Source organism: Danio aesculapii, chromosome 15 (genome assembly GCF_903798145.1).
Source record: "Danio aesculapii chromosome 15, fDanAes4.1, whole genome shotgun sequence".
In the NCBI taxonomy this organism is placed as follows: domain Eukaryota; kingdom Metazoa; phylum Chordata; class Actinopteri; order Cypriniformes; family Danionidae; genus Danio; species Danio aesculapii.
The window spans coordinates 46,487,179-46,631,357 of NC_079449.1; the positions used below are offsets into that span (position 1 = coordinate 46,487,179).

Genomic DNA, 144,179 nt, shown 5'->3' on the forward strand with positions numbered 1-144,179 from the left:
ACAATGAGTTCACTGCACTCAAATGGCTGCCACAGTCACCAGATCCCAATCCATTAAAGCACCTTTGGCATGTGTTGTGGAACGGGAGATTCGCATCATGGATGTGCAGCTGACAAATCTGCAGTAACTGCATGATGCTATCATGACCATATGGATCAAATCTCTGAGGAATATTTCCAGCACCTTGTTGAATCTTTCATAAGGCAGTTCTGGAGGCCAATCCTAGTAAGGTGTACCTAATGAAGTGGCTGGTGAGTGTCTATATATAATAAATACAACTTAACATTTCAGTCCAGCAGATGGTTTAGATTACATTTTGCTGTGAGATATGCCCCCAAAATGAGTTATATTGCACATTTAATAGCTATAGAGACAGACATCAGAATCCAGAATAAGTGTCCATCAGAAGGGTGCTTTTGGGAAAGAGAAACTGAACGGCCGCCTTTTCGTTGAAAATCCTATCTCCAATATTAAATAAACCTCATATTTGCAATCTAGACAACTTATTCATGCTTTACTAACCTCTCGGTTCTACTATTGTAGCATGTTACTAGGTAGTTGTCCTGTAGGCCTAATTACCAAACTTCAGCTGGTTCAGCTGCTTGAGTGCTATCTAGAAATATGATCATATTAGTCCGGTTCTGTCAGCAATGCATTGGCTCCCTATTAAACCTCATATAAAACTTATTGATTACAATCCCTAAATGACATTCTCATCCTAAAAAATCTCAAAAGTAAATGATGTGGTCCAACAGCTACAATATTTATTAAACTGTAGAGAGTTATATAGACTCGCTGCATACATATATATATATATATATATATATATATATATATATATATATATATATATATATATATATATATATATATATATATACATATATATACACACAGGGGCGTAGCGGACATTTTAAAAGTGGGGGGGATGGCTGTATGAGATCATATATTCATATAATTATTAATCACCTGTTTCTAAATGGTCTGTCTCTAAAAGTGAGGGGGACGGATCCCCCCATCCCCCCCGGTTGCTACGCCCCTGCACACACACACACACACACACACATATATATATATATATAAGTATTATTCCACCAGAATTATCACTATTTGTGACAATTAACTTTTTTATTTAATATCACTCATTCATTCATTTCTATTGGCTTAGTCCCATATTTATCAAGTGTCGCCACAGTGGAATGAACCGCCAACTTTATTCAATATCAATGTACAATCTTTCTTTTGTGATAAACATAGCAACAATATTAGGAATGCACAACAATAAACTTTTAACATAAAAATGATGTATCTACATGTCCACATAAAGTATAATTTCCATTATTATATACAACGAGGTTTCATTTTATTAATCGTTCCTCTTCTTATTATTATTATTATAAACAATTTTGAAAGAAGTCTCTTCTACTTACACAGACAAAGTCAGTAAAAATATAGTGAAGCTTTCATAAAATATTATTTATATATTATATACTATTTATTTATATATGGAATTGTTTTGCATCATCCCTCCAGTCTTCGGTGTTCTTCAGAAAACCCTGTTCAAATACTGATTCGGTCTTTATTCATTGTAAAACAGCACTTTTTTTCTCTCATTTTTTTCTTCAGGATGTTTTGAATAAAATAAAGTTCAAAATAATAGCATTTATTGCAAACAGAAATAATTTAATAGTAATAAAAGTCACTTCCCATATCCCACTATATCAAAGAATTATGAGAATTACTATAACAAACACAACTCCAGTTAGTTTGATTTTTGGGTATTCAGCCGGAATCTCATATTTACAGTCCCAATTCAGAGAAGAAATCAATCTGCATCTTCAAAATTGAATATCTTCCAACTGATTTAAGCCTCATTCACACTACGAGCGACCTGCAACGGCAAAGTGACAAGCAACCGCTCATTTCAACTGAGAGTGAGTGACTTCCGGCGACCTCCGTCTACACGAGTGACAGCGACCAATGGTGACCCGGTGGCAGTGATGTAAAGTAACTAATTACAAATACTCAAATTACTGTAATTGAGTAGTCTTTCTCAGGAATTGTAATTTACTGAGTAGTTTTATTTACCCTTGAGTACATTTTTTGTGTCGTATCGGTACTTTTACTCCACTACTTTCCTTCAACCTGCAGTCACTACTTTATTTTTTCCTGTCTATGGGATTAGAAAAATAAGTCCTGTGAGTTCGATCAAATCACACATAGAAGGTAAATCGCATCATAATGAACTACCTCAAGACATGTGCGCTTTATAACTGCAGCAAACTGTTTGGAAGTATTCAAAGTGTCCAAGAAGATGTCGAAAATCTTTACACGCATTGACCCAGAGACTGTTTAGATGCAAGTCACTGATGAGAAGATGGCGGATGTTTACTGTATGATGACCGAAATGGCTTTAAACACCCAGCAGGGACAAAACGTCAACACGATTTACGCTGTACCCCAACGTCATGTGGACGTTGCATTTTGTTTAGAAATGAAAACCAAGTTGACGCCAGGCCAACTTCCAACCTAAAATCAACCAAATATCAACGTCTAATGATGTAACAGCTTGACGTTGTGTGGACGTTACCACTATTGACATTTATCAGGCGTTGGATTTTGGTTGCAATACCTGACGAATAAATGTCAGTATTTGACGTCAATATAATATTGGTTTTAGATGTTGGGTCGACGTTGGATTTACTTTCTAACAACCTAAAATCGACCAAATATCAACGTCATTATTGGACATCAAAATAACGCTGTTCCTAGACGCTGGCTAGACATTGAATTTTGGTCACCTGACATCACAACCTAAATCTAACATAATAATAATGTCTTATGACGTTGTGTGCCTGCTGGGCAATAAGTAAATGCACTACAGAATGTTACGTTTACACACATCCACAAATTACATGTAAATGCATACATTTTTAACAGCGTAATACTCACTACTCTTGAGTACTTTTTTAGGGTCTAATTTTTACTCATACAACCGATACTTTTTACTCGCACTACATTTTTAGGCAAGTAATGGTACTTTTACTTAAGTATGATTTTTTTAGTACTCTTTCCACGTGTGAGGTGACGCAACAAATTTGAGAATCCTTCAACTTTATGCAAATAAAGAGCGACTTTCTTGAGCGACAGCCAATGGGAGCACCAGTAGAGCTCACATGATCCTCTCGCAGCTCGTTTAGAGGCCGGTTGTAATCTTCGTGCTGTAGACCTTCACAGACCTGCGTTTGCAGCAGGCCACCACCCAGAGCGACAGACAGCTACAAAGTCGCTGCTAGTGTGAATGAGGCATTAAGTCATGCTGTGATCAAGCGAAAAAATGCATGAGAAAAAGAAAGAAGTCTGATATTCGTAAACAATACAGGTAGCATTTAAACAAACCATTCTTTAATGGACCGTATGGTCATCCTTCAGTATTTACATGCTAGATAACACTTTCGCGTCGTAGCGTGGACACCTTTGTCTCGATGTAGGTCAACATGTTGCTCATTCGCCTTTTGTGGCCTTTATCTTCGCTGCTTATCCCTGAATCTCCCCTCTTCCTGAGGTTCAGCTGGGCTCTGAAGGCCTTGCAGAAGATAAAGTATATGAGTGGATCCAAACACGCGTTTAGCGCCGATAGCAGAACCGTCAGCTCCTTCAGGACGTATATCGCCTGCTGCGTGCAGTTTGTCTGAAGTTTGATAAATGCATAAGGAAGTCTCACCAAATGATAGGGCACGAAGCACACGCAGAAAACCAGCACCAGCACTAGCATGTTACGCTTCGACTTTTTGAACATGTTTTTGCTGGACGTGGCCTGCGTGGACAATTGAGCTTGCCGGATTTTTTGGAGCGTCAGCCAATAGAGACCGATCAGGGATACAAGCACAGAAATGAAGACCACCATGGACACGCTGTGAGTGATTTTGTAGGCCAGGCTGAGCTGGGGACTGTGCAAAGCCTCGCAGCCCATTTTCTCAGTGGTGTTAGCGTAATTCCAGGATGTCTTGAGAAAGAGGATCAGGTAGACTGAAGACAAGGACAACAAAGAGATCCAAGTCGCTACAGAAATGTGACGGGCGGCACGGACCGTCTGAAGGGTGTGAGTCTCCAATGGACGGGCAATTTTCAGGTACCTGAGGAACATAAAGAAATAAAGTAAGTAAATAATTATATATATTATGAGTCCATTTGTTAGAAATCCCCATCCTCCAACAATCCAATCGATTCTCAAAGGACAAAAAACAAGCACCACCTTGCAGTTTCAATTGTCAGATTACAGAAACAACGACTATCTTAAAGGGCACATAGTTGACCTCTTTTATATGATTTAATATTAATATTATGGTTCTTCTGAGTGTGAGAGTTTAGGTTCAGTTCAAAACACAATTCAGATTTTTTTATTATAATGTGTTAAAAAGTGTCATGTTGGGGGCGTGTCCACAGCTCGCTGATTTAGGGGTGTGTTGCTTCACATGTAAATTAGTTTCGGCTTCCCGCCAACGTAACAAGGGGGCGGGGCCATGATCTCACCCGCTCTGCATTTGCAACAGAGTCTGACAGGCAGACAGAGAAAAGGCTGGTGTGAGATGAGACCAAGCAGAGAGTACAAAATCATTTGTGTCTTTGTACAGTTTTACAGCCAACTGTGTGCTAGTTTCAAGTGGCGAGCTTGTACACAGAAACTAATAACCACGCACACTGAATTAACTTTGACTGAGGCACCGGATGCGTCGCTCGAAGCCGCGACACAGCACACCAGACACTCTCTGTGGCGCACCAGATACATGAAGTGTCCCGAATCGTCGCGCCACGCATTTTTAAATTCTAAACATAGGTTCCTGCAGCGGTCCGCGGCGCCCAGCCGTCGACTTGAGTGTACCCTGATAGAAACCGATGTTTAGAATTCTAAAACGCATGCTAGTTAAGATCACAGGGAGCTTCTGGGATCGCGAGAAATGCAAACGGCTGAAGTATAAGGTAGACTCAATGAGAAGTACACATGTTTGCAAACCTACCTAAAGATACAACCAATAATTCCGATTAGAGCGATAATGTGGAGAATATTGATCTTGTGTTGAGCCCAATGAGCCTTGCATCTAATAATAGAGCTAGCGTGTTCCTTTAGTGATATCGCTTCGACTAGCGCTGAAAATGGCGGACGTGAATCAACAAACTGAGGATATGATGACGCGCCTGTCACTCAATATTGGTGGGCGGGGGGACCGCTCTCCTACGTGAAGTTGCGGTCGGTCTGAAAACCCCTCCAATTGGTCCACTGTTTTTTATGTAGTTAAATTGAAAAAAAAGCACTGGGTGTGTTTATATCACCCCAATATGACGGTCTATACCCTATACATGCACATATGTCTCAAACAGCTTGAAAAGTAGATTGTTTACCATAGGTGCCCTTTAACTTCTGTTTCATGCTAATTTCAAAGTCCCTCAAAGTTAAAGATTTTTTGTTGATAGTATTAACATGTTTGTCTTAAATGGAATGAAATGGAAGTCTGCATGAAATGGAGGTTACGTTTGTTCTTTTGTCCCCTAGAGTGTGAGATTGGATGGGCAATCTTCAGGTAGAAAACAATCAGTAAGTAAATAAATATACATTTTCCTATTTTTGTAATCTAATATGTGTCCTACAGTTTCAAGTGGATGTATGTCAGAGGAAAAAGTAACTTACCTAAAGTACCTGAGGAATATAAAACAAAATAAGTAAATACATTTATATATTTTTTTATTTTATTATCTTATATGCGCTCATTTTGGTAGCAACGCCCATCTTCCAATGATCCAATCAGTTCCCAAAGGACAAAATCATCCACCGTCCAATTAGATTGTTGAAAGACGGGCGATGCTAACAAAATAAAGCAAATAATTGGCTAATGGGCGAATTCAGAGCAGAAACAAGACACCCACTGATAGCTCCGCCCTAAAGGAATTCCATGTGACTACAAAGTGAAGAAAATTTGCGTTGAGGGGGGGGGAATGTTGTGGTATTTGATTAAAGTTGATGAGGGTAAATAAATTTTTTAGAAAATAAAGAAGAGCGTTAATAAGACACAATTTCATAAATATAAATATATCTCTTTAACTTCTGGAAAGAGCTGTATCTCTTCTAGCAACAACCTTTGTGGATCGTTTACTTGACCCTGCTTCATCCTCTTTAAGAAATAGTCAAGTAAAATGATTATGAATATGAAAATTACCTCATAATTTACTCACTCTCATCCATCCTCGTTGTACATTACCTGACAAAAGTCTTGTCGCCTATCCAAGTTTTATGAACAACAAATAATAACTTGACTTCATGATCATGGCATATCAGAAGTGGCTAATATGAAAGGCAAAGGCCTCTAGATTATGCTTAAGTTACCTAAATAAAATATGATCATGCCTTGATTTTGAATTATTTAATTAGGACAGTAGGTCTGACTTAGCTTAGACAAAAGTCTTGTCACTAAACAGAAATAATGTAGAGTATAGAATATAAAGTCATGGTGCAGTGGGAAAAGACTTGAAGTTTCATAAACTAATTTGGAGAGGAGCACGTGATATGATTGAGCACGTCTGGCCGCTCATCTGTAATCAGTAATAATCCAATCAGAGTGATCCTAGTTTACTATAATGGATCATTTTCTTCCTACTGCTCTATCTTCGTTTGGAGGAATCCCCCCTTCCACCCCATCTCCTCCTTTTCCCCACTTTTCTAAAGGGGGAGCTCTCGAGACCTACCTGATCTCGGATCTCCTGATATGCTTATCGACCGGGCAGGAGCCCTGGGCTCAAATATCTCCGAGCTCAGGGTTCTCACCCGGGACAGCATGCCAAACCTGCTTTAAATGCCAAGCATGTCTAAGTGGGAACTCTTGAATGAATATTGTGTCTGACTCCATCATGAGCTTGGAGGACTGCATCCATACATCTCTGCAATGCCTCAAATACCTTACTAATAAAGTTATCTGGAATGGTAAAGAAAGCGTTCTTGCAGGACTCCCAGAGTTCATCAAGATTCTTTGTGTTCATCTTCAATGCTCCTCTATCTTACCCCAGACATGCTCAATAAAGTTCATGTCAGGTGACTGGGCTGGCCAATCCTGGAGCACCTTGACCTTCTTTGCTTTCAGGAGCTTTGCTGTGGAGGCTTAAGTATGAGGAGCAGCGCTATCCTGCTGGAGAATTCGCCCTCTCCTGTGGTTTGTAATGTAATGGGCAGCACACATGTCTTGATACCTCAGATATTGCCATCCACTCTGCAGATCTCTTTTTATCAGGGAAAATTCCTTTTCACGGTCCACCCTGGGAGAAATGCAATGTTAAATCATTGGGCGATATTTATGATGATAAAGGCCTAAAATCATTTCAAGACGTTAAGGACCGTTTTGGTTTACCAGGAACTTCATTTTTCATGTATCTTCGCATTAGATCCACGATTCGCGCATACAGTATGGCATTCCCTGGGATGCACAATTGACCCTTCGCTAAGCCCCGCCCTCCTTAGTTACTGTTGCTACACCTGTCAAGCTTTCGTGCCTGGCACATCTTTTACAATGTGTATGCGCCGGTGTCAGACATTCCCAGGGATATAATTAGTCATTTTTAGATTATTCTTTTTTTAACACAGCAGTCTTTTTACTTCTGTTATTATGGAACAAGTCTACCTTGGTGGGGGGTGGTGGGGTTCGGGGTTGTTTTACGGTTTAGTCATATGCTGTTTGCTTTCTATTTTAAATAAAAACTGAAATAATAAAAACAAGTGTTGACAAAAAAATAGAATCTATCAATTTGTGTTTACAGGCATGCATTTCGCCTATTGTTCATGTACTCAACACAACTTTGAACATATTGTATTTCAATAGGGAATTCTTCATGTTCCTCAACAGGATTTTTAACCTACTTTTAACTTATTGTATTTCAACAGAGGTTTTTGTTCCTCAACACAATTTGTATTGTATTTGTATTGTAATAGCCTATTGTATTTCACATGACTGCAGTCGGTAGTCATAAACACACATACTTTCAAAAGCATGTTGAAGCACTTAATCCTAAACCAACCCACTTCTCAACAAGCAGGCAAATAAAGAGGCGCTTGTACAAAGCAATACAATCAAGTCGTGTTGCATTCCAAGTCATCCAATGTCTTTATGTAAGACATTATATTGTAAAGAAAGTATAAAAACATTGTATCTAATGTCTTTATGTGACAAACATATTGATTTGTGAGCTTTTAAAAGCTAGAAAAGGCCTGGATCTTGAATGCTGATATCTGATTTAAAAAGAAACACATCTTGCCAATAGAATTTAATGCGATGGTACTTAATTCCTCTATTAGTACAATTAATACTTAAGTGCCAATTGAATTTGACAACTAAAACTGATGTAATGCATTTTTGTCTGGCCGCAATATTTCAATTTGTCACAAATAGAAAGCACTTAAGACCTGAGCTGTATCAACCTCATGAGGAAACGTAACTTTTACTATTTTGGCTCTACTATGGCTAACTTGGTCAAAGAAAAATGTAAATTTGGACCCAATTGTTGCAGCATTTTGGTTTCCATAATATCTCGTTATTATCCCCAATACACTCCAACATTCTGTTTTACCCTTCTATCTTGGACGGTGCTTATGCTTATGGAGAGATCTTGGATTGGCTTCTTTTGGTGATCTTTACATTGGTGGTGTTTTTGCCTCTTTTGGTCAGTTGGCCTCTCAATTTAATGTCCTTAAATCAAAATTTGTTCAGATATTTACATATTCGAGATTTTGTGCGCAAAAAATGTGTTAACTTTCCAAATGCACCTCCTTCTTCAGATCTAGACACCATACTGGGCATAAATCCCAGAGCTAAAGGTTCAATTTCTAAATTATTTACTATAATTGTTAATCTGCAATTTTCTTCTGATAACTTACGGACCAACTGGTCTCAATACATTGGGATTGACATTAACGAGAAGACATGGAAAGCAGTCTCGAAGAGGGTTAACTCTTCCTCAATCTGCAGGCTAATACAATGCAAGGTAGTGCATAGAGCTCATTGGTCCAAGAGCAGGCTAGCTCGCATCAACCCGTCTATTGACCTTGAGTGCGATAGGTGTCATTCTGATTCAGCTACTTTAATCCATATGTTTTGGTCCTGCCCTTCCCTGCTTTCTTTTAGGAGACAAATATTCCTCTCGATATCAGCTATTACCACTGTTGATATCCCACCGTGTCCAATTATTGGTTTATTTGGGTTTCTCCCGCCCGACCACACTTTCCCCTCTCATTTTGCAGACTTTGTAGCCTTCTTAACCCTTCTGGCTAGGCGATTCATTCTTCTGAACTGGAAGAGCCCTTACCATCCTTCTCACACTAGTTGGATAAGAAATGTATTTTATGAAAATAGACAAAATTAGGTACTCTCTTCACCGACCTAACACTATTTTAATTAAGTTGTGGGAACCCCTTCGGAAACATGTCTAAACTCTTCAGCTTGACCCTGCTCCTTCTGATTGAGTCTCAACCCCCCAATTACCAGCTTGGTACAGGATACTAGTTCTGGTCAACACATTGTAGACTGATTTTTTTTATTATTATTATTTGCTCCAAATACTCTTCAGGGTGTTAGCTTATTGTTACATGTTTATGTTGTTGTATATTAATATAAAGTGTTTCACAATGTATAAAAAAGAGATAAATATAAGAAAACTGTACGCTTTTTAAAAGGAGGCCTGGGACAGAACCCCGCCCCTAAACCCGCCCCTTCATTAGAGGATGAGCAAATCATACTAAATTGTATCAACAAGATTGTATGAATTTATGCAAATTAGCCACTAAATCAAAAAGCTACACATTGCTGAGATATATTGTTGGCTGTATGGCAGACGGAGAAGGTCACATCTACTCCTCTCAGAAAAACATTATTCTACCTTGGAAGAGTTCGAATATTCATGCCTTTGAATAAATAGCGACTGTATTTGTTCCAGAGCGGCACGGTGGGAATCACTGTCACCTCACAGCAAGAATGTTGCTGGTTCGAGCCCCGGCTGGGTCAGATGGCATTTCTGTGTGGAGTTGGCATGTTCTCCCTGTGTTCGCTTGGTTTTCCAAAGACGTGCTGTAGGGTAATCTAAAAATGTCCGTAGTGTATGTGTGTATGTCCTTGTCCTCCAGGTTAGGGGTTGAGTGTTGGGCTAACGATGAAGATATTGCGTATACTGTACAATAAATAAAATAACTTAAAAGTCATGTTGAAGAACACTGGGAAATATTAATATAAAGTAGATGATTGTTGTGTTGAGGAACACAAAAAAGCAGGAATTCATTGATAGATTAAATTGCATGACTTTATTACAAACTTCCATGATACTGGGTTGTGGTTAGATTCCCTTTAATGAAGCTTCTAAAGTGCACTAATTATATTATTAAACTAACCCCAGTTTCCACCAGGGGTCAAGAACAAAATTATCTTTAAAGTTTTTCTTTTTGGTGTTCTGAGATCTTCATGTCATTACTGAAGACACAACATGTTTTGACAATGTTTCACATGGTACTCACTGCAGATCCGCTTGAGCAGCGCTGAGCTCCAGTAGGAGGGCTCCTCCTTGCTGCACTTCCTATACAAGTGATGTCACTGGGGGTTGGGGTTAGGGGTGGAGTAGGTGTACGCATTAAGACAGCTTATAGAAGGAGGAGCTAGAGCTCAAGCTCCCCCTCATTGGAGCTCAGGTGGCTCTGAAGCCAGCAGCGTCTCCAATGTTTTGGGTTTGTTTTCTGGACCATCTCTGGAATGATGCTGTTTATGGAGAATGAGGGAGCTCAGAGACTTTATCTAAAGTATTTTAATTTGTGTTCTGAGGTCTCAGGGGTTTGAAATGACATGGGAGGGAATAATTAATAACATTTAATTAATAATATTTTTCATTTAATTCAACTCATTTAATTTAAAACGAGCACTTATATTATTAAGATGCCAGTTTATTTGCCGGTTAAGCCTACAATTGCTGCTGAAAACTCACTTAAAATATAATCAAGTCATTGCAAGTGAGACTTAAACATACCTATAAAATAACAGCAATAAAAAATGCTCCAATCATTTTTTGACTAGACATATACTTACAGTGGGGGAAATAAGTAATGAACATGTCATGTTTTTTACAGGGAATAATATTTCTAAAGGAGCTGCTAACATGGAATTGAAGCAGATTTAGGTAAAAACCCAAACAGTACAAGCATAAAAATAAAAAATAAATAAATAAATAAAGCTGAAATGTGTAATAACAATGAACTGACACAAGGAGGCGGTACTGAACTATTGAAACATGTTTAATACTTTACATATAAGACTTATTTTGGTGATGGCAGCTTACATTACAATGAAAAAGGGCAGAGGGCTGCTGATAAACTACTGAGAGATTTCAGCTGCTGTCTGGGCGTTCACTGCCTTTCTACACCTCCCTTTCTTCATGTGTTCAATACTTTATCCCTGTGTCATTTCATTTTATTGCACATAACTTCATGTGTACACTAATTACTTTAGGTTTTTTTTGCATGTATGGATTTCTTTGGTTGTTATCAACATCCAGTGACAATTTGAAGTCAACATCACCTTTATAAATATGTTTTTTTGAGAAAAAGTGTTCAATACTCATTTCCCCCAAGTGCTACCACTGATAGTATACCTGTTTGCAGCGATGAAGTCCATGAAGAGAATGCTTGCATACATGTTGATATAAAATCCAGTTGCTCCAAAGCTGCAGTAAATATTGCGCATGGTCTCTGAACTGCTAGCATAGTTAGCAATGCGCAAAGGTAAACAAAGGCAAAGGAAGAAATCAGCCGCTGCCAGGTTCTTCATGTAGACTGTGACGCTGGACTGGACACGCTGCCTGTTGCAGAAATACACCCGCATTGTGACGCAGTTCAACACTAGACTGACGAGAAACACAAGCGAGTATGCAAATATGAAAACAGGATGAGCTGGGATCTTGGACAGTTCGCAGGAAACATTAGCTTCTGGGCGAGTCGAATTTGCCTGTATGATGGCATTGAGGTCAGTGGTGAAGCTGGTTAGTGGTTCTGCACTTCGAGGAATTTGTGAAGCTGCTGACTCCATCTAAACGCACAAGAGAAACAAAAAGGAAATGAAAACTAATCTGCCAGTTTACAAGATGTACATTTACCAAATATATGTACAGTTGAAGTCAGAATTATTAGCGCTCCTGAATTATTAGCCCCCTATATAAGATTTTTTCAACACATTTCTAAACATAATAGTTTAAATTAATTTCTAATTACTAATGACATCTTTTATCTTTGCCATGATGACAGCACATAATATTTTACTAGATATTTTTCAAGATACTAGTATTCAGCTTATGGTGACATTTAAAGGCCACATAGGTTACCCCTTTTTTCAGATTTAATATAAGTCTTTTGTGTCCCCAGAATGTGTCTGTAAAGTTTCAGCTCAAAACACCCATCAGATTATTTATTATAGCTGTTTGAAGTGTCTATATTATAGCTGGAAAAAGAGTTTTGCTGTTTTTTGTACTGGCCCTTTAAGGCTAGTCCTCCCCGCCCACCGTTCCCACGTGCCTGTCAGCAATCGCCACCCTCGGCTGCCTCAGGAAGCAGATCTCACGTAACGTGTGTGAGAAATACTACAGTAAGAACTTTAACAATCAGTATTTGATGCAATTTTTTGTGGATTTGCAACAACGAGTCACAGACAATGTCATTACAAAGTTCACGCACACACACACAGCAAGGACACAAACACATAGCGCACACACATACACACACAAACGTAGCGCAGATATACGCAAGTGAATCGCTGTAATTCATTACACACATGCTCTGTTTTAAAACATTTTAGACATGTGAAACTCACTCTTGATCACGTTTGATGATGATTAATGATCCTAACGAACTGAACAGATCTTTTATTCCCGGCTGCTTTGCGCTCGTCCTGTCTTGATTAAATGATTATACACGCGACTACCGGACATGTTAATGCGCGCAGCTGTCAATCAATACTGCTGACTCCATCTAAAGGCACACTTTACATGCCAATTTGCACATAACAGCTGCACATATAACGTTGTATATAGTAATAAACACGTACATACACTTGTCAATCTGTATATTTGCACTCACTACTTCTATTTTTAAAAAAATATATATTTATGATCTGTTTTTTGTCCTGTCTCTGTAATGCTGTTGCACTGTAGAAGCTCTGTCACCAAAACAAATTCCTCGTGTGTGAACATACCTGGCATTAAAGCTCTTTCTGATTCTGATTCTGACTCAGATCTGCTGTAAATGCTGCTCTCTGAATCACTGTCCATCTCCCCTGCGTCTGTGTTGATAGTATGCAAATCAGCAGTTTTTTATGCACGTAATAAAACCCTTTATATGCAAACCCTTCCCTCTTTGGCCACTCGACACTCCCACCTTAACAAAGCCGGACACATATACTTTACTAACCTAGAGGACAGCTAGAGGTGTGAGAACACCCTGCTGAGACAGGGGGATTCCATGACCCATCAAACTTTATGCACACAGGATGCACCCTTAAAGATAGAGCTGTATAGAATGGAAAAGAATGCAGGGCTTTTGAGGCAAACGTAACTGCATTTCTCTTGATTTTCTGAGAAAAGCAAAGGTAAAGGTCATCAGTCTTTATTATGTGCTTTAACACAACGTCAAAATTGTTGGTCTTCCTGCACAGGAACCTCACATGCCCTATATGACTGAAGTTTATGTGCGAGTAAACCAACAAACCCTCATTTTCACAAGTCTATTAATAAGGTTGATTTGAGTATTTACAAAAACCATGTGACTTCTCAGAATGGTCTAAAGCAGAGGTCACCAACCTTTTTGAAACTGAGAGCTACTTCTTGGGTACCGATTAATGTGAAGGGCCACCAGTTTGATACACACTTCTCAAATAACAAATGTGCTTGTAAATATATGCTATCATTAATAATTAATGATATTCATCTATGTGAAGACACTTATGTTAATGATTCTCACAATAGTTGTCAGCAACGATTTAACAAGAAGGAAACTTGAAAAATATCAAGATGCAACACATTGGGCTCTATTTTAATGATCTAGGCGCAAAGTCTAAAGCGCATGGCGCAAAAGCATTAAGGGCATGTCTGAATCCACTTGTACTATTTTAAGGTTGGAAAAATACGTTTTGCGCCATGGCGCATGGTCTAACAGAGTCGTGCTTATCCTCTTAATGAGTTATGGCTGTGTTTTGAGCGTAACAGGCATTAAACCAATTAGAGTCTCATCTCACATTCCCTTTAAGAGTCAGTTGTCGCGCCATGGCGCATTTGATATTTACGTGGCGGTCTTTGTACGTGGAAAAACTTTAAGCGCAAAGATTTGTTTCGAAACTATTTCTAAATTCAGTTTTAATTTCTAGCAAACAATAAATAAATGAACAATAATACTGTAATAATAATAAGTGTGGTCAAAAAACGAAGTTGTATCCAAACACACATCCTATTCTTATGCCCCATATAATGTCGCATACGTAGGCCCACACGGAATCTGCACTCGCAGAATTCCGCAGATTTTTAGCCCATCATTAATTCTGCTTATTTACTTGAGTAAATGTGTGTAAATCTAAATTTATTCAGTTTTTAAATTAATTACAGTAATATTATTGACTAATATGAAAATGTTCATCTGATTTATGTACAGTGCAGTTTGTACAGTCATATTTTCTGTCTTTTAGTAGAGATATTATATGAGAGACTTGCTTTGTTTACCAAATAAATTGAATCTAATTGGATTTGCATTTTACACATTAAATAAAAGTTTAAAAGGTATTACATTTTATTTCACATAAAGGTTTTAGTTATGATACTCCCAAAATAATTCTGCAGAAATAAGCTGATTTTTAGCTAAATTAAAATCTAAACTTTTTTTTTATTAAAATAAATATAAATATGCATATAATAAATAATACTGCTAATAATAATAGCATTATACAAATGCAGATTGTCATGAATAAACTGAAAAAGCCCCCTGATATGAAGAAGGCATTAGAGGAGGCTGTGATTTTTATATTTATGTAGAAAATAATCATTTTTGTAACATTTTAATCCTTTAATTGTTTTCATATGTAAAGATATTTGTGTATTGCTGTACATCCTGTGTGTATTAAGCAATGTGTAAGCATTTGGACCTGCATATGCACATAACTAACGCGCTCTGCGCTGGACTTGAGAGCAGCTTTTAGTTGGTTAATGGTACAGTCTATTTCAGTTTCTCAAAATAGCAGTTATGTTACCCAACAATGCGCCTTAACACAATCCCTTTTTAGACCTGCACACCCATTAGTCCACAAAGCGGCGCAAATGGATTTGCTATTCAACCAACGAGGTGCAAAACGTGAAAATTAGGGTGGTGCTGGTCTGAAAATAGCAACAAGAATCCTCCACTTTACTGCAGCCGCTAACACAGGAAAAGCAGGCACACAGGTGTGAACGATGGGTGGGGAGAAGCAGCTTTGCATTTAAAGCCACAGGCTACAAAAACAACGACTCTGTATTCAGACACCACAATGGGCAGACTCTGGAGGCTATAAAAAATTATCTGATGGGTATTTTGAGCTAAAACTTTACAGACACATTCTGGAGACACCAAAGACTTATCTTACATCTTGTAAAAATGGTAAAATAGGTGCCCTTTAATATAATATACTTCATGTAAAGCACCCAGCGCATCTTCATTATGCATTACGCAGCTTTTATATGCAATAAATTCAATAGCCATACAAGTTCTGTTGTTCAGAGTATTTATATATTTTCTGAGAAGGTCACGGATATAACAGCATTTCTCTGTGTTATTTCAGGATTTTGAACTTCTCTTAACTGAGAGAGAGTGCATCATGTATTAAAAGAATTGCATTGTACATTTAAGCGCTGCGGTTGCCATCAATAGATCTACTGTGATCGTATTTTGTTCAGATGTGCTACCATTGTCATAGGAGCAATAGAAAGACAAGTGTTTAAGCAACACCTTAAACACTTTATGAGGTATTTAGTTCCTTATAACTTTGTCTTCTTCTTAACTTTTGCTCAGTGCTTTACAGCTGAAGTCACAATTTTATTAGCCTTCCTGTGAATTTTATTGTTCTTTTTTTAAAGGTGCAGTACATAAGTTTGACACCCAGTGGTTGAATTAGGTATTGCACACATGGTTCAAAACAAACGCAAGTGCAGGTTGCCAGATTGACGACACCAACAGCAGTGCGCCTGATTGTCGAGGCTAAAGGCTGATTTAAACTGTGTTCTAAATACAGTAAAGCAACGTCACGTGATAGAAGGAATATTTTCCATATGAAAAGGAGCTTTGTTCTAAACAACACCTGAAATGGCTAGAAACTGCTTCTATTTCTTGCAGCTGAACAACAGAAAACTGACAATGATCACCTCAGGTACACCTCATGTGCTTTATTCAGTGTTAAATGTTAATAATGTGAGCTTGAATGCCATTTTACATGACATTTATTGCCATACAACTGAAAGCAGCAGCAGATAGTTCACCTCAGATAGTGAAAATAAAATAAACCGTTTGAAATTGAACTTTAGAGCTGTGACTCGGTGTAAACCAACACATACCAGCGATTTAGCATCTACATTTAATAATGTTAAAGAGGTTTAATATGTATTAGTTAGATTATAATCCTTACCATTTCGTTGTTCACATTTTCTGTGCTTCTGAATGTCTGTGTTTAAATTTCTGTTGTGTTTCGTCTGGTGCAAACAGCCAAATTGCTTATCGTTGCAAATCGAATCATGTAGTGTGTTGTTAGGACACAGGGTTACAATGTAACCTGCTCTAATGTTTACGTTCCTAATATTTATACTATTTGATAATTAATAACCCCCTCATGTGGAACTTTAAATCTGTGTCACTGTTCAGAGTCTGCTACTGTCCACCGGAGGTCGCATTTCTGTCACGGACGCATGCTTTGAGAGCCTCCATAACTGAATGAACAAAGTATGCTGTTTTCCCACCAAGGCACAATTTACACAAACGCATCGCATTTTCCACAACACTTGCAAAAAGAGCGGAACACAGCAGAGATGTTTCAACGCGACCCAAAAAGTGACATACCTATGTGCTGTGAATATTATAGGTGACATTTGAACGGTGAGTTTTCTGTGTTTATTTTAACATCCTGATTTCCTTGTCTTTTGTACTTTATTAGCTTAAACAACCATAACCCTAATAACCTCATGTTTTTAAAGTCCCTATGAAACATTTTCGTTGTGTTACGTGTTGTTTCAAAGTGTTGTTTCAAAGTGTTGAAAATTGTTTGCATCAAGAGAAAATGCAGCGTTTTATTAATTTGTTAGCATTGTGTGAAAATGCAGCGTTTTATTAATTTGTTAGCATTGTGTGAAAATGCAGCGTTTTATTAATTTGTTAGCATTGTGTGAAAATGCAGCGTTTTATTAATTTGTTAGCATTGTGTGAAAATGCAGCGTTTTATTAATTTGTTAGCATTGTGTGAAAATGCAGCATTTTATTAATTTGTTAGCATTGTGTGAAAATGCAGCTCTTTTTTTATGAGTTTGCATTGTGAGGATTCACAGCATGTGTGCTGTTAAAAGGATGAAGATCTCTTTTCTTTTCTCAATTTGCTGCCGTTATTTGCAGTTGCGTGTGTTTTCTTAAATTGCGGCACATCACGCTCTTTCGGCCACTGTAGATTTCAGCTTGCAAATCATAACAAACAGCCTATAGCTTTTGTCACAAGCTACGGCTGCATTCAAAATGGCATAAATCTCAAAGTGCACTATGAAAGAATTGAAATAGTCAGTGTGAAGTTACATTATTCTTCTGTCAGTGGCTCAAACCTCAATATCAACATGTTTTTGGATTTGCTATTAATAAAAACGCTGGCACCAACCACATAACTCACGTTTCATTTCTCACTCTCGCTTTATTAGGTATATTAATAACTGCAGTACATACAAAAACACAGTGTGAAAATCTGAGACTTGATGAGTGTTTTTCTAAACGTGTCATCGAAGCTGTTGGAGAAACCATATTATAAGTATAAAAAAAAGAAGCAGCCAAAATTCAGTTTGTTCATTGTTGTGAAAATAGTGAACTCATGATAAGTAGTGTGTTTTATTAGCATTACTTTATTATAAATGAATCAGCTGGGCCTCTAACTGCAAGCTCTGAGTATTTTAGCTCTGGTTGTCTTGTTTACCGCCTTGTGTCTCAACTGTGTCAATGTGGCTAATGAAGTTTGTGTTGAATAAATACAACTAATGTAGATGGGTAAAGTCAATGGCCTGGTTAAGCCAAAAATGAAAATTCTGTCATTAACTACACATCCTCATGTTGTTCCTAAAGTCCCTTTAGGGAGAGTCATTTCACTCGGCGACCATCTTCGAAATAAGCAGTATGCTCAGGCAGTCTGAACCTGGAAACCTCAAATTCTCCAATTTTTCTTTGCCAAGCTTACGATTTATTTTCATATTGAATTAAAACATTTAAAAAAAAACAAGCTAAATCAAAAAAAGTTACGAATTGTTGTGAGATAATATTGCAATATTCCATACTATATACTAAATCATAAACCCTTACAATAGCCAACACCTAGGTTACTCTCATATATAAATGATATAAGGTCAAATAATGATGCAAAAAAAATCTGTACTGACTGTTACACTTTTCCCCATTCATAACTATACAACTATAGTGGCATGTCTTCTGTATTCTAGAGCAGCGGGTCTAAACAGGGGGGTCCCGCCACAAGGAGGCCTCAGCCAGCTTTGTGGGGGGTCTGTGATATTTAAAAAAAAATCTTAGCAGTGAACAATTAGGAGAATAATCATGTTGCGTTAATTTTATCCCCTAGCTCAGTGTTCCTCAACCACCGGTCCGTGGATTAATTGGTACCGGGCCGCACAGGAAATATTTAATTATTTCCGTTTTATTTATTATCTGAGTCTGAACGATCTTTTATTTTGAAGTCTTTTATTTTGAAAAATGACCGTGTTCTCTCGCTTACATCTGTCACTTCAGCGCCCAAATTTAACCCAAAAGCAGCAAAATGAGTAAAGCTACGGTCACACCAGGCTTTGTGTGTGCGAAATTCTGTCGTGTGGCGCTGCGAAAGGGGGCGGGATTAAACAAGATGATTAGACATTAATAAAGTGAGCGATTGCTCCATGTTTTTAATTTCTGTCTAGAGAGGTCGTGTTTTGATGCTCGATTCATCTCACGCAGTCAAGTGATGCGATTTCGCAGGTTAGAGTTCACCAAGCTTGAACTTTGCACCGCAGCAACCTGCGAAACTCGACGCATGACCCCGCGTTTCCGGTCTGACGCATTCGCGTGCGTATGAATGGAAGTCTATGGGAAGAAAAGTCAAGTGTGACCGCACCTTAAGAAACAGACGTCTTCAGAAAGTGTCTTTGCTAAGGGGAAAAGGCCAAGTGAAGGACCTGCGAACTGCCAAGGAAAAGATCCGCAACTTACTTGTCAACAAATCAGGTGAATCCACCATGGCTGTGCAAGAAGATCAACTGATGGAGACTGCAAATGACGGCGGCGTTTTAGGGGCATTCGCATATCGCGTATTTATAGTCTACACAAGTTTGTTGTTTCTAATGGAGGTGCGCGGCTTGCGCGCACAAGCGGCGTGACGCACTCACACCGATGAACCCCGGCTCGCGAGCGCACCGCGAGTCACGTGACAAGAATTGACCGATCAGCTTCAGCTTGTATGGAATTTCGGTAAGACTAATTTACTCAAACACAGTACACACAAACACTGCAGTCCTTTGTACTTTTCTCCATAAATAAAACTTGATCAGAGAGTGACAGCAATCTGTTGTGAGTTTGTCATCCTCTGAGAAAACAATTGATGGTCGCTCCGCTGTGATAAAAAGGTTGAGGACCACTGCCCTAGCTGACCAAAAATGGACAAATTTGTAATCCGCCCTCCACAAAAAATACAAGAGTCTCACTGATTCGCCTCGCAGCAATTCTCACACTAATGGATAGAGCATAACAAATAACATGCAAGTATTACATTTGAATAGCCTATATTATTTTTTCCCTTACACATCATTGTGAATACTGATATTTTTGCTATTAAATTTCAAATAGGGTCAATTTAAAGTTTCAATCAACACAATTCTTCAGGAGACAACTTAAATTTGTAAAAACAATTAAGTTAACTTATTTGATTTGTGTTGAGACAACATGAAAGAATTATATTGATGTTTCCTCTCGAAATTAGTTTATAAATAAACGTCACTTAAAGGTCCAAACAATCACATGCTCTATCCTTATATAATCAATGATTATTGTGTCTCGTCTTGTGTTTGAAAGCAAGGCAGTTGTGACTGCGTCTTTAGACGGATGTGTTTCCTGAGAGGGATGAATGGCTGTTCAGGCCCCGATCACACAGAATGTGTTTTGGTGCCTTTTTAAAATTCAATTCAATTCACCTTTATTTGTAGAGCGTTTTTACAATGTAGATCGTGTCAACGCAGCTTCACATAGAAGATTATAGTGAATTGAAACAGTGCAGTTCAGTTTTTAAAGTTTAAGTTCAGTTTAGCTCAGTTCACTGTGGTTTAATAATCAAACACTGAAACGCAAAAATGCGTTTTAAAATGTTTTGTGATGTGTTTTTGTGTCCTTCATGTCTCACTTGCATTTTGACGGAGTGCACTGTAGGCCTGCAGTTAAAAAAAAAAGACAACTGTTTACGGAAAAAGCACCTGAGCATTAAGAACGTTGATACAGTGTTTTCCTAGGCTAGCATCATAAAAAGTGCAGTGCACTGCTCTTTTGAATAGAGTCTTTTCTAAAGTGCTGATGTGTTGCAACCATAGACTGTAAAATATATGGACGTAGCATCCGTGACGTCACCCTTAGGTTTCTGAACACTGCAAAAGAAGCTACAAGTAGGCGGAGCCAACCGTCGCCATTTTGTTCGCGCGTCATCGCACCCACGGCGGGATACCAAACAAGGGCAAAGAGGCGGAGAGTGAGCGGAGCTACAGACACCTGCTGGCACTTTGCTTAGACCTGGCAGACAGACTTTACTTTGGGAGAAACGCTTGATACTTTATTACCTGCGACTCGTTTGTGTTCTGACCACATGTGCTTGGCTGTACACTATATCAGTAAAGTGTTTAGACTTTAAAAACACTGTAGTAATACATTGAGCCACTAAACATTGCTCTTATGACGTTTCCACAGGAGGAAAACGTGAATCACGTCCAAACACTTGAAATATAGTGTGTGTTAGTAAATGCAGGACTATTGATGAACTCCAGTGTAACACTGTATGACAACGCTTCAGATGACTGTTCTAGAGCCTACAGCTAATCAATCTGTCACATTCTGGAGTGCTTTACGGGTCTAAAGAAAAATATTAATGATAAATGATCTTAAATAAAACAATTATTTATAGATTTATATTTATAGAGATGGTGTATAAGTATATAACTTTACTCACATGGGAAACGGAGGCCACATGAATGGTTTGAGAGCACAATTAAATGCACACAGCATCCCATATCATCTGATAATTGTAAGAAATAAGTCCAAAAGGCAGCTGACTGTGTAAAGCCACATAAAACAACACAAAAATACGATGAATATGCCGAGATCAGTGGCTAATCTGCCGGATTCAGCTGAGGTGAAGTGACGGCGACCAGCGAGACCTAGCTGTCACTCAAGTGGCCACGCCCTTAATTATGCAAACTTAATATAACCTAATATAAAGGAAATGGATGAGTTATAAATAATCACCCTCCTCACAGTTGTCATGGAGGGTAATAATAGCTATATGAACCAAAATCGTTCTTTGTACCAGACTGTAAACACCTTTTTTTCTGCTGTAAAGTTGGCCATTCTAACAGTGGGCTCCATTGTAATTTGCTCTAATATGGAGCCAGGACTAGCGGAATTTTATGATGGGAATAACAGCACTTTAATTAAACGGCATTACTTTTTTCAGTAACGAGTAATCAAATAAATTACTGTTTAGTCGGTGTACACGTTACAACGACGTTTCCATTACTGACACAATAAAATGTGTGTTACTATAATTCAGAACACTGAAACAGTTTTCAGGCGAGCAGCATCTCTCCTAGCCATAGGACCTCTTTTTCTCTGGGGTTTGTGTGTGTTCGGGGTTGGGGGGGGACCCATAACCAACCAGTGATGATGATTGGCTTGATTGTGAATGTGGTGTAACTGAGAACGTGATGATTGGCTTAGATAGAGTACTTTCCATTGTTTGCCAATCAGAGGCAGAGTAGGGTGGGTTTTCACACACACAAGTACACACGCAGTCAGTCGCACGCAACAACGACCAGGAGACAGAATAATGGCAAATCCAACAAGTTCAAAGGTAGCGTTTGCAAATTGGAAATATAAGCACTACTTTTCCCTGAATTGCAAGAATGTGTATGTATCGTGCAACGTTTGCAGAGGAATTAAGAGTCCCTCTGCGTCGGTGACAAGTAATTCTAATCTAATGAAGCATCTCAAGTCTTGTGAGTTGTGGTTTGTGCAATAAATACTTAAAGTTCAAAAATCATCTATTGTGTTTTATTGTGCAACTACAAAAATGATCATTTCTGTATTTATAATATGTTGATGTAGATTTATAATATGTTGAATTTGAGGGCTGTCTCTCACATTGTCCCACAACAACATTAAAATAGTAGATTAGTGTACAGTGTTTTATATTTAGTTTATAGTCATTTGACAAATTAAATTTCTTTTAAAGTAACACAATAGTTACTTTCCCTGGAAATTAGTTACTTTTAAGGCTCGTTTCGACTGACTGGTACGGTACGGTTCGGTTTGGTACGGGTCACCTTTATCAGGCTTGCTTTTCCACTAACAAGGGTACCCTTTTGGTGGGCGTAGTGTATGACAGAAAGTTTCAGTCGACGTCATTCTCACTCAAGGAAATGTCTACAGTAAAGCTGTACAGGTCACTTACATATCATATGAAAAGCACTTCTCACAAAACAGATGCTTCATTCACATAAATACTTGTGTATAAATGTTTATTACTAACCTTTCAATGAACATGAGTTGATTATAACTGCAGATCAATGACAGTGCGAAACAGCCTACTGTAACGTCTGTAATTATATTAAATAACTAAATAAATGAACATATATAAACACATACAGCCCCTTACAGTCTCCGATATGTTACCAACTACAGAAGAACTACATATAGCAGACTTTTCGCCCGTATTTAGGTTCAAAACAACACAAAATATAGCCTACAGTCAGTGAAAACCTCTTATCTGTGTCTGTAATCTTTAGCAGCACATGTAGCCTCTGTTAGAGAGTAATTCCATCATTCTGAGTTCATATTAGTCCAAAAGGTGAAGATAATAAGTTAATCATGGCATTTTGTTCATGTTTGCTGAATAATAATGTGCTCCTTTTTTTTCCGGCTTCTCCTTTGTTTCTTCACGCTTCACTCTCGCGTTTGTCAGTGTCTGACAGGATCGGGTTTCAAAAGCACGTCAATAATCAAGCGCAGGTTATTATCATCAGCTCAAGAAGTTTGTTATTTCAGATATAATGTTAGACGCGCGCGAGCGCTAGCAAGAAAGCGAAACCACTCGCGCCTCAGTCTGGCTCGTAAAAAACTACAGGGCACAGGGTAAATCTGCTCTTCTTCTTGGCTTTGTGGCTGTTCATCAAGATGACGACAAGGTTTGTTTGAGCCCAGATCGACCATGGCTCGTTATTATATGTATTTATAATTCCGCTAAAATCTCTCGCTGTGTTTTTCAAACATGGCGGGTTTTTTGTTTTCATTCTGGCTTGTTGCGTAAGCGAATAACGTATCTCTGTAAACCAATGGCGTTCAGCTGCGCGTGTGGCTCAGCCTTTTGGTACCCTTTCTCGTGTTTGGTACCCTTTCGAAAGGGTGCCGAAAAAGTGGTACGGTACGGTACGGTTCAGTTCGGTACGCTTTTTGACAGTGGAAACGGCCATAAAAGCGTACCAAACCGAACCGTACCGTACTGTACCACTCAGTGGAAACGGGCCATTATAATTATGTAACTCAGTTACTATTTGTGAGAAGTAACCTAGTAACTATAACTAATTACTCTTTCAAAGGAACGTGCCCAATACTGGTTGCACCTCACGTTTTCAGAACCAAAAGCATGTCTCACATCCAACATCACAGCATTCATTACCATTAAAGTTCTTTTTCTTTTGTTTTCGGTGCCATAATTGTCTCTTCCTAATTCATAATTTGTCTTATAATTTTCTCAGGACAAGTTCCTTTATATGAAGCTGGTTTAGGTGTTTATTATGCAAAATACTAACCTTGTGCACAATGACGATCCATGAGAACACTATATTAGTTAACAGAAGAGCAAGTTTAAGAACAAACCCATGTGCATACACGTGTTGTGAATTAGGGGAAAAGCTTTCGTGAGAATTTCAAATGTGCATATAAATAAGAAAACCGTATGCAAATATTAGTGAATGAGACACATTGTTTTAATATATCCACGTACAGTATGTCAGCGTTTCTCCTGGTCCTCGGGCCTCACTCTGCTGCACGTTTTGTCATTTTTTTGTTTCTCTTTTTACAATAGAAATTTGACATTTGTTCACAAGTGTTTCAGTGTTTGGGTGATCAATATCACTGCATAAAAATACTGAACGATTTTGTCTTGAATATACCCCACATATCTTTAAAAATGCTAAAATGAGTGACAATTTCTTTTTAAAAAGGTGTAAAATCATTCTCATGTTGAGTAAGCAAAGTTTTCTGAAAAAAAAAAAGGATTATTTAGCTTCTTTTCAGGAAAAAATCACTTCATTTAGACTTTTCTGAAAACTTTTAACTTAAAAAACGCTTCTTGATTTATATATAAACAGATGAAGTTTATATATGAACAGTTGAATTTATTAGCCCCCCTTTGTTTATTTTTTCATCCCTTTTTTAAATATTTCCCAAATGATGTTTAACAGAGCAAGGACATTTTCACAGTATGAAATAAACAGTGGGGCTAATAATTCAGCGTAACTAATACGTCTGACTGCAACTGTATATATATTCGGACAGACAAGACAAAACACTTTTTGCAGTTAGGTTTATGTTTCTGAAACAGAAGCTTTGAGCTTACTTACAAGTGTTTTTTTATTTTTTTTTTTGTCTGACAAAACTGCACCGGCAGCACTTAATCTGACAGTAATCAAAATAAAACCCATGAACAACCCAGACAAGTTGTTGCACACCGGATACCACATTCACAAAGACAAAACCAATTGAATATCTAGATATTATCTGCAACAACATTATCAACAGTAGCATAATAACTCACAACCCTGCAGAACAAAATATCAAATATGGCAAACAGAAGAAATATGATATTTCATTCGGTAACATTTTATTTTGATGGTCCATTTGAGCATTAGTGTCTGCATAATATATGCTGATACTGCTCCTTTAACAGACATTTAACTGACTATAAGACATCTTGCATGTACATGTCAACTTACACTAACCCTAACCACAACCCAACCTAACAGTTTACTTATAATCTATTAGACAATTAGTTGGCATGTAGATGCAATGTATCTTAAATTCAACAAACAGACCGTCAAAATAAAGTGTGGCCATTCATTCAGTTATTATTTATTTAATGTATTAATTAATTAGTGTAATAAATATTAAGCATATTTTATAGAAGTTTGAACATGCACCCCCCCCCCTCAAAAAAAACCTTTTTTTGCTGTTTGTTCAGACTACTTATTATTTAAAATGAGAAACAACCCAATTCTTAAGTTTTTTAGGGTCAACCTAATTGTTTTAAATTCAATCTACCTAAATTTGCAAAAAATAAAAAGTTAACATAATCAATTTGTGTTGGGACAATTGTGTGGAACCCTGCATTTTTTGTGTACAATAATATATATATATATATATATATATATATATATATATATATATATATATATATTCTATTTGTTCAAACTACTCATTTAAAATGAGCTGAATCAACACAATTCTTGAGGTTTTATGGAACAACTTACTAGTTTTATGTTTAATCCACTTAAATAAAAAAAACAAAAAAACAAATGAGATAACTTATTTGATTTGTGTTTGGACAATAGGAAGGATTAGCATGAAACAAAGCATTTTTTACAGTGTATATTAAATTACTAACAAGCTCTGATGCAGTAAATTAAGTCTTATTTTTTTAAAAAAAAAGTGGATAAAATATTGGATAAAATATTATTAAAGCACTCTTTTCAAAATTATTTAAGCTATAAAATAACTAGATTTTAATTTTGTTTTGCAATAAATTATTCTGTAATAAATGTAATTTTAGATTCCAGGATAATTCCAGTGAAATTAAACCACATATGCCACATACACTGCAAATAAAAATCATACTTAGAGTTTTTGTCTTGTTTCTAGATCAAATATCTAAAAATTCTTTCATAAAAAAAAAAACATTTTCTAGACAAGCAAAACATATTGTCTTGATCTCAGAAACAATAAGTCAAAATTAAGTGAGTTTTTTCCTAAAACAATCAAATTAATTTGCATATTCAGTAAGCAAAATATTCTTGTTTTTTGTTTTCTTGTGTTTTTTTTATTTTGCTTACCCCATTGGCTTATTATTTATGAAAACAAGACAATATATATATATATATATATATATATATATATATATATATATATATATATATATATATATATATATATAAGCAAAACATAGCTGAGGTAAAATTTTCAAGAATATGTCAAAAAACAATAGATCCAGATCCCCTTATTGTGGTTCTATGCAATACTGATTTCAAAATAGCTATAACAGTACAGAACAAAATATGGTTCCATGTGTCTACTAGAACTACTAGAATGAAGGTTGATATTATTGAACTGGAAACAGAAAGCAGCTCCTACATATATACATCTAATGAGGGATGTAATGAAACATTTAGAACTGGAGAAAATCAGATTCTCTCTAAAAAAAGAAAGACGACAAATTCTATAAAATCTGGCAACCTTTTATAGATTGTTTTAAAGACATTCATTCTATAGGAAATGTTTAAAAAGGTCTGTCATAGTATGGGGTTGAGTCAGTCCCTTTGGCAAAGGTAACTTGCACTTCAGTGATGGCACTATTAATGCTGATAAGTACCTAGAGGTTTTGGAGCACAATATGGTGCTGCCTTTGTCAGGGACGCCCATGCATATTTCAACAAGTCAATGCAAAGTTACATTCTGCACACATTACAAAGTCCTGTCTGCGGAGGAAGAGGATACAGGTACTTGACTGGCCTGTCTGCAGTCCAGACCTGTCTCCAATAGAGAATGTGTGGTGCATTTTGAAGCACAAAATGTGACAAAGTCCCAGTACTGTTTCCCACCTTAAGACTTGTTTGCTGGAAGAATGGGACATAATTACACCTGAAACCCTTCATCACTTGATGTCTTCAGGCCCTAAAGTCTTTTAAGTGTTGTGAAAAGGAATGGCAACATTGCAAAGTGGTAAATGCTTTACTGTTCCACTCTGAAATGTGTTGCAAAAGCCAAAATTGGAATGTGTTTATTTTGAAAAAACAAACAACAACAAAAAAACACACATCATAATCATAAGGAACACATTAAATTATTATTAAATTATATAAGGAACATAATAAAATTTTATACATAAAATTAAGTAATTTATAAAGTAAAATTAGAAATCGCTACATTTTTATTAGCATTTTCTATACTGTCCCAACTTTTTCTAATTTAAGATTAAGGATGAAAAAACATTTAAATAAACGTACAATTAAGTAAAATCTTTATATACAGTATATCATAATTGGCAAATAAATGTATAAATGATCACATTTGATTTTAATGTACAATGCTTTTAACAAACCATTAACTAAGATTTTAGCATTATAAACTTCTAATTAGTATTCTAAAAGTGTTAGCAATAAAATAAGTGTTCTTAATTTCCCTTGTTAATATGACAATTGATCACATAATTCAACATGACATTAACATGACTTTTGAGACAGAAAGGCCACTTATAAAAAGTTGACTTGACTTAAAAATGTGAGTAAACCCGTTGCCTTAAAATGATAAATGACCTAAGTCAACTTAACAGTTACAAACCTATAAAGTTTACTCACTTTTTAAAGTAAAGTCAGCTTGTCGCTTTTAAAATTGAAGTAATTAATCACTTTTTACAGCAAATACTACACTGTAAACGAACATCTGTTCATTTTGTGTTATTGTATTATTATTATGTTCGCAAGTGTTTCGTTTATTTACTGTTGTGAATTGCATTATGGGACTTTGATCTTTGCTCTGTCGACTTTAATGCTGAAAATTAAAGTTTAACAAAGTGAATTTTATTGACATTTGAGTAAATTGAAATAACATAATGTATAAGAAATAATATAGAGAGATATTATAGATAGATAAATAAATAACAGAAAATGTACAGGCAGTTTATTACAAGGATCCAAACAATATATCACAACTGTTGAAGATGTTCATAAAAGTCAATTTTTCTAACTTTTCAAGGCTAAAATTTGTTGAAAGAGAGATCAAGACCCCATAATGCAATTCAAAAGCATAAATAAATGGGGGAAAAAATAAAAACAAGTCACAAAATACTGAAAAATGCAAATGTTTGTATATTTTTACAGTTAGATTATATAGCTACTAGAATGAATAATGCTGTGCAGTAAGTGCATATTCATCATCTCTTATGAAAAGCCAGATTTAATCTCTTGCAATGCTGACAGTCGCATAAAGTGACATCTATTATTGTTCAATGACTGGTAAAAGCTCTCTTTAGCAAAGGTCAGGTCTGTTCACAGAGGCCGTTTTCAGTTTTTTTTCATACATGTATTATAATAGAATGACAATAAAAGTATAGTAGTCCAGTTCATTTCTCATTTAAAACAACATAACCAAGTGATCAAGCACAAGTCATGCCTGATTAATCACACATATTACATAATTAATATAATTTAACGCTTTGGGACGATCCTTTATGGTTCATTGCACAAGCAAAAAGATCACAGATGAATGATATACACACTCCAAAGAAAGACTTTTTGCTGTTTGTTCAAACTACTTCTTTAAATTGAGCTGAAACAACTCAATTCTTGAGATTTTTGGCACAATCTAATTGTTTTATGTTCAATCCACTTAAAATGTAATCAATTTGTGTTGTTTAAGCCTATTTTAAGTAAGTAGTTTGAACAAACATAATTTTTGAGGGATAATTTTGACCTTAAAATTGTGTTTAAAAAATGTAAAACTGCTTTTATTCTAGTCGAAATAAAACAAATAAGACTTTCTTCAGAAAAAAAAAAACATTATCAGACATACTGTGAACATTTCCTTGCTCTGTTAAACATCATTCGGGAAATATTTAATAAAGAAAAAGTATTCAAAGAGGGGCTAATAATTCTGACTTCAACTATTAAAATACCTTAATTGCATCAAATAAAAACAACTGATGATTATATTTATTTAGCAAACGATATTGAACTTACTTGATAAACTCTTGTCCACAAGCTGGTCCACTGAGTTTGGATGTAGAAGCTTTTATTTTTCATTCACTTCCTCCATAGCTTCCTTCTGGCTCATGCAAAGAGGAAACTGTGTTTGTTGTGTGTGTAATGATGATTCAAAGTATGAAAAAAAAAGCATTGCAGAACCAGGTGGTTAGTAGGTGTGCATATATGAATGTGTGTGCTTGTGCATGTGTGTGTGGTGGTTTGTTGATTCTGTGGTAAGATGGGACACGGTATCTACAGACTACATTTGAACCACTAAACTGTGCTGCAATAATATTTTTAGCCTTTTTGTTTCACTTATTTGCAAGTCAAAGTTTTGTTTTTTTCCGAGGCGACATCGCTACATGAAAGCAGCGTGTTTTGTTCTATATGATTGCACTTTACTTGAAGGGGTGTTCAAAAGATTGTCGTATAATCATGACATGACGTTAATGTGAATGGGATTTTCTGCATGCTTCAGACAACTGCTTTAAAGTGCCATTCGCTCAATTATAGCATTTTAAATGCAAAGATGACATTATTGTTATGACAACTTGACATCACGACCTGTTTTTATTGTTGCCATGACAACTTGACATTACCAAGACAACAAAACTTGTCATAAATCTGCCATAAACATGATTGTCATGCGGCATATGATTGTCGTGAGGCATTATAATCGCAACCCAGGCTCATTCTGATTAAGTACCTCAATATACATTTCTGGAGAGCGCCAAGTACGTCCCAGGAGCTACGTTTTTTGCAGTTTTGGTTTTCACAAATCCACCAGAGGCCGCTGTGTATGCTTTTTGAGATCTCAAATTTCTCTCTGCTGTTCTCGCGTGAATCCACCAGAGACCGATATCAACTGACTGACGGGCCGATCGCCTCACCCACCCCTATCCCTAATCCTAACCAATAGTGTTTTAAAAAGCACCGTTTGACCAGCGCCCAGCCACTTCCCTAAACCCAACCGATAGTATTTGAAAAAGCAGTCCAGAAAAAGAAAATCCCTCGCCTGATTTTTACCACGTTTTCAGATTTTACCATATTCTCACCCTTTTATTTACTTGTTTGTTTTATTTTTGGGCTTCTGTTTTTGTCTTACCCGCTTTCTGGAACTATTCTTCACCAAATCTAAACCCCATTGTCATGATCAACTCCTCTCTGTGTCTTAAGTCCCCCGATGTACATGGCGAGCTACTGGTCAAACTGGTAACAGCGGGAAAGCCGTCAATAAGGAGGTAAGGAGGAATGTAATGATAAGGATGTAATCAACAAGGAGGTAATCGCGAAAAGGAATGAAAAGGATAAAGGAAAAGGAGTCATACCGCCCCGTAGTGTTCTTTTTAAAGATTAAATGCAAGCATACATTCCTCTGGCTACATAATTTGTGATCTCCAGGAATGTATATAGGGCTACGTTTTCATTGGGCCATATCATACACCCGGCGCAATAGGGTGCAAAACACGTTTCCATGATGTGTTGCTATTTTCTGACCAACGCAACCTTAATTTTTCAGTTTTCCGCCATGTTGGTGAGGCATGGAGGCATTATAATCGCAACCCAGGCTCATTCTGATTAAGTACCTCAATATACATTTCTGGAGAGCGCTAAGTACGTCCCAGGAGCTACGTTTTTTGCAGTTTTGGTTTTCACACATCCACCAGAGGTCGCTGTGTATGCTTTTTGAGATCTCAAATTTCTCTCTGCTGTTCTCGCGTGAATCCACTAGAGGCCGCTATTGACTGACTGACGGACCGATCGCCTCACCCACCCCTATCCCTAATCCTAACCAATAGTGTTTTATAAAGCACCGATTGACCAGCGCCCAGCCACTTCCCTAAACCCAACCGACAGTATTTCAAAAAGCAGTCCAGAAAAAGAAAATCCCTAGCCTGATTTTTACCACGTTTTCAGATTTTACCATATTCTCACCCTTTTATTTACTTGTTTGTTTTATTTTTGGGCTTTTGTTTTTGTCTTACCCGCTTTCTGGAACTATTCTTCACCAAATCTAAACCCCATTGTCATGATCAACTCCTCTCTGTGTCTTAAGTCCCCCGACGTACATGGCGAGCTACTGGTCAAACTGGTAAAAGCGGGAAAGCCGTCAATAAGGAGGTAAGGAGGAATGTAATAATAAGGATGTAATCAATAAGGAGGTAATCGCGAAAAGAAATGAAAAGGATAAAGGAAAAGGAGTCATACCGCCCCGTAGTGTTCCTTTTAAAGATTAAATGCAGGCATACATTCCTCTGGCTACATAATTTGTGATCTCCAGGAATGTATATAGGGCTACGTTTTCATTGGGCCATATCATACACCCGGCGCAATAGGGTGCAAAACACGTTTCCATGATGTGTTGCTATTTTCTGACCAACGCAACCTTAATTTTTCAGTTTTCCGCCATGTTGGTGAGGCATGGAGGCATTATAATCGCAACCCAGGCTCATTCTGATTAAGTACCTCAATATACATTTCTGGAGAGCGCTAAGTACGTCCCAGGAGCTACGTTTTTTGCAGTTTTGGTTTTCACACATCCACCAGAGGTCGCTGTGTATGCTTTTTGAGATCTCAAATTTCTCTCTGCTGTTCTCGCGTGAATCCACTAGAGGCCGCTATTGACTGACTGACGGACCGATCGCCTCACCCACCCCTATCCCTAATCCTAACCAATAGTGTTTTAAAAAGCACCGATTGACCAGCGCCCAGCCACTTCCCTAAACCCAACCGACAGTATTTCAAAAAGCAGTCCAGAAAAAGAAAATCCCTAGCCTGATTTTTACCATGTTTTCCGATTTTACCATATTCTCACCCTTTTATTTACTTGTTTGTTTTATTTTTGGGCTTCTGTTTTTGTCTTGGAACTATTCTTCACCAAACCTAAACCCCATTGTCATGGTCAACTCCTCTCTGTGTCTTAAGTCCGCCGACGTACATGGCGAGCTACTGGTCAAACTGGTAACAGCGAGAAAGCCGTCAATAAGGAGTGGTCAGCTGGTAATCGCGAAAAGGATAAAGGAAAAGGAGTCATACCGCCCCGTAGTGTTCCTTTTAAAGATTAAATGCAGGCATACATTCCTCTGGCTACATAATTTGTGATCTCCAGGAATGTATATAGGGCTACGTTTTCAGAAACAAACTCATTGGGCCATATCATACACCCAGTGCAATAGGGCGCAAGGCACGTTTCCATGATGTGTTGCTATTTTCCGACCAACGCAACCTTAATTTTTCAGTTTTCTGCCACGTTGGTGAAATAGCAAATCCATTTGCGAAACTTTGTGGATTCATGGGTGTTACAGTTTATAACATTAATAGAAAAGAGGTGTGTTAAGGCGCATTGTTGGCGCGTTGCTATTTTGAGGAACTAAAATAGACTGTTCAATAGACCAGCTGAGAGCAGTGCAAAGCACGTCAGTTGAGCGCCTCACTTACTCATTGCTTAAAACACCAGGATGTACAGCAATACGCAAATATCTTTACAAATCAAAAAGAATTAAAATATTACAAAAATTTATATTTTCTATATAAATATAAACCAGTACCTCCATGCCTTGTTCACGTCGGGGCTTATTTGAGTTTATTCAAGACAACTTGCTTTTGTATAATGTTATTTTTTTATTAGTGTTACTTATTATATGAATATTTGTATTTGTTTTATTAAAAACAAGCTTAGATTTGTCCACCTGTCAGGTTTTGGACCATTTGGGGCACAGGACATGTCTTTGGATATAACTTCCACTTATTATTGTTCATTTATTCGTTTGCTGGAAATTAGAACTGAATTTAGAAATAGTTTTAAAACAAATCTTTGAGCTTAACAAACGAAATTAATTATGTAGGCTAATGGAGGTCTTCAGTGAGTGCGCCCAGATGGCCAAATGGAGGAGGCTCCTTTTTTATCCTCAAGCTCCAGATGGTCTGTTTAACTGTTTAACAAGCGTTACACTCAAGTCCGCCATCTAAAGAGGAAAAAGACCATGGCAAGACGCAACTGACTCTTAAAGGGAATAAGAGATGAGACTCTGACCTGTTTACATGGTAACGTAAGAATCTTAATCAGAGTATTGTTTATTGAAATCGAAGTATTGGTGTACATGTAAACGTACTCAGATGACTCAAGCCCCAACCCTGGAAAAAAGATGTTCACTGATTTTGATGAGTCTTTCCACAGGTTAGGAGTAAGCTTATGTCAAGGTATTTGCATAATGGTATCTTGCATTCATGCTAACAAACTAACGATCACAATAAATATATTAATGCGATTTTAAATATATAAAATATGAATTGATGTATACTTTAACCTTTAATTATATATATTTATTTTGTCAAATTAAACGTTTTTCTAGTGTCATCCACTATAAACGTGTGGCTCAAACGTATTGGTTTAGGCACCGGTATTGAAATAACGCTAAACGGTACCCAACTCTAATCATAGCTGAGTGAATTACACTTAACGACAGTTGTTATAAGCATAAATGAAATCTCACGTGCCATGTCATGATTATAAAGGTTTAATGACACTGTTATGAACAAAGTGTTAATTACTTTTTAAATGCTTTAATAATCTCACACTCTTGGGGGGAGGGGGGATGGGTTGATTTTAATAGGTTTTAAAATAGGTTTTTAAGTTTAATAGGTTTTTGTAATGCTGTTTTCAGTGATTTTGCAAAACGAATCAATGATTTGCTTTATGATTCAGCAGTTTTGTTGATTCCTGAGCAACAGTTTGTTCTTGCCATGCAAATGTCTTGCTGTAGCTGTGGGGCATTGTGAATAATCTGCTACGCTTGATGCATTTACACAGGAACTCACGCTATGCTCACTAAAATAGCAAGAACCAGTTAAATAAGTCAGTTCCTTTAATTGTTGCAAAAACTGATTATAGTAAAGCTGCTATACACAATACACACACACTTTTCACTATTCACCCTCAACTTGTTTCATCTTCAGTCTAGCACATGGGTGATTCCAGGGGTGATTTTAGGGCATTTCTGTGTGGAGCTTGCATGTTCTCCCCATGTTGCTGTGGGTTTCCTCCACAGTTCAAAAACATGCACTATAGGTGAATTGAATAAGCTAAATTGGTGGTAGTGTATGTGTGTGAATGCAAGAGAGTATGGGTGTTTCCCGGTGCTGGGTTCTGGGCAGCTGGCATTGCATCCACTGTGTAAAACAAATGCTGGATAAGTTGGCGGTTCTATATATATATATAAATGGGCTGCACGGTGACGCAGTGAGTAGCACGTTCGCCTCACAGCAAGAAGGTCGCCTCGGCTGAGTCATATGATACATTTAATACATTTACATATTAAGTAATTATGTCTTAAAATGAATTTACGACTAAAAATAATATTTTTTTTTAAATTTGGCTGCTGGACTGCTCTATGATTGAGTTTTTTTTATTGTATATTAAATAATATTTAATTATATAAAAAAAAATTGTTTGGGGGCTGCACGGTGGTGTTCGCCTCACAGCAAGAAGGTTGCTGGTTCAAGCCTCGGCTGGGTCCATTGGCTTTTCTGTGTGGAGTTTGCATGTTCTCCCCATGTTTGTGTGGGTTTCCTCCGGGTGCTCTGGTTTCCCCCACAAGTCCAAAAACATGTGGTACAGGTGATTTGGGCAAGCTAAGTTGTCCATAGTATATGTGTGTATGGATGTTTCCCAGTGATGGGTTGCAGCTGGAAGGGCATTCACTGCGTAAAACATATGCTGGATAAGTTGGCGGTTCATTCTGCTGTGTTGACCCCGGATTAATAAAGGGACTAGGCTGAAAAGAAAATGAATGAATGAATGAAATGATATGGTAACAGAGTTGACGCAAGATTTACGGAGACATATTTTTATTAGATAAAAGTTAGTTTTAAACAATTTGTTGTTGTAGAATTAGAGAAAAATAACTATTTAGGGTGAGAGTTTTTATAAAACTAGGGTTTTTAAAAATACAACGTGTGTGTGTGTGTGTATATATATATATATATATATATATATATATATATATATATATATATATATATATATATATATATATATATAGGCAAAGTAAAAGTAAAATAAAATATTTTGATTACACAATAATACATGATAGAAAAAATACACTAATTTTTACATCAAGAAATCATGCTTTTTGGCAATATAAGACAATATTTACTGAAAATATTGTATTGTTATTGCACGTAACATTGTGTGACCTATGAAAATAAGTAACACATTTTATAAATACTTAAAAATCTAAAAAATAAATCATTCAAAAGCTGAAAAAATAATGACTTTGTACACCATAATGTACCTTCAGTGGAGTATATGGACAGCTAGTGTTTTTCAGGCAATGATAAACCTCCGGTAAAAGCGTACTGTGACTATTTTCAATTTGAAAAGTTTCCTTTTACAGCATCAATGTTTTAATGTGATTACAATGCATTCAGTTAAATAGACTTAAGAAGTCATTTAGTTGTTCAAGCATAAGATAAAAGACACTGTAACCAAAATGTACCTTCAATTATAAAATCCCCCATATGAGATTTTGAAGAAAGCCCGAACAGTGCACAGTGCTTTGTTAGATTTTTTAAAAAGTAATCTTTTATATCTAAAAACTTCTTTTGTGTTTAACAGAAGAAAGAAAGCGTAGGGAGAGTTAACCATGACAGAACTTTCATTTTGTCTTCTAGTCTAGTGTATATTTGGTCTTTGTTTCCATCTAGTGAAGTCTCTCTGAAACCACATCCATGCATTTTCAGAAAAACAATCGAGTTTGTCACTAATCCAGCATCAAATTAACATCCATTATGAGTAGACTTTAAAAGAACAATTTTGTCCTAGATTACCTCAGGGTTTTGACTGTATTTAGCGCTTAATTAATTATTTGTTTTATATATTTGCTTCGCTAGTTCACATTCTTAAGCACTATGATCCTCTAGACCAGGGGTGTCCAAACACTTTGGGTTGAGGGCCAGATGCAAAAAAACAAAAAAAAAAAACATTGCATACATATATATAAACCCAATCGACAGTTTTAAAAAGCAATCCAGAAAAAGAAAAGCCCTCATCTGATTTTTACCACTTGTTCAGATTTTACCACAATATCATCCTGTTATTTACTTGTTGGCTTCTGTTTTGATCTTAACCATTTTCTGGAACCGTTCTTTGCTGGACTCAAACCCCGTCATTGTGGTCAACTCCTCTCTGTGTCTCAAGTCCGCTGACGTACATGGCGAGCTAACTGGACAAACTGGTAACAGCGGGAAAGCCGTCCATACTGAGGTAAGCGGTCAGCTGGTAGCACAAAAAGCAATGGCATCATACCACCCCATAGCATTTGTCTTAAAGACAAAATGCAGCCATGTGGATTTCTTTGGTTGTTGCCAACATCTGGTGAAAATTTCAAGTCAACAGCACCTTTAGAAATAAGTTTTCTGAGAAAAAATTATGACGTGTTCAATACTTATTTCCCCCACTGTATATAGGCCTACTCCATACAAATTAAATGAAATTAACTCTCTCTGAAATGAACATTAGCTGAACATAAAGATTATTACAGAACATTTACCCGAAACCTTCAGATACAAAATGCTTTGTATATGTAAACACTTACTTCCTGTCATGTGCACACGCTTTCAAGTGGCCAAGACCGCTAGTGTGGGGGTTTGGAGAAGGCATTTAAAGGTGTCAGAGTTGCGAACCGCAGTGGTGGTAAAAACTGCACAGCTTTAAGGAAATAGTATACTTTTTATGAACAGAATGTATGCAATGCTATATGGAAATTGCAAATGAGTTATCTGTAGTCATTGAAGAAGTTTGATTGATGATATGTACATCCTCAACTACACATAGCATCATTAGCCGAATGATGTTTAACATTAGGGCTGTGTGATTTTGGGGGAAATATCTAGTCGTGATTTTTTTGACAGATATTTTGATTTCGATTTAATTTGCAATTTAATTTTGTAGTCAAGCTTCAGCTCAATAATCTGTATCATGGCTTCTTATTGCTAAAATGCAGTAAGTGTTAGCTTAAAAAAACAACTGAAAAGATATTAACTTACTTAAACATTTATTAAACCTTTCTGTAAACATGTTGAACTCAAATGAGGGAGATAGTGTAGCTTATTATACAAACAAAAATATTTGAATTATAAAAATACAGAACACTCAGCAAACTAATATGGCTGATCAGAGTCTTTCTGTAGTTTGTATTGTCTAAAACAAATTAATTATCCAACACAATCTCACGGCAATTCGTATTCTTTTGATTTAGTGGCTAAAGCTGCGGTCACACTGGGCTTTTTCTCCCATAGACTTCCATTCATACGCACGCGAATGCGTCAGACCGGAAACGCAAGGTCATGCATCAAGTTTCACATGTCGCTGCGGTGCAAAGTTCAAGCTTGGTGAACTCTGACCTGCGAAATCGCATCACTTGACTGCGTGAGACCAATCAAGGATCAAAACACGACCTCTCTGGACAGATATTTAAAACATGGAGCAAATCTGTTTTGGATGTCTCCTGGACGCCTACCTAGGGAGGTGTTCCAGGCATGTCCCATCGGAAGAAGGCCTCAGGGAAAACCCATGACACGCTGGAGGGACTATGGCTATTTCTTAATTCTAAGAATGCAGAGAACGGACTTGCGTTCTTGTAAAGACCGGTCTTCCTAGGTCACCTCGGAAGAACGAACTCAGGAGACCGCGAGGACAGAGAACGCGTCCTGTGAGAAATAAGATGCTGCGTTCTTCCTGATGGTCACATGACCCTCACGCATCTTTAACCAAAAATTATTTAAACATTACAGCATTCATACAATGATTGTTTTTCCCCTTTTCACAACATATACTCTGCATAAAGACTTTACAAATACACGTTGCACAATACAAATAAAATTTGTATTTAAATAGGAATTTATGCAAATAAACACCCTTAATAAGTTCATTCCTTTATTAAGATTTTCATGGTAATGTTTATATTCACTGTCTCATTTGGGGAAACTCCTGAGATAAATAAGTTACTCTGAACTTTAATAATAAACCTATATAAAATGCTGTGCTTCCTACCTCCAGCCACAATGACTTCTGGGACTTCTTGAGCGAGTTCGGTGCTCAAGTCTGCATCGGTGTGTCCTCGATATTAAGAACACATCTGGGAAGTTTCGCATATCCTCCGTTCTGGTGGTCTTGAGTATTGGAGCTGAACTTTGGCAGTTGATGATGACGTTACACAAGTACACGAGGACGCAAGACCACTGAAGTACGCATATTGAGAAACCGCCTATGTCTCTTGGCTGGTCTGGGAATGCCTAGGGATCCCTCCAGAATGAATGTGCTGTGAATTTGCAGTTGTCTTTAAGACCTAATAATGTCAGACAAGTTCAGTAACTGGTGTCACTAAAATTGATCGTGAACAACAGCAAGAAAATAATAAATGGTCTATTTAAATTGTTAAATTTAAAACAAAGAAGCAAGTTGCTTTGACTACCAGGGAAATACCTCACATTTGCGGTGCTAAAACATTTGCTATTGGTCTGCAGACGAATGATCTGCTCTCAAGGCTGCAGGTGGGAGATATGGCTGTACAAGGACCGCAAGTCTTTGAGATGTAGGAATGGTACTGTAAGAACAGATCAGTGGCTCCAAAAACATTTTTTGCTAGGGGGTCTGACAAGTTGCTAAATATATTGACAAAGTTGCTGGTTCAGACATGAATTCCCAAGTGCTTGTCATAATAACAACATTGGCAGTGTTGTTTTGTGCTCCATGCTTAAATTCAACACAAAACTCTTATTAGTCTCATGAGTGAACATCGTTCAGAGGACTCTTTACCCAAACACATTTAATTTTTTTGCCAACTTTTGAAAACTGAAGCATTTCTTAAATCAAAATTACGTTTATTTCAGTATATTACATTATTCTTCAGATGTTTCATGTTTGCTCTTCACTGGACCTGTGCAAATCGTTCCTCCTTCTAAGCTGGGCTCTAAAGGCCTTGCAGAAGAGGAAGTAGATTAGAGGATCAAAACAAACATTTAACACTCCAAGCAGGATTGTCACCTCTTTCAAGATGTTAAATGCGTGAACTGTTGAGCATTCACTACTGAACATGTAAGGCAGTCTCACCACATGATAAGGCACAAAGCACACGCAGAAAACTACCATTAATATTAGCATATTGCGCTTTGACTTGTTAAATGTTTGAGTGCTGGAGATGGTCTGTGTGGACAACTGAGCCTGTTGAATCTTTCGCAGAGTCTTCCAATACAGAACAATCATCGATATTAGCACGAACATGAAGGTTACAATGGACACACAGTGGATGATTTTGTAGAAAACACTGAGCTGTGGACTGTGCATGGACTCGCAGCTAATGTCTTGCTGATTGTAACTCCAGGAAGTCTGAAGAAAGAGGACCAAGTAGATGCCACACAAGGCTAGCAGGGAGAGCCAAGTTGCTACAGAAATGTGGCGGGCAGTACGAACCGTCTGCAGAGTGTGAGTCTCCAATGGTCGCACAATCTTCAGGTACCTGTGTTGAAAATACGAGGCAGTCAAAATGCAGCATACTGACTCTGACTTTGGGTAAACGATGAAGCATTAACTGAAAATAAGGATTTATTAGGTTAATCAATCTAAATTAGACCAAATCACAACCTATAAGGTGATCAGCTTCAGTTAGATTTATGTAAATTTAAATTATTATGAATTGGAGTCAGATTAAAATTCGGAGTTGGAAACAAAGAAAAATTAATTTTAATAAATAAAAATATTTCTTTTCACATGTGCTAAAAAGGCTTACACGCAATTAACCTTCACCCATGCTGTTAGTTCTGTCATAGAACTAATAGATGGACCCTTACACTGCTTAATACTGTGTGGTCAAATCTCATACCGTATCCAAGCGGCAACCTCCCGCTCTCCCTCGGGAAGCCAATACGGAAGTAACTGAAACTGCAATTCATCAAAGTTCCGCTAGTCCTGGCTCCATAATAGAGCAAATTGCAATGGAGCCCACTGTTAGAATGACCAACTTTACAGCAGAAAAAAAGGTGTTTACAGCCTGGTACAAAGAACCATTTTGGTTCATATAGCTATTATTACCCTCCATGACAACTGTGAGGGGGGTGAATTTTTTTATAACTCATCCATTTCCTTTATATTAGGTTATATTATGTTTGCATAATTAAGGGCGTGGCCACTTGAGTGACAGCTAGGTCTCGCTGGTCGCCGTCACTTCACTTTAGCTGAATCCGGCAGATTAGCCACTGATCTCGGCATATTCATCGTATTTTTGTGTTGTTTTATGTGGCTTTACACAGTCAGCTGCCTTTTGGACTTATTTCTTACAATTATCAGATGATATGGGATGCTGTGTGCATTTAATTGTGCTCACAAACCATTAATGTGGCCTCGTTTCCCATGTGAGTAAAGTTATATACTTGTATACCATCTCTATAAATGTATTTGTTTTATTTAAGATCATTTATCATTAACATTTTTCTTTAGACCCGTAATGCACTCCAGAATGTGACAGATTGATTAGCTGTAGGCTCTAGAACAGTCATCTGAAGTGTTATCATACAGTGTTATGCCTGGAGTTCATCAATAGTCCTGCATTTATTAACACACACTATATCTGAAGTGTTTGGAAGTAATTCGCGTTTTCCTCCTGTAGAAAAACATCATAAGAGCAATGTTTAGTGGCTCTCTGTATTACTACAGTGTGTTTAAAAGTCTAAACACTTTATTGATATAGTGTACAGCCAAGCACATGTGGTCAGAACACAAACGAGTCGCAGGTAATAGAGTATTAAGTGTTTCTCCCAAAGTAAAGTCTGTCTGCCAGGTCTAAGCAAAGTGCCAGCAGGTGTCTGTAGCTCCGCTCACTCTCCGCCTCTTTGCCCTTGTTTGGTATCCCGTCGTGGGTGCGATGACGCGCGAACAAAATGGCGACGGTTGGCCGCGCCTACTTGTAGCTTCTTTGGCAGTGTTCAGAAACCTATGGGTGACGTCACGGAGACTCCGTCTGTATATTTTACAGTCTATGACCATAAGGAAAGTGGTTCTGTCTTTGAGAATGTTCAGAGCTAAGTTGAAAGTAAGTACCTGATACTGGTATGCATTGCTCCCTCAGACTTAATTTGAGACATGATCATTTTTAGAGTGAGATTTTGAAACGATTACGTTCACGCATACAATATTTTTTTGTGAAATCCCAGGTGAATACTGTAAAGCTTCTTGGCTGACCACTTGCGATTGAATTACTAAAAAGCCATGTTGAAATAGGCCCACTAATAAAGCAATCACATATAGTGAAACATATAAATGAGTTTCATACCTGTTTGCAGCAATGAAGTCCATGAAGAGAATGCTTGCATACATGTTTATATAAAAGGCTGTTGCTCCAAAGCTGCAGTAAATGTTACGTATTGTCATGGAATAGTAAGCATTGTTAGCAATGCGCAAAGGTAAACAAAGGAAAAGGAAAAAATCAGCCGCTGCCAGGTTCTTCATGTAGACTGTGATGCTGGACTGGACACGTTGACTGGTGCAGAAATACACCCGCATTGTGATGCAGTTCAACACCAGACTGATGAGAAACACAAGTGAGTAGCTAAAGATGAAAGCCGGATGGGTTGAGACATCTGTGTACATTGTTTCACAGGAAATGTTTGCTATGGTCATGTTTGTTTTAATTTGATCTGTTGGGAAAGTGGTGAAGATGGTGGCATGCATTGTAGACTCCAACTCCATCTAGATAAAGCAAGAGAGATATATTAGACACGCTATGATTCATACTTGCAGATAACGGATATTGTACATAGCCTACTGTATAAGATGACATATCACATTTTGTTGTTTGCATCACTTTACTTCCTGGCCCAATTCTCACTTTTTACTACATGCTTATTAGCAGAATATTACCATGTTGACATAAGCAGCATAATTTGACAAGGGGCTGCTGGTTGAATCTGACCTGACCAGCAAAAATCAGCTAATGAAAAGCAAGAACCAGCTTAAACTAGCAGCCATCAGTCAAAACCTTACGTCACATAAAAACATACATCAAATAGAAATGGCCCGAGGCATATATAATATATTAGCACATAATATATAAATACATACAGTGATTATATGGCAATATATTACTCTATATATTATGTTTTAACCCTATGAACTTGCATACAGTCAACATTTTAAGTATTATAAGCATTATAATTGCATGGCATATTAGATTAAACTTACTTGAAATCCATCAGTAAAAAAGCTGTCCACTGAACCTAGGTGTAGATATTAGTCCTTCTGTCTCTAGATTGTTGCAGAAAAAAGAGAAACGAAGGAAACCTCAAAAGAAAAAAAAATCTTGTTTGGTTGATGGGGGAGGGGTGATACTTTGTGGTGAAAAAAATAAGACGTGAGGTGTGCTCTTTGTCCACATGAATAACGTATATATACGATTATTACTTCGAAAACAGTATGGGTATGAAATATTACTAATATTACACAATTTCAAAATAATAAGATACCACATATCATACAAATATAATAACACAGTAACATCACAATAAGAAATGAGTAAAAACACAGCCCAGCATATAAATACCAGCTAAAACCAGCTCATGAAAAGCAAGAACCAGCTTTAACTAGCAGCCATGTGTCAAAACCTACATTACCAGCAACTTATTAAAACAGAATACTATTAAATTGGCTGATTTTTCAAATTGTGATTATTTTGTTAGTGTAATGTAATATTACCGTTAAATGTAGATGAAATATTAACTATTTGGCCAGAGGCATATATAATATATAAGCACATTAGTACATAAATACACACAACATGACTTATTGTCAGTATAAAAAAGGAATTGTGGATTGGAGTTATTAATCGTTTTATCACAGTCTTGGACATGTGACAGATTAGTATAAACATTGCCTTTGGTGCATTGTTAGTTCCCCTTCGGGAGGGGAACTTCAATGCTATGTCGAAACGTCCACTATGGAGGATTTCGTCAAATTCCAATCAGAGTAATAAAACGGGCCAATGAAAAGCCAATAAGTTGGCAGCGTCAGCATGCACAGCTGGCGCTACTTACAATTAATCTTGTACATAAGCGCTGCACGTGCCAAGCTGAGACATCCTTTTTGCTTCAGATCCTTTCACAAAGCTTCTGAGAAAGTCACGAGGGTTTCTCAGACTGTTACGACAGAGAGAGAGAGAGAACGAGAAAGCGGGCTGCCTCTCCTAGTTTGTATTGTTGCGAATTTCCCAAAAGAGTAACACGATTGGGTAGTGCGTCTTTTTTAAGACGTCGCTCGTACTGTGCATTTCTGGATGCGGTGGTTTCCTGTCCACAGATGATGGGCACAAGCACTGCGTTTCATGTCTGGGGGTCCAGCATGTTGATGTGGTGCTCGCGGACAGTGTATGCCATCACTGAGGTGGCATGTCTGTTGCGCAGTTAAGATTGCGGCTCACTCTTGCAAAAGCGCCACCAAACCAAGTTGTCCTTCACTCTGCAGTTGGAACTCGGGCAGTTCTGAGGGTTACAGTGGGAGTAAATCTGCTGCCCTCTGGCTTGCGGACCTCTCGCTCCTCCACGCACTCCATCCAAGCTTTGAGCGAGAGAAGCGATCCGTCCTCGGATGATCGCCATCTTAATTGATGGCACAGAGGCTCAGATGTCCATTGCTGCATTGGAGGACGGGCTGTCATTGTCTGATGAGGATTTGAATCCACTCCCTCCTTCCGAGATAGCGAGCGTCGGTTTTAGAAGCAGACACAACCGGGCTGCTTCAGCCGTGGGCCTGGAGATGGTTTATCCCCCAGCCCCGCAGCCGGACCGACTTGACCGTTATGTGAAGGATGTAAAGAAGGCAAGACCTTCTATGCCTACCGTTCTCTTTCTTTCCGGAAGTGCACAGTAGGCTCACGCAGTCTTGGAGGGCACCTTTCTCTGCCCGATCTGCGTGCGCCTCCGCCCTCACCACCCTTGATGGCAGAGCAGCCAGTGGGTACAAGCAGATACCCCAGATTGAGAGTGCCATTGCGGGCTCGCGTGGTGCCTCTTCCTGGTCGCGTTGACCTTGTCTTTTGTCCAAGGCGTGTCGGTTTTCTGGCCCAGTCAGTTTTTCTGGCGCTGGCTCAGCTGTATGACCTAGGCTTGTTACACAAGCCCGCACCACAACCGACTGTGCTCTACGGACCACAAGTCTGCTGCGTGTGCCCTGGGAAGGACAATGGCCACATAGATGGTCCATGAGTACCACCTTTGGCTAAACCTGGCAGATATGCGCGAAGTTGACGAAGTTCGCTTTCTTAACTCACCCATATCCCAGGCTGGCCTTGTTCGGAGACACCGTCGGTGAATTCACCCAGGAATTCACGGCGGTGCAGTCGGATGTGCATTTACTGCTCCTCGTCGAGGGTGCCTGCCTGCAAGAGCTCCTCTGCCGCCCCTACCTGTGCCTCCGGCCAAGCGGCAGCAGCGAGCACCTCGCAGGCAACCAGGGCTCTCTGCTCCCTGACTGTGGTCTTATAGAGGGATCCTCGTGGTTTGTGCTATACATGCATATTGTGGCAATGCAAATACAACATTGGCTAAATGAAATAAGGAAAAAAAAAACTAGAGCATGGTTTTTATGTTCCCTCATAATTTTTGTAAACTGTTCTGCATGTCAATTACATCCTCTGATGATCTCATGCTGTTGTGGTTTTGTTGTGAGTCGGCATCTATTTTTGTATTTCCTTTCTCTCACACGCACAAAATAAAGTGATCTCTGAGTTCTCTTTCACGCTATTCTCTGTTAAAGCAAGATGTCAAGATTTAGTGGCTTTACAGGTCTGAAAGCTGGGTAAAGCAAATAGTTTGTAATTTTTGAGTGTATGCGCATAAGTAAGGGTGCCAGACAAATGCTACAAAATCAAGCAAGCCGTTGATTTAGAAACAACCCAGGCTCATTCCGTATATGTATCCAGGTCTGCATTTCTGGGGACAGTGAAATATGTATCCATAGGTATGTCTACTTGCAGTTTTTGTTTATGCAAATCCCCCAGAGGCAGCTGTGTATGCTTTTTGATGATCTCAATTTTCTCGATGTCCTCTTCTTGGGTAAATTCACCAGAGGGTGCAATATACACTTCAGCCGACCAGCTTGCTGTCGACCAACTGATCCACCCTACCCCTTCCCTAAATCCTACCGAGTGTTTTCAAACAATCTAGAAAAAGAAAAGACGTCTCAGCTGCATAATTTCACCACGTTTTCAGCCATTCTTTATTTTTTTGCTTCTACCTGAGTTCTGGAATCGTTACTCATCGGACTTGAACCCCATCATCACGGTCTACTCTGCTATGCATCCCAAGTCCACTGACATGCGAAGCAAGCCACTGGGGAAACTGGTAACACTGGAACTGGTCAGCTGGTAGAGCAGAAAGTCAACGGCAGCGTTATACCACCCTGTAGTGTTTTTAAGACAAAATGCAGCCAGACATAACTCTGGCTACATAATTCACGCTCTCCAGATATGCAGACAGGGGTACGTATCCACAATGAGCTTGTGTTTAGAAAACATAAAAAACATTAATTATTAAAATTTTTCTAATTATTAAGTCACTGAGCATGAAAAAGTTTTGGATTTGCTGGTTTGTCTTGTTTTGATTAAGAAAATAGGTTGGAAAGATTGGAAAAGTTTATGGAAGCAGTTAAAATCACCACACATTACATATGGTGTCATAACACACACATGCATGCATATATGTTTGAGGACAAAACCCTGACAAATGTATCAAAATAAAATGTTTGGACTATGGATCTTTGAAAATATCTAATGTATCTTGTAAAATATGTTTACAATCTACATTGTAAAAGCGCTATAAAAATAAAGATGAATTGGAAAAATCGAATGTAATTAGGTGTGATAACCAGCATAGTAATTGGCTATGGTCTGTTGAATTATTATAAAGTAATGCAATTCTACTTTCTTCTCTGCTCAAAGTTTATTCAAATTCAAAGTTTTAGTTTTAAATGAGTGCAAGACGATTTATCCCACTGTAAGTATACTAATTTCCACTATTTTTTCAACAAAGGTACTTATTCTGGGCCATAGCAAAAACCAGGGGATACAAAGATAAACCTTCCTCATTCATTGATAGGAAGGACATCTTAAGCTAAAGTGGTCTCTCAAGGTTTTGCAGAAGAAAATATGTGAATCTGATCAGACATTCTCATGTACAGTAGTGCTACAAGCAGAAGAGCGTCAAAGTTTACACATGTTTTGTCTTTTTTTATAACATGAGCCTCCCCGACTGAGCCTGGTTCCTCCCTAGGTTTGTTCTCCACTTCCATCAGTTGGAGGAGTTTTGGTTCATTCCTAACTGTAAGACAGTAGGAATGTTGCTAATCCTTATCACATTGTAACATACTGAAGAAGGCCAGGAAGCGTTTAACAGAGTAATCCTTTTGCTCGCTGGAAAGCAGCAACTCTCTCACACAAAAAAACATACCTGTCTCCTTTAATTTCTATTGCCCTCCTCCCTCTCGAGTGCGCAAACTCGCTTTTCCCCAAAATACAAACACAGATACACCCCCAAATAAAACACAGGAGCTGTCTTAAACCTTTTCTAGCGTGCTACAATATTGTTAAATTGTTTTTAACTATTGTTAAGTATCTCATATTTCATAACATATTGATGTAACAAATAAATACATGCCTTTGCATAAATGTAAAACAGATATGAAACTATAATGTGAATGGTGCAGTATGTAAGATTGACACCCTGTGGTTGAAATAGGTATTGGAGTGAAGTTCAAAATACTTTTTACCTGATCCCTCCTCTGATGACTCCACATAAACAAACGCAGGTTGCCAGATTGATAGCACTAAAAGTAGCAAGCCTAATGCCGAGCCACAGTGTCAGTCTCGCTTGTCCCTACAAGGCCTGAGAATCTGTCCAACTCTCTTGCTGGATTAATTCCTTGCTGTCTGTCATTTGATAGTCTGTAAACTCCTCTCTCAATTTATTATCAAGCCTTAGTTGTGGAAACCTGCAACCTAGGCTTGTCACTATGTGGTAAGAACAGATTTCCAACACATCAGTAGGTTGATTCAATACGTACATGTACAGAGCTGGTTTTCTTACAATATGATCATCTGAGGGGGCAGGTAAATAAAAAAATATCAAGGTCAAGCAGTTTCAGGAGAGATTTCCAAGCGAAAGGATTGGGTCCAACACTTTTAGGTCACTGAGCAGAGGTGAGTCTAAAAGAAATATCTTCAGAATCTTTCCAACGACTTCCGTATAGAAAGCTTTTACTGTCCCAAGAACACAATTAAGACAGAGTCACATTTTAGCTAGGAATCGAAAAGAAAGACAACTGAAGCATGCAGTTATCAAGTTATAGTTCACTGATATATTTTTGTTATTGAGGGGAGTTCTTCATTTTCAAGGAATGCTCTGGCGTCAGCTCCAACCAAGAGATTACCAACTGGTTTTTATGTCCATATCAAAGTTCAGTGACTGAAATATCCCCAATTAATCTATCTGGAACGACAATGTACCCTAGGTATCTCTTCACCAGTCTTGCCATCTCACTGTGCAGCTTATGGATAATCATTCCCTCTACCTATTGGGCAAAAGAGGGTAAACTTAAAACAGACATTTACTTTTTAAATAAAAATAATGCGGAATTAGGAATGGAGGGCCTGGGATTTACCAGTAGAGATTGCTTGTAGGTGGTTTGCGGAGCAGTTACTTTGGAGAATCCTTAGACTGCTGAGAATTGAAGGAATGGCCAGGAAACGGCTGGTAGGCAAGGTCATTGAAGAGGCGGAAGCAACATCTTGCTGGATTTGGCTACAAAGGGAGGTTCGTTGGAAGAGCTGACCTGCTGGAAGAGTTGGGTGGTGGTCTGCAGGAGTAGATCCAGGATGCTGGATCTGTTGTCGAGCCCTCCCGAGGTGTCATGGGTTTAAATCGGTGAAACACACTCTTGCCAGCATTACAAGTTCTTTTTCTTTCTGCATGTTGTTTGAGTCATCACAAAATAATTCATATGGCCGGGTCTGACAGATGTTTTTTACCTCATCATCAAGCTCTGGGGCAATGGCACCTAACAAAGAAGAAGAAAAAGAAGTAGTCAGACACTGTGATGAAAAGAATAAGATAAGAATAGGTATTAAGTGAGAGATTTTAATTACATAAATGTTATGAGTAACGTCAGCTGACTTGCTGACAATGTACCCCATGTATCTCTTCACCAGTCTTGCCATCTCACTGTGCAGCTTATGGATCATCATTCCCTCTACCTTTTGGGCAAATGTGGGTAAACGTAAAACAGACATTTACTTTTTATATATATAAATATAAATGTAATATATTTATGTAAATTTAATCTGGAATTAGGAATGGAGGACCTGGGATTTACCAGTAGAGATTGGTTGTAGGCGGTTTGCGGAGCAGTCACTCTGGAGAACCCTTGGACTGCTGGAAATTGTACAGAACTGTATAGGTTTGCATGCCTGTATGCATTTTAATCTTTGTTTTTGATTCTGGTTCTTCAGTTTTATCTAATTTGTCTAATCAAAGCAATGGATTGATATAGAGCAATGTATAAAAAATAACCAATCACCATTATATATTATACACCATATATAATGTAAATGTAAATTATAACTTTAGTATTTTAAATCTGATATAGCATGCAAACTATATGGTGTGACAATTTTCAATCACATTATTTCAGTTTGTTCTTTTCTTGTGAATGTTACAATGTAATTATTAATTACGTTACGCTACAATTATATCTGGTTAATAACTTGGTTTGTAGCTTGCTTTAAATTCACCTTTGAAAAGCCTTTAATCTGGCTGCTAATTCAGCTTTTATTGTTCCCACACACAAACAAAAGTGAAGGTGCAACTATTGCTGGAAATTCCATAGAAATATATTTGAATATTTGATGACAATATTTGCATAATGTACAGTATAACAGATGCAAAACATGCTTTAATGCGGAAATGCAAGGTAATCCATTGTAAATGTTAAGAAACATTATGTGTGCATGCACATGTCAGTTTATGAACAATTTAACAAGTTGCAACATGTGTGTGTAAACAGTAAAACATATCCACAATACACATTTAATATTCGTTCGCTGATCATTGCTAATTTAAAGTTAAAATAATGTGCTGTGTGCTGGGCTAAACATGCTCTTTGTATGTGCATATGCATACATCAACACAGGGCTATTGGGAATATGTGCCCAGGGCTAGATTTTTGGAAACTGCAAGATAAGGTCCTGGGGCTACATCTGGCTGCATTTTGTGTGTAAAAGGAATATGGCAGAATGATGCTGCTGACAATTTCTATTCCTTTTCACTCTACTGCTGACAGCTTACCACCATACCGAGGAGTTTTCTGACATGAAAAGTTTGCTCGGTAGCTCACCTTGCATGGTTTCAGACTTGGAATGCAGGTCAAGGTTGGAGTCTGACGAAGGACTGATCCAGAAACCAGGTAAAACAAAATCATGACATAAAAAAGCAGTGTGAAATCATGGTAAAAGCATGCAACCGCAATGGCTTTTCTCTTCGAGTTCGTTTTTGAAAACTCTGTCAGTTGGGATTAGGGAAGGTGGTGTGTGGGTCAGTCGATACAAGGCAATACTGTAAATGCCAACTGCAAGGACATTGAGATTCAAAGAAATGTACACAGTGGCCTCTAGTGGATTTATGAGAAATGGCTCATATAAGAAAATATGCCCCAGCAAAGTAACTGAGATTGTACACAGTGGCCAAAAACAAAAAATACAAGCAGACAAAGGTCCAGACTCATTTTTCACAGTTCCAAAAAAATGTAGCCATTGTTATAGCACTTTTTAATAATTCAGGACTAAAATCATACTAACACTCACGCCACTGAGCCCACTTTGCTCCTATGGCTCTTAGCCCTGCCCCACATAACCTCGCTGGTCAGTGGTCCTTCACAGCTGCACCTACATCATGGAGGCTGCAAGGCCTGGGGATGAACAGACGAGGTGAGACAAATGGAGATGACAGAAGAGAGGGGACAGAGAAAGAAATAGGATTAGGCCCAGTTCCCCAAACACATGGCTGCTTGGTCCTCAATCAGCCGAGACACCCTCACTCATGGTGCCTGGCAGCAGAACTTTTTGCCCCAGGGTGGCAAAACGGCCACGTACTTTACCTTTTTCACCAATTGGCAGGTGACAGTTCTTCTGAATCACAGGTGCCGTTCTGTTTTGCTTATATATTCTAGAGTCTAGTGTAACAGATATGTCTGATATGACAAATGGGATCCTTCGAATTTAAGCACTTTGAAAAATACAACTGATGGACACTTTGGGCCATGATCCTTTGAGCAGGGAAATTGTTTGTTGTCACACACTGCAGATGGATTCTCTGGAGGGATTAGGGCAATGACCTCATACTCAATTCCTTGAGGACCGCAGCTCTGCATAGCTTAGCTCCAACCACCTCCAACTCACACCTGATTAATAGGCTGTAGTAGTCTTGAACACATTGATTAGTTAGATTAGGGTTGGAGCAAACCTGTGCAGAGCTGCAGCCCTCCTAGAATTGAGGTTGAGACCTATGTTTTATACCAGGAGTGCTCAACCCTGCTCCAGGAGATTTACCCTCCTGCAGACCTCAGCTTCAAATTTATCAAACACACCTGTCTATAAACTCAATCTACTGAACACAATTCAAACTGGAATCATGTGATGTCCACTTTGAGGGGCATTTATGGTCAAATGGAGCAAACCTCTGAGACAATAAGAGAAACATGGTGGTATGCCAGGACCAGGTTGAGAACCCCTGGGCTACATTCCATTCCACTTTTTTAAATGCACTCTCAAACTTCCTATCCCTTGTTTGATTAGGGTTGTAGTTAAACTTTGCAGGACACCAGCGCTACAGGAACAAGTGTGATGAACTAAATAGACCATCAATCGGGTAATAATTACAGCTATCACCACTGCTTATGAAGGTATGAGACTTCTCCTTTGGCCACAAGGGCTCACTTTACAAGAAATATGGATGCTGCTAAAGGGTCTATCTGTAGGCATGTTCCTGCAGCAGGTCTGGGTTGTAGTGGGCTGGTCTGCACCACACAACTTTGACAGGTTCCAAAAAGTTAGTGTGGGCTGAAGGTGGATGTACAAAAAGTGGGATGAAAAGCCCATTGAGAAGCTCAAGCTTGGTGACCTCTGACCTGCAAAATTTCATCACGTGATTGCGTGAGACCAACTGAAGATCAAGACATGACCTCTCTGTACAGATATTTAAAATATGAAGCAATCACTTTTTTAAATGTCTAATCATCTTGTTTAATCCCGCCCCTTTTCACAGCACCGTGCAACAGAATTCCGCATGCTCAAACTCTAGTGTGACTGTGGCCTAAGTCTTTTCCACGTACATCAATTCTCAGTCTATGATTTATAAAGCGTAACTTGTATTAAGATATACCATTTTATGTCATGTTCATGAGACTCCTGGTCATGCCAAGTCCTTCAACTTTATTTTTGTCATGCATTGCATTTTTCACTACATCATTACAGCAGAATTTATTTTAATCATTCTCTCAGGTTCTATCACATACCCACCACCCACTTAAAGCCCTGCTCACACTGTGAGATTCCAGCCATGATTTTGTCATCTGAGACAAATTTGGGAAATCCTAAGATTCCAGAACTCCTAGGCTAAAATCTGTGCTCTTTGATCATTGGTTTGACTTGTTTACAGACAGTTTACTTAATGTCTGTTGCGATCAGATTTTTCCTCCGATGAAGTTCTGGCAGTGTTTTCAGACACCTGCAGTGTGACAACAGCTGTGATGAGCGTCAATCCAAGAACCAATAGGAGCTCCGAATTTGATGACGCAATCCATGCAACAATTCAAATGACTGCAGGGGAATGTTACAAGTTTTTTACTTCCTGGTTTTATCATTGAGGCACACTGTGTGCAAAATTGCAGCTACAGCTCGTTTACATTTGCTGTGAGAAATCATTTCAGAACGCAGAATAGTGAAAGTCGCATGTGGATGAGGTCAAACTCTGGGGCCATTTTCTTGTGTTTGGCGCATCTTTATTGTTGTTCAGTCTGACTTTATGATCGATGAGATCTTACAGTGTGACATGTCTTACAGTGTGACACGGCCTCTAGACTCAATCATTCAATTTTCACCTGCTATCCAGGTACAAAAAAATGTCCTCCCAGCCTGACTGATTCCAACACATTTATTTCTAATTTATACAATATCACATTTACATTTATTCTATAGACAAAGACATAAAGAATAACAAATATACAATGTTGGGTATAATAATGTTCTTGTTTCAAGATACAGAATAAATTTTACATATTTTACTGTTATTACTAGTGTAAAAATGAAATAGAAAATAAGTAAACTACTGATCTGTCAAGCAAAACTTTTAATTCAAAAATAAAAGTATATATATATATATATATATATATATATATATATATATATATATATATATATATATATATATATATATATATATACAAAGCTACAAACATCCATGCAAAAACAGAATCCTGTTGACTTGTAATTTTAGGACTAGCGGTTTCTCCTACAACGGTCCACAATGGTTGGATGCTCTCTCTGAAAATGCAGTTAGTATAGAATGAAAATAACTTTATCTTGTTAGGTTGCTCAGGGCATTAAACCGTGTGAACGTCAAAGCTGATCCTCCCCCAATGACAAGACCTGTGCAAGTGTAGGATAGTGAAAATGTATGAAAGGTTTATGAAGATAGCCTCTGCTCTTCTTTTCAAGCCATGCGCCTTTGCCCGTCTTATGTAAACCTCCAAATGAATACATTCCTATAACAGAACTTTGTGTGAAAATGGACACTTTAGGATTTACTGTAGGTGTGAGCTCTCCCACTTTCATCACTTGGATAAATGCCTTTGTTCAGTTCTGAAAGGGATATTTTGCCCAAAATGTAAATTTTGTAATCATTCACCCTCTCCCCCACTTGCTCCAAAGCTGTTTGAGGTTCTTTATTCTGTTGAACACAAAAAAGACGATATTTTGAAGAAAGCTGTAAAGCATTAACCATTGACTTCATTAGTATTTGGTTTTTGTACTATTTAGATGTACATGCTTACAGGTTTTCCCCTTTCTTCAAAATATCTTCTGTGTTTAACAGAAGAAGGACACTCATAAAGGTTTGGAACACAAGGGTGAGTAAAAAGTGAGTAAATTAAATATTTTGGGTCATCCCTTTAGTTAAAACATTCGTATATGGCACATGCTGGCCAGAAGTAAAAACCCATCCACATAGTCTTCAGTAAAGTGGCCATTTTAGAAACGAACAAATAAGTCATTCAAATGTGTATGCAATCAATTTCCAACAAGTTCATGCTGTGATTGGTCAAGACGTTTGGCCAGCGGAGAAATTAAAATGATCGTGCCCAACTGAGCCTGGTTTCTCTCAAGGTTTTTTTTTCTTCACTTCCGCCATTAGTGAAGTTTTTTTCCCTCTCCGCTGTCGCCACTGGCTTGCATGGTTCAGGATCTATAGAGCTGCGCATCGTTGGATTTGCTCTTCAGTATTTGGACTCTCAGTAGTGATTATTAAACCACACTGAACTGAGCTCAACTGAACTGAACTTAAACACTACAAACTGAAATACACTGTTCCTATTTACTATGACCTTTTATGTGAAGCTGCTTTGACACAATCTACATTGTATAAGCGCTATACAAATAAAGGGGAATTGAATTGAATTGAATTGGTCTGGTATTTTTTCTGGTATATATAGCAGGACACAAGCTAGGACAGAAGAAAAAAAAATCCACATCCAGACACTGTGAGAACCCAAATAGGTCCACAAACAATTCAATATAAAAGACAGGGTGTTAAATGCAAACAATAAATATTCATGTTTTTGTACTTACAATATTTAAACTTTTTTTGTAAGACATGGGTTGATGATGATAAAAAGCTGTACATGATTTCAGACAGATGCTAATGCATCATCTGAAACTTAGTACTATAACTCAATACATTTCAGACACATACCTTAATAACATTTCCCACATTTATGGACAGTTTCGACAACTCATCAAGTTAATCTGCTCTCTAAATGCCTTGCTAAAGAAAAAGTAAATAAGTGGATCCAATGAGACATTCAGTGCTACAAGCAGGATGGATGCCTCTTTCAGGATGTATAATCCATCAATTGATGTACAGTCATTCAGTAAAGGTGTGATAAATGTGTAGGGTAGTCTAACCAGGTGATAGGGCACAAAGCACACACAGAAAATGACAACTAACACTAGCATGTTTCGCTTAGATTTTGTTAATTTTTCCCTGTTGAAGTCAGTCTGTGTTGACAACTGAACTTCTCTGAGCTTTTTGAGAGTCTTCCAGTAGAGAAAAAGCAGAGAAGTCAGAAGAAAAATGAAGAACATAAGGGCGACACAATGGATGGATTTGTACATCACACTGACCTGGGAACTTTTCCTGGGTTCACAGGTAAATGCATCACAATTTTCATCCCAGGAGGTGCTGAGATAGAGGATCACATATACAGATGCTATAACTAACAAGAAGAACCAAATTGCTGAAGAAATGTAGCGGGCAGTACGAACTGTCTGCAGAGTATGAGTCTCCAATGGCCGGACAATCTTCAGGTATCTGGAAAGCATATAAAGATAAGTTTACATTTAGTTTCAGGAACAACAAATATATATTTATATTTCTTTATTTAACCAGATAAAAAAACCCCATTGAGATCAAGATCTCGTTTACAAGGGTGACCTGGCCAGGAGGTCTGCAACACACGACTTATGAAAAATAAAAAATAAAATAATAATAATATTATTAATAATAAATAGAAAATCAATATAGTGTAAAAATACAATTCAGTTGTTCAGCTTTACCACATTTCAATAAATTAAAAACACATACATTGAGAAATGGACTGTTGTTGTTTGTTAAAAAGGATAAAACGAAACAATGTCATTGGGATGAGCTCAGATATTTTTAGTTCAGACTGAAGAGTATTCCAGGATGAAGGGGCGGCATGACTAAAGGCTCGCTTCCCTATTTCAGTTCGAACCCAGGGAACAGTCAAGTGATAACATTCACTTGAACGTAGGGCATACTGGCTTTTAGACTTATGAAGACGGGAACATAGGTATGAAGGCACCAATCCCAGAAGAGCCTTAAAGACAAGAGTCATCCAGTGGGTGTACCTTCTTACACTCAGAGAAGGCCACTCAGCTTTGGCATACAATTCACAATGATGCGTAAGTCTTTGACAGCCAGTAACAAACCTTAGAGCACTGTGATATATGGAGTTTAAAGGCTGAAGACATTTGGTTGAAGCATTCTTATATAAAACATCACCATAGTCAATCAATGGTAAAAATGTTGCACACACCAAATGTTTACGAGCTTTAAGAGAAAAGCAGGATGCATTTCCATAGTAAAATCCAAGCTTAACTCTCAATTTTCTAATTAAATTTGCTACATGTTCTTTGAAAGAAAGCTCCTGATCGAGTAGAAAGCCTAAATACTTATAGCTGGACACTAAATTAATTTGTTGACCTCGGGCAGTGGTAATTAATGGTTGGTTCTGCGCAGGAGTAGAACAATTTGTGAAAATCATTAATTTAGATTTATCTACATTTTAAACCAATTTAATATCTTTAAGACGAGACTGAACAATATTGAAAGCAGACTGTAAAAATTGTATGGCCTGAGAAAATGAAGGGGAGCAACAATAAATCACTGTATCATCAGCGTACAGATGATAAAAAGCATTTGGAAGGTTGTCGCACAAGATATTAATGTAGATAGAAAATAACATAGGCCCCAATACCGATCCCTGCGGCACTCCTTTGGACACTTCTAAAGATGAAGTCAGGCCAGCCATATGGACACACTTTGTTCTATTGGACAGATAATTAGCAAACCAAGTGGTAGCTTGGTTTGACATACCGATCCATGTTAAAGAGTTAATTAAAAGTGTATGATCAACAGCATCAAATGCCTTTGAAAGATAAAGAAAAAGAGCAGTGCAATAATTCTTACGATCCATTGCCTGTAAAAAATCATCTAAAACCTTCAATATGGCAGAAACAGTACTATGTTGCTTTCTGAATCCAGACTGGTAATTTGATAGTAAGTTATTTGTGTCCAGAAACAGGTTAAATTGATCACTGACTAATTTTTCAAACATTTTTGCAATGATGCATAATTTGGAAATTGGTCTGTAATTATTTACTTCCGATGCTTCTCCTCCTTTTAAAAGGGGAAGTACAAAAGCCGACTTCCAAATTCTAGGGATATGACAAGTAATAAGACTTAAATTAAAAATGTGGGTGAGTGGCTCAGCTATATAATCTGCAGCCACCTTCAAAAAGAATGGATCCAGTTTGTCTGGTCCGGCTGCCTTTTTGGTGTCCAGCTTTGTCAGGGCTCTATGAACCTCGACAACCGTCACAGGGATAAAATTAAAAGAGGAAAGATTAGAGCTTCTTTTTTTATTTGGATAGGAAATCTTGGAAGGAGATTCATTTAAATTGGAATTAAAAGTTTCAAATAAACGTCCGACAGAAATAAAATGTTCATTAAAATGGTTTAACATGGATGCTTTGTCTGTTAGGGTTATACCATTTTTGACCAAGAAGCTTGGCAACTTATTTACAGATTTAAAACCAGACAGAGATTTTACAGATTTTCCAAAACTTCTTTGGATCATTTAAATGTTTAGTCATTTTAGAGAAGTAAAACTCTGACTTGGCTCTCTTTATTAATAAGGTACATTTATTTCGCAATTGACGAAAACTCAGCCAATCAGCCTCTGATTTATTTTTCCTTGCTCGGGCCCAAGCAGTGTCCCTCTCTTTTAGAAAATTAGCAATTTCTGGGGAAAACCAGGGATTATTACGCCCTTTTACTCTACATGTTCGCAAAGGTACATGTTTATTTATTAATTTTAAAAACTCATCATAAAAGTACTGCCATGCTAATTCTACATTGTCAAAAAGAGAAACCCTACACCATTTAAAATGAGACAAGTCATGGGCAAAAGCTTGCTCATTGAAGTGTTTGAGATCTCTTTTAACAAGTATCTGAGACTTGAATTTAGGCAGCTTAACATTTCTGACCACAGCTATGGCACAGTGGTCACTGATATCATTTGCAAATACCCCAATATCCATATATTTGTGTGGGGCATTTGTGAGAATTAAATCAAGCAAAGAGGATCTAGAGGGATTTTTGATATTTAGCCTAGTTGGACAATGAATTAATTGGCTAAGGTTTAAGGAATCACAGATAGATTTTAAGTTGTCAGATGATCCCGTTAACCAGTCTAGGTTCAAATCACCCACTAACACCAGTTCATTGGAATTCAACTCAGTAACATAATTGTGCAGAGAGGTGAGAGCCTCACTGCAAGCTGAAGGGGGTCTATAACAGCCCATAATTGTGAGAGACTGATCTTTTTGAACTCCATTTTTAGAGCAATTAGAGTTTTGGGATAGAAACAGAGGATAGGAGTGTAGCATGAAATTTATTTTTTATATATATCGCTACACCTCCGCCTTTTCTAGGGCGATCACACCGATAAATATTATAACCTGGTATAGAAATAAAATCTGAACCATCTGGGCCACAAAACATGTAAGTATAAAATTTTTCAGAAACCTGTGCTTTTCTGAAGCATCTCTATAGTTACAGGATGACAGAAATCAGGTGCAATTTGGGACAGAAATTCAATATTTGCCATCTTTGCTCTCTTGGAAGTCAATTCTGGGAGCTCAGTTCTACTGCCAGATGATTTTAAACCTACACATTAGCTGTAATTGCCATTTGACAAATAACTAATTTGCAGCAGGAACTACAAGAAATGAAGTAATCACAAGAATGAGGTGAGTACCTGTTTACTGCGATGAAGTCCATGAAGAAAATGCTTGCATACATGTTGATGTAAAAGGCTGCTGCTCCAAAGCTGCAGTAAATATTGCACATTATCTCTGTATAGTCGGCATAGGAAGCAATGCGCAAAAGTAAAGAAGGGCAAAAGAAGAAATCAGCTACTATCAGGTTCTTCATGTAGACTCTGGCGCTGGACTGGACTCGGTGGTCGTTGCAGAAATACACCCGCATTATGATGCAATTCAGCACCAGACTGACAAGAAACAGAAGTGAATATGCAATTATGAAAACATTTGAAAAATATGCTGGGACTTCACAAAGAGATTGTGTTGAGTTCTTCATCTTTGGATTAAGGGAGTAATTTGTAGTTGTGGTGAGGATGGCTGCAGACACTGGACGCTCCATCTATATAAACAATAATAAAATAGAATATATATATATATATATATATATATATATATATATATATATATATATATATATATATATATATATATATATATATATATATATATATATCACTTCACTTGTGCTCTGTTCACACCAGACAGGGATAAAGGCATCAAGCGTGAGTGAATTATATGTTTAGTCAATGCAAAGATGCGAATAGACATCCTGCGGTGCGATACATGCAAATGAAGCTTGAATCGCTCGAGTTGAAGCATCTGAACTTCAGTGGACATCCGTACCACGTTAACCAATCAGAAGCTTTCTCTTGTAGGGGCGTGATTATGATGTAGCGCCTGTTGTTGGTGCCCCTGGGGAAAATCCTCTTGCCGACAGCGTACAACGGAAGCACCGTTAAAAGCTTTCTTCATCCAGGTATAGTTTCTGGAGGAGTTGATGAACTCACAGAGCTGGATGCACCTCTGAAAGAATCTAGTACACTTAGACATGGTTCCAAACGAATTGATGCTGTTTATCAGCCTTCCTAAAGCACATAAACACAGCTATTCTCTCAATAAAATCCAAGTTAACCATTTAGCCCGAAGCTAGAGTCACTGGGCAGACAGAAGCCCTGCCCGTGACGTGAATCCACGTCTACTGTAAAGTTAATTTGACGCGCGGATGACGTAAGTAAACTCAAAATGTTTATACATCTAGTTACGCATGAATAGCTTGATTTATTTGTGCGCTACGTGTCTGGTGTGAACACAGCATTACTCACCTATGCCTATGAGTAAATTTTCTATTTAGGGTAAACTACATCTATCCTTTTAATACTCCTATATTCAAACATCCATGGCATTTAATATTTTGCCTTTAATCTACAAATATGATGGTCATGTTTTTAATTTAAAATGCTTTACAAAATTCACTTCTTATAATGGTAGAACATAGTTTTGCACTGTCCGATACTCAATTGCACATCAGTATTAAATCAATGTAAACTTCAGTCTGTTAGTTTAATAATTATAAATGCTGAATTTAGATAATTTATCAAATTTAACCTACCTTAATCCACCTGTAAGCCTTTTCAGCAGATTCAGCTGTTTGTTAAGCTTTCAAGCTCACACAAAGATGAAACAGACAAATGTAATGGCAAATTCACAGTGATACTTGAAGGGCTACAGAAGGACTATATTTGAATTTTTGCTGTACTCATTTGTATATAGCATACATTATTCAAACAATTGAGTTTAGATGATAAAAATACCATTTAAATGGTTTCTATTTTGAGCACATTTTGCATCAGTTACTTATTGAGTATTATTGCTTTTTGGATGTAGAATAAAAGGAGAGGTGAAAGGCTGGTGTGGGCTTGCTTATAGCTCCCCAACTCAGCTGCCATGTGTTGGAGTTTTCCCCGGTGAATGAGAGGGTCACCTTCCTGCGCCTTTGGTCACCTTCCTGCGCAGTGTGTTCTCAGTAATTGTGGCTATTGCAGGTCTGTGTTGGCAAATGCAGATCTTTGCTGCAAATGCAAGTCTGTGCAGGTCTATGTCATGGAAGTACGAGGATCCACATTCGGTATTTATTAAGAAAAGTAATCAGGCAGGCAACGGTCAAACACAGGGGCAAACAGTATCTTACAGGGCAGTCCAAAAGAGTAGTCGGGTCACGGTGGGCCTGAAGCTGCGGAGGGCATAGAGCGTGGAGCATGGGCCCGACGCATGGGGCTTTGGTTTAGCAGGCATTGGAAGTTCAAATAACCTCAGTGGGTCAGGAGGCTTTGGTTCAACAGGCACTGGCAGTTCAGTTAACCCCAGTGGGTCAGACAGTTCTTATTCAGGAGGCACTGGCGGTTCATACAACCCCAGGGGTCAGGAGGTTCAGGAGTCACTAGCAGTTCAAATCACCCCAGTGGGTAAGGGGGCTTAGGTTCAGGAGACACTGGCAGTTCAAATAACCCCAGTGGGTCAGGAAGAACTGGCGGTACTGTGAAGTCACACGGCCCCGCTGCACTGGGAAATCACAGGACGCAGGCATGTCCCTTGGCTCTGGCAGCACTAGGAAGTCACACAGCTCTGGTAGCCATTTGTGGGACTCAGTTTATGTCTCTGGCCATTCGAGGGATTCAGGTGATGGCTCTGGCCATTCGAGGGACTCAGGTGGTGGCTCTGGCCATTCAAGGAACTCAGGTGGTGGCTCTGGCCAGTGGTGGGACTCAGATGGCGGCTCTGGCGCCCGCCATTTAGGGAATTCATGAGAATCTGGTGCTGCCATTCTGAGAATTCAGGAGGATCTGGTGCCAGCCATTCGAAAGATTCAGGAGGACCTGGCGCCCGCAATTCAGGGAATTTAGAAGGATCTTTCGCCCTCTCTAGGGATTCAGGAAGGGAAGCTGACAGCTCTGGAGGATCTGGCAGCTCTGGCAATAACGGAGGATCTGGTAGGTATGGAGGATCTGGCAGCTCTGGAGGTGGGGTTGGTAACTCTGGCAGTGATAGCTCTGGTGGTCGTAGCAGCTCTGTCAACTCAGGTGATTTTTGTAGCTCAGGTGATGGTAATTCAAGAACGAGAAAAATGACAGGACAAGACTTAGAATAGGAAACCACCTTTTGAGCCAATGGCAGACTGTCGGTGATCAACATGTGAGCTGGTGAATTAGCTGCCAGCATAACAGTAGAGTGAGCAACAAGCCCTGTTGCCAGCTGTTTGCTTGATAATCTTAATACCTGCTGGATACATCATGGCTGAGTCTACTGTAACTTAAGGCGCCGGACAATGGAGTTGAGGATCCATGTGCAGAATTTATTAAGGAGAGTAGTCAAGCAGGCAATGGTCAAACACAGAAGCAAACATTATCATACAGGGCAGTCCAAAAGTGCAGTATAGATCGGTCCAGGAGGCTAAAAGCATAAACAATAAAGGGTCAAGAAACATAGGTAAACGCTTCGCAATGTTGACAGGTTAACAAGACTCAGTATGAGCTTCAGCTGTGAGTCATCGGGTAAAACAGGAACAGGTGTGTGTGATGTGCATGACAGGATTTGTAGTCCATTTGGTGGCAAATTTGTAGTTCTCCAGCGATCCGTAGTATAGCTAGATTGCTGCTCATTGTAACAGTCTACAGCATAGAGAATACAACTGGCCTCTGCGGGAGCTGAGAGAGGATCACATAAGCTCTAGTGATGCTCCTATCATTTGTTTGGGAACCCCTGCTCTGGATGACGCTCTTTCAAATATAGACCAGTGAAGAAGAGCCATCTATGACCGACCATAGAGCATAAAGTGTAAAGATGATAGAAACTGATGAATCAATCAAATATGAACCCAATAAACTTTCACAGTGGCAATATCTGATTTATTTATGTTTTTCAAGCCACTCTGGGTATTTAATGAGCAAAATTGTGTGCTCTTTTGTATGGGGAAAGCAGCAGGAAGCGGACTGCTTGCGGCTAATCAAAGGTAATGAGGGTTAAACAGAAAATCATGCATCTCCTTGCTTTTCTACAGATTAAATAAATGGTTACATCGTTTAAAAGCAGACATTTTAAGCTCTCAGCAGACCCATGTTTTAAGTTTGTGTGAGAAGAATGGGTTTTCAGATTAATTTCAGACTGACATTTAATGAGACATAATAGCCGCGTTTCCACTATCGCGCCTAAAGAGGGCGAGCCAAGGCCAGTCGCGTTTCCACTATCACTTCCGGGGCGTAATCGGGCCAAAGCGGGGCTTCCTTGGGGCCAGCGTCCGGCCTTTTTCGGCCCGCCGAATACCTTGGGCCAAGGAGGGCCAACTGGGGCTTCGGGGCGGGGTTACGTACAAAGGCGGAGTTTTCCTGTCAGGTAAAGAGGAGACAAGATGCTTTCTTCCCTTACATTTGTTTTGCTATCGCGCTTGATCAACTCACTAAGAAGAAGAAAAAATGGATAGCAGCCAAAATCTGTGTTCGAAGTAAATGCCGCCGAACTCGAATGTCCTTATCCAGGGATCGCTGTCTGGCCTTACACCAACAGACCACAAACAGTAAAAAAGCAATCGGTGTTCTCCATCTTCCAGCTCTCGTAGTGATGCCAGGTTGTGTTTGTGGTTATAATTTGAGTTTTTTGTTCCCGCTGAAGTGGGCGGGTTGTGTGACGGGTTGTGTGACGTTCGATTCGGGGGACGTTCTGGGGGCGGTGTTTGCGTGACGCGCTGCGAGCAACTAGCCCGACAGTGGAAACGCGACATGATTTCGGCCTAATTTCTCAACCTCCCGGGCTATTGGCCCGGCCTGGCCCGATTAAAGCCCTGGCTCGCACTGGCCCGATAGTGGAAATGCGGCTAATGACAGCAGGTGCTCAACCTATTTAGTTGATTATTTTACAAAAAAAAACACAAGATTTTGTTTTAATTACAGGTGCACACAAGTAATAGAAAACTAATTTTTTTTAAATATGTACAACACTTGAAAAAATAGATATAACAAAATAACTAAACTGTATAGTTTCTTTTGCACTGACTTAAAAAAGGAGGCTTGTATTGCCCGCAACACAGTAGACCTCAGAGAGTTTAAATGTGATAAAATGTCATTATACAGTAATGATGCTGCTGTGGGATTAATTGACAATTTAAAGGAGAACTTTTAATGACAAATTCAGGTTGTTCCACTGAAAAAAGTGATCAGATAAATGTTCTTAACATTTATAATGGCCTTAATGACAAGCACTACGCACTGTTTTGTTCTCTCTGTACTGGAAGTCACTAAGACAAATTCCTTCCTCAAGGCTATTTCTGATTCTGATGACAAGTTATGTTGTCTTGATTATGTCAAGTTGTCATGACAAAGACAAAGTTACGATTGAAATGTTGGTTGCCAACCACGTCCTTTCCCATTCTTTCTCCAATCACTTGTGAGCTTCATTTAGTAGCATGGTTTTGTTGTTGATTCAGTACCAGTGTGTGTTTTCTCACAAAAATAATTTAGATTGTTTGGAAAATAGAGGGAAGGAATGAAATTTGAACTGGATCACAGGAAGCTTTTGTAAATTCTGTTAATGCCAGGTGAAAACGTATTGCATTTCTACAGACCACAGCAGATGGAAAGTCAAATATATTCTACTGAAGTCAGTACAATCATTATATGCATGTGCTTTTATTGCAAAACCAAAAGGACCAATAAAAAATTCAAAAAAGACAGAAGTTCTGATAAAGATCAGGCCTTTATGTGTTTTTGGGGGTCTGTTTTGTGGTCAGACTTTTGGCCAGTTCTATCCTCTTGATTGGTCAGTTTGAATGTATCTAAGGCCCCGTTTACACTGCCAGTTAAATGCGACCCAATTCTGGTTACTCTCTTCTATGACTTTGTAAACACATGAAAAAAATCGCATGCATTGGGATATTTAGAGATTGCTTTCAGGCCTCCTTCATATGGGGAAATAAATCAGATATAAACCGTGGTTTAATGACGTAGAAAGAAGAGCGTGTGTGGAGACGCTGACGCGGTAAACAACAACAGAGGAAACATGGAGGAGGAAAGTGGTCCGTCGCCACAATCTCCTCGTACCCACAAATTCCTCTGAATGGTGGAGGACACCATATATAAACCATAGGCGCAAGCTGTGATGTCTGCCCTCTCACTTCTCCTTCGACTCCACCTCGAAATCATTTTAAACTTGGGCTAACTTAGCATATTTCGCAGAGCTAAATGCAGGGCACCTCATTTTACTGATCCCCCTACTCAACCGCCCTTTTCCCCCGTCCGCTGTTCACTTTCACTTCCACGACTTCCCAACCCTCTTTACTTTCGTCCGCGACAACCAATCACGTCCCCCGCCCAGCTTTTAACTAACGTGAGCTGCGACACCCCTCCGCCATCCAACGTTTCACTATCCCCTCCATCCCCCCACTTTCCACTTCCGTGCGCGAAACCTCTACATCCTCGAGTAACAAGCCAGATCTGTTACCTCAATCTGTTCCGGGACCTCGCAATTCACAAATTAAGCACTAGCTAATTTTAAGACAATTTCTTCAAGTCTGGTGAAGAACGGTTCCAGACAGCAGGTAAGACAAAAGCAGAATCCAAAAAATAAAATAAACAAGTAAACAAGTGGGTGGGGGGGTCAATCAATCAGGGAAGGAGTAGGGTGGGTCAGTCAGTCATTCAGTCAGCCAACAGCGGCCTCTTGTGGGTTCATGCGAGAACGGCAGGCGCAAATGGCACTTGCGAGAGAAATTTGAGATCTCAGAAAGCATACACAGCGGCCACTCGTGGATTTGCGAACACAAAAACAGCAAAAAACGTACCCCCTGGGACGTATTTAGCGGTCTTCGGAAATTTATATGGAGGTACATCTTTAGAATGAGTCTGGGTTGCATGAATCAGATATGGGTCACATTTAAAGGAACGTGTAAACGAGCAGACAAAAAAAAATCAGATATAGACAACAAATCGGAATTGGGCATCAAGACCTGACAATGTAAATGGGGGTAAATTTGTTTTTTGATCGCATGGTCAAGGAAGGGATAAAAAAGAGATTCAAAACCCTCTCTAAAGCCGCGGTAGCACTGCACTTTTCACCCTATGTGAAGTCTTCCTTTTCGCAGGTCAGAGTTCACCAAGCTTGAACTTTGCAATGCAGCGCACTGCCCATGACCCTTCTGTACAGAAATGTATAACATGGACCAATCGCTCGCTTTTTTAAAAGTCTAATCAACGTATTTAATCCTGCCCCTTTTCGCAGCACCGCACGACAGATTTTCGCATGTTCAAATTCTAGTGTGACCGGGGTATAATATTTATACATTTACAGTTGAAGTCAGAATTATTAGCCCCCCTAAATTATTAGCTCCCCTGTTTATTTTTTTCCCCAATTTCTAAACATATTAGTTTTAATAGTTCATTTATAATAACTGATTTATTTATACTGCCATGATGACAGTAAACAATATTTGACTAGATATTTTTCAAGAAACTTCTATACAGCTTGGACATTTAACGGCTTAAGTAGATTACTTAGGTTAACTAGGGAGGTTAGGGTAATTAGGGCAAGTTATTGTATATCAATGGTTTGTTCTGTAGACTATCGAAAAAAATAGCTTAAAGGGGCTAATAATTTTGTCCTTAAAATGTTTATTTTTTATTAAAAACTGCTTTTATTCTAGCCGAAAAAAAACAAATAAGACTTTCTCCAGAAGAAAAAATATTATCAGACATACTGTGAAAATTTCCTTTCTCTGTTAAACATCATTTGGGAAATATTTAAAAAATAAAAAAATTCAAAGGGGGGCTAATAATTCTGACTTCAGCTGTATATGTCTGTCCAATAAACATTGTGTTTTATCACTTCATACATTTATTATGACTAATTCAGTAGTAACATGAAATATTATTACAAAATAATTTCATTTCAAGAGTTCCCACTTAGATATGCTTGGTGTATAAAGCAGGTTTAGCATGCTGTCCCGGGAGAGAACCCTGAGCTCGGAGATATTTGAGTCCAGGGCTCCCGCCCGGTCGATAAGCATATCAGGAGATCCGAGATCAGGTAGGTCTCGAGAGCTCCCCCTTTACAAAAGGGAGGAAGAGGAGGATATGGGGTGGAAGGGGGGATTCTTCCAAACGAAGATAGAAACAGTAGGGAGAAAATGATCCATTTATAGTAAACTAGGATCACTCTGATTGGATTATTACTGATTACAGATGAGCGGCCAGACGTGCTCAATCATATCACGTGCTCCTCTCCAAATTAGTTTATGAAACTTCACTTTAAAGCATTCTGTAAAATACTTTTAAACACTTGAACTGCTCCATATTGCAAAAAATATATATTCTCAGAATAGCAACGCTCTCCACATATTTGGCTATAACTGCATTTATTTCGGCTGTTGGTATAAGATTGCAGAAGTTGGTTTTGACTGGAAATGTGCAGTTTTTACACCATCATGCTGATAACGATTAGCCTTTCAGCGATACTACAGCTCGAACCACTGCAGTAAATCACCACCTCAGATTTCTATTTATGGTTTCATGAAAAACCTACAAGCTCACCAATATATTTAATTTAATAAATTGCATATTTATACAATTATTTGTACGAATGTTGTTCACACAAGAAAGCAAACGCTATTTTAAAAAGACGTTCACTGAAAATAAACTGAAAGTATTAAACCATACATGGCTTCTCTGTGAAACCTTCTTTCTGGAGTCATAATTTTCAGCTGTGCAAGTCAGGTGATATGTCAGTTCCAGGTCAACTGTACTTTAAAGCAGTGGCTCAGTTGATTTTGAGCCGGGGTTGACGTTTTAGAAAACATCACTATGGGGTGACCTACTTCGGCTTAACGCCCTTTTCTGCATTTTCCTGTGCAAGGAAACCACGACTTGATCTGTGGTTTTAAAACATTAATATCAGTTTTTTTTAATCTTTCAGACAACCATTGCGCAAGGCATTCTTCCTCTTACAGGTTGCTGATACTCAGTCCAGTGCCTACCGAAGGCCTCCTGTTTTCTTTATTTGCAGAAGTCAATTTCTGCAGAAGTGACTCTCTAAATATCCGGCACATAAAGAAGTAGATGACAGGATCCAGACAAACATTTAAGGCAGACAGAAAGAGCGTAGCTTCTTTGATCTGGAAGAGAACGTAGCGGTCTTGTGGGAGATATCCAGAATTGGATCTTTGACTCATAGTGTAAGGAACACGGCACACGTGATAAGGCACAAAACAGATGATAAACACAGCCAGCAAGCTAAAGATGCTCCGATTTGACCTCCGTCCCGCTGCGCTGCTGTCCTGTTGCACACGTTTGTAGGAGCGATACACATGACAAGCGATGGATGTGTAGCAAAACACCATCAGCAGAAACGCCACCCAGAAGATCCCGACATTAAAGTGGGCTGAAACTACATGCCAGTTCCGACCCAGCTCACTCTTCAGAGCCATGCAGGAAAAAACCTTAGGCATGGGCTGGTTGCTTAATATGGTGTTGGGCAGTGAGAAGAATATCATGATTGCCCAAGCTAACAGCGCGAGAGCTTTTGCCACCCAAACACGCTGCAGAAACGATGACACTCTGGAAACACTGCGGACGATTTTAAAGTACCGTTCCAAGCTGATGAGGCTCATGAAGGCTATTCCAGTGTACATGCTGAGGTAGAAAAGCACAGCCGTGTAACGGCAAACTATTAGCTTCAGCTGCAAGCCACCATAACCGAGGTCACCCACTACACGCCACGGGTAACTAAACAGCATTAGCACATCGGCCACCACCATGTTTTTTAGGTAAACCACTAAGGCAGAAGAGCTGGGAACCCTGAAGAAGATCCATGCGGCGAGTCCATTGAGAATCAATGCACAAACACAGATGATGGAGTAGAGCACTGGCAGAACCACATGTGTGAACACACTGCTCCTTTCAGGGGAGTTCGGCGGTTGTGTACTGTTGTCCATATCTAAAACAGAACATGAAAGAACATTGTCAGTGCTTAGTACAATGGGAAACAGGGCTTGGCGTTAACTAATCACCAGCCACTGTGGCTAGTAGTTTTCCAACGTTACTAGCCATTTTCTCTAGCCACAATTTTGTTGTTGGAAAAAATATATTTTATATGCATAAATTTGACTTTAGCATGTTAAAAGTACTTAGTTTTGTGTTATAGCCACATGTCTCCTCATTCATTTAACTATTTTGTGGGTTGTGTATGACCTTTCTCAATGCACATAAGCAAATGGGTTGTGATTTTTTTTCACATGACAAATTATTATTTTTTAACCATATGGAGCACCGGGACATTTCCCGGTGGCCTGGCGGTCAATCTGGCCTGCCGCGCTCCGGCCTGCCTTGCATCAAATCCCCCCTCCCCCGCTCTTCACTTTCCAGATCGCATCAGATGTGGCCTGCCACCGTGACTATGCCCTGCCGCGCAGGAAATCAAATCTATATATGTATACACACACACACGGTTAAAGTCAGAATTATTAGCCCCCCTTTGAATTTTCTTTTATTTTTTAAAATATTTCCTAAATATGTAAACAGAGCAAGGAAATTTTCACAGTATGTCTGATAATATTTTTTCTTCTGGAGAAAGTCTTATTTGTTCTATTTCAGCTAGTATAAAAGCAGTTTTCAATTTTTTAAAATCATTTTAAGGTCAAAATTATTAGCCCCTTTAAGCTATTTTTTCTAAAGTCTACAGAACAAACCATCATTATACAATAATTTACCTAATTACCCTAACCTGCCTAGTTAACCCAATTAACCTAGTTAAGCCTTTAAATGTCACTTTAAGCTGTATAGAAGTGTCTTGAACAATATCTAGTCAAATATTATTTACTGTCATCATGACAAACATAAAATTAAGTTATTAGAAATGAGTTAATAAAAATATTATGTTTAGAAATGTGTTGAAAAAATCTTCTCTCCATTAAACAGAAATTGGGGGGAAAAAAGAAACAGGGGCTAATAATTCTGACTTTATATTACACACACAATACCTGACAAAAGTCTTGTCAGGTATCCCAAGTTTTAGGAACAACAAATAATAACTTGACTTTTAGCGGATCATTTGGTATCAGCAGTGGCTGATATGAAAGGCAAAGGGGTGAGTTAATCTCAGAGTTCATTAAGATACTTTTTATTCATATTTAATGCCTCCTCCTCCTTCATCTTACCTCTGACAATAATGCTCTATACAAGGGGTCACTAATCTCGGTCCTGGAGGGCCGGTGTCCCTGCAGGTTTAAGCTCCAACTTGCCTCAACACATCTGGCTGGGTGTTTCAAGTATACCTAGTAAGACCATGATTAGCTTGTTCAGGTGTGTTTGATTAGGGTTGGAGCTAAAATCTGCAGCACACCGGCCCTCCAGGAACAAGTTTGGTGACCCCTGCTCTATACTGTTCATGTCTGGTGACTGGGTTGGCCAATCCTGCAGCACCTTGACCTTCTTTGCTTTCAGGGCTATCCTGCTGAAGCACAAATGTCTTGATACCTCAGGTTGTTGATGTTGCCATCCAATCTGCAGATCTCACACACCCCCATACTGAATTTAACCCCAAACCATGATTTTTCTTTTACCAAACATGATTGATTTCTATGAGAATCTTGGGTCCATGCTGGTTCCAGTAGGTCTTCTGCAATATTTGTGATGATTGGGATGCAGCTCAACAGATGATTCATCAGAAAAATTCTGCCACTTTTCCAAATGATCAACTAGGAGTCAAGTTATTATTTATGGCTCCTACAACTGGTATTGACTACAAGACTTTTGTTAGGCATATATATATAATACTATTTTAAGCAAAACTGTGCTATTACTCCCATTACTGTGGTAATTAAACCTTCACACACTCTTACTAGTGGCTTGTGCAATCAATGAAGGCTGACCACCAGGCTGCTCAATTTTAGCCATGAAACCTCCAACACTAAATTGGCCAGTGTTTCAGTTTCATTGTCTAACACCTGTGTATATAAATACACACGCACACACAAATACACCCTTAACAGGAAATGTAACATTCACATTCGTTTTCACAATAATAGAATTGAATTATTTGATTTTGGAATTAAGATTATTAAAAAATATATATGAACGGTTAAACTATTATACTAGATTTTAGGGATTCAGTACCCGAAAATTCCAATTCTGTTATAATTTTCTAAACCTGCAACACTAATAATAATAATGGAGAAGTAGTGGCCTAGTTTGGTCGGGTTCATTAACAAGGTTTGATACTGAGTATTCTATTCAATATTTTGTTTAGGAATCAATAAAACTGTTAATCAGTAATAATAATGGAGATGTTATGCTCTGCCAGTCACCATTTCATTTTATTTCATTGACCTCATTCTACTATATGCGGAAGTGTGAGCTTTTCTGTAATTGTTTTAGAACTTCCAACTAATTTGACTATGGGGAAATGAACAGGAATAATGAACAGCAGAAAACAACTTGCTCTAAAAACAACTGCGTTTATGACAAGAGCTAATAAGTGCTAATAAACAGCCAGTATCTTAATAATAAGCAGGTAATACGCTAGTAGTTAATCAAATGCTATTTAAACTAAACAGTTAATATCTTAATAGTATGCAGGTAATAAGCCAATAGTAAATGGTGTGAACACTTATGTGGAAGTAAATGGTGACTAAGACTTTCAGAACTGAAGAGAAAGCCAGATTAGTCACACTTTATTTTAAGGTAAAATTCTCACAATTAGCAAACCATTGACAGTGACTTTTAGCTCAATAAGCTTCTAATTTGCTGATTATAAAAAAATGGGTTTATGTAATAGGTAGGATTATGGATGTAGAATAAGATCATACTTGATAAGTGCTAATAAACAGTCGGTATCTTAATAATAAACGTGTAATAGGCTAGTAGCTAATAGTGGGTAATGCTATTTAAACTAAACATTTAATATCCTAATAATAGGCGGGTAATAAGCCAGTAGTAAATGCTGTGAATTGTTACTAAAACTAAAGTGTTACCATATTATTATTTACATTCATAGAAATACATTTTATGTCCATCTTCCATCTTTTTCTATCAGATTTAGCACATAACGGCCTATTTGAGTCTAAATTCTGCCATAACATGGTGTCATCAAACATTTCAGGCTACATTTTAAAGTCAGGCGTTACTTTAAGGTAAATTCTTACTATTAACAAACCAATAATGGTGTCTTTTAGCTCAATAACCTTCAAATTTGTTGATTATTAATAGTTATTAAGGTAATAGTTTTTGTATTGGTTTTGGTATTGGGCAGGATTATGGATGTAGAATACGATCATACTTGATAAACGCTAATAAACATCCAGTATCTTAATAATAAGCAGGTAATAAGCTAGTAGTTAATCAAATGCTATTTAAACTAAACAGTTAATATCTTAATAGTATGCAGGTAATAGGCCAATAGTAAATGGTGTGAACACTTGTGTGGAAGTAAATGGTGACTAAGACTTTCAGAACGGAAAAGAGAGCCAGATTAGTCACACTTTATTTTAAGGTAAAGTGTTTTATTGGGCAGGATTATGGATGTAGAATAAGATTATTCATGATAAGTGCTAATAAACAGCCAGTATCTTAATAATAAACGTGTAATAAGCTAGTAGTTAATAGTGAGAAATACTATTTAAACTAAATATTTAATATCCTAATAAAAGGCAGGCAATAAGCCAGTAGAAAATGCTGTGAATTGTTACTAAAACTAAAGTGTTGCCATATTATTATTTACATTCATAGAAATACATTTTATGTCCATCTATCATCTTTCCATCAGATATACTGTAGCACATAACAGCCTATTTGAATCAAAATTATACCATAACATGGTGTCATCAAACATTTCAGGCTACATTTTAAAGTCAGGCGTTATTATAAGTTCAAACTTCAAATTTGTTGATTATTAATATCTAGTAAGGTAATAGTTGGGTTTTGGTATTGGATATGGATGTGTAATACGATCATACGTGGTAAGTGCTAATAAACAGCTAATATCTTAATAATAAGCAGGTAATACGCTAGTAGTTAATAGTGGGTAATGCTATTTAAACTAAACAGTTAATATCTTAATAATAGGCTGGTGTGCGTTGCATTATTGCAGTGTTACTGCATTATTATTTACATTAATAGAAATATAAATGTCCATCTATCAATAACTACTACACTTCCTTGTCCATCAGATGACAAAAATTGACTTCAAGAGCCTACTTAAATCACAAAATCCCCTTATAACATGATGTCATCAAACATGTCACATTATAATTAGCTTAATCACATATTGGGTTATTGAAAACAACAATACAATTGATTAACATATTGGTCATAAAAAAACTTACTTGAAGAGTTGAGTCAGCTCATATCATGACAGAGAATGAGAATTTGCCTCTTGGAGAAACAAGCCTCATGTGATATTTCAGAGGAAGGAGGCGTTGATTTGGAGACAGGAACTACAAGATTCAGCTCAGCTGGTCTCGTGGGTGGACACTTGCTCAGCACCACAAGAGCTTCCTCCAACAACATTTCTGAACACAAAACCGTTTCCTCCTCCCAGTCACTCGACACACGCCAGATTGTTTATTGAAGTCATTAAAGGCAGTTTCAATTTATAATTTATTGTTCAGATGCTTAAGCAAAACAGAATGAATCAACTTTCATCAAGGTGTGCAAAAAGAGCAGAAGTTTTCAAAATGTAAAAAAAATTACACAATAAGACAATATTTTTATCATTTCAATTCAATTCATCTTTATTTGTATAGCGCTTTTACAATGTAGATTGGGTCAAAGCAGCTTCACATAAAAGGTCACAGTAAATAGGAACAGTGTAGTTCAGTTCAGTGTTTAAGTTCAGTTCAGTTGAGCTCAGTTCAGTGTGGTTTAATAATCACTACTGAGAGTCCAAACACTGAAGAGCAAATCCAACGATGCGCAGCTCTACAGATCCCGAACTATACAAGCTAGTGGCGACAGCGGAGAGGGAACAAAAACTTCACTAATGGCGGAAGTGAAGAAAAAAAACCTTGAGAGAAACCAGGCTCAGTTGGGCACGACCATTTTAATTTCTCCGCTGGCCAAACGTCTTGTGCAGAGCTGCAGTCTCAGTGGCGGAGGCTGGAAGCTGGCCTAGGCGAAGACTCGTCTGTCCCTGATGCGTCACAGGAATCAGTCTCATGTTCTCCACTCTTCCATGACCATCACAGTAGCTGCTCAGGATACGGCCTGGTCCAGGATATGGAAACCTTGGGATCATCTCGTCGTTGGTCTTGGATCGAATCAGTGACTCTGCATAGTCTGAGGGCCTCGGGAAGAGTATCCCCAGGTGGAAATGGATAAGAAAGAATATAATTAGCATAGCTGCTGTTCATAGTGTATATATACAAGATGCAGAACCTGTGTGGAAGCCCGCTAAGTGGTGCACTGAGTGTATGCTTTACTGAACAGATAGGTCTTTAATCTAGTTTTGAATTGGGAGAGTGTGTCTGAGCCTCGGACGTTATCAGTAAGGCTATTCCAGAGTTTAGGAGCTATAAATGAGAAGGCTCGACCTCCTTTACTCGACTTTGCTATTCTAGGTACTACCAGAAGCCCTGAGTTTTGAGATCTTAAGGAGCGAGTTGGATTGTAGAGAGACAGAAGATTGGTTAGATAAACAGGAGCTAGATTATTTAGAGCTTTATATGTAAGAAGCAATATTTTAAATTCAATACGAAACTTAACAGGCAGCCAGTGTAAGGAGGATAAAATTGTGGTGATGTGATCAAATTTTCTAGACCTGGTAAGAACTCTGGCAGCTGCATTTTGTACTAATTGAAGTTTGTTAATAGAGGATGCTGGGCAGCCAGCAACAGTGCATTACAGTAGTCCAGCCTAGAAGTCATAAAAGCATGGACTAGCTTTTCTGCATCTGAGATGGATAGCATACTTCGTAACTTAGCAATATTTCTCAGATGAAAGAATGCAGTTTTTGTGACATGGGATATATGATTTTTAAAAGTTAAATTGTAGTAAGAAAAATAATGGTGAAAAACTTACCTAATTTACACATATATTGTACTGTTGTTTTACTCAACATGGATCCTTGGTTGCGCCTACTACTCAGAAGGTACTGCATTTGAATTTACTACTCAACTGTTAGAAAAGTACGTTCTTTACAGTGGCTGTTTCTCAATATGCGTTCTTCAGCGATCTTGCGTCCTAGTGTTTTCGTGTAACGTCATCATCAACTGCCAAAGTTCAGTTCCAAAACTCAAGAACGGAGGACATGTGAAAGTTCCCAAATGTGTTCTTGATATCGAGGACGCACCGATGCATATTTAAACGCAAAAATCGCTGGAAAATTCCCAGAAGTCATTGCGACTGGAGGTGGGAAGCGCAGCATTTTATATAGGTTTATTATTAAAGTTCAGATATATAGCTTATTTATCTCAGGGGTTTCCCTAAATGACATGGTGAAAGTAAACATGAAAATCTTAATAAAGGCATAAACACACTAAAGTCATTTATTAGATGAAAGTACGTATTTTTTGCAGTTTTAGTTTTTTACAAATCCACCAGAGGCCGCTGTGTACGCTTTTTAAGATCTCAACTTTTTCTTGCGAGTGCCATTCATGCCTGCTCTTCTTAATATAAATCTACCAGAGGCCGCTGTCGACTGACTGACTGATAGTGATAGTGATGCGATACCACTGGTTTCCTATCCGATCCGATACCAAGTAAAATAAAGGCGAGTATCGGCGATACCGATCCGATAACGATACTTTGCCCAAAAATGACTGTTTAGGAAATTAAAGTAACAAGTAGTGTACTTACAAGTGTCACTTTATACTGAATACTAGACATATTACGGGGTTTTCTTGTTAACTGATGAAGAATTATCATACAAAAAAAAGAGCCAACTTACATATTTATTGACAGCATCTGAGCATGTATATCTTAAAACGCCTGCACGAACATCTTAACATAAAACAATAAACATTCACACCTTTTAGTTTAGTGGCATGTTAATCCGGTCCCCTTACAGATTTGTAACCTTTTTCTTTTGTTTTATCATTGTCACAAAAACCCAAGCCCCCAAAATACAGCCACATCGCCACATTTTCTCCCTCTGTACCTGGATAGTGCCTGCCTGTTCCACCTAAGGACTCTGCAAGCGATGTCTGTCTCGCCCTAGCAGCACCTGTGCCTCTCCTTTCCTCGTCTTCTGACCGCCTAGTCATGACATAGTCCTGTTTTGTGATTTATATGTAGGTGTTTGATTATGTTTGTGGTTTTACCACAGTACCCCACTGTTTTGTTACAAGTTTATGGAAGTGAAGTAGCTCAACACAAAACTTTGCTGTCACCCATATCCAATGACAGCATGACTGAACAACATGTGCCAGCGGACTGACTGAGTGGCTAGTTAGCGTGCTCTGCAGTTGCACAGTGCCATATTACGCACATGACTTGGTAGGCGGAAGAACAAGTAGTTGGCATTATTCAGGGTAATTGTGGTTACTTTCCACTGTATTTCTATTTCCAATAAACTACATATTTTCTCAAAACTACTGAAATATCAATATTTTGACAAGATAATCGATTCTAGAACACACAAAGCTGGTATCGGAGATATCGATATTTTAGTATCGATCCCCACATCACTACTAACTGACCAACCTGATCCGACTGATCGCCCTACCCACCCCCTTGCCTGTTTTGAAAAGCAATCCAGACAAAGAAAAGCCCCGATTTTTACCCCGTTTTCAGTTTTTACCACATTCTCACCCTGTTATTTACTAGTTTATTTTGTTTTGATCTTTTTGTTTGTTTTTGCTTACCTGCTTTCTGGAATCGTTCTTCCCCGGAGTTGAACCTTGTAGACGCGGTCAACTCCACTCTGCATCTCAAGTCCACCATCTTAAGTCCACCAGTATGCGACTGAGCAAACTGGTAATAACGGTTAAGCCGTCCATATGGAGGTAAGTGGTCAGCTGCTAGCATTTTACAATGATTTCTGAAGATTAATGTGCCAAGGCTAAAAGTTCTGCGGTGTGAATGAATTTATTGTAAAAAAATAAATAAATATATATATATATATATATATATATATATATATATATATATATATATATATATATATATATATAATTCAGCATTGTAAAAAATAGTTTTACAGTATTACTGTATTTTTAGTCAAACAAGTTCAGAACTGGAGAGCAGTCAAAAACAACATATACAGTGACATATATGAATATTTTATACATGAAACTTTTCAACAGAATTCTGTATTAAATATATTAGAGAATTTTAAATTTCAAAATTATAGCTTTTTGTTAAGTACAGACGAATGAAAATCATATTTATTACTAACAAGAAAATAAGATTCCAACTTAAAATGCAAATGTACATTTTATTTAAAATTTTACTCTTATTTTAAACAGTACACATTACATTAAATGATTTATTAGCAAGGTATTTTTTTTAAGTGATAGTTTGCCAAAAAATGACTTTATTGGTTTCTAACGTTTATAAGTTTCTTGTTTTCTGTTGAAGACTAAAGAAAATATTTTGAAGATTTGGATAAACTATTGACTTATATAGTAACACATATATAAGACAATGAACAGTTTCCAACATTTTTCAAAATTTCTTTTAACAGAAAAAAATAAAAATGAATGAAAAACCCTTTAATACATAGAAATTCAATAAATACATTACAGCAATAAAGAAAAAGAGTGCAAGAACACTTTGAGCACAAGAAAAGCAACATAACATTTGTCACTTTACAGTTTTGCTTTGTTGATTTATTAATACTATTTTTTATCATTATTATTATTATTATTATTTGCTGTGTGTGTGTGTGTGTGTGCGTGTGTGTGTGTGTGGGTGTGTGTGTGATCCCGTGTTGTCCTCCAGATGAGGATTCAGTGGGAGTTCAAAAGGGGATTTATATATGGATTCTGTGTTTGTCAAGCACACTTTAAGCTTGTTTCCTCTCCGTCACCCCATGCTGAGTCCTTCAAACAATTCTGCAATTTTTCTTTAGTTTGCTGCGTACACAGTTTGACCAAAGCCATTTAGGGAAGTTGTATGACATCTGATGTTTGCATATTTACATGCCATTATACTATTTTGAATATTCTTCAAGACTAAGCATGATGTCTGATGTTTACAGTCTAAGTCAGAATTATTAGCCCCCTGTATATATATTTTTTCTGCTTACCGGAAAGATTAAACATAAACGTTTTAATAACTAATTTGTAATAATTGATTTCTTTTATCTTTGCAATGATGACAGTACATCATATTTTACTAGATATTTTTCAAGATTCTAGTATTTAGCATAAAGTGTGTTTTAAAAGGCTTATGTAGATTAATTAGGTTAACTAGGCAAGTTAGGGTAATTAGGTTATCACTGTATAACAAAATGGTAACATACTTAACCCTCATTCCCGGAAATGGAAATGCTGTGTCCAAAGATACATTGGAGGATATTGCCAATGATTCTGAAGACTATAAGAAAACGGCCAAATGAATGCCCTTGAATTTACAGCTGTCAGCTAAAGAACAACTAATGTGGCAGAGGCCACCTGCTACCCAACTGGGAAGACCCAATGGCAGTAAGGACATATGTGCTAACTTGTCTTAGTGCGAGCACACATATAAGTGGTAAGGGAAGACACAGGCCCGTCTATAAGGACTAAACCGTGGCTGAGTGAAGCATATGGGATTGCCAACGTAGCAAGCACCGAACACCAGAACATGGGTTGACCTGGCAGGCATACCAACAACGGAGTCGGATGATGGGGGCTTCGGAGAAACTCTGCAGGGTTCACCAAATGGGGAACTCACCTGAGCAGAGTAAAGAAAGCATGCATGTTTTAACACCGAGCTGAGTTTTCTCATCAGCTGAGGTTATCCAGCACATGCCGGAAAATCCGGCTCCACTTGAAGGTTATAAAATCTCATGAACGTCTTAGGTGTCGCCCAGTCTGCAGCTCTACAGATGTCTGCTAGAGAGGCGCCGCATGCTAATGCCCAAGAGGAAAAGACACTTCTTGTCAAGTGTGCTCACACCCCAGGGGGACACTGGCACTGATAAGTGAGGGCAATGGCATCCACTATCTAGTGAGCCAACCTCTGTTTAGATGCAGCACTTCCCTTCTGTCGACTACCATATGAGACAAAGAGCTGCTCAGAAGATATAAAACTCTAATTGTGGTCCGCATATAATCACAGGGCATGAACGGGACACAGCAAAGAAAGGCCTCCTTCATTGGCAGCGCTTACAGGTTCATTACCTGATCTCTAAAGGGTGTGGTAGGAATCTTGGGCACATATCCAAGCCGGGGTCTCAGGATAATGTGAGAGTAGGCCTACCCGAATTCCAGTCACGATTCAATGACTGAAAATGCCTCCATGTCCCAGACTTTCTTTATCTATGCCAACGCAACCAGCAGAGTGGTCTTCACGACAGAATTCTCAAGGATACTGAGTCGAGTGGTATGAATGGCTTTCTGCACACTTGTTAGCACCACAGAGAGATCGCAAAAGGGCATGAGGGGGGTGGGGTGCTGGATTTAATTGGACAATGAGGTTATGCTCTCCCAGGGTGCCACCATCCATCGCGTCATGATGAGTGGAAATGGCAGCAACGAAAACCTTAAGTGTGAAGGGGGACAGCCGCCGCTCCTATCTTGAAGCAAAGAAAGTACAACGCTGATGTGGCATGTCTGGGGGTCTTCTCTGCGGGAAACGCACCATTTAATGAACAGACTCCACATCAGGGCATAGGCATACCTCGTGGAGGGTGCTCAAGCCTGGCTGATAATGTTAACCACCGCAGCCGGTATGTCACCCAAGTCCTCCACGCTCCATCTAAGGACTACACATGGAAATTTCAAAGGTCGGGCGCTGGTGCCAGATAGTGCCCTGTCCTGGAGAAAGAAGGTTCTTCAACAAGACCTTCTCCTCTTGGTATGACCCCCCATATGGTTGATGTATGCAACAGCAACCGTGCTGTCTTCCCAGACCAGCATGTGTTTCCACTCTAACATCAGTTAAAACCGGTGAAGCACGAGAAATACTGCAAGGGGACAGGATGTCTAGAAGGTTTTCCCTTCCTGCTAGCCCCACTCTAGCACCCATCTAGTCATTCAGGCAGCAGAGCTAGGGGACAAGCCATCTCCAGCCCTATCACCAAAGCAGCGGTGTTAGCATGGCTATCATATCCGATTCCATGTCCAAAACTTTGCTCACCACCAGGTCTGGACTGTCATTGGAGCATGACAGTCCACCCTTCGATGCAGTGATGGATGTTTGGTCATTGGTGTCATCAAGGAAAAGGGTGACCATCTGAGAAGATGGACCGATTCTCTCGCTCAAAGCTTGGTTTGAATGTGCCTTTGGGGAGTGGGGGGCCTACAGGGCCAGAGCTGGCAGGTTTACCCCCACTGCAACACTCAGATCTGCCCGAGTGCCAATTAACTTGCAGGGGACAACAAGGGTGGTTTGCCCTTTTCCAAGGGCTAGCCGCGATCTCAGCTGTACAACAGAAATGCCCTTAAAATGACAGCATGCAACGGCCGTGAGCTCCGCATTAACATGCTGGACCCCCAGATATGCAATGCGGTACTCGTGCTCATCATTCGGAAAAGGCCAACCACCACATCCAGAAAAACATGGTCGTATCGACATTTAAAAAGACACGATGCACGACGGTGTTGCTCTTTTAGGGACATTTGCTCTTAATTGAAAACTGATCTTTTGTGACTGGACGAGTGAAAAGCCCAGGCATGGGAAGATGAACCCAGCTCGACCGCCGCTGCTTGCGTTGTCATTCACACTGGACTCAGGAAAAACAGCTGGCTCTTTGAAGGCTCTTCTCTCTTTCACTCTCAAGGATTCAGCAACTCTTTCAGTCTGCACGTGAAGCCTTTAAAAGTGAAGTGTGCTTAGCGCATGCGGCTGACAACTTTATACTCAGCTGATTAATATTGCTGTCAGCTGCGAGCGCTGAGTCTTGCCAATTCATGGGCATTCATTGGCCCGTTTTCTTAAGCTACGGTCACACTTGACTTTTCCTCCCATAGACTTCCATTCATACGCACGCGAATGCGTCAGACCGGAAACGCGGGGTCATGCGTCAAGTTTCGCAAGTTGCTGCGGTGCAAAGTTCAAGCTTGGTGAACTCTGACCTGCGAAATCGTATCACTTGACTGCGTGAGACCAATCGAGGATCAAAACAGGACCTCTCTGGACAGAAATTTAAAACATGGAGTAATCGCTTGCTTTTTTTAAATGTCTAATCATCTTGTTTAATCCCGCCCCTTTTCGCAGCACCGCACGACAGAATTTCACACACAAAAAGCCCAGTGTGCCCGCAGCTTTACTCTTCAAAATCATTGTCTATCTAGCGATATCCTCATGACACATAGCATTGAAGTTCCCGTCCCACTGGAGAATGATGGTTTGATCTTTGGAGAGTTGAAGAAATATTGCTTAAGAGGGCTAATAATACTGACTTTAAAAGGTTTTTAAAAAATAAAAACTTTTATTCCTGCCAAAATAAAACAAAAATTATAGAAAATAATGTGAAAAATTCCTTGCTCTGTTAAACATCATTTAGAAAATATCTGAAAACGAAAAAAAACACAGAAGGCCTAATAATTTTGACTTCAACTGTGCATGCACTTGTCCCAAATTGCATGCTTAGGCACTATTCTATGTCATTTTGTAGTATAAATAGTGTAAGTAATGCATTCACACTGAAAACTCTAAAAATAATTAGTGCACTTTAAATACCCGGATGATGCACTTATTTAACCATTAATATGAAGTGTGGAATGTTGGACCCTTCACGCACTCAACAGTCACAGCTTTGCTCACGTAGCGGAAGGGGCGGAGCTATCGGGGAGCACATGTTGGATTACGATATTTATTTCAGATTGTGAAAGCAAAATTCTCCTACACAAGTGTCTATGCAGCCTCCCAATAATGAATGCGATTATACTCATTACAGGTATCATGGTACTTTGGTCATTTATTTCACTAAGTTGGCAATCGTCAAACGTCATCAGAGAAACAGTTTGAATTTCCGCTTAGTAAATAAAATGTTAGTGTTCCATTTGGCATGACATTACATACATATACTATGCTGTTAAGTGTGCAAGTGCATAAGTACATAGTGTGCCATTTGGGATGCAGTTATAGTCACAGCGCTATCAATATACACTTCACAATCGTGTGTATATGCTCCTTCTAGTGGTGAAAATTAGTCTTTAACTCAACATCATCAAATTAGGTAGCATTCTGCATTTGCAGAGCAAAGCTGTTTGATATCAATGATGGTGCAGAAATAGCAGTTCTCATTCTGATCTGCAAAATCTTTGGAGGTTAAGATGGCTCCTGAAGGTCTTGCAAAAAACAAAGTAAATTATCGGATCCAAAGAAGCATTTAGTACTGCAAGTAGGACAGTTAGCTCTTTTAGGATGTGGAAAACCTGAGCTGTGGTGCAGTCATGCAGCAAGGGATTAATAAACACATATGGCAGTCTTACCAGGTGATACGGCACAAAGCACACACAGAATATGACCACTAGAACCCGCATGTTACGTTTGGACTTGCTAAGCTTATTGTTACCAGGCTGTTCCGGCATAGTGCGTTGAGCTTGCTGAAGCTTCTGTACGTTCCACCAATAAAACAGAATGAGGGACACCAGCACACACAAAAAGCCTAAAAAGGCAGTGATCTGCATGACCAGGTGGATCTGTTTGACCAAGTTGTTATGAAAGCTTTCACAGTCAAAACCACTGTCGGCAGGATGTTCTTTATCAGTAATGATGAAAGCAGCAATGTAGACCAAATTAAATCCCAGCAAAGCAGCCCAGGTCACGGCGCAGATGTAGCAGGTCGAGCGGACCGTTTGTAACCTGTGAGCCTCCTGTGGCCGCACAATTCTCATATATCTGAAATAAAGCAAGAGATATTCAAATAACACTGAGCACGCTGTCAGAATGGAAACAGTGTTACTTGTGTCTTCCTACTTCTTTAATTAATAAGGATGATCAATAGGTAAACGACTACTGTAAAGGTTTTTTATAAGCATTAGAATTCATTGCTTAATACTTGGATACTGATTTTTTTTTAAGTTTCTTTGTACTGTAAGGAAGAATATTTAGAAAATGGTTGGATACCAGTAGCTTTTGACTTTGATAGTATTTGTTTTATGGTATTATGGATACTGATATTTGGTACTTTAATACATTCCTTGATATTCCAACGTTGATTGCCTTCACATTGTTGTTTACACATTGGTGCCTTCAAACTGTTGTATAAACGCAATATCAAACTCATAACTATGGTATAAGCCTCTTTATTACATGGCTGTCCGAAATCTGTCTGATTCTGATTGGTCAGCCACAACATTCCAATGTATGAAACTAATAACATAGGCTCATCTGGGTGTTTTGATTCATCTTGACCGTTGGTAATTATTTATCTTTATACAAATGCTTGTCAGTTTGGCGACTGAATAATTTATAAGTTAGTCTATGTTCCATTCAGCCAGTTTAATTTCTGTCAGCTTTGCCTTTAATTAAAGAATTATTAACTAGTATCCCTGCTGAAAAATCCAGCTTAAACCAGCCTAGACTGGTTGGCTGGTTTTAGCTGGTTGACCAGCCTGGTTTTAGAGGGGTTTTCAGGCTGGTTTCCAGCCATTTCCAGCCTGGTCTTAGCTGGTCAAGCTGGAAAATGACCAGCAAAATCCAGCTAAAACCAGCTTGACCAGCCTGGTTTAAGCTGGACATAGTTGGTTTTGGCTGGTCAAGCTGGTTTTCGATGGTCATTTTCCAGTCTCACCAGCTAAGACCAGGCTGGAAATGGCTGGAAACCAGCCTGGAAATGACCAAAACCCCTCTAAAACCAGGCTGGTCAACCAGCTAAAACCAGCCAACCAGCCTAGGCTGGTTTAGGCTTTTTTTTTTTTAGTAGGGATAGCTCAGAACAATGAGTTAGGTGTCTAATATTTATGTTTTGTAGCAAGTCCTCATGTTATAAACAGGAAAAAGTACATCCAGCTGGTTGTTTTCACAGAATAAAACTCAGCTTATACAACAGTTTCTCTGATTTGTGTCAGGCTATCTTCTCCGATAAGAATCACCTGGATGTACTTCATCCCTTTCCTATCATCCCTCATCATGTATGCTTGCGTCATTGAATATATGTGTGTCTGTGTGAGAGAGATGTACAGTAACTACATTTGTGAAACAATCAAGTGAAACAATCAGTTGGACAACATACCTGTTTGCAGCAATGTAGCCCATGAAGAGAATACTGGAGTACATGTTGAGGTAAGAAGCTGGCGATCCAAAATTACAGTATATATTTTGAAATCCCTCTGAAGGGCTAGCATACTTAACAATGCGTAATATCAGACACAGGCAGACAAACAAGTCAGCTATTGCCAGATTCTTCAGATAGACTGTGATGCTGGACTGAGTTGTAACTTTAAAAAAATACACGTAAATGGCAATGCTGTTGAGCATTAGGCTTGCCACAAAAATGACTGCATATACAGTTATGAAAAATGGACGCGCTGGCATTTCAGACAAGCCACAGTGTTCTTTGGTTGAATTGGTTGCGATCTGGTCCATGATTGAGCTGGATGTTGAGGCTGTTACCTATTGAAACAGAGAGTAAATAATGTTCACAAAATGAATTGTCTGGATAATTTAGGATAATTTAAAGATGTTATATGTGCTTAAATTGTTTTGATGGTGAAAGGCAGGATAGTTATGGGAGGTTTTTGGGAGCATTGGAGCTTGTGTTGATAATAAAGATGCTCATTCCCAATTTGGTCAGAAGCCCCATTGCTTCACTTTCCTAATACGTCATTGAAGGGTTCCCACTCCTTCACGGACACCAAACTCAAGGACTCTTGAAGACTTTTTAATCACTAATAATTATAAATTGAAAACCTTTGTAAGTTACATCGCAGCATATACAGCACTACTAAAGCCGTTCCTGTACTTAACCTTTTGCTTACACTTAATATTTACATTAAAATCTCATAGCAATGTAGACCATTTTAGACAGTCATGGTCAAACTTTAAAGGAACTATGACTTTCCAGGTCTTGAAGTCATATGTCTGAAATTTAAGTACTTTCAAAAAGCATGGAAAACGGAGAGGGGTCTGGATGCAGACCTGGTGCAGTGCAATCTGAGCTGCATCCAATGCTTTTTAATGCCCTAACCCTACCAGTCACAGTGACGTCACTAACTCCATTGAGTGTATTGTGTCTGACATTGCATCACTGAGTGCAAATGAAGGAAGGAACGAAAGAATGGAGGAATGAGTAAACGAACGAAGAGAGGAACGAAGGAAGGAACAAAAGAATGGAGGAATGAGTAAACGAACGAAGAGAGGAACGAAGGAAGGAACAAAAGAATGGAGGAATGAGTAAACAAACGAAGAGAGGAACGAAGGAAGGAACAAAAGAATGGAGGAATGAGGGAACGAACGAAGAGAAGAACGAAGGAAGGAACAAAAGAATGGACGAATGAGCGAACGAACGAAGAGAGGAACGAAGGAAGGAACAAAAGAATGGAGGAATGAGCGAACGAACGAAGAGAGGAACGAAGGAAGGAACAAAAGAATGGAGGAATGAGCAAACAAACGAAGAGAGGAACGAAGGAAGGAACAAAAGGTTGGAGGAATGAGTAAACAAACGAAGGGAGGAACGAAGGAAGGAACAAAAGAATGGAGGAACGAGTAAACAAACGAAGAGAGGAACGAAGGAAGGAACAAAAGAATGGAGGAATGAGCAAACAAACGAAGAGAGGAACGAAGGAAGGAACAAAAGAATGGAGGAATGAGCAAACAAACGAAGAGAGGAACGAAGGAAGGAACAAAAGAAGAAGGAAGGAGTAAACAAACGAAGAGAGGAACGAAGGAAGGAACAAAAGAATGGAGGAATGAGTAAACAAACGAAGAGAGGAACGAAGGAAGGAACAAAAGAATGAAGGAATGAGCAAACAAACGAAGAGAGGAACGAAGGAAGGAACAAAAGAATGGAGGAACGAGTAAACAAACGAAGAGAGGAACGAAGGAAGGAACAAAAGAATGGAGGAATGAGCAAACAAACGAAGAGAGGAACGAAGGAAGGAACAAAAGAATGGAGGAATGAGCAAACAAACGAAGAGAGGAACGAAGGAAGGAACAAAAGAAGAAGGAAGGAGTAAACAAACGAAGAGAGGAACGAAGGAAGGAACAAAAGAATGGAGGAATGAGTAAACAAACGAAGAGAGGAACGAAGGAAGGAACAAAAGAATGGAGGAATGAGCAAACAAACGAAGAGAGGAATGAAGGAAGGAACAAAAGAATGGAGGAATGAGCAAACAAACGAAGAGAGGAACGAAGGAAGGAACAAAAGAATGGAGGAATGAGTAAACAAACGAAGAGAGGAACAAAAGAATGGAGGAATGAGTAAACAAACGAAGAGAGGAACGAAGGAAGGAACAAAAGAATGGAGGAATGAGTAAACAAACGAAGAGAGGAACGAAGGAAGGAACAAAAGAAGAAGGAAGGAGTAAACAAACGAAGAGAGGAACGAAGGAAGGAACAAATGAATGGAGGAATGAGTAAACGAACGAAGAGAGGAACAAAAGAATGGAGGAATGAGTAAACAAACGAAGAGAGGAACAAAAGAATGGAGGAATGAGTAAACGAACGAAGAGAGGAACGAAGGAAGGAACAAAAGAATGGAGGAATGAGTAAACAAACGAAGAGAGGAACAAAAGAATGGAGGAATGAGTAAACGAACGAAGAGAGGAACGAAGGAAGGAACAAAAGAATGGAGGAATGAGTAAACAAACGAAGAGAGGAACGAAGGAAGGAACAAAAGAATGGAGGAATGAGTAAACAAACGAAGAGAGGAACGAAGGAAGGAACAAAAGAATGGAGGAATGAGTAAACAAACGAAGAGAGGAACAAAAGAATGGAGGAATGAGTAAACGAACGAAGAGAGGAACGAAGGAAGGAACAAAAGAATGGAGGAATGAGTAAACAAACGAAGAGAGGAACAAAAGAATGGAGGAATGAGTAAACGAACGAAGAGAGGAACGAAGGAAGGAACAAAAGAATGGAGGAATGAGTAAACAAACGAAGAGAGGAACGAAGGAAGGAACAAAAGAATGGAGGAATGAGTAAACAAACGAAGAGAGGAACGAAGGAAGGAACAAAAGAATGGAGGAATGAGTAAACAAACGAAGAGAGGAACGAAGGAAGGAACAAAAGAATGGAGGCATGAGCAAACAAACGAAGAGAGGAACGAAGGAAGGAATGAATGAATGAATGAAGGACAGAACAAACAAACAATGGGAGGAATGAACAAACGAATATAGGAAGATCTCTTAATGCACTACAGAATGTTACGTTTAAACATCCCTGCACAAACAGCACGTGAATGCATCCAATCTTCATAGTGTAATACTGTTGAGTACTTTTAAAAGGGCTCCTTTTTACTGATACTTTGAGTATTATTTACAACAGATACTTAACTCTATTTGCACCACATTCTTGTGCAAGTATTGGCACTTTTACTTGAGTATAATTTTCAGTACTCTTTTCACCACTGACTGGAATTATTGGCTCATATGGCTTATGTTAATTAAATTAATTGATTTTTTATTTTATGGTGAACTGGTTCTTTAACCCCAATTACTGAATTTTCATTTATTGTGAGCTAGTTCTGGTTCTTTAACCTTCCTGTTGACTTACGGTTCAAAAATGACCCATGCACCATGTTTAGAGCAAAAAAAACTTAATCAATGTTCTTATAAATCTTATAAAATTGGTAATTTTTTTCTAAAATGACCTCAACATACATTAATTATTTTCTGTTTTCATATTTTCATGAAAGCTGTACACACTTAGGGTTCAACGGTTGTCCTTCGGGTCAATTTTGATCCGTCAGCTATAATTATTTACTGATACACAAGCGCGGACTCCAACACACCCCACTCCCAAAAACACACGCAATAAGATTCTGCTGCTTTAACTTTCATGAATGTTGTTTGTTGTTTTGACTATGTCTTACATATTTGCAAGTACATTTAGCATTCGAAAAATAAACCTGTTAATTTACTCAAAAACAAGTGTCACCCTCTGATTAAACATTGATGAAATACTGTACACTGATGAGGGAAAATCTAGACCAAGAGTATGTGATAAAGACGAGGTTGTCTCTTCACGCAAAAAAAGCTTTAGTTTAGAGCAGTGTTTCCCAACCCTGTTCCTGGAGGCACACCAACAGTACATATTTTGGATGTCTCCCTTTTCTGACCCATTAACTTCAGGTGTTGGAGTCTCTTCTGATGTTATGATTAGTTGATTCAGGTGTGTTTGATTAGGGAGAGGTTGAAAATGTGTACTGTTGGTGTGCCTTCAGGAACAGGGTTGGGAAACACTGCTTTAGAGGTTTAGTGAATGCTGGTCCTTTTGGACCAGAAGAGCGAACAGAATTCTAGGACAATTGGAGGGTTAAATATGCTAAACATATCGAATTAACCAGTAGGAGTTTAGCTACCTACTTAGAAAAGAAAATACTAAAGTAAATACACTTGAACCTCAATAATGCCTTATTAATAATAATAATGCAAAATATAATTATTAATATTATTATAAATTATCAATAATTGTTCAGCACTCATTAAACCTGTCACACCCCACAAAATCAGTTGCTTACTAGATGTGCAGTAATAAAACTTGAGATCGTTCTATGGTTTTTCAAGATCTTTTTAATGTATGTTAAAATTAAAACTGATTTAAAGTGTCTAAATATAAGAAATGGTCACACTTTATTTTGAGGGTCCGTTTGTTGAATTTAAGTTACATTGCATCTACATGCCAACTAATTCTCATTAGATTATAAGTAAACTGTTAGCTTGGGGTTAGGGTTAGTGTAAATTGCAGGAGCAGTATCAGCACATATTAAGCAGACAGTCTACTAATACTGAAATGGACCATCAGAATAAAGTGTACCTAAGATTTTAAAATTTACCTAAGAAATATACTATACAGACATGTCTTAAAAGTTATTCCTAAGTTATACACATATCAACATACTTTTAATTGAATAAACCTAAAATAATTAGTTAGCTAAACCAGCTTTTTACACTCTTTTAACTCCTCTCAGAGTAGCTTCACATGAGTTAAAAGAAAGCATGACTTACCATTGCTCTCTCCTGAGATAGATGAAGATTGTCTAACACTTCCTTAAAATCAGGGACTTTATCATGAGCAAATGGCGTAGGGGAATATTAGTTTACTATATTAGTCATAGAAATGGGAACATTAATTTGCGTTATAATCACTAATTAAGTAACACACTTAAACTTAAAAAGCAGAGGTAAAGAAGTCTAAAATCATATGAAATTGTAAAGACTTACATATACAGTTAAAGTCAGAATTATTAGCCCCCCTGTGATTTTTTTTCTTTCTTATAAAATATTTGCCAAATTATGTTTACCAGAGCAAAGAAATTTTCACAGTAAATCTGATAATATTTTTTCTTCTGGACAAAGTCTTATTTGTTTTATTGTGGCTAGAATAAAAGCAGTTTTAAATTTTTTAAACACCATTTAAGGGACAAAATTATTAGCCCCTTTAAGCTATATATTTTTTTCGATAGTTTACAGAACAAACCATCATTATACAATAACTTGCCTAATTACCCTAACCTGCCTAGTTAACCTAATTAAGCCTTTAAATGTCACTTTAAGCTGTATAGAAGTGTCTTAAATAAATCAGTTATTAGAAATGAGATATTAAAACTATTACATTTAGAAATGTGTTGAAAAAATCTCTCCGTTAAACAGAAATTGGAAAAAAGAATAAACAGGGGCGCTAATAGTTCTGACTTCAACTGTAGCTATATCCAAAATTGTTCATGTGTTAATTACTATTTTTATTGCCAGAGGGTTAACAGCGTAACGTTAAAATGTTTTTTTAATGAGATAAAGGCTGTAAGCCTCCATTCTTTGATGCATAAGTAACGTGTTAGAAGTATTGTGCATTATGTAATAATATTACTGTTCTAAAGTAACGAGTAAGGTAATGCATTACTTTTAAAAATTAGAAATATCATTTGAGTTACTTTTAGAAAAATGTAACTAGTTACTTTTTACCTTGCTTAATTGGCTTTTAAAAAAATATAGTGTGGAATAAAAGTTACCTTAGATTGAATCACATCATGCTGCGAGGGAACAGACAGTCGGCTTGCACTCATCATCATCATCATCAGGTCTCTTTTTTCACAGCATGAGTCAGTGTACTGTTCTGAATAACTCAGGATATTGGTTTATTTTGAGTCAGAGGGGGTATCCAGCATTTTAAAATGAAGTAATAAAGTATTTAGCCTACTGGTGATGCAACCATTTCACGCTGAATCACTTCAACTTGGTGAATCTTAGAAGATCCGGTTAAAACAAACGATTCATTTGCGAATCGCCTGTCACCACTACAGACAGTCAGAAACAGAAGCAATGGCAGGCCGGAGACTTACATTTTTGCAATGGATTGTTGTTATTTTGAACTTTAAGCAAAGAAGTGGATTGTTGTTAAGTGTAGATTATGTGTAAGGGTGCTTTCACACCTGTGAATCGATTCAGTTGTTCCGAAACAGGGATTAAAACTGTTACATTGTTGCTCGTTGCTCTTGGAGCAGTTCGCTTTCACACGGCAAGTTTCTAAATGGACCAAAAGTCCCCTCGGGACAGCAACAACAGGCACTACGTCATAAGCACGGCCCTACAAGAGAAAGCTCCTTATTGGTAAAAGCAGCGCGAATGTCTGATGAAGTACAGATTTTCGAACTCAAGCACTCGAGCACCACATGCGTATCGTGCTGCAGTATGTCTATTCATATTCACTTGACACTTCTTCCTTGTCTGGTGTGAACGCAGCATGATGGTACACTGAAGTCACAGTTTGGTACGTACCTCAGTTTTAGGGTCACAGTTCTCTATGGATTCAGTAAAACAGTAAACAAAGAGACAAAACCCCAGTGCTTGCTTTTTAATGTTTATTTTGAACAGGCAAACTTGTTTTGTCACAATTCACTACAGAACCGAACAGACTGTATTAGGAGACTGTGTATTAAATTTTCAAAAGTTGAGCTCAACCCTCTCCTAAAACAACATTAATGTAATGCAATTGTAAAAATGTAAGATTCTGTAAACCTTTAAACTGAAATATCTTTTAAATAAGGGTGCTTTCACACTTCGAACACTTTGAACATCATGCAATGTCTGCAGAAGTCGTTTTTGGGGAGACAAGCAGATATTATCACTGTGTTTGCACTGGGTCAGTCCTGCTTGTCTCCTAGGTAAGTTACACACAGACATACACCCCAGAATGAACATTGTGAAAACTAAAGTTTGTTGTATAGTTGGAGGTTCACTACCATTATTTGATATGATTGCATTAATATCAGTAGTGAACCGTACTCCAGACCACCTCTTCACTTGCGGTTAACTTGGGTACAGTTCACAGGTATGCACCTAAGTTCAGAAGACATCGTTCACACTAGCTATGTACCAAACTCTGACATCAAAAGTGTAACCCCAGTGGTCCTACACTCAACCCACTCCGAGCTGCTATCGAATCGGCAACCTTCCACATGGGAGTCGGTTGCTCTACCAAGGAGGCTAAAGACCATGGCCTTTAGCATCTGTCACTAGAGCACCTTTAGAGGTCAGAGGAGTAAGGGTTTTACTTGCACAGCACTTACTAGCTGGTCTCCGTTACAAAAGTACCTTAAAATGCTAGCACTAACAGTGGGTTCAATTACTGCTCTTTCGCTTCAGTATGTGTGCATAGTAAAGGTACTCAGACTGATTTGCGTGCATGCGTGCAAGATGAGACAGAATCTTATATTTACGGATATATTGACAGATATGCGTGACCATAATACACACATCTTTGTCTGTTTTTCAGAGCCTTGCACATGAGCACCCCATTTTTAGATGCATTGTTTAAATTTTAAAAGAATTTCAACTTTGTGGCGCTCATCACTGTCAGTCTAAAGCAGTGGACCAATCAGAAGATGACTTCTGAAGATCTCAGAGGTGGAACAAGCATTGAGAGTTTCTGTTTACAGTGGCTAAATGGCATGACAACAGCAACATTGCGAAATCATCATTTGCTGCAAGCTGTTCCAGCAGTTGGTTCCCCTGAAACCTTCCACCTCCCCCAGCACCACGTGTCTACATTTGCTAAAGGATTCTTTTTTTTTTTTCTATTATTGCAACAGCAACATATTTTTCAGCTCTACACTAGATCAGCAGAGATGTGATATTTTTAAAGAATGTCACGGAGAGAAAAGGTTTTAAAAGCAATGGCTTAAACTCAATTCCTGGAGGGCCACAGCTCTGCAGAGTTTAGCTCCAACCACCTCCAACTCACACCTGCCTAAGTCTCCAGTAATCTTGAACACCATGATTAGTTGGATCAGCTGTGTTTGATAAGGATAGGATGTAATGAAGACCAACTGCCATGATTCCATACTCAGTCACAGCATCATCAATATGCACTTATGTTGGTTATGTATATAAGCTCCCCCTAGTGGCGAAAATGACAGAGTCTTCACTCAACATCATCAAATTAGGTAGCATTCTGCATTTGCAGAGCAAAACTGTTTGACATCACTGATGGTATCAGTTCTTATTCTGATCTGTAAAATCTTTGGAGGTTAAGATGGCTCCTGAAGGTCTTGCAAAATACAAAGTAAATTATCGGATCCAAAGAGGCATTTAGTATTGCAAGCAGAACGGTCAGCTCTTTTAGGATGTGGAAAACCTGAGCTGTGGTACAGTCATCCAGCAGGGGCTTGATAAACACATATGGCAGTCTTACCAGGTGATAAGGCACAAAGCACACACAGAATATGACCACTAGAACCCGCATGTTACGTTTGGACTTGCTAAGCTTATTGTTACCAGGCTGTTCCGGCATAGTGCGTTGAGCTTGCTGAAGCTTCTGTACGTTCCACCAATAAAACAGAATGAGGGACACCAGCACACACAAAAAGGTTAAAAAGGCAGTGATCTGCATGACCAGGTGGATCTGTTTGACCAAGTTGTTATGAAAGCTTTCACAGTCAAAACCACTGTCGGCAGAGTGTTCTTCATCAGTAATGATGAAAGCAGCAATGTAGGCCAAATTAAATCCCAGCAAAGCAGCCCAGGTCACGGCGCAGATGAAGCAGGTCGAGCGGACCGTTTGTAACCTGTGAGTCTCCAGAGGCCGCACAATTCTCATATATCTGAAATAAAGCAAGAGATATTCAAATAACACTGAGCACGCTGTCAGAATATAGAAATAGGGTCATTCTAAGTAAACAGTGCTACTTGTGTCTTTGGGATTTCCTGTTTCTTTAGTTAATAAGGATGATCAATTGTTGAACAACTACTTTTTTTATAAGCATTGGAGTTATTTGCTCAGTACCTGGCTAATTTGTTTCAAAAGATTCTTTCTACTGTTGAACCCAAAGGAAGGATATTTAGAAAATAGTTGAAAACCAGTAGCTTTTGACTTTTGGTGCTCTATTAGATTGAGATCTGGTGACTGTGGAGGCCATTTGAGTACAGTGAACTCATTGTCATTTTCAAGAAACCAGATATAATAAAATATCCCCCACAGCATTAAACCACCACCACCAGCCTGAACAGTTGATACACTGAAAAAGTGTTGCATGCAAAACTGTTGCAAACAATTTATTTGTGTTGAATTTAAACAAACAAATTAAATTCAGCAATGTTCAACTTAATTAATTTGTTTAAATTATTTGCCCAAATAAATTGTTTACAACCACTCAACGTAAAAAAAAAAATTGTAAATCCAAGGAATCCTCTTTGAATAATTTTTTTTCAGTGTATAAGGCAGAATGGATCCATGCTTTCATGTTGTTGATGCCAAATTCTGACCTTACTATCCGAATGTCGCAGCAGAAATGGAGACACATCAGACCAGGCAACATTTCTCCAATCTTCTATTGTCCAGTTTTGGTGAGCCTGTGTGAATTGTAGCCTCAGTTTCCTGTTCTTAGCTGACAGGAGTGGCACCCGGTGTGGTTTTCTGCTGCTGTAGCCCATCTGTCTTAAGGTTGGATGTGTTATACATTCACAGATGCTCTTCTGCATACCTCAGTCGTAACGAGTGCTTATGTGAGTTACTGTTGCCTATCTATCAGCTGGAACCAGTCTGGCCATTCTCCTCTGACCTCTGGCATCAACAAGGGATTTGCGCCCACAGAACTGCCGCTCACTGGATATTTTCTCTTTTTCAGACCATTCTCTGAACCCTAGAGATGGTTGTACGTGAAAATCCCAGTAGATCAGCAGTTTCTGAAATACTCAGACCAGCCTGTCTGGCACCATGCCATATTTAAAGTCACTTTAATCAGTTTTCTTCCCCATTCTGGTGCTCGGTTTGAACTGCAGCAGATCGTCTTGTCTACCATGTCTACATGCCTAAATTGAGTTGCTGGCATGTGATTTCCTGATTAGAAATTAGAATTAGCAAGTATCTAAAAGTGGCCAGTGAGTGTGTGTGTGTATATATATATATATATATATATATATATATATATATATATATATATATATATATATATATATATATATATATATAAAGATACCTGTGCAGTTTCAATACCATGTCTACAAAAGTTGAGTGTGACATTGCATTTATACAAGTTATACAGCACAAGTGTGTACATAAATAAGAATCTGTTAACCGCCTGGGGTTATTGTATAAAAGTGTCTGTATATATTTGACCACTTATAGGTTTTTCTTTTTTGGTGCCTATAGGTAAAAATGCCTTGTTTTTAAATCAGGTTATATCTTGTTTGTTGCTTGTTGTTATATCTGTTAAGTCTGGTTCCATCTTATGTACATTTGAAAAACAGTGACGGGTAAAATGAACCCAGTGGTGGTTTTAGCGTTGATACACATGTGTGATATAGTAATGATTATTGATAACACACACGCACACATGCAAATTTGACTCAAAAAGGATGAACCTGTCTGTTTCCTGTTTAGTGTCAGTGGTGTTGTCAGAGATCTGAGAGATGTGTTTTTGATCATTTTAACATCCTGGATGTATGTTTTTTTTTTGTATTTGCATGTGTTTTCTTAACATGCGGCACTTTTGAGCAAATAATTATTAAAACCCTACTGAAAAATCCAGCTTAAACCAGCCTAGGCTGGTTGGCTGGTTTTAGTTGGTTGACCAGCCTGGTTTTAGAGGGGTTTTGGCCATTTCCAGGCTGGTTTCCAGTCATTTCCAGCCTGGTCTTAGCTGGTCAGGCTGGACATAGCTGGTTTTGGCTGGTCAAGCTGGTTTTAGCTGGATTTAGCTGGTCATTTTCCAGCCTGACCAGCTAAGACCAGGCTGGAAATGACTGGAATCCAGCCTGGAAATGGCCAAAACCCCTCTTAAACCAGGCTGGTCGACTAGCTAAAACCGGCCAACAAGCCTAGGCTGGTTTAAGCTGGATTTTTCAGCAGGGAAAGAAATATTAAAGTCTCGTCCTCTCATATAAATAATGCTCTGAACAAAATTTTGAGTCTATTGCACAAGGAAGTAGTCTTTGACATAAAACTTTTTTTTTTTAACCCTGTGGTTGTTTCTTTTCACTTACACACTGGTGCCTTCAAAACTGATTGGTTAGTCACAGCATTGCAGCGTATGAAACTAATAACATCTAGGTATTTTAAATAATCTTGACCACAAGTAAATATATTAGTTAATTTTCCTTCTTAGTCCCTTTATTCGCGAGGGGTAGCCACAGCTGAAGTAACTGGCAACTTATCCTGCATGTTTAACGCAACGGATGCCCTTCCAGCTGCAACCCAGCACTGAGAAACAACCATACATACTCGCATTCACACACACTCATACACTACAGCCAATTTAGTTTATTCAATTTACCTATAGCGCATGTCTTTGGACTGTAGGGGAAACCGGAGCACTCGGAGGAAACCCACACCAACACGGGGAGAACATTCAAACTCCACACAGAAATGCCAACTGGCCCAGCCAGGACTTTAACCAGCGACTTTCTTGCTGTGAGGCGACAGTGCTAACCACTGAGCCACCAGACCAGTAAATTTAATCACATTCATATATATGCTTGTCATTTGGCAACTATTTTGTGACTGAATATATGTAGGTTAGTGTACGTTCCACTTCACCAGTATAATAAATGAGATAAAGTACACCCAGGTGGTTGTTTTCACAATATAAAGCTTGACTTTCTTAAAGTAAAGAATAAAGTCTTACACAACAGTTTCTCTGCTTCATGTTAGACTTTATTCTGCGATAACAACAACCTGGATGTACTTCATCCCTTAATCAAGGCTCATTTGAGACTCTTGTGTTTCATCGCTCATATGTATGTGTGTGTTAGAGAAATTACAGCAATTGAATTTCAAATAATAATGAATGAATCAATCATTCGAACATCCATACCTGTTTGCAGCAATGTAGCCCATGAAGAGAATACTGGAGTACATGTTGAGGTAAGAAGCTGGAGCTCCAAACTTGCAGTAGATACTTTGAATTCCCTCTGAAGCGCTAGCATACTTAACAATGCGTAATATCAGACAAAGGCAGACAAACAAGTCCGCTATTGCCAGATTCTTCAGATAGACTGTGATGCTGGACTGAGTTGTAACTTTAAAAAAATACACATAAATGGCAATGCTGTTGAGCATTAGGCTTGCCACAAAAATGACTGCATATACAGTTATGAAAAATGGACGAGCTGGCATTTCAGACAAGCCACAGTGTTCTTTGGTTGAATTGGTTGCATTCTGGTCCATGATTGAGCTGGATGTTGAGGCTGACACCTATTGAAATAGAGAGTAAATAATGTAACACAAAATGAAGACATTTTGACAACTTGTACATTATGGAAAGTTAGTTTTTATTGGTAGCATTGGAGCTTGTGCTAGAATTAAAGGTATTTAGCAATTTTGAATTGGATTTTTTTATCTTTTGAAAAATTGTTAAATGTATGCCACCCATTCTTAAGCCTGGTTTATACTTCTGTGTCAAGTGATCGGCGCGACAAACGACGCATGCAACTATTGACCTAGCTGCCAGCTTTAGCATTTGACATTAACTGTCACAAGAAACAAAGTGAGCCAATAGCATTTGATGTAATCAGTCACTAGAAATGGGCGGGTAGGTGGCTCAGTGGTTAGCATTGTCACTGATTACCAATCACCAAAATCATGATCTGCCGATTGACAAATTTGACATCTGTTACTAGTAACAGCAGAACAGTTACTAGTCACTATTAAAATAAGTACTAGTGTCTAATAAATAAAAACTAGTATCTTAAGTACTAGTATCTAATGAATTAGGACTAGTATCTAATATACTAGCAACACAGGCTCATTCTGAAAACGTAGTCCCGGGGACGTTTCTGGAGACCGCGAAATACGTAGCCGGGGATACGTACGGCTGCATTTCATTTTTTTAAGCGAACGCTGCGGGGCGGTGTGACGCCGTTCCCTTCGGCGCTTGCCGGCCGGCCGGCCAGCCGGCCGCTCACCTCCGTGTGGAGGGCTTTCCCGCTGCAGCCAGTTTGTCCGGTTAGCTCTTCGTGTACTCTGGCGGACTCGAGGCGCAGGGAGGGGCTGACCACGACGACCGGGTTCGAGTCCGGGGAAGAGCGGTTCCAGAAATCAGGTAAGAAAACAAAAACAAAATCCAAAAAATGAAGCGAACAGGTTCGTCACAGGGTGAGAATGTCAAAACCGGAAAACGTGGTAAAAATCGGACGAGGGCTTTTCTTTTTCTGGACGGCTTTAGTGAACCGTCGTTGGTTGGGTTTAGGGACGGAGGAGGGTGGGTCAGCCGATTGGCCGGTCGCACGGTCAATCATTCCGTCATGAAGACAGGCAGACGGGCGGAAGGTCGTTCGACAGCGGCCTCTAGCGGGTTTACGCGAGAACGGCGCGGGAAAAAGCGCGCACAGCGGCCTCTCGCGGACTCGCGAAAACAAAAACTGCACAAATACGTACCTCCCGGGACGTATTTCGCGGTCTCCAGAAACGTCCACGGGACTACGCTCTCAGAATGAGCCTGGGTTGGAAAATAGATACTAGTACGGGTTATAGATTAAATGTCAAAACGGCTTGCCATACAAGCACGGCAAGCTAGAGGATGTGTGACACATACACACACATGACAGGCCAGGGAAATCTGCGTCTCTCATTGTTTCTGCGTGTTATTGGCGTCTGTTAAAATTGCGTGGATTTTTTTTCTCTTTGGATCCCCCGTGACTGAAACATGCCGCTAAATGCGTTCACCAAAGCCTCCGCAGAATGTAACCCTGTGAAATCCTGACAGTGTAGCACAATGTTATGTCTTTCGAAGTTTGAGTTAATTAAGTGTGCTGTTAAGCTTAGCAGGGACATTGGACGGCGTCTGACCTCCATGTATCATAGGTTGTTCGTTGAGGCAAATGAGTTCCATGATTCTGAACATGATGTCTTTCCATCTCATACTATCCCTGCTGTATGGTTTACGTCATTTAATCATACTTCTTATACTCGGCATATTCAGTTGTATGGCATGTTCTAAGATGTCTAATCATGTAGTGGTGTTAAAATGCCGTTGCTTGCTTCCACCTCGAGGGATTTTATCACGACATAGCCTACATTGCAAACGTCTACCTTTACGTCTTTATTGGACACTTTGAAGAAGACGGGAGAACTCATATTGCCACTGTTAAACTCTGCTCTGCTGTTGTTTATCCGTGCGCCGTGCATGCACGTGTGAAAAAGTCATGTGAGTAATTAAAGAGATCGGCTTTTTTGATCGGCGCTTTTGGGGTTAGCCGATCAAGCTATTTTTAGCCAATATCGGCCGATCGTAATCGGTGGCCGATCAATCGGAGCATCACAATTTAAATGTCTAATCATCTTGTTTAATCCCGCCCCTTTTAGCACCACTGTACGACAGAATTTCGCGAGCTCAAACTCTAGTGTGACCGCAGCTTTACTGGTGGAATGCGCAATCAATGAAGTTTGGCCACCAGGCTGCTCAAATTTAGCCATGAAACCTCTACACATATTAGGACACGCTGTTCAGGTTCACACATCGCCAGTGTGAAAGCCACTTGCATGCGTGCCTCTTCTGCTTTTCATACAAGAGACGCAAATACCACTTCTGCTTTCCATGCGAGTGCGGTGCGAAAGAGTTGTGAGGGGTTCAAGAAACCTCAGACATCAAAAAATAGCATCAAACACACACACACACACACACACACACACACATTCAAAGTCCAGGGCAGAAACAATGCCACCAGCCAGAAAATAGGGGAGCATACAACAAAGAAACATATTCACTAGGCATGGAAGGGTTCATGAAAAAAAACAAAAATGCCTACATTACAGTTTCCCCTATTGCTGTATCAGAATTTCACATGTAATTTATGAAAACAATGCATCTATTAAGGTAAAGGTGCTTAGTTTTAGTTTACATGGCCTTGAGAATAACTTTTTTTAAATACTGTAAATGGTAGATTATAAGGCTATGTATTTTATACTGATGTATGGTATTTTTAAGTATTACAATAGGGTTTTTTTTTAACCGTGACCACATATCCATGATATGAACCAAACTAATTATTTAATGAACCATCCCACGCCTAATATCAAATACAATGACTAGCAAACAAAGACTGAAACAAAGAAGCTTAAATACACAGAGGCTAACAGGCAGGGAAAAAGGGGGAGTAGGTAGTTAATATATAGGGAGTACTGACAAGACAATGACTACTGACAATGTACAGATATTCCACCCTACAGAATCTCATTCAATATTAACATATATAAACGTACATTATGTAATCATCATCATTATATATATATATATATATATATATATATATATATATATATATATATATATATATATATATATATAAATATATATATGAGTTAACGCGAGACTCTTATCGTGCGATTAAAAAAATATCGCCGTTAATCTATTCTCAAAGTTGGGTTGGGAGCTGGGTCTATTCTAGGCAAGCTCATCTTCAATACATTATTGAAGATGAGGTCGTTTTTTTCCTACAAAATCAATTTGAGGATTGAAATTAAATGATACTGCTTTATTTTAGAAGTTTAGTGAAGGCTGGTCATTTTAGATCTGCAGGGAAAGCGATGTCTACAGAATTCTAGGACATCAGGAGGGTTATGTACTTACTCCCAGGGCCATTTTATATCAAAGTTGATATTTAGCCACACCCTATTGTATTTTGGTGTTTGATAACATCTAGTTTTTATGAGGTCAGTTGTTAGCCCAATGCTCAACCCCCAATCTGGAGGACCAAGACATACACTACGGACAATTTAGCTTGCCCAATTCACCTACCTGTCTTTGGACCCCTGGAGGAAACCCACGCCAACACGGAGAGATCATGCAAACTCCACACAGAAATGCCAACTGACTCAGCCGGGGCATGAACCAGTGACCTTCTTGCTGTGAGGTGGCATCGCTACCCACTTTGCCACTGCGTCGCCCCACAGGTTATTTTTTGACTGATCAGGTGATTGTTTGAGCTACCTATTCAGCACAGGCATAAATATACTTGGTGTTTTAGTTTCCTGCTCACTAACTTTAACCTCAATAATGCCTCAGCTACCCACTCTCTAAAACTACTTCACACCTCACAGACTCTTGTCAGTTGCTCGCTAGATGTGCAGTACAAAAAAATTGTGACCTTTCTATATTAATATATTTTTAAATTATTATTATTTTACTATTACACTATTATTCTTTTTTTCCACTTCTATAAAATAGCTAAATATTATATAATATATAAATATAATTATATATTACAATATAATTATATCATAGAAGTTATACACATATCAGAAGACTTTAAAATGAATAAACAGAAATGAATTGAATAGCTTTTTAGACACTTTTTTGATTTGAACTCCACAGTAATTTCACATAAGTTAAAAGAAAGCATGACTTACCATTCTCTCTCCTACGACAGAGGACACTTCAGAGAACACTTCCTTAAAATCAGGAACTTTATCATGAGCAAATGACGTAGTGAAATATTTACTTGGTGGTAGAAAAAGGAACTTTAATTTGCACCGTAATCACTGAATCGTCAGAATCAACTGAGAAGACAGAAGAAGCCTAAAATCATACTGCATGAAATTGTAAAGAATTATTGTACTTTTAAAGAAAATACATTTAGCCATATACATTTTTTTCATGTATTCATTCACTAATCTAATCGAGCTCCTGTTTATCTAACCAACCTTCTGTCTCGTTACAATCCAATTCGCTCTTTAAGATCTCAAAACTTAGGGCTTTTGGTAGTACCTAGAATAGCAAAGTCGAGTAAAGGAGGTCGAGCCTTCTCATTTATAGCTCCTTAACTCTGGAATAGCCTTCCTGATAACGTCCGAGGCTCAGACACACTCTCCCTATTCAAAACTAGATTGAAGACCTATCTGTTCAGTAAAGCATACACTTAGTGCACCACTTAGCGGGCTTCCACACAGGTTATGCATCTTGCTGATATACACTGTGAACATCAGCTACGCTAATTATTCTCTTTATTCTCCATTTCCACCTGGGGATACTCTTCCCGAGGCCCTCAGACTATGCAGAGTCACTGATTCGATCCAAGACCAACGACGAGATGATCCCAAGGTTTCCATATCCTGGACCGGGCCGTATCCCGAGCAGCTACTGTGGTGGTCACGGAGGAGTGGAGAACATGAGACTGATTCTTGTGACGCTCCAGGGACAGACGAATCTTCGAATCTTCAATCAATTCAACATCAGGAATCAGCATACAGTATATCTCAACAATGGTGATGGTCAATAAACTTTTCAGATTTCTTTTTCATGTTGTAAGGCATATTGTGTGCTAAAATAGTACATAACTCATCCATGGATCCAGCATGCATAGCAACAAGTAAAAAACTCTGAATACCTCCATTCATTCATTTATTCATTTTCCACCGCTTTTGACAGGGGCAGCAGTTTTAGGTGAACACGCCAGACTTACCATTCCCCAGACACTTCCTTCAGCTCCTCCGGGAAGATCCCGAGGTGTTCTCAGGCCAGCCGATAGACATAGTCCCTCCAGCGTATCCTGGGTCTTCCCCGAGGCCTCCTCCCGGTGGGACATGCCTGGAACACCTCCCTAGGTAGGCGTCGAGGATGCATCTGAAACAGATGCCTGAGCCACCTCAGCTGACTTCTCTCCATGTGGAGGAGCAGCGGCTCTACTCCGAGCTCCTCCCGGGTGTCAGAGCTCCTCACCCTATCTAAGCGTGCACCATGCCACCCTGCGAAGGAAAATCATTTTGACCTCTTGTATCCGAGAGCTTGTCCTTTTGGTCATGACCCGAAACTTAATTCAGTGAGCATAAATGCTTATAATGTTCAAGATTATCCAGCTATTATGTCATTTATGTTGACATATCATGCAAAGACATTTGAATCTATAGGTCCGACAGCCTAACAGTTTGAGAGCAAAAATATTTGAAAATTTAAAAAATCATCTATTTTAGATATTAATATCCTCACCTGCCACTTTATTAGGTACAGCTGTCCAACTGCTTGTTAAAGCACATTTCTAATCAGCCAATCACATGGCAGCAACTCAATGCATTTAGGCATGTAGACATGGCCAAGACGATCTGCCGCAGTTCAAACCGAGCATCAGAATGGGGAAGAAAGGTGATTTAAGAGACTTTGGATGTGGCATGGTTGTTGGTGCCAGACGGGTGATCTACTGATCTACTGGGATTTTCACAACCATCTCTTGGGTTTACAGAGAATGGTCTGAAAAGGAGAAAATATCCAGTGAGTGGCAGTTCTGTGGGCGCAAATGCCTTGTTAATGCCAGAGGTCAGAGGAGAATGGCCAGACTGGTTCCAGCTGTTAGAAAGGCAACAGTAATACAAATAACCATTCGTTACAACCGAGATCTGCAGAAGAGCATCTCTGAAAGCACAACACGTCCACGTCCTTGAGAGAGATGGGCTACAGCAGCAGAAAACCGGGTGTCACTCCTGTCAGCTAGTTTGGAAGTTTGGAAAAATGTTGCCTGCTCTGATGAGTCTCGATTTCTGCTGCAACATTCGGTTCACGGTTCATGCTGGTGGTGGTGGTGTAACAGTGTGGGGGATATTTTCTTGGCACACTTTGAGCCCATTAGTACCAATTGAGCATCATGTCAACGCCACAGCCTACCTGAGTATTGTTGCTGACCATGTCCATCCCTTTATGACCACAGTGTCTCCATCTTCTGATGGCCAATTCCAGCAGGATAACGCGCCATGTCATAAAGCGTGAATCATCTCAGACTGGTTTCTTGAACATGACAATGAGTTCAGTGTACTCAAATAGCCTCCATAGTCACGAGATCGCAACCCAATAGAGCACCTTTGGGATGTGGTGGAACAGGAGATCCGCATCATGGATGTGCAGCCGACAAATCTGCAGCAACTGCGTGATGCTATCATGACAATATGGACCAAAATCTCTGAGGAATATTTCCAGTACCTTGTTGAATCTATGCCATGAAGGATTAAAGGCAGTTCTGAAGGCAAAATGTTATACCTTATAAAGTAGCTGGTGAGCGTACATTAAAAAAAGATCTCAACAATGGTGACAGTCATTTAAATTTTCAGGTTTTTCTATGCTGCCAGGCATGCTGGGCACCAAAACTCCAATATGGTTCCAATAATGCATTTCATGCAGATCTTGTGCAAATCTATGATCTGATGATTACTTCATGTTCTCTCCGCTGTACACTGCACATCTTTAACAGTTCAAGTTGGAGAGAATTCTCAATTTAATTCTGATCTCAATCACGTGGATCAAACTTGTGGGATTTTTGTCCACTTTACTGCTCCTCGCCATATTGTTTTCATCTAAATAAAGCCAGATGACCTCTGACCTCTGTATTTACTTTACTCTGTTTACTCAGTCCACCTCCGCATTGAGTCTTGCATGTTTTCTCAGGACAGCTATGACCCTCAGCTCTGCTAGCTTCTGACCCTCTTGAATCTTTGGAATCAGGACAGAGTCTGTCTTTCTCAACTTTTCCTCTTTATTGGAAAATGTATGTTGTAGTCGTGGAGGTCAGAAAATCTCTGACGTAAGTGTCCCACACATAGAACAAACAACACGTAAATAGTATACAAACTAAAGAGATAGCATCATTTACAACACATGTAGGTCAAATGACAGAATTTGACCCATTGGCAGCTAGCAAGCAACATACTTTTGTTGTTTATCTTTGATAGCAAAATCATCGGTCTTAGAAATACACTGCTCAGCCTTTGTGTTTATATGGAAACAACCAGCAGGGGGTTCAAATTAACACCAAAGTAGATGATTCAATTAATAATTATGTGTTTATTGAGCATTATAGACAAACACCTGCTGTTAACAAACAACTAATTGTTAACAACCCTTTAAATGTATCATCCATCTTCTATCATGAACAGCTTTAGACATTAATAACAATAAACAACTCATTCATTCATTCATTTTCCTTCGGCTTAGTCCCTGATTAGCAGGGGTCGCCACATCGGAATGAACTGCATGGAACTGCATTTCAGCCAATGATTTACGCCCTTACAGCTGCATCCCAGTACTGGGAAACATTCATACACACTCACATTTAGACACACCAATTTTTTAGCCTACCTGAGTATTTTTGCTGACCATGTCCATCCCTTTATGACCACAGTGTACCCATCTTCTGAGGCTACTTCCAGCAGGATAACGCACCATGTCATAAAGCACGAATCATCTCAGACTGGTTTCTTAAAGTTCAGTGTACTCAAATAGCATCCACAGTCACCAGATCTCAACCCGATAGAGCACCTTTGGGATGTGGTGGAATAGGAGATCCGCATCATGGATGAGCAGCCGACAAATCTGCAGCAACTGCGTGATGCTGTCATGTCAATATGGACCGAAATCTCTGAGGAATATTTCCCGTACCTTGTTGAATCTCTGCCATGAAGGATTAAAGGCAGTTCTGAAGGCCAAAGGTTATACCTTATAAAGTAGCTGGTGAGTGTACATTAGTACACTGGAGTGTACACACCAATTTTTTAGCCAAATTTGTTTACCCAATTCACCTATAGCACATGTCTTTGGACTGTGGGGGAAACCGGAGGAAACTTACGCCTACACGGGGAGACTGCCCACAGAAATGCCAACTGACCCAGCCAGGACTACAACCAGCAACCTTCCCGCTGTGAGGTGACAGTGCTAAGAACTGAGTCACCGTGCCTCCCAATTAACAATTTTAAACATGAATAGACATCAAGAATCATCATATATACCTCAACAATCAATACAATTGTTCAGAATTGTTTTTATGTTGCAATGCATGCTGGATAGCAGCATAGAACCAAAAGTCATCCGTTACAGCATGAAAAAACATAAATAAATAAAATACAAGCATATATTATAGCACAACAGTTTTCAACATTGATCATAGTCACACATCTCTTCAGAATAAATTATGAAGGACGCTAAAAACTGGAGTAATGATGTTAAATAATGGTGTTGTAATGTAATAATGGCATTAAATCTGTCAGTACACGCTAGTATTTAAATAGTGAAATACAATATAAGACTGATTTTTTTCCCACATTAAATGCAGCAGAAACAGTGGGACAAGAGTGACATATGACATGCAATACTGGTATGACTCATGATTCACTTTCATATATCCGGCAGGTTTTTATCATCAGATCAGATCTTTTGCTAACCACATTTGCAGCTACAATGTTTGTTTGGTTAACAGCTGTCCAATTGCTACTGAAATACTGAAACTAAAACCAGCAGATGCATCGAACTTGGAAAGACCCATGGAATTACACGCAATTGTTTCTAGATCATATGGTTCAAAATAAGCAGAGCACATGTGCAAAACTCAAATTTGAGTGTCAGCATTTTTGGTGACAAATTCACAGAGGAAACCACTGCTGTCCATAGAAAAAAAACATTGGAACATGTTTGAAGTTTGATAAAAAAGCACCAGGGTGTTCCACAGCATTACTGCCAACATATTTTGTGGACGGATGAAACCAAAATTGAGTTATTTGAAAAGAATGCACAACATTATGCGTGGAAACAAAAGGTACAGCACACCACAACATCAAAACCTCATTCCAATTGTAAAGTATAGTGGTGGGCCATCATTGTTTGGGGCTGCTTTGCTAAATCAGTGCCTGGACTAATTGCTGTTATTAGCGAAAAAATGAATCCCAAAGTTTATCAAGTCATTTTGCAGGGAAACATACGACCATCTGTCCACCAACTGAAGCTCAGCAGAGGATGGGTGACAACAGGACAACAACCCAAAGCATTGAAGTAAATCAACAACAGAATGGCTTTAACAAGAAAAAACACTTGCTGGAGTGGCGCAGTCAGAGTCCTGATCTCAACCTGATTGAGATATTGTGACCTCAAGAGAGCGATTCGCACCAGATATCTCAAGAATACTGCTGAAGTGAAACGGTTTTGTAAAGAGGAATGGTCCAAAATCCCTCCAGAATGTTAATCCCTAATTTTGTAACTACAGGAAACGTTTGGTTGAGGTTATTGCTGCTAAAGGAGGGTCAACCTGTTATTAAACCCAAATAATCTCTCCATTAAAATAGATGAAAATTAGATTTATGCGAAAAACTGGAATGCTGCAAAACATATTGCAAATGAAGAACCGTTTCCAGCCAATGAATCAAAAAGAATAAAATCGCTACATCCTGATAAACTGGTAACAAATGTCAAAAAGGTTCAGGAGGTGCTAGCGGTTCAAACAACCCCAGTGGGTCAGGAGGCTTTGGTTTAGCATGCGCTGGCAGGTCATACAACCCCAGTGGGTCTGGAGGCTTAGGGTCAGGAGACACTGGCTGTTCAGACAACCCCAGTGGGTCTGGAGGCTCAATTCAGGAGGCACTGGCAGGACCATTGTGCAGGTCTGATCTGCAACTACAGTAAATGTTTGGTTGAGGTTATTGCTGCTAAAAGAGGGTCAACCAGTTAGTAAACCCAAACTATGTTTCCATTAACAAAGAGTGGAATTAGATTTATGTGAAAAACTTAAATATTGCATAAAAGATTGAAGAAACTGGCAGTTCGGACAACCCCAGTGGGTCCGGAGGGTTAGGTTCAGGAGGCACTGGCAAGACTGTTGTGCAAGTCTGATCTGCAACTATGGGACATTCTTTGAGGTTATTGCTGCTAAAGAAAGGTCAGCCAGTTATTAAACCCATATTATGAGTTTTCATTAAAAAAGATTGAAATTAGATTGGAATATTGTATGAAATATTGCAAATCAAGAACTGTCTTTCAGCCAATGAGTCAAAAAGAACAAAATCGCTACGTCCTAATAAACTGGCACCAAATATAAAAAACAAAAACAAATGGAATTAGAAATAATATTGAAGGAGAAGCCATTATGGGCCTTGTTTCCTATGTAATGAATTACTTGCTCCTCAGAAGACAAGACGAAACACAATGAATGACACTTTTTGGGAGCGCAGACTCAAGTCAGTTCTGAAGGTAATAATGATATAATAATGATACCGAACCACTGTGATGACAGACTTTGGCTGAGGGATTTTAGAATGACCAAAACATTTCAGATGTTTTAAAATGTAGTCAGCCCACTTGTTTGTCCAGTAATGAAATCCAATTATGCCCATTTTTGTATCACGTGAAATCTTTTTACATACGTACTGTAATTTATTCAGTAAATATGTTTCAGTCATAGTTTATGCTCATTTTGTCTTATGGAATTAAATGTTTAACTCAGTGCGCATCTTGGCATTTCCATTAAGGTTTTTATGTGATTTTCCGAAAATGAGCATAAAATAGGTAGATGGAAAAATGCTAATGTAACACTGCAATTTGGGAAAGTTAAAGAATACGCTGTGTACATTTTCTCTTTTGTAAAACCGCAGTAGTTTTGCATTATAGATAAATATTTCAGCCACAATTTCCAATCGATTTAATGTCCATTAGGCTTTCCAAGATTCACACAGAGTTCAACATACCCTTCACCATGACGTCGTCCTGAAGTGACTTGCGATGTGCCTTCACCATTTGCAATGCATTAAATCATTGTTTTCCAGCCTCAGCCGCGCTTCATTCTCGAAATGTATAGTTTGTCCTGATGTATACAAACTATATAGTATACTATGAGCAGCGATACAATCAGCCAGCGTGGTCATTCCTCCGTAGTCAAAAGCGACCTTTTGTGTCTGCCGAGTTCCACTGGCATTTTTCCAGAGGTTAATTTTGACCAATCGAAAAGCAGTTTAGGAAATACGTTCAATCACATCCAATGAGTGATGTGGATTTTGTCAGATGATCGCATTTTGGTTCTTTTCAACTGGTTCGGACCAAAGCAATCAGTGTGATGTGAAAAGGACCCAAAGACGGCAGAAAATGCAACAGTTGTTGTCCGTAGTCTGAACCAAATGAACTGAGCTACAGATGTGAAAGCATCCTTATATTGGGGTTACAGTTTGGGTTAGTGTTAGTTGACATGTACTTGCAAAGATTCTTATAGTCAGTTAAATGTCTGTTGAAGGAGCAGAATCAACAGATGTTAAGCAGACAGTCTACTAATACTCAAATGGACCATCAAAATAAAGTTTTTATATAATTCGAATGTCTATTTTTAAGTTAATTTACAAATCATTTTTAATTGAATGTAAATACTCAAGCCAGTATTAATGTGACTAGTTTGCATCAGATAGAACAAGCATGATCAGAAATGTGATCTAGTGGTTAGCACATGATCCGCTAAATTGTGTTGGTGCTGTGGGTTCATATCACGACACTTGCAGCTCATCCACCTAGTCAACTGTGAAATAGCACAGACGGTCTTAAATAAGTGCTTGTTTCAATTTAATTTCCTCTTTCTATTTCCTTTTTTGTCACCTCTGAGACTCCAGCATCAGATTCTGAGACCCTGCTATTTAGGGAAGTATGCGAGTATTCCAAATAAATGCTCTAAACAAAAGTCCTCAGTTTTCAGTTCGGTTTACTTGAAAGCCTCTTATGTGGAGAGAAAAAAGAGGAAATAACTTGATAAGAGAAGCACACTCTTTGAAATTGAGTTTATGTATTTCATGGAAAAAAGTTTTCTCATAAAACCAATTGACAAATGGATGAGACATGTTTTTTTACAAAGCAATAGTGGGAAGTCTTAAAGGAACAGTTTTTTGAATTTTGAAGACCAGCAGCCATTGACATCCATAGCAGTAGCAAAAAAACAATGGTTGTTGCTTTTCAACATTCTTCGAAATACCTTCTTTTGAGTTTGACCGAATAACGCAGCACCGCCACTGACAAAAGTCAAGGGAAAGCAGACAGAGCGAGTGCGCGCCACACAGAAAGCGAGTGCGCGCGACACCCAGCCATATCTCCGTCTTCCACCGATGGCTGATCTCGCTTCTCTGTGGCGTTTTAATTGTGTTGCGTTTTAATTGCGACACAATAATAAGCCTCCAAATTTAGGGGGGGACAATTTAAGGTGACGTAAATTAATCCATACGTTTACTATTACTAATTACAATGACTTGAGCATAATTATTTGTAAATAACCCTAAACCTCTGAACATTCTAAACCCAACCATTTAGTAAGTACATGTAATTCATTAATATTACTCAGCAGGTAATTAAATAGTTACAATGAAACTACATCTCATTAAAATAAAGTGTTACCACTTTCCCAGTCCTTTTATTAGCAGTTAAGCTAACATCTGAGAGTAATCAGGTCATGCAAGTTTAAGGTTCCTGTGCGTGTCGTTTTCAAAAACACAGTCATTGTGTCGGAGGGGAGTTTGTGTATGTAAACATTTGGTTGTCCGAGCAGAGCAGCTTTGAAAGAGTGAGAGGAAAAGTGCAGAGATTTGACAGAGGAGACGCCAGCAGGGAGAAACAATAAAAGAGGAAAAGAGGAAGTGGAAAAGACAAATAAGACAGACTAAATTTATGAATTACATCCTGAGAATCCACAGCAGGGCTTCAATCAGCTGGACGCTATTTTAGGACTGCACGTTCCGGAACACCAGAGTGCAAATTCTGCTCAAAACACAAGCCTGTAACGTCGGGAAAAGTTCAGTTTCTCTTGTTTTGTATTATCCAGTCTAGACACACACACACAAAAATCCATCGCAAAATAAAGTGTAAAATACAGTTTGAGGAAATAAACGAACACCGTATTTCCATTGTTATTTGTTCATAATTACAGCAAATATTATTAAATAATAGATTAACAGTTTCTATATTTTTGATTCACAAGTGTTTTGTGTTTATTTACAGTTGTGAATTGCCCAACACAATCTCACGGCAATTCGTAACTTTTTGATTTAGTGGCTAATTCGTATTAATTCGTACGATCTAATTTGTACATTTTCGTACGATTTGCCCATCCCCAAATGACGGTTGGTTTAGGGGTGGGGTTAGGTGCCACACCTCCTTTTTAAAATCGTACAATTTCGTACGACTGAACTTTTACGAATTAGCCACTAAACTGACAAAACGTGAAATAGTTACATTTCCTGGTGAGATCAGGTTGGGTTATGTTATGTCCAACACAATCTCACGGCAATTCGTAACTTTTTGATTTAGTGGCTAATTCGTATGAATTCGTACGATCTAATTTGTACATTTTCGTACGATTTGCTCATCCCCCAATGACGGTTGGGTTTAGGGGTGGGGTTAGGTGCCACGCCTCCTTTTTAAAATCGTACAATTTCGTATGACTGAACTCGTACGAATTCGCCACTAAACTGACAAAACGTAAAATACTTACGTTTCCTGTTGAGATCAGGTTGGGTTATGTTATGTCCAACACAATCTCACGGCAATTCGTAACTTTTTGATTCAGTGGCTAATTCGTATGAATTCGTACAATCTAATTTGTACATTTTCGTACGATTTGCTCATCCCCCAATGACGGTTGGGTTTAGGGGTGGGGTTAGGTGCCATGCCTCCTTTTTAAAATCGTACAATTTCATACGACTGAACTCGTACGAATTCGCCACTAAACTGACAAAACGTAAAACACTTATGTTTTCTCGTGAGATCACGCTGGAATTGCATCATGGGACCTCGATTTCTGCTCTGTCGCCTTTTGATGTCAAAAATTCAACTGCAACTAAGAAAGTGACTTTTTATACATTATGTTATTATAAAATACAAAAATTATATACAGAAGTCTGTAAATTAACAAAAAAACGTACTTGCAGTTTATTACAAGGTTTATGTTCTATTATATATAACCAAAACAGATAATATATCACTTTACACTATATAAAATAATTATGAGACTTTTCCGAACTTTTCAAAGTTAATAGTTGTGTAAATAAATAAATTATATATATATATATATATATATATATATATATATATATATATATATATATACATATATATATATAGACACACAAATCACATCACCTTTTCATATAGAACTATACAACTAGGTTATATATTCACAAATCACGTCACCTTTTAAATTAAATTATAACCATTTAGGAAAGACATTATAATACAATTATTAAAAAAAAGCTGCACTAAAGTATCTCCATCTGTCAGTGATCTTCCCGTCATGATCAGTCCCATGATCCCCCGTGCTCCACTAGTGTCTGAATTAAAAGGCGCGTTCACGTTTTACCGGATCCGACGCTACACATTTGGTGATGTACCGTGGTGATGTTGATGCATTCAGGCAAAAGATCCGAATCCAAAAGGTTCGACTCTGAGTTGACTGTTATGTTATATATGTTATATTTAATAAAAGCTGCAATAAAGTCATCAAACGTGCAGTAAAAATTGTACTGTTACCAGTAATGTTAATGGTAAAGCACTTACAGTGTATTTACACTGAATACAACAGTTTTTATTTTAAAAGATATTACAATTATTTTTGATGCACTGCTTAATTTTTATTTTTGTTGTTCCAGTTTTCAAAGTCACACGTACAGTCCTTCAGAACTCATGATCATTTGATGATTTGCTGCTCAAGAGTCATTTCTTCTTATTAATGTTAAAAACAGCTGCCTGATATGTTTGTAGTATTTTATATAATTCCACTTATGAACAGAAAGTTCAACAGCATTTATTTAAAAAGTGACAATAGAAAAATATTCACTGTCACTTTTGATCAGTTTAAGGCAGGGGTCACCAAACTTGTTCCTGGAGGGTCGGTGTCCTGCAGATTTTAGCTCCAACTCTAATCAAACACACCTGAACAAGCTAACCAAGGTCTTACTAGGTATACTTAAAACACCCAGGCAGTTGTGTTGAAGAAAGTTGGAGCTAAACCCTGCAGGGACACCGGCCCTCCAGGACCGAGATTGGTGACCCCTGGTTTAAGGAAACAAAAGTAATTGATTGATTTATTAATAACAATTCTTACGGAGCCTTTGCTGAACTATCTCACTGAACTCTCTTTACTATCTTACTGAACATTTAAACAGTAGTGTGCAGTGTTAATTTCGTTGACGAAAATTTTATCATAATTTTCGTGACTAACAAGTTTCTACCGCCGAAAACTAAATAAAAGTGTCTTTAAAAGTGTCATTAAGAGATGCGGACTACAACTATAATAAAAATGTACTGACTTTTCGTTGACTAATAAAGAAACGAGACGAGAATGTGATTGAGCGGTGTTTTTTGGACAATATTCAATCAGAATTAATCTTGGTGTGTGATGCATGATGCACACACACACTGTAACGAGGAGACTGACATGGAGGGATCCATTATGCAGTATTTATTAGTCACAGTCAAACACAAACATCCAATACACACTAAAGTGTGAACACACATCAACAGTAATCAATAATGGTCTTGGGGCTGGCGGCTGACAGACACAGAGTGATTTACCAGGCATAGATCAGTGGCAGGCGGAGTGGTTCAGAATCCGTTAGACAGGCTTGGGTCGAGGGCAGGCAGTGTGGTTCAGAGTCCGTGTATTAAGCAAGGGTCGTGGGCAGGCAGAAGTCAACTCAAAGTCAGAAACAGTCCGGGGTTATTCTCAGAAGATCAGACAGGAAAGAACGCTCAGTAATGCTGGCCGGGGCTAAACAAGACTTCGCAATGAACTGGTGTTTGAGTGTGGCTTATATAGGAAGCGTGGGTCGTTAACTAGATTCAGTTCAGGTGTGTGCACAATCAGTTTAGATGGATGATGTAATGCTTAAAAGTCCGGGGATGGTGACCTCTGCTGGCCAGTGAGAGGAATGACTGGGACCGAGTCGGTAACACACACACACATTTGAGAAGTAACTGATCCACAGTAGACGCGTTATGCGATCACATCATCATAAATGTAGAGTAGATTTAGTTGACTAAAATCTTATGAAATTTAATCGACTAATCTAAAATGATTCAGAAGACTGGAATTTGACTAAAACTAAAATGGAGTTTTAGTCAAGACTACTAAAACAATCCAAATCTGCTGTCAAAATTAACACAGGTAGTGAATCAAATAATTATAAACAACTGTCGAATGTATTGTAACAAAATGACGAGATCTAGAATATATAGTTTCTTTGTAATTATTTGTGAACCTTCTTTCTAAATATAAAAAGGAGGCTGATTAATTTGTGTAGGCCATATAATTGAAATTTAGCAACTTTTTCTATCATTTCAATTAAATTCAATTAATATTTTTGTTGATAAAGGCCAAACAGTGTATGGCATACATTACAGAAAACTAAAATACATGCAGCATACAGCATCACATTTGATTAAAGTAGTCCTAAAACTATTGAACAACATCCTAGGACAATTTTGAAAAACTATTTTAATCCAGTTTAAATGATAGACTACAGTATACTGATCTATTTTAGATTTGGGAATCCATAACATCATATGTGATCCCCAAACATCCTATTAGAAAAGCAAATATGGACAGGACATTTGAGAATTAGCTCCCCCTTGTGGCCACTAGAAAAATATCAGCTTCTCTAACATGTTGCATTTTCTCTTTCCCACACAGCTTTTAAACATGCTGACGTCATGATTGTGATGCATTCACTCTAATCCTGTTATGTCACATGGATTTGGTGTTTGTCTTTCTTCCCTCCACACATAGTTGCACAATACTTAAAGAGTCATGAGCTGTCAACCATAAGTCAGATCATTTAAAACCAAAACTGAAATATTTTCCTGATAAGAATTGTTTTGATTTTGTTCCCTTTTCCTGTTTATTCACTATAGTTGGCTTGCAGTCGAAATTGTGTAATGAGTAGGTACTACATTTTAATTTTAGCATACTTTATGATTAATAACGTTGTATTACTGTCCTTGGCTGCATTTCCCAAAAGCATTGTATTACTAGGAAGTAAAAAAAAGACTAAATTTAATACAACCTTTTTTCCCAAAAGCAACATAACTTAAAAAGCACTTGGAAATCATGGTAGGTCTGTGAGTGGGTTGTGTTACATTATGTTATGTATATAGACAGCAGGATGGGAGGATGTGACAGACCATGTATGGTTAGGTTGTGTTTTGTAGTGTGTGACGTCATTGTTATGCGCATGCATGTGAAGTAAATAAAGCACAGAGAAAACCTGCGTGTCTGAGATTTATCGATATATAGATAATAATAAATAATTACGCCCTACGTGCATCGTTAAGAAGGTCATTCATTTATGAGGTCACCTGTAGGACAATTGGCAGATGCTACCTTATTTGTAGCTTTAAGTGCAGTGTGATTGTTATTAACGTTGGACATTAGGAATGTCCTGATTAGGTTTTGTGCCCCTATTCAATCAAAGTATGAACAGGGTCAGTATCAGTAACAAAATACTGAGTATCGGCCAATACTGAAAATTCTGTTCAATTCACCTTTATTTGTATAGTGCTTTTACAACGTAGATCGTGTCAAAGCAACTTCACATAGACGATCATAGTAAATTGAAACTGTAGTTCAGTTTGTAGTGTTTAAGTTCAGTTCAGTTTAGCTCAGTTTAGTGTGGTTTAATAATCACTACTGAGAGTCCAAACACTGAAGAGCAAATCCAACGATGCGCAGCTCTACACGTCCCGAACCATGCAAGCCAGTGGCAAGGTAAAAACTTCACCAATTGGCGAAAGTGAGAATTAAAAAACCTCGAGAGAAACCAGGCTCAGTTGGGCACGACCATTTCTCCGCTGGCCAAACGTCTTGTGCAGAGCTGCAGTCTAGGTGCTGGAGGCTGGAGAATGCTGGACCTCAGGGAAGACTCGTCTGTCCCTGGAGCGTCACAGGAATCAGTTTTGATGTTCTCCACTCCTCCATGACCATCACAACAGCTGCTCAGGATACGGCCTGGTCCAGGATTATGGAAACCTTGGGATCATCTCGATGCTGGTCTTGGATCGAATCAGTGGCGCTGCAAAGTCCTGATATACTTTAAATTAAATCGTAAAAAGTGCGAACTAAAATGAGGTCACCTGTAGGACAATCGGCAGATGCTACCTTATTTGTAGCTTTAAGTGCAGTGTGATTGTGATTAAAGTTGGACATTAGGAATGTCCTGATTAGGTTTTGTGCCCTTATTCAACCAAAGTATGAACAGGGTCAGTATCAGTAACAAAATACTGAGTATCTGCCAATACTGAAAGTTCTGTTCAATTCACCTTTATTTGTATAGTGCTTATACAATGTAGATTGTGTCAAAGCAGCTTCACATAGAAGATTATAGTAAATTGAAACTGTAGTTCAGTTTGTAGTGTTTAAGTTCAGTTCAGTTTAGCTCAGTTCAGTGTGGTTTAATAATCACTACTGAGAGTCCAAACACTGAAGAGCAAATCCAACGATGCGCAGCTCTACAGGTCTCAAACCATGCAAGCCAGTGGTTACAGCGGCAGTGTAAAAACTTCACAAATTGGCGAAAGTGAGAATTAAAAAACCTCGAGAGAAACCAGACTCAGTTGGGCACGACCATTTCTCCGCTGGCCAAACGTCTTGTGCAGAGCTGCAGTCTAGGTGCTGGAAGCTGGAGAATGCTGGACCTCAGCGAAGACTCGTCTGTCCCTGGAGCGTCACAGGAATCAGTCTCATGTTCTCCACTCCTCCATGACCACCACAGCAGCTGCTCAGGATACGGCCTGGTCCAGGATTTTGGAAACCTTGGGATCATCTCGATGCTGGTCTTGGATCGAATCAGTAGCGCCGCAAAGTCCTGATATACTTTAAACTAAATTGTAAAAAGTATGAACTAAAATGACATCATTTCAAACTAAATCCGACCAAAACAAATTATATTCTGAGTTTGTTTCAGCAGTTCAAAACAGCTCATCAAAGCAAACCTTTGTTTGAGGGAGTTTGTTTTGGCTCCTAAACAACTTTGAGTACCAGTATCCATGGCGATTAAGCAATAAGTGGGTGTGCTCTGCAGATTTCTTCCCACCAAATTTCAACATCCAAAACAACACTAGCCACATGGATACAATGGAGAGTTGAGTAGCAGAGCTGGTACAGATGTATCTGCACATGCTTGTGGAGAGTTTTTAACGACTCTGGGGGGGAGGGGGGGGGGGGGGTCGCATGTCTTTTTAAAAGAGTTTATGAGACATTTACACTCCCTCCAACTGCAGCATGTTGGAGTGGTTGGGTCAACCCTAGTTTGATTGTACATTTATTGGACACTTGACCAACTTAATTTTTACCTTTAAAAAAAAATTAATAAAATAATTAAAATGGCAGAAAACAACAACAAAAAAGACAGAAAAAATTAGAAAACATGCTTGAAAGACTAAAATATCCATCAATGACTTGCTGACATGTAGAGACATTTTTTTAGACCCGCTCCCGCGAGGTTTTAATTCACACCCAACTGCTTCCACCATATATTCAGCCTTTGCTCACCCGCTGCTGCTTAGAATAATTTTCTACCTGACCAGACCATTTCCTCTAAAGTTAGATCTGGTTTCCAAAATCTTTTGTTTAAATTGGGTACTACCAAAAGAAAGAGATGGATACAACTGTAAGTTGGTGCAAAGATTGTAGGCTAAATGTCATTTTTTTGCCGTTTTGTGATGAGACATGAGTGCTACCTTACACCTGAGATTCCAGTCTTGTGACTGCTGAAGGGTAAAACTTTGTAAAGGCCAATTGTTTTCTATTTGCACCTATGATGCATGAAAAAGACTCCCATACATCAGACTTGTCTTTTCCTAACAGTAAACGGACTGTTTTCTAATGCATGCTGAAGTACAGCGCAACTTTACTTTGCTCTCCCATGTTGGTAAAGCCTGCTCTGAGGACTGTTATGGGGATTCATTATGGGGACTGTTATGGGGGTTCCTGTTTGTTATCATGGTTGTCTATTGTGCCCACCTGTTCCTTGTTTGTTCGTCTAATGCGTTTATACCATATGTAATGTGTATTTATATAGCGCATTTAGTGTATGGCCATACACCCAAAGCGCTTCACAATCATGAGGGGGGGGGGTCTCTCCACACCACTACCAGTGTGTAACATCCACTTAAATGATGCGACAGCAGCCACAGGACAACGGCGCAAGTGTGCTTACCACACATCACCTATAGGTGGAGTGGAGAGACAGTGATAGAGACAATTCTGTGGATGGGGATGATTGGGAGGCCATGATGGGAAAGGGCCAATGGAGAGAATTTGGCCAGGACAACGGGGTTACACCCCTACTCTTTAAGAAATTTGCCAAGGCATTTTTAATGACCAATGTCAGGAACATCTCATACAAAAGACTACACTGATTGACAGAATAGCATCCCTTTCACTTTACTGGGCCATAAGGACTCACACAGACTGCAGGTTGAGCACCCCCTGCTGGCCTTACTATCACAGTTTCCAACAGCAACCTAGTTTAACCATGTGGTCATCGATCCAGGTACTTTCCAGGCTCAGCCCTGCTTAGCTTCAGTGATTAACTGGTCTTGGGCTACAGGGTAATATGGCTGTGGCCGTACCATGTTCAGTTGAGTTGACTGTTGGTTGTTGTTATAGAGTTTTTTGTCTGATCTCTTATGTATTTCTCTTTTTGGACTAAAACTATTATGCAATAGTGTGTTGCTTGTATATGTTAAATAAAAATAAATGCAATTCAGTAAATAGGACATTCATTTACAAAATGATGTGTTCATACAAGCTTTTAATCCTGTTAAATATACAGCATATTAGAATCAACTAAATATTTTGACACACACACATTATATTTATATATATATAAATTAAAATGACACATTACTATACATAAATATTAAAGTGCATTAGGATAAAACATCACATTGAGAATTAATTTAAACAGCTTATTTCTATTTGTGCATTTGGCACTCTGTTGCTCACAGTGCTGAATCTGTTGTTCACGTGTTCCCTGGGATTCAAACAAACACTTTTGCCATCATTATCCGCCAGCTGAGCTACAGGAACCCCAGATGTGGACGATGACAGTGTAAATAAAAGGATTCGAGGACATGAAGTGACTCTCCTAACACACTTCTCGTTTATGTTTCCTCTCTGGTTAAAATAAGGTAATCAGTCATAGTTGACTGTTTAACCCAAGCAACATCATTCTCACATGCAGATGACAATAACAGAACTTCATTTCAAGCCGGAACAACCTAAAAAGAGCGAAAAACAAATGCTGTTTATATGAAATGGAAAAAAAATGTGACTAGCTGAACTTTAAGAACCATCCCATCCCTAGTTGTAATACATCTTTTCATCATTCATATAACTTCACCCTTTTACTAGGGTTGGGTACTGACACCTCGTAACCGGTATGTACTGGATCAAATCAGCATATGAATTTCGGTGCCTAATTTCGGTGCTACTGGTGCTGCGACAAGGATGTAAGAAGCATCAAGGGGTGCATTAAGGGCACACGTTGTCACACCAACTCTAAACATTTCATCCTAAACAACTTTGAGGAATACGGACAGGCGACTCTCTTCAGATCAACACGTATGATTGCGTTCATCAAATTTGTTTAAACGAAGCGTTCTAAAGTGTATTTTACAAGCAAGGATTCTGACACAGCAACGCGAAGCAGATGCTTTATAAGTTTCGTGTGAGGGGGAAACACGTCAAACTTAGTGATGTTTTATAAACAAATTTGGGGAGGAGCACGCGCAGAAGTTTCAGTGTCAAATACGTCATTGACAATTATTCTATTATCCAATCAGTTCTTGACCAAACCCCTATATATACCAAAGCTGTCTTACCTGCAGCATCTTACGACTTTAGCATCCCTCCACCACCCCGTCACCTCACCTCTTAAGCATTACAATCCCGGGGGGAGCGTTCTGGGGCCGGGCTAGATACTTCGCTCGAATCCCTATTCCTCTCTGTTTCCTGATAAGAGGAATAACTCGAGTTTGGGTGTCTTCCCCGAGCTCAGAGCCCTCTCTCCGGACAACACGCCAAATACGCTTTATTCTGAAACTATTGCAAGTGTGAACTCGTGAAATGACACATTTGCGTCAGGAAATGTGAAGCGTTTTTTCTTTCCATTTAACGTGCGGTATCAAATTCCATTAAAAGAGCACTCTTCCACCGGTCCCCGTGTCAACAAGCTCGACCCCCTCCCCTTGCCCCCCTAAATTTGGACGCGTATTTTTGCATCAAAATGCCACGGAGAAGCGAGATCAGCCATCGGTGGCAGACTGCGGAGATATGACTGAGATATGACTCACTATGCGCGCTCTAGCTGTCTCTCGGACATATAACATGTAAGACACCTTGATCATATCAAAAAAGGAGTTCAGTATGTTGATGACAGCCTTTCCACAGGTCAGTAGTAAGCTAATGTAATTTCATAATGCAAATCTTAAACTCAAGCTAACCAACAAACGATCAAAGGAAATATATTAATGTAATGTAAATATATAAAATATGAATTGATGTTTACTTTAAACTTTAATTATATTCTTTCTATTAAAATTATTATTTTTAAAGATTTTGTCAATTAAAAGGTTTTTCTAGAGTCCTCCACCATAATTTTGTGGCTCAAAAGTATCGTTTTGCCACCAATACCGTTTTAAAAGTATCGATTTAGCACCGGTATCGAAATAACCCCAAACGATACCCAACCCTACCTTTTACCACATCTAAGTGTCCTGTAACTTTTTAATTTTATACTGAATTTTGAAAATTTTGACTTGAAATTTACATTTCCATAAAAGAAAACTCGTTTCAAACATATATACCTTGTTCTTGCAGAAGTGTGGTCCAAACATGAACTCCAGAAAGGCGATGAAGAGATGCAGGACACAGGAGATGAGCTGAAGGCCACTGGCGGCCATGAGAACAGAGAAAAGCAGCAGATTCCAGATCACGACTCCTCGCGGCTCCACACACTCAGTTGCCCATCGCTCTGGCTCATACAGATACAGTGTCTGCCTGCATTAACAGTCACAGATAAACACTTCCATCATTTACTTCCCAAATATAGCTTATTGTTATTTGAGTGCAATGAACCAAAAGCAAAAATTAACAACAAACTACTTCTTAAAATTCAATAATACAGATAAACGTGAACTACCGGCCACAGTTTTGAATTCATGTGGCCGGAAACACCATATATCATGGCAAATCATACATTATTTGATTTAGTGGCTAATTTGTAAAATCTCATTCATACATTTTAATATGTGTTGGTTATCCCCTAATGACAGTAGGGTTTAGAGGTGGGGTCACGCCTCCTTTTAAAAATGAACTCAAAGTTGTAAGAATTATCCACTAAACTGACAAACGTAAAATAGTTACATTTCCTGATGAGATCAGGTTGGGTTATGTTATGTCCAACACAATCTCACAGCAATTCGTAACTTTTTGATTTAGTGGCTAATTCGTATGAATTCGTACGATCTAATTCGTACGATTTAGTACGATTTGCTCATCCCCCAATGACGGTTGGGTTAAGGGGTGGGGTTAGTTGCCACGCCTCCTTTTTAAAATCGTACAATTTCTTACGACTGAACTCGTACGAATTCGCCACTAAACTGACAAAACGTAAAATACTTACGTTTTCTCGTGAGATCAGGCTGGTTATGTCACTTTCTGGGGCACATTTTGGTTGTTGTCTGCGCTATTTGCTGTGTGTTTCTATATGTGTATGTATTGTGAGTTTTTGTGTTTGCGTGTCATCAAACTGATGAAGATTTTTCTCTATTTTTTTTTTGTTTGTTTTTCTATTTGCATGTCTTATTAACTTGCAACGTGTTTGAATTTTCTTATACACTGTACTTGTTATACATAATCAACATGAACATATTATATAGAACGAAAACAGGCTCTAATGAGTGTTAAAATCACATCTTTTTGACATGAGTTAATGTCAAATATTGACTAGAGTACATCACAGAAAAATAAATCTAGAGGCTTTTATACATTAAAAAGCCCAAAATCTAAAACTTGATAAACACATGACAACAATGTTTTTGCTGTATCTTATAATTATTACACGCTTATTACATGACTACTTGCCACAAAACATAAACATTAGATGCAGAATATTGTTCTAAGCTGTAATAATTCATTAGGTTGTTTAATTAAACGCAAAGCTGACAGAAATTAAAACGGCTGAATGGAGGATATGTATACCACAGGTCCTACACCACCCAACCCGCTCCGAGCTGGGATCGAACCGGCGACCTTCCGCATGGGAGTCGGTTGCTCTAACGAGGAGGTTAAAGACCATGGCCTCTAGCGTCTGTCACTAGAGGTCAGAGGAATGCGGTTTGCCTGCACAGCACTTTACTAGCTGGCCTCACTCCCATCTGGATCATGGCACCAATGTAACTCCGCTAGTCCTACACCACCCAACCCGCTCTGAGCTGGGATCGAACCGGTAAATTTCCGCATGGGAGTCGGTTGCTCTGACAAGGAGGATAAAGACCATGACCTATAGCGTCTGTCACTAGAGGTCAGAGGAATGAGGTTTGCCTACACAGCACTTTACTAGCTGACCTCACTCCCATCCGGGTCACGGCACCAATGTAACCCCGCCGGTCCTACACCACCCAACTCGCTGGGATCGAACTGGCAACTTATACGTTTTTGTGAACGTATTTACTAGATATGTTTCAATCCACCTATTTTTAAGCACATTTTGGACATCCGCATAAAAAAAAATGCTGGACAGAAACGCCAAGATGCACATACATTTTGAAAATGCGTAGCGCATAACTTAGTAGGATAAACTTTTTTATTTGATAAGAGATTATGTCAACACAGGCTCATTCTGAAAACGTAGTCCTATATACGTTTCTGGAGAACGCGAATTACCTAGCCAGAAGTTTGTGTGGCTGCATTTCATTTTTTTTTTTTTAAACGAATGCTACGAAGCAGTGTGACGCCGTTCCGTTAGCGCTTACCAGCTGACCGCTTACCTCAGTATGGACGGCATTCTGGCTGCAACTAGTTTGTCCAGTTAGCGCGCCATGTGCGTCGGCGGACTTGAGACGCAAAGAGGAGTTGACCACGACGACGGGGATTGAGTCTGGTGAAGAGTGGTTCCAGAAAGCAGGTAAGACAAAAACAGAATCCAAAAAATAAAACAAACAAGTAAATAACAGGGTGAGAATAAGATAAAATCTGAAAACGTGGTAAAAAAAATTTCAGATGAGGGTTTTTATTTTTGTGGATTGCTTTTGAAATGTGTTGGTTGGGTTTAGGGAAGTGGGTGGGCGGGTCAGTCAATAAAATTGGTTGGGTTTAGAGGAGCGTGGGACAGTCGATCGTTCACTCAGTCAGTCAAAAAGTTAGTCGACAGCGGCCTCTGGTGGATTTACGCGAGAACAGCAGGCGCGAATGGCATCTCAAAAAGCGTGTACAGCGGCCTCTCGTGGATTCATGAAAACAAAAACTGCAGAAAAATGTACCGGCGGAACATATTTCGTGATCTCCAGAAACATCTGCAGAGGTACGTTTCCAGAATGAGCTTGGGTTGAAAAATGTGCATAAACTACGATGGAAACACTTTTACTGAACAAATTCCAGTATGCGCATTTAAAAAAAGATATGATTTTGTGATGTGATGATAAAAATGTGTGTGAATGGACATACCAAGAGGCTATGCACATTGTAAAACATCAGAAATGTTGTTTTGGTCATTCTAAAATACCTTAACCATTTCAGTGTGTGTTATTATGCTATTAATTACCTCCAGAATAGTCAAGAGCATTTGTGCTCCGCATCTCACGCCTCCAAATGCCACTACGTTGCATGTCAGCAATGTCTTCTGAGGCGCAAGTCATTTATTAAATAAAGAAAAGATTCACGCAGCTTCTCCTACCACAGCAAATTCTGTTATAACTTTTGATATTTGGCGCCAGTTAATCAGGAAGTGACAGTTTTGTTTTCATGGATCCACGAGAGGCCACTGTACACGCTTTTTGAGATCTCAAATTTTCCTCACGAGTGCCATTTGCGCCTGCTGTTCTCGCGTAAATCCACCAGAGGCCGCTGTCGACTAACTTTTTTGACTGACTGAGTGAACGATCGACTGTCCCACCCTCCCCTAAACCCAACCAATTTTATTGACTGACCCGCCCACCCACTTCCCTAAACCCAACCAACACATTTCAAAAGCAATCCAAAAAAATAAAACCCCTCATCTGATTTTTTTTACCACGTTTTCAGATTTTATCTTATTCTCACCCTGTTATTTACTTGTTTGTTTTATTTTTTGGATTCTGTTTTTGTCTTACCTGCTTTCTGGAACCACTCTTCACCGGACTCAATCCCCGTCATGGTGGTCAACTCCTCTTTGCGTCTCAAGTCCGCCGACGCGCATGGTGCGCTAACTGGACAAACTGGTTGCAGCCAGAATGCCGTCCATACGGAGGTAAGCGGTCAGCTGGTAAGCAAATTCCATTTTAATTTTTGATATTTGGCGCCAGTTAATCAGGAAGTGACTGTTTTGTTTTCTTTGACTCATTGGATGGAGACGCTGCTTTATTTGCATGTCTTTTATGCAATACTCAAGTTTTGAGCATGAATACAATTCACATCTTTGGATGGAAACATAGCTACTGACAGTCTAAGTGATTCGAAGTTACTGGACGAGCCTGTGATATTTAGTGATTGTTATCTCTGAATAACATACATCGTAAGGTTGAGACTGACCAATCAGAATTGAGTATTCTAGACAGCCATGTAATAACGTGTCTTAATTTCCAAAGAGAATTTCAAAGCAGGATGTAAGTAAATCTGGCCCCTAATGGTTAATATCCATAGATACCAGTTTGTTGTCTTACCCAGTTTTGATTTGTTTTAATGGCCTTTCCCAATTCAGACCATCAGTTCCATTGTGTAAACATAAGGGTCCCAGTGCCAAACCAGTCCCGCTGACCCAAAAACACAAGCCAGCAGCCAGAATAGCCAAACATGTGTAGCCCATTTTACGCAAAACCTAGACAGATAAAAAAATAATAATAATGAAGACAATATTTCACCTAAAAAATTTGTTAACTTGGATGGAACATTTGTTCAAAGAAAAAAATCTTTGTAATTATTTTCATAAAGCATGGTCATTTCTCAGATGTTAACGCTGATGGTTAAAAAGAAAAGCAAAATACGAATCATATTTGCATAATCTTACCTCGGCAGCAAAATAACAGCATCCTTTCTTTTCGTAGTTTGTTGTGAAGCCTCGAGCAGCTACAAGCACCTAAAATACATTTCAATTAAAAATATAAACGTGTCATTATAATTTTTTTACAGTGTTTTCGATTCTTAAATAGTTTTATTTGCATATTTTCTGTTTTCAATTTGAATTTATTTTCAATAGTTTTATTTTTTTCAGAGTTGTGTTTGACTACAAAGTGTTTTTTATTATTTCATTTTAGTTGTGTGTGTGTGTGTGTATATATATATATATATATATATATATATATATATATATATATATATATATATATATATATATATATATATATATATAGTTGAAGTCAGAATTTTAGCCCCCCATTAATTTTATTTTTATTTATTTTATTTTTTTATTTACCAATTGATGTTTAACAGAGCAAAGAAATTTTCACAGTATGTCTCATAATATTTTTTCTTCTGGAGAAACTCTTATTTGTTTTATTTCAGCTAGAATAAAAACAGTTCTTAATTTTTTAAAAAACAATTTAAGGTCAAAATTTATAGCCCCTTTAAGCAATATATTTTTGGATGACAGAACAACAAATAAATAAAAATAAGGATAAATTTAAAAATGGAATTTGTCCAATGTAAGTCTATTGTAAGTATTTAATCATGTAAATGTAATTATTTCCCTTTTAAAAAGAACAAATGTAGTCAAAGGCTGCTGAACGGCACTTTATTTATTAACTACATTTATTTATGAACTACATTTATTTACTATTACAAACATTTTTTGGTATTTTTATTTTTTGACCACAGTAGAAATGTGTATATTCCACACAAAGTGTGAATCTAATCAGTCCAGTTCTTGTCACATGACTCACGGTGCGCTCGCGCCATTCTTTTTCAACTAGGTGCGCCTGGAAATCATGAGCACGTCACAATGCTTGTGCGCCACTCCTAAGTCGAGCACCCATTGAAAAATAACGAACAGTCATTTACGAAACATAAAGCCCTACAATCGTAGGGGCCAATCACACCGAACACGCTTTTTGCGTTGAAGCACATTTTTAAATGATTTACTAATGGCTGTGGGTGATTTACTAATGGCTGCTACGCGCTTTTTCAGTTGCGCGCATTTGTATCAACAGCAACACTCACACACAATACACAGCTGATTCAGTCATTGCCTAGTGACATAAAAAGCACACCGCACTTCTTTTTTTTGTCAACAAAAAAGGCATTGCAGTGCACCCGCATTTTCAAAAACGCAAAAGTGTGTCTGGTGTGCCCCTTTAAGCTATATATGTTTCGATAGTCTACAGAACAAACCATCGTTATACAATAACTTGCCTAATTACCCTAACCTGCCTAGTTAACCTAATTAACCTTAAATGTCACTTTAAGCTGTATAGAAGTGTCTAAATATCTAAAATATTTACTGTCATCATGCAAAGATAAAATAAATCAGTTATTAGAAATGAGTTAGTAAAACTATTATGATTAGAAAAGTGTTGAAAAAATATCTCTGTTTAAACAGGGGGGCTAATATTTCTGACTTCAACTGTGTGTGTGTATATATATATATATATATATATATATATATATATATATATATATATATATATATATATATATATATATAACTAACTATATATAACTCCAAACTAACTCCAAACTAAGCAGAAAAACTCACCAGAAATCCGGACGCCCAGATGCCAGAACACCACAAGGCCTCCGCGGTCACATGACCCTCTGCCAGATACTGATACTTCATGTCAGGAAACAACAGCAGCACGTTTGCAAGTATGCAGATGATCGCTGTGGGGATCAGAGTCAATCCCACACACCTGGAGCTGATATACATCTCTGCGGCGCAGATCCTGCATCACATGTTACATTGAGTTTCACTGCATTGTCTCATCAATAATTTATGAACAATGTGAATTTCGGCGTTACATAAAATACAGTACATAACCAAGTTGCATTGGTTATGATTCATGCAATTAACTACTGGTTTATTACCTGCCTGCACTGTAAAAACAATCCTTTTTTTAGTGTTTTCCATTTATTTACGGTTGTGAATTGCATTATGGGATGTTGATCTCTGCTCTGTCAGTTTTTGATGTTGAAAATTCAACTCTACAGTTTAACAAAGAGACTTTCATTTAGGGATGCAATGATTATAGATTTTGGTTGTACGATTAGTCTGATCAATAATCACGGTTAATCATTCATTTCAAAGCGTATACATTTCTCTAACAAGTTTAGAAAGTCACACGAAAACTACTTATTATTGTAAAGTGCTAATTATTGCTGCTCAGTAACCAATTAACACAGCACATAACAATAATTAAAAAACAAACAGTAGTCCATTTCTCTTTGGACTTAAAGATAAGTGAAAAAAGTTTGACATTTACTAACATTAGTAATAATTTTACACTGAAAATAAATGACAGAACAACAAATAAATTAAAATAAGAATAAATTTAAAAATGGAATTTGTCCAATGTAAGTATTTAATCATGTAAATGTAATTATTTCCCTTTTAAAAAGAACAAATGTAGTCAAAGGCTGCTGAACGGCACTTTATTTATTAACTACATTTATTTACTATTACAAACATTTTTGGTATTTTTACTTTTTTGACCACCGTAGAAATGTGTATATTCCACACAAAGTGTGAATCTAATCGGTCCAGTTCTTGTCACATGACTCACGGTGCGCTCGCGCCATTCATTTTTCAACTAGGTGCGCCTGGAAATCATGAGCACGTCACAATGCTTGTGCGCCACTCCTAAGTCGAGCATCCATTGAAAAATAACGAACAGTCGTTTACGAAACATAAAGCCCTACAGTCGTAGGGGCCAATCACACCGAACTCGCTTTTTGCGTTGAAGCACATTTTTAAATGATTTACTAATGGCTGTGGGTGATTAACTAATGGCTGCTACGCGCTTTTTCAGTTGCGCGCATTTGTATCAACAGCAACACTCACACAAAATACACAGCTGATTCAGTCGTTGCCTAGTGACATAAAAAGCACACCGCACTTCTTTTTTTTTGTCAACAAAAAAGGCATTGCAGTGCACCCGCATTTTCAAAAACGCAAAAGCGTGTCTGGTGTGATCGGACTCTTAGACAACTGCTGATAAACCTATTGGGCTTTATTCTGTGATAACAACCTCCTAGATGCATTTTACCCCTAATTTAACTAAATAAACCTTACAGTAGATTGTGACCATTGCCTTTGTTAAAAATGACAACAAACAAACGCTTACCTGTTCAAGCAGAGTTGAATATAGTGGATTATATGTGGTCAGAGGATGACTGTGATGCTCTGGAGATTCTTCAGCAGAGATTGAATATTCCAATATGGGGAACTGTGTCTGCTTAAATACTGCTGTGTGTTTCCTCCCCACGTTTATGTGACACGCACAAGCAGCTGACAAGGCTAAAACCAAAACAGTCATGGTGTACAAATAAAACTGCAGTTTGGATTTATACATTAAACTGGCCAAGGGCACTCACTGATTAATTGTGAATTACTTGAAGAGTTCAAATGGAAAAGCCACTAAGTGCAATCTGAATTGTTCGTCTAAAATGAGCTTTTTTTCCCATTTGTTTATGTCCAATTATTTCCCTTGAAGGCAATGAAAATAACCTATTCATTATCATAAAAGTGAAATAACTGAACATAACGGGAACAATTTTTCAGATGGCATTTGGAGGATTTGCATCTGAACTCTTTGTTTAGTTATATCATATACTCAACCCAGGCTCATTCTGTAAACGTACCTCTATATACATTACTGGAGACCACGAAATACATCCCATGAGGTAAATTTTTTTGCAGTTCTTGTTTTTGCGAATCCACGAGAGGCAGCTGTTTACGATTTTTGAGATGTCCAATTTCTCTCGCGAGTGCCATTCACACTGCTGTTCTCAAGTAAATCCACCAGAGGCCGCTGTTGACTGACTGACTGACTGATCGACTGTCCCACACTCCTTCCCTAAACCCAACCAATTTTATTGATTAATAAACCTCTGGCTACATAATTTGCAGTCTTCAAAAACGTATATAGGGCTACGTTTTAAGAGTGAGCCTATGTTGCATATACTGTAGAGAATGAATGTAGAGAATATTTTAAACTTTTTTTTTTTTTAAACATAAATGAATGGGGATGATTGGGAGGCCACGGTGGGTAAGTACCGATGGAGGAAATTTGACAAGGGCACTGAGGTTACAGCCCTCCTCTTTACAAGAAAGTAGCCATGGGATTTTTAATGGCCACAGGGAGTCAGGACCTCAGTTTAAAGAGCCCATATTATGGGTTTTTGAAAATGCCCTTCCATGTAGTGTGTAACACAGCTCTAAGTGAAGTGAAATATCCAGCTAAGGCTTAAATCTGTAAGTGTACAGTGTTTAAAACTATTGATTCATCTATAAAAGAGTCGACTCATAGTGCTTCAAACGAGTCGCCTTGATAACGAGTCATTAGGTGTTTCGCGATGACGCAGCCACGAAACACAAGCCTCGCCAGTAGTTACGCGCGCAAACCAGGGAGATTTGAAACCTGCGGCCCCGCCCACTAACACAGAAAAAACACTAGACACACACACACACACAGACGCCGCCGGTCGAATGAAGTCAAGCTGTGCTCAGATGGATAATATTGACAGTCTCTACCCAAAGATGAGTTGTTAACCTGGTACAGTACACGCGGTTACTCTTTATATTCTCTTATCACATGTAAGCCACGTTAAAAACGCGACGCGTGCCGCTTTGTTTACGGATTTAACGTTAAAGGCTTTTGTGAGCTCGCGTTCCACTGCCGTTTGTCGTTGCTATGGCGATCGATCGTAAGCTAGGAGACAGGAGACTCGTGTCACGTTCCCTAGTTCTTCTGAGGAGCGTTGTGTGTGTGTGTGTGTGTGTGTGTGTGTGTGTGTGTGAGAGAGAGAGAGAGAGAGAGAGAGAGAGAGAGAGACTCGCGTTGCTTTCCCTAGTTCTTCTGAGGAGCGTTGTGTGTGTGAGAGAGAGAGAGAGAGAGACTCGCGTCGCTTTCCCTAGTTTTTCTGAGGAGCGTTGTGTGTGTGTGTGTGTGTGTGAGAGAGAGAGAGAGAGAGAGAGAGACTCGCGTCGCTTTCCCTAGTTCTTCTGAGGAGCGTTGTGTGTGTGTGTTAGAGAGAGAGAGGGAGAGGGAGAGAGAGAGACTCGCGTCGATCTCCCCAGTTCTTCTGAGGAGGGTTGTGTGTGTGTGTGAAAAAAGCCTTACACTATGAAGCGCGTGTGCACTGTGACTACTTTTATATAGTTGATTACCAGCTGGGCATTTCACTCTGTCTCGTGCTGAAGCCTGTCACTGTCGACCAATCGCAGCAGGCTGTCATCGGTCCAATCAGCGCAGATTAGCTTCGCGCTGAGGAGGGGTTTGGGAACAAATGAATCGCTGAACGATTCATATGGGAGTCGCTGGGATAATTAGGTAAAAATAAATGCAGATTATAAGACCATCAAAGTGTTGTTTGACCTTGCATGCATATTAGACTGTTGTTGGAGACCCTTACAACCTAAATATGACCCTATTTCATGTATAATATGGGCTCTTTAACGTCTCAAACGAAAGGTATCGCTCACTTCACTTTACTGGGGCATTAGGACTCACACAGACTGCAGGTTATAGAGGAGTGCCCCCTGGTGGCATCACTAATACCACTTCTAATAACAACCTAGTTTTCTCATGTGGTCTCCCATCCAGGTACTGACAAGATTCAGCCCTGCCTGGTCTCAGTGAGGTCTTGGGCTGCAGGGTGATATGGCTGTGGCAATTAGGTTAAAGTTATGTTAGTTACGCAAGTTATTCAACAACAGTGGTTTGTTCTGTAGCTAATAGGAAAAAAAGAAAGAAAAAAAATCCTTCCAAGAGGAAAAAATAATGTTAAGGGGTGTCCAAACTCAGTCCTGGAGGGCCGGTGTCCTGCAGATTTTAGCTCCAACTTGCCTCAACGCACCTGCATGGCTGTTTCTAGAAAGCCTAGTAAAGCTACGGGCACACCGGGCTTTGTGTGTGCGAAATTCTGTCGTGCGGCGCTGCGAAAAGGGGCGGGTATAAACAAGATGATTAGATATTTAAAAAGCGAGCGATTGCTCCATGTTTTACATTTCTGTCCAGAGAGGTCCTGTTTTGATCCTCGATTGGTCTCATGCAGTCAAGTGATGCGATTTCGCAGGTTAGAGTTCACCAAGCTTGAACTTTGCACCGCAGCAACCTGCGAAACTTGGCGCATGACCCCGCGTTTCTGGTCTGACGCATTCGCGTGCGTATGAATGGAAGTCTATGGGAAGAAAAGTCAAGTGTGACCGCAGCTTAAGAGCTTAATTAGCTAGCCCAGGTGTGTCTGATTGAGGTTGGAACTAAACTTTGCAAGACACTGGCCCTCCAGGACCGAGTTTGGACATGCCTGCTCTAAAGGTTTGCTTGCTCTATCAAACAGCACTTGAGGAATATTAAACAAAAAAAAAAAGAATATAAAAAATCCCAGGCTTGATAATAACTAATAATAATTCTTTTAATAATAAGTAATTATTGAACATTTTAAAGTTAATTATAAATAACTAATTCTAATTACTATTAGATGCTAATAATTATTTGAATTACTTCAACTTTAAGTATTTATATTGAGTAAATACTCCTTTAAAAATGTGCCTAATTCGTTTTATTTGGCTTGAGAAGTGTAGTTTTTGTATACTGTGCATTCTTGTGTAAAATAGCTATTTTTAAGATTCAATCTTAGTAATTTTGTGTTCCTTTTGTGTCAGTTAAATCCACCTGTTGTAATTCCAGATGTAAGAGTGACTATACATCTTCAAAATATCTCCTTTTCTTCTTTTTCTCCAGTGGAATAAAGTGAATCATGTTTATTATGGCATCAGGGTGAGCAAATATCTGAATTCACGTTTTTGCAGCAACTACTGCCTTAAACCTTCTTTACATAATTTGCAACAAACGATTGCACAATAGTTCTCCACTGATTCATTGTGATGCTGTTCATGCTTGTGCAATGTTTTCCTTTAATTTGAGTGTGTCTGTATATACAAGTCTAATAATATCAGATTTCAAAATCTTTGTTTACATTCATTTTCTTCGTATTCATATGTTGTGCCCTTACTTTGAGATTACTAAACAACTGAGCCACTTTGTCCTTCTATGGCTGCGTACAACAAATTGGCTATATGACCAACCTATGATGTAGTTCTGTTGCATCTAAAGAAGCCAAGTCAAATGACTCAACCTCAATCACAGTCAGCAGATTCACAAGACTCAAGCCTCCGTGAGGGGAAATTCTGTGTATGTCTGACAAATCAGTACGCAACTATTATTATTATTATCATTAGAAAATGCAAACCTAAGTAAGTATAAAACCTAGCTGCTGGGTTAAATTTTAAAAAATCATTTAATACGGTTGATATTATAAGGTTACAATGTTTGTTTGTTTGTTGTTGTTTTACATTTTGCATTAAGAACCTGTTTTAAAATCCTTTTTTGCGCTAAAGAAAAGGTTCAATAGTTGATTCCATTTAAATATGCTAATTATATTTATGTGCAAAACTGAAATGTTGCATAAAAGATTTGCGAATAAAGAAGATTGGATCCATCCAATGATTCAAAAAGAACAAAACTGTAACTTCCTGATAAACTGGTGCCAAATATAAAAAAATTAAATGAAATTTGCTGCAGCAGGAGAAGCTGCACAGGTCTTACTCGTATATAATAAATTGCTTGTGCCCCAGAAGACAATGCTAATTCGCAAAGATTGCACAGAGGCTTTTTTTATCCTACTCAGTTTACAGCAACAAGTCCAAACTCCAGGATCTGTCATGGTATGGGGTTGGGCCAGTGCCCTTGGCAATGGTAACTTGCATTTCTGTGATGGCACCGTTAATACTGAAGTGTACATTGAGGTTTTGGAGCACAATATGCTGCCTTCTTTTCCAGGGATGCCCATGCATATTTCAACAAGACAATAGCTGCGTTTCCACTATCGCGCCTAAAGCGAGCGAGCCAAGGCCAGTCGCGTTTCCACTATCACTTCCGGGGCGTAATCGGGCCAAAGCGGGGCTTCCTTGGGGCCAGCGTCCGGCCTTTTTCGGCCCGCCGAATACCTTGGGCCAAGGAGGGCCAACTGGGGCTTCGGGGCGGGGTTACGTACAAAGGCGGAGTTTTCCTGTCAGGTAAAGAGGAGACAAGATGCTTTCTTCCCTTACATTTGTTTTGCTATCGTCATTCTCGTCGCTCGGCTGCTCTTTTGCGCCTTGCAGCCAAAATCTGTGTTCGAAGTAAATGCCGCCGAACTCGAATGTCCTTATCCAGGGATCGCTGTCTGGCCTTACACCAACAGACCACAAACAGTAAAAAAGCAATCGCTTCGGTGTTCTCCATCTTCCAGCTCTCGTAGTGATGCCAGGTTGTGTTTGTGGTTATAATTTGAGTTTTTTGTTCCCGCTGAAGTGGGCGGGTAATGTGACGTTTGATTCGGGGGACGTTCTGGGGGCGGTGTTTGCGTGACACGCTGCGAGCAACTAGCCCGACAGTGGAAACGCGACATGATTTCGGCCTCATTTCTCAACCTCCCGGGCTATTGGCCCGGCCTGGCCCGATTAAAGCCCTGGCTCGCACTGGCCCGATAGTGGAAATGCGGCTATTGCAAAACCACATTCTGCACACATTACAAAGTCCTGGCTGCAGAGGAAGATGTCACAGGTACTCAAGTGGCCTGTCTGCAGTCCTGACCTGTCTCTAATATAGAATGTGTGGCACATTTTGAAGCACAGTCCCTAAACATATTTTAAGTGTTGTGAAAAGCAATGGCAACATTAGTGGTAAGTGGTAAATGATTTACTGTTACAACGTTGTTTGAAATGTGTTGCAAGAACCAAAACTAGAATATGTTCATTTTAAAAAACATTTGAAAAACAAAAAATAAAATTCATGAGGAACCCATTAAGTGAAGTTTGTTTATAAACTAATTTCGAGAGGATCACGTGCTTATGATTGCTTGCAGCTGGCCCCGCATTATTCAATTCAAGCCAATGATCTACAAATACCCTAAGTTCCATATAACAGCCATCTTTGTTTTGAAAAATCCCCCCTTCCACCCCTACTCCTCGTTTTCTAGATGGGTGGCATGGTGGCACAGTGGTTAGCACTGTTGCCTCACAGCAAGAAAGTCACTGGTTCTAGTCCTTACCAAGCCAGCCGACATTTCAGTGCGGAGTTTACACGTTCTCCCCATGGTCACGTGGGTTTCCCCCGGGTTTCCCGGTTTCCTCCCACCGTCCAAAAACATGCAACTTAAGTTAATCGACTAATCCAAATCAGCACCATAAACATGCTCCTAGTAAGTACTTATGCATAAGAGCAATCACTATCTGTTCATTAGCTACTACAGCAGGGGAGTTCTCCAGATCTACCTGAGCTCAAACTCCCCTCTCGCCTTGCAACGGGAGGGAGACCTGGGCTCGAGGATCTTATGAGCTCAGGGTTCTCTCCCAGGACAGCATGCCAAACAAGATTTATAATCAATCATCAGCCAAGTGTGAACTCACTTTTTCTGGTTTAGGATTGTATAAAATACTGAAATATCCAACACAATCTCACGGCAATTCGTAACTTTTTGATTTAGTGGCTAATTCGTACGATCTAATTCGTACAATTTAGTACGATTTGCTCATCCGCCAATGACGGTTGGGTTTAGGGGTGGGGTTAGGTGCCACGCCTCCTTTTTAAAATCGTACAATTTCGTACGACTGAACTCGTACGAATTCTTACGAATTAGCCACTAAACTGACAAAACGTAAAATACTTATGTTTTCTCGAGAGATCAGGCTGAAATATTCCTAGCAGAAAATATACTGAGGGCCATCAAATTTATGCATGTTTTGAAATATCGCATAAATGTTTATTGCATTACAAATGGAGTAGCCGAGATGTGCACAAATTTTGAAATTGTGTATAAAAATAAAGCAATTGCATTTTATTGCAATAAGCATTTTTAAGCAATATTCAAAATGCTCCTAAAAAGGTGGATGAAAACAAAGCTATAGATGCAAACTCAATATATTTCCTTAGTTAATAGTTAAATCTAAAATTTGGAATGACAATCCATTTTTTTTTAGATCTTAAAGGTGCTGTAGGTGATCTGCTAAAATGCTATTCATTAGCACATCTTTGAAAACACAATCCCTCCCCTGCCGTCCAAAGCCATGCCTCCTGAAATCCCGAACACACACTGTAAAGATAACTAGATTATGTTATTCACCATTTAGAAAATCTGCTGTAAAACTCCCTTATGAAACTGAAAATAGTCACATCAATCTTTCGGTGGCAGGACAACACTTCTGTGCATATAACCCATTGATAACAATCTACATCAGCTTTGCGTGACTAAAATAGTTTAAAACAGAACATTACCTGTCTAAAAGAAATACTTTAGCCATGGTGTCGTCCTTCCTCCATGAAATGTGAAGAGACTTTCAACCAACACAATATAAAATGTTTCTGAAGACAATCACCTTCTGCACCTTTAAATACCTTTGAACGATGAAACTGAAACACTGGCCGATTTAGTGTTGGAGGTTTCATGACGATATTTGATCAGCATGGCGGCCAGTCTTCATTGATTGCTAATAAAACCTTCACACTCTGCTCTTACTGGTGGAAAGTGCAGAGTATAAGCACAGTTTGGTTAAAATATTGCAATGCACACAACATTACGCATGACATATCAGAGTTCAAAAGAGGACAAATTGGTCTTTGAAGGTATCACAAAACATCGGTTTCGCTGGTACCAGCAGTAAAAATCTTGGGCTGTGAACAACGTGAAACTGAGTCCATCTTTACTGTCTTTCCCACCCCCTGGAGAGTTACAGTGTGGAGAAGCCCCAAAGAAGCATACTACTCAGACTGTTGCATTAGGGATGGTTTGGGCTGCAATATCGTGGCATTCCCAAGGCCCAATACTTGTGCTGATAGGTGCATCACTGCTAAGAACTACTGAACCATTCAGGAGGACCATGTGGATCCAATGATTCAAACAATGTATCCTGAAGGCGGTGTCCTGTATCAGAACGATAATACACAGCAAGCCTAGTAACAGAGTGGTTTGGTAAACATGAAAGTAAAGATGAACATCTATCATGGCCCGCACAGTCACCAGACTAAATATTGTTAATCCACTTTGGGGTGTTTTGGGCTGAAAATCCCTCTGGCTGCTGTGCAGGATCGTATCTGTTATCCCTCGATTGGTCTCATGCAGTCAAGTTATCTGATTTCGCTGGTCAGAGTTCACCAAGCTTGAACTCTGCATCGCAGCAACATGCGAAACTTGACGCATGACCTTGCGTTTCCAGTCTGACGCATTCGCGTGCGTATGAATGGAAGTCTATGGGAGGAAAAGCCCAGTGTGACCGCAGCTTAATGTTAGTTTTAATTACTCTGAGAAGTATTTAATGTCTGACAACATGGAATGTACAATTGTAATTGTCATCTCCACACGCATGGTCTAAAACAATGTTCTCAAACTCCCGCAGCTCTAAATAGTTTAGCTCCAACCACCTCCAACTCACACCTGCTTAATAGTAACTAGTAGTCTTGAACACCTTGATTATTTGGATCAGCTGTGTTAGGGTTGGAGCTGTGCAGAGCTGCGGCCCTCCAGGAATTGAGTTTGAGGCCTATTGTCTAAAACAGTGTTTCCCAACCCTGTTCCTGGAGGCACACCAACAGTACATATTTTGGATGTCTCCCTTTTCTGACCCATTAACTTCAGGTGTTGGAGTCTCTTCTGATGTTATGATAAGTTGATTCAGGTGTGTTTGATTAGGGAGAGGTTGAAAATATGTACTGTTGGTGTGCCTTCAGGAACAGGGTTGGGAAACACTGGTCTAAAATATAATACTCATATCTGATATTTTAAAAGCCAAATTTCTAAGTAGTTTTCTAAAATAACCACCCCCCACCCCCAAATTAACATTGTTGAATGACATACTTACTAATGGCAAATCCCAAGAACCGATAACTTTGAATGAACTTGCATGATTAAGTGTCAGTGAATAGCTTTTCTTTTTTTATTATTAAGTAATTTTGAAATGAACTTGCTGACTTCCACTATATAACGCAATTAATACTGAACACTTTCAAAGAATCAATCTAAAATAGGTTAGTGGTTCATTTTTAGATGTCTTCTTTTTTAAATCATTGGGGAACTTTTCTGTCAGAGTCACAGGGTCACCAGAAGTGAGGAATATTACTCATGTTGTACAAAAACACACGAGACTCAACCGGGAAGTGCTGCAACCAGCTTCAAGCCAAAAATATAGGAAATGCTAAAAGAAGGCCATAACTGGTTATGAGTAAAGCCGAAAGGAAGTAACTTTGATTTGTTAAACTCGCTATAGAGGAATATGATGAGGCAAGGCTTAACCAAAAACTCTGGTTTGCCAATCATCTGACAGACTGTTTCCTTGGTTTCACATGACTTTTCCAAGGGTAATATTTCTCATAATGCAATGTGTTTTGTAATACAGTATATAGAAAATCTCACATACGTCATGGGAATGCAGATCAGCAGTGATGCCCAAGCTTTCATTTGGAAAGATGCTAGTCACATTAGCATCAGATGCAAAATTAAGATGCCAGGTTTTGGAACTACTGTGTATATTTGAATTTCATATAAACCCAGTCATTTGAGTAACTCGTAACAAGACTATTTTACACGCGTACAGTTTACATTCAAACGGGCTTGTTCCACATCTATACTTTATACTGCATTACTATTGCTTGTGGTTGATTGCTGATGCTGTTTCTAAAGCATTTTAATAAATCATTTTCCCAATTTGCATGCATTCCTTAACTCTTTCCAAGTTTCTGATGATTTTCACCTAAATTTCATAGCCCTCAGAATATTTTCTGCTATTAATATAGGAGCATATTATGTATCAAAACAATGAACCAAGCCATTTTATTACACCTTCATGTTTTATCCCCACTTTAATCCAAGTTTCGACATTAAAAAAAAAAAAAAACGAGAAAAAAAATCTTATTTTTTTAATGAATTATACGTTATGTAGTATATAATACACACACAAACACAGTGATGACAGAACCTGCTTGAGGAACTGCTTAGTTTACATATCATGTCTTGCTTTGGTACTTGTGCTCCCATGTCATGCTAAGCTATGCATTTTCCAAGAAACCACAACTACCACTGACAAACCCTTGCTGTAGCTCTGATACATGGAAATTGAAGACGAACTTTGCCTTTCAGCCTGACAACAACCCAAAACCCACACCCAAATCAACAAAAAAATTATTTCACCCGAAGAAGATTCAAGTTTTAGGATGGCCTAGCCGGAGTCCAGATCCGAATCCAATTGAAAAAATGTGAGGTAATATGAAAACTAGTCAATGGTGGGGAAGCATTTTCTCTTAACTGACGAGTTATCTCGGCCAAATTGTAAGTTATTATGGAGGGAATTTGGCCAGGACACCAGGGTTACACACCTACTCTTTACGGGAAGTGCCATGGGATGTTTAATGACCACAGAGAGTCAGGACCTCGGTTTAATGTCTCATCCAAAAGACGGCGCTCACTGAAAGTATAATGTCTCCTTCATTTTACTGGGGCATTAGAACTCACACAGACCACAGGTTGAGCGCTCCACTGCTGGCCTCACTAACAACACTTTCAGCAGCCCACGTGGGAGTTTTCCCACGTGGTCTCCCATCCAGGTACTGACCAGGCTCAGCCCTGCCTAGCTTCAGTGAGTAACCGGTCTTGGTCTGCAGGTTGATATATTATGGATGTGATGTGGTTTGGAGCAAACTGGATAAGAGCGTGATCGTGCAACCAATGTACTTTGTCGTTCGGATTTGTCCAATAACCACACAACTCGAATTTTCTGAAAACCACTCATTCCTTTTATTCAAACAGATCGAACAGGCAAATGCTCACAGAATGATTTTAGTCTGCAGCATTCACACCATTTCCAACTCTAACCAAGTCATGACTACACGAATGCTGCAAGAAACTAAACTATTTAATCGTGACTTTACAGCATGGGAAAGGCACTGAAAGAGTATTAGCAAAAACATGAGTAGAAACTGAAACAGTTAACAGAACGTGGATACACAGCGTCCTTTAATAGCAGCGCAGCACCTAACGTTTGCTTCAAGTTTGTAGAGTTTTATTCTAAAACCAATTTAAAGCAGCATTCAGCTGCCCATGTTGGGGAACATCTCAGTAAGGGTGGTCTGTTTAGTCCCCTTCTTCACTGTCGATGGGACTGTTGTTGTTGAAGACACAGGAGACTTCCCCCCTGGCCTTTTTCCAGGGGTTGTTCCGGAGAGTCTCTTTTCAGTTTTCTCTTCGTCCCTGCGTGATGCGCAATTCTTTGCGGTTGTTGTGTTATTGCCCTGTTTTGTACTTTCTACATCTGGGCTTGTACTGGTGGAAACCGAAGGGTTCTTTTGTCGGAGCTGATAGCTGTCGGCTGAGCCCTTTCTGCGGTCAACAGAGTTTTCACGGTCCAGCTCCTTCTGGATTCGCATGGCCAACCTTCGGTCCTCCTCTTCTTGCTGCCAGCGGCTCCGTAAGGCCTCCTCGTGCACAGCCACATCAGACAGAAAAGCACTGTCTTCTGAAGACGAGTCAAACCTCAGAGGAGCACAAGGCCTCTTAGCATGTAGATCCACCTCACTCTGAAGCTCTATCTCCGAACTCTTCCTCTTCACTGAGCTGCTTTTGGGAGTGTTAAAAAGAAAAGTGTGTTCTGAGGTGCTCGGATTGAAGCTGGAGGTGGAGGGTTTGCCATTGCATTCCAACATGTTAAGCGTTAGTTTAACACTGTCCTCTGCAGAGAGTGCTGATCGGGGTTTTGGAGGGCTCAGAATGTTTTCCTAAAAAAAGTATTATTTAAAAACATTTAATGAACAGTTTGTTTTCACACATATATTAACCCTCGTGTTTAGTTCAAATGGACCACCCTTTTGTTATGTTGCGGGCTCTTTTTGCCCCATTGACTTCCATTATAACCACATTTTTGAACGCAAAGCCTTAACACCAAATAATCACGCATTCTTGATTGTTGGTGGTTTTCTCTGTTGGGAAGAGGTACAATTTGTCATTTTTACTGTTGATCATCAGTTGCCACTATTAACCCTTTTAGATAGGCCCGTGCAAAAAAGTTTCTGGCTTTTATATGAAGTATAAAAACAAAATTATAGTGTGTGTGCATACATATACTTACTATGTTTACTTTGTTTTTAACGCTTATTTTGATTTTCCCAGACATATCAAGGTGAGTGCGCAATGGTCTCTCTCACACACACACTATACTCAATACAACTCCATATATAAACTCCATATTAGTTCCTGGCTTAGTTTAGCCAGGAACTAAGCTTTTTTGCACTGCAACTGATGATCAGCAGCAAAATGACAAATTTGACCTCTTCCCAACAGGGAAAACCCCCAACAATCAAGAATACATAATAATATGATGTCATGGTTTTGCAATGAAAATATGTCATTACAAAGGAAGTCAATGGGGCAAAAAAACAACATAATGAAAGGGTAGTAAATTTGAGCAGAGTATTATTAAGATTAAGCATTTTCCCAATATATGTGTCAAAATTAGATTTTTTTGCCAAAAATCTTTCCATTTGTTGAAACAGAGAAAGTTGTGGCCAAATTAAGACTCAAATTCACCCCAGAGTGGATGAAAACATCCCCAACAGCACACAAGGGATAAGTTCAAATTAGGGACATCTCGAGCTGATTCAAATTTAACAGCAATAATTTCAGCTACTTTTTTTCAACACATTAATAAATTTTCCACCAAAAAAGCAGCGTGGCCCATGAGAATTAGGTGAAGGGTGCCGTTCACATGCACATTTGGGCAAATGTGTTTTCCAATGTTAGATTTTTTTTAATGTATCACTCAAAAACATGTTTACTCTCAGGGTTCCCACGCTTTCATGAACAGCAGATTCGAGTACTTTTTAAAGCTCAATTAATTTTAAATCAAGCACCTTTGTAATTCCTACCCCAGCATATGTAGCGCCATGAAAGTCCATGCTGTACTTCGCATTTCATTTATAATTAATGTTTACATAAAAAATTTCAGAGTAATTTTAAAAAATTGACCTTTTTAAGTTATGATCAAAGAACTTTAATACAATTTGTAATACTGGAGATATTCAAATGCGGTTTCTGAAATAATAAAACGTGCATTATGTGTTAGTGTTATTGTACCAGAAATTTAAGTTTAAGATTTATAATTTAAGAATGTCTGTTTTTTTCATTCTGTTTTTGACAATTGAGTACAATTGTTGAAATAAAACCATAAACAAATTTAATTTAAGCACTTTCAAGGACCTGTGTTTGTTTTTAAGTACTTTTCAGGGCTTGGAATCCATATGACTGAAATTCAGGTATTTTTAAGTACTTTCAAGTAGTGTAGGAACCCTGTACTCTATTATTATCTAATAAAATAATATTGGTGAGCACAAGACCAGCCTTTTAAAGACCATATAAAAAGCTTAACTAGACTAAAGAAATTACTAATTTTACTCTACACTCAGACTGCAAAAAGTGAGTCTTCATCATTATTTTTACTCCTGTTTTCTAGTGTGTACTGTATGTCCAAACTCTAAAATCAAGATCCAAGAAAAAATTACATATGTACTCTTATTTTCAGACACACTGATCTAAATTCTGCAAATTTAAGCATCAACTCACTTTATTTTGTTCATTTTCTCTGAAAATATTACTTAAATTCTTCATACTAAGATATTTTTACAGCATCTAATCATATGATGTCATGAAATAGAGGCTTTATGGATTAAATTTTTTGCAAGGGTGAATTTAGACTGCAAAAGAAAGATTCATTTAAATATTAAAACCATAAACAAATTTAATTTAAGCACTTTCAAGGACCTGTGTTTGTTTTTAAGTACTTTTCAGTACTTCCAAGGCTTTTCAGGGAATCCATATGACTGAAATTCAGGTATTTTTAAGTACTTTCAAGTAGCGTAGGAACCCTGTACTCTATTTTTATCTAATAAAATAATGTTGGTGAGCACAAGACCAGCCTTTTAAAGACCATATAAAAAGCTTAACTAGAATAAAGAAATTATTAATTTTACTCTACGCTCAGACTACAAAAAGTGAGTCTTCATCATTATTTTTACTTTTGTTTTCCAGTGTGTGCTCTATGTCCAAACTCTAAAATCAAGATGCAAGCAAAAATGACATATGTACTCTTGTTTTCAGACACACTGATCTAAATTCTGCAAATTTAAGCATCAACTCACTTTGTTTTGATCATTTTCTCTGAAAATATGACTTAAATTCTTCATACTAAGATATTTTTACAGCATCTAATGATATGATGTCATGAAATAGAGGCTTTATGGCTTAGATTTTTAGGAAGGGTGAATATAGACAGCAAAAGAAAGATTCATTTAAATATTTTTTATAACTTCCCAAGTATGTATTTTAGATTTCTAAAATGAAATGATGCTATTCAAATCTCATCAGTTTGCTTTATATAATATCTAAGAAGAATTTCCGTTAATTACATTAGTAATAATTTCATTTTCATGCATAATTCACCTTATTAGCCATCAGGGAGGAGTCTGGGCTGCTGTCAGAACTGCTTGGTTGTTTATGAGGCACTGGACGCAAAAACCTGGCACATAAGATAAAGCAGTGCTTTTAATAACAACTCTTTCGACACATTTAACAACAACCAGGATGACACTGATGTACTTGCGCTCGACAGCAGCTACTCACTTCTCAATATCCCCCACATTTGGTTTCCTCTTAGCTGGCGTGGCTTCGGCAGGTTTGATGTTGCATGTTGATTCAGAGGCTGGTCCTGAATTCTGAAACATGAAACTGATATTTAATAAGCTCCAAATGCAAACCGTTTTGATGAGGCTCACAGAGCACATGAACTAAACCATGCAGTATAAAATGAACATTTATTAATGTCTGTTTGTCAGATTTTTTTTTACATGTTGGAGCAGAGAGGAGTGTGTCAATGAATGTGGCTCAGCTCCTGTAATCTCACCAGTTCTAGGCTGAGCAGTCTGGCCAGTTTCTCATCATTCTCCAGCTGCTGCTCTTCTCGGCGTCTCCTCTCCTCCTCCAAGCGCTCCTCTTCCTCCGCCAGGAGCCGCTGGATGTACTCCTCGCTGGCTCTCCTTTCAGCCTCCTCGAGGGCTCGCTTCTCCTCCACCAGCTGTGAAAAGAACAGGAAATCAGGTGATTAGATGAATTCTGACTTCATGTGCACTAGTGTACAACACATTGCATTGCGCATTAAAGGAAAAAATCTGAAGGGGTCATATTATAAATATATGTGTACTGTTTGGTGTGCCTTCAGGAACAGGGTTGGGAAACACTGCTTTGAAACATGTTTTACCATTTGATAAGCAAGTCTGCTAGGGCAAAATTACGATGGAACATTTTTCATGCATATTTTGACAATTTTATTGAAACATTTAAGTTAAGATTTGGAATTTACCTATATAAAATCATCTTTTTTTTTGTTTTTTAAGTAATTTGATGTGGACACCAAAATGAGACGTCTATTCACAGACAAGTTTGTGTCCACTATGCACATTGAGCAGGACTGGTCACAAAAACAAAACTATTGTGTTATTGGAAGAACAACAAAACAACCCATTTACACAAAGAACTGCACTCTGTTATGGTCATTCACGGAGGCACCGCATCATTTCACTAATCCAACATGCTTTTAAAGGGACAGTTCACCCAATAATGAAAATTCATTCGTTTATTCACCCTCTACTTTCCAAGCTGTCTTTCTTCTGTTGAACACAAAAGAAGATATTTTGAGGAATGCTGAAAACTGGTAGCCACTGACATCAGTAGTATGTTGTCCAACTATAGTGATGTCAGTGATGTTTTCCAAAAAAATTCAAAAGATCTTTATGTGTTAAACAGGAAATGAAACTCAAAGGTTTGGAACAGCTTGAGAATGAGTTTGTTAGTTTGTGAGTTAGTCTTTATTAACTTTGTGCCACATAAGCAACTTATTATTTCCCTATTTTATTTCATGGCAAGATAAATATAAATAAGAACATATTACATAATAATAACAACTTCATAAAATCAATAAGTAACAATAAAAAAAATATCATAAAACTTTTGGGGTCAGTATGATTTTTAAATGTTTTAAAACATGCTTATCCTGCTCACCAAGGCTGCATTTATTTAATCTAAAATACAGTACAAATTGTAAATGTACATGTTGCAATGTTATTGCACTATAAAATACTGTTCAAATAATAGTTTATAAGTTTATAATTTAATTTAATATTTTATTCTTTAAAATTATTGATTTTAAAGATGAATTCTCAGAAATTTCATTTCTCCAGGCTTCAGTCAGTAATATTAGTTATAATTATTGTCAATATTATTATTAGTAGTAGTAGTATTATTATGGTAATAATATTAAAAACAATAATGACTGGAGTGATAATTTCATTTGAAACTACATACAATAAGAAAGCAGTTATTTCAATTTTAATAAATATTTAACAATTGTTTTCCATTTAATTAATTCCACCTTCATAAACAGAATATATTTTTTTAATTGTAGTGAAATCTGTGTTTTTCAAACAAACAAAAACAGCAGAACTCAGTGATTCATTTTCTTATATTTTTAGCCTGACATGTTTACTGCCCTAATTTTTTTTAAATGTTTTTTAAAATATATTGTGTTCAAAGAGGAAAAAAGTTTTAGTTTTTTACCCAGACATTTAATATATATATATATATATATATATATATATATATATATATATATATATATATATATATATATATATATATATATATATATATACATATATATATAAATAATCACAATACTGTGAAACCATGATATGTTTATTCAAGGTTAACTGTCGGAATCATATACCGGCCCATGCCTAGTCCTGCTGCTTTCAAAATCTCAAGGTGTTTTTCAAAAATGTCTTTTAGCAACCAACAGCAGTTGCCACTTTCGCTATAACTATTCTTTGAACAGATTACTAACTGGCCTATGGATGCAATCATATGTTCATTATCAC

General features: G+C 38.6%; 8 protein-coding genes across 9 annotated transcripts in view; all 8 read right to left on the bottom strand.

Annotated features, from left to right (window-relative positions):
• Positions 1 to 3,146: 3,146 nt before the first annotated feature.
• On the bottom strand, positions 3,147 to 29,648 carry LOC130241830 (P2Y purinoceptor 14-like). The gene is made up of 3 exons (XM_056473793.1): positions 29,566 to 29,648; positions 11,665 to 12,098; positions 3,147 to 4,136 (listed from the first exon to the last, which is right to left on the bottom strand). The coding sequence occupies exons 1-3, from the start codon at positions 29,626 to 29,628 to the stop codon at positions 3,443 to 3,445; spliced, it is 1,191 nt and encodes a 396-aa protein (XP_056329768.1). The 5' UTR covers positions 29,629 to 29,648; the 3' UTR covers positions 3,147 to 3,442.
• A 9,763-nt stretch (positions 29,649 to 39,411) lies between these two features.
• On the bottom strand, positions 39,412 to 42,297 carry LOC130241831 (P2Y purinoceptor 14-like). Its single transcript, XM_056473794.1, has 2 exons — positions 41,898 to 42,297; positions 39,412 to 40,088 (listed from the first exon to the last, which is right to left on the bottom strand). The coding sequence occupies exons 1-2, from the start codon at positions 42,293 to 42,295 to the stop codon at positions 39,488 to 39,490; spliced, it is 999 nt and encodes a 332-aa protein (XP_056329769.1). The 5' UTR covers positions 42,296 to 42,297; the 3' UTR covers positions 39,412 to 39,487.
• A 12,353-nt stretch (positions 42,298 to 54,650) lies between these two features.
• si:dkey-83h2.2 (P2Y purinoceptor 14) lies at positions 54,651 to 60,028 on the bottom strand. The gene is made up of 3 exons (XM_056474413.1): positions 59,956 to 60,028; positions 58,502 to 58,905; positions 54,651 to 55,248 (listed from the first exon to the last, which is right to left on the bottom strand). The coding sequence occupies exons 2-3, from the start codon at positions 58,903 to 58,905 to the stop codon at positions 54,651 to 54,653; spliced, it is 1,002 nt and encodes a 333-aa protein (XP_056330388.1). The 5' UTR covers positions 59,956 to 60,028.
• A 6,948-nt stretch (positions 60,029 to 66,976) lies between these two features.
• LOC130242172 (P2Y purinoceptor 14) lies at positions 66,977 to 72,763 on the bottom strand. Its single transcript, XM_056474193.1, has 2 exons — positions 72,703 to 72,763; positions 66,977 to 68,318 (listed from the first exon to the last, which is right to left on the bottom strand). Exon 2 carries the CDS (start codon positions 68,314 to 68,316, stop codon positions 67,327 to 67,329), a length of 990 nt encoding a protein of 329 aa, XP_056330168.1. The 5' UTR covers positions 68,317 to 68,318; positions 72,703 to 72,763; the 3' UTR covers positions 66,977 to 67,326.
• Positions 72,764 to 81,708: 8,945 nt separating this feature from the next.
• Positions 81,709 to 84,005, bottom strand: LOC130241399 (G-protein coupled receptor 87-like). Its single transcript, XM_056473123.1, has 2 exons — positions 83,646 to 84,005; positions 81,709 to 82,309 (listed from the first exon to the last, which is right to left on the bottom strand). The coding sequence occupies exons 1-2, from the start codon at positions 83,996 to 83,998 to the stop codon at positions 81,709 to 81,711; spliced, it is 954 nt and encodes a 317-aa protein (XP_056329098.1). The 5' UTR covers positions 83,999 to 84,005.
• A 7,123-nt stretch (positions 84,006 to 91,128) lies between these two features.
• LOC130242298 (G-protein coupled receptor 87-like) lies at positions 91,129 to 96,295 on the bottom strand. Its single transcript, XM_056474377.1, has 2 exons — positions 95,880 to 96,295; positions 91,129 to 92,669 (listed from the first exon to the last, which is right to left on the bottom strand). Exons 1-2 carry the CDS (start codon positions 96,230 to 96,232, stop codon positions 92,069 to 92,071), a joined length of 954 nt encoding a protein of 317 aa, XP_056330352.1. The 5' UTR covers positions 96,233 to 96,295; the 3' UTR covers positions 91,129 to 92,068.
• A 21,400-nt stretch (positions 96,296 to 117,695) lies between these two features.
• On the bottom strand, positions 117,696 to 127,367 carry LOC130242270 (transmembrane 4 L6 family member 5). The gene is made up of 6 exons (XM_056474322.1): positions 127,296 to 127,367; positions 125,711 to 125,897; positions 124,028 to 124,096; positions 123,684 to 123,838; positions 119,631 to 119,823; positions 117,696 to 118,043 (listed from the first exon to the last, which is right to left on the bottom strand). The coding sequence occupies exons 2-6, from the start codon at positions 125,879 to 125,881 to the stop codon at positions 118,029 to 118,031; spliced, it is 603 nt and encodes a 200-aa protein (XP_056330297.1). The 5' UTR covers positions 125,882 to 125,897; positions 127,296 to 127,367; the 3' UTR covers positions 117,696 to 118,028.
• A 10,606-nt stretch (positions 127,368 to 137,973) lies between these two features.
• rnf168 (ring finger protein 168) overlaps positions 137,974 to 144,179 on the bottom strand; it is a 12,925-nt gene continuing 6,719 nt past the window's right edge. For both annotated transcript variants that reach the window (XM_056474450.1, XM_056474451.1), the window contains exons 4-7: positions 142,151 to 142,321; positions 141,871 to 141,962; positions 141,691 to 141,766; positions 137,974 to 138,974 (exon numbers count right to left, since the gene is read on the bottom strand). In XM_056474450.1, the coding sequence (XP_056330425.1) occupies positions 138,291 to 138,974; positions 141,691 to 141,766; positions 141,871 to 141,962; positions 142,151 to 142,321 (1,023 nt within the window). In that variant the 3' untranslated portion in view covers positions 137,974 to 138,290. The remainder of the gene's footprint in view (positions 138,975 to 141,690; positions 141,767 to 141,870; positions 141,963 to 142,150; positions 142,322 to 144,179) is intronic.

What these genes read in the sequence shown, in the direction of transcription:
- LOC130241830 (XM_056473793.1), bottom strand. Translation starts at nt 29,628, where the DNA reads ATGAAAAATAAAAGCTTCTACATCCAAACTCAGTGGACCAGCTTGTGG. An exon ending in TGTGGACAAGAGTTTATCAA is followed by an intron (nt 12,099 to 29,565) that starts GTAAGTTCAATA and finishes TTGTGCGTTTAG; the next exon opens with ATGGAGTCAGCAGCTTCACA. An exon ending in GACTTCATCGCTGCAAACAG is followed by an intron (nt 4,137 to 11,664) that starts GTATACTATCAG and finishes TATGTTCCTCAG; the next exon opens with GTACCTGAAAATTGCCCGTC.
- LOC130241831 (XM_056473794.1), bottom strand. Translation starts at nt 42,295, where the DNA reads ATGCATGCCACCATCTTCACCACTTTCCCAACAGATCAAATTAAAACA. An exon ending in GACTTCATTGCTGCAAACAG is followed by an intron (nt 40,089 to 41,897) that starts GTATGAAACTCA and finishes TTTTCAACACAG; the next exon opens with GTACCTGAAGATTGTGCGAC.
- si:dkey-83h2.2 (XM_056474413.1), bottom strand. Translation starts at nt 58,905, where the DNA reads ATGGAGCGTCCAGTGTCTGCAGCCATCCTCACCACAACTACAAATTAC. An exon ending in GACTTCATCGCAGTAAACAG is followed by an intron (nt 55,249 to 58,501) that starts GTACTCACCTCA and finishes TATGCTTTCCAG; the next exon opens with ATACCTGAAGATTGTCCGGC.
- LOC130242172 (XM_056474193.1), bottom strand. Translation starts at nt 68,316, where the DNA reads ATGGACAACAGTACACAACCGCCGAACTCCCCTGAAAGGAGCAGTGTG.
- LOC130241399 (XM_056473123.1), bottom strand. Translation starts at nt 83,998, where the DNA reads ATGGACCAGATCGCAACCAATTCAACCAAAGAACACTGTGGCTTGTCT. An exon ending in GGCTACATTGCTGCAAACAG is followed by an intron (nt 82,310 to 83,645) that starts GTATGTTGTCCA and finishes GCTTTATTTCAG; the next exon opens with ATATATGAGAATTGTGCGGC.
- LOC130242298 (XM_056474377.1), bottom strand. Translation starts at nt 96,232, where the DNA reads ATGGACCAGAATGCAACCAATTCAACCAAAGAACACTGTGGCTTGTCT. An exon ending in GGCTACATTGCTGCAAACAG is followed by an intron (nt 92,670 to 95,879) that starts GTATGGATGTTC and finishes GCTTTATTTCAG; the next exon opens with ATATATGAGAATTGTGCGGC.
- LOC130242270 (XM_056474322.1), bottom strand. Translation starts at nt 125,881, where the DNA reads ATGTATATCAGCTCCAGGTGTGTGGGATTGACTCTGATCCCCACAGCG. An exon ending in TCTGGGCGTCCGGATTTCTG is followed by an intron (nt 124,097 to 125,710) that starts GTGAGTTTTTCT and finishes AATGTATTTTAG; the next exon opens with GTGCTTGTAGCTGCTCGAGG. An exon ending in TTAAAACAAATCAAAACTGG is followed by an intron (nt 119,824 to 123,683) that starts GTAAGACAACAA and finishes CTGTTAATGCAG; the next exon opens with GCAGACACTGTATCTGTATG.